The sequence below is a fragment of the Pezoporus occidentalis genome, unplaced genomic scaffold, assembly GCF_034315485.1.
Source record: "Pezoporus occidentalis ecotype Australia unplaced genomic scaffold, CSIRO_AGI_Poc_V1 ctg90, whole genome shotgun sequence".
NCBI lineage: Eukaryota > Metazoa > Chordata > Aves > Psittaciformes > Psittacidae > Pezoporus > Pezoporus occidentalis.
Window position 1 is genome coordinate 1696471 of NW_026916263.1, and position 144179 is coordinate 1840649.

At 41.4% G+C, this 144179-nt stretch overlaps 3 long non-coding RNA genes across 6 annotated transcripts; 2 read left to right on the top strand and 1 right to left on the bottom strand.

The window, feature by feature from the left end:
• The first annotated feature begins 13893 nt into the window (after positions 1-13893).
• Positions 13894-23391, top strand: LOC134156814 (uncharacterized). Its single transcript, XR_009962076.1, has 2 exons — positions 13894-14535; positions 23287-23391. It is a non-coding gene; the product is annotated as an uncharacterized LOC134156814 (long non-coding RNA).
• LOC134156813 (uncharacterized) lies at positions 23059-29504 on the bottom strand. 2 transcript variants are annotated; one of them, XR_009962074.1, is made up of 3 exons: positions 29023-29504; positions 26391-26708; positions 23059-23385 (listed from the first exon to the last, which is right to left on the bottom strand). It is a non-coding gene; the product is annotated as an uncharacterized LOC134156813 (long non-coding RNA). The 2 variants fall into 2 exon arrangements; XR_009962075.1 differs by lacking the exon at positions 23059-23385 and having other exon boundaries at positions 26046-26708.
• LOC134156812 (uncharacterized) lies at positions 23854-93421 on the top strand. Of its 3 annotated transcripts, none has more exons than XR_009962073.1 (5): positions 23854-24127; positions 25998-26049; positions 64799-64908; positions 65202-65310; positions 67651-69471. It is a non-coding gene; the product is annotated as an uncharacterized LOC134156812 (long non-coding RNA). The 3 variants fall into 3 exon arrangements; XR_009962072.1 differs by lacking the exon at positions 67651-69471 and adding an exon at positions 92020-93421 and having other exon boundaries at positions 23855-24127; XR_009962071.1 differs by lacking the exons at positions 23854-24127; positions 25998-26049; positions 67651-69471 and having other exon boundaries at positions 64389-64908.
• Positions 93422-144179: the final 50758 nt, after the last annotated feature.

Sequence of the window (144179 nt, forward strand, 5' to 3'; positions counted from 1 at the left end):
AGGGAGAAGCATGCCTCTTAGTGGGCTGTTTGTACACTGGAAATGCAAGAGTTTTTCTCCATGAGCATATGCATGTTTGGATTTTCCTTGCTGTGTAGAGGTTTGGCAGCTGGAATTTTTGCTTTTACAAGAATGAAACTTCACATCTTGGTTCTGCGTAAGAAAAGCTCAATTTTTTGCTGTGCTGACAGCTTTTGTGTCCTTCACCCCTTCCTGGCTCCCACTGCCAGCAACAGAATGCCACCTCTCCCTCCCAAGCAACAGAGACAGATGAAACTGAGCCTTGAAGGCTGGCTGTCTGACACTCTGGTCCCAGAAATTTATGCTGTGTAGTTGGCATCCACAGTACCAAGCATGCTGTTCATGTTGACATCTGCCACTGCTCCAGAGCACAGTTTAGCCTTTTGGTTATGCTGCTTACCTTTTGCTTTTGCACAGACATCTGAAACACCACCTGCCCCCACAACACCCACCTCTTGGAGACATTTCTGCTTCCCAGGACACTTGGGATGACATTGTTGGAGTGTCCTGTTCCCCTCCCTGCTGGGGTAAGTACTGTATCCCAGTGCCTCCTTCTGCCCAGGAGCATGAGATGGAGGGGCAATGCACACACATCAACACCGACCACCCCTGCCCTACCACTAGCATCACAAAATGGTTCTCTTCACGAACACCCCGTACAGCTATAAAAAAAGCTCCTCCTGAAACAGTCCCTAAATACTCTCACGGAGGACTCTGTCTCCCCCCAGTGACTGCTGAGTACCTACAGGGACTAACCTCCTCAATTGTTTAAAGTTAAATGGTTTAAGTGATTCCCTGAGGTTAAAAAAAAAACAGACAAACCTGAGATCACCTCAGATGAGTTCTGGTGTCTTGTGGGCTGTAGATTTTCACATGACACCCTACACTGAGCTTACGAATATGCTAAAATGTACTAATGCGTGAGTCTAGAGTTACTACTAACATGGTAAAGGTGCTGTGAGAGTCTGGAGCAGCTCTGCTCTAGAGACAGGCTGAGGGAGCTGGACTTGTTCAGCCTGGAGAAGAGAAGGCTCCTTAAGGGGAGACCTTAGAGCAGCTCCAGTGCTTAAAGGGGCTACAAGAAACCTGAAAGGGGCTTTGGACAAGGGCCTGTAGGGACAGGACAAGGGGGAATGGCTTTAACCTGACAGAGGGGAGACTGAGATGAGCTCTTAGGCAGAAGTTCTTCTCTGTGAGAGTGGTGAGGCCCTGGCACAGGTTGCCCAGAGAAGCTGTGGCTGCCCCATCCCTGGCAGTGCTCAAGCCCGGGTTGGACAGGGCTTGGAGCAACCTGGTCTAGTGGAAGGTGTCCCTGCCCGTGGCAGGGGACTGGAACTGGATGAGTTTTAAGGATCCTTCCAACACAAACCTTTCTATGGCTTTATTATTCTATAAAAAATACATTTGAGGCAGGATAGTAAGAATTAGAGAGGTCCCTTCCCTTGTACTGGTGGTATGCTCTGTACATTAATGTGTCTACTCTTGACAAATACAGCTTTTCATCTGTTTTTTTTTTTTCCCCTCCTGCAAGGAAGACCCCTCCAGTACATTTCTCCCTGTTAAACTCTTTATGTCATGTTAGCAAGACTTTACTTTTTCACTTTTTGGTAGGCAGATACATTTTTGTGCCTGACATAGCAGCCTGCTTTCGCCAGCATTCAAGTAGTTTCTAGGCATGTTTTCCAATGTTTCAAATTCCACCTCTTCAAAAGGTGGACCTGCAAATGTGTGAAATCATACAGTGTCCTGGTTGTGACACACTATTCCTGAGCGGTGCAAAAATACAAAATGATCTTTCTGTACACATTAATTCTTTACCACCATTCATGAACAGATTAGTCTTTTTTTCAGCAGTCTCAAGATAAGAACAACTGCTCAGCTGCCTGTAGATTGTGAACCTGTACAAGGTCAGGGCTTTTCAAAAGAACCACCACTCTGCAGGTGGTTGCAGTTGTCTCGTGGTGCATCACTTTACGTTTGACTTGCATGTACTAGAAAATGCGTTGGCTGCCCCAGGTTAGCTACAGACTTAAAATATGCTGTATGACTCCCCTACAACTAACATTATTTCTCTCTTGTACAAAGCTTATGTCATCTGCAAATATTGAGAGTTATTATTTCTTATTTAGCTTCAGATAGTTAATAAAATGTTGGAAAGAACAGTGTCATCAATTGATCTATGGGAATCCTGTCAGGAAGATGCTTGTTTGACACATTTCACTGACACCAGTGTTTTGAGATCTACTGGTTGACCAGTTACTATTTCATAATAACATGTTCCTTATTGATAGCCTGATAGTCCTCAGTCAGACTGTCATTCACTCTAAATCAAGCAACTGTGCAAAACTCTGCAGTGGCTCTTGTCAGCCAGCCCAGTTACCTCATAAAAACTGAAATCACATTTCTTTGATTAAAGCCATTTTCCATAAAACTGTTAATTGGCAGTAGTTACGCTGCCATCTTTCATTTTCTTCTCGATTAATCACGGAATCATAGAATCATCCATCAGCCTCTTCACTAAAGCCACCTCAGACTGATGTTATATTCATTATTTAATTTGTCCTGAGTAAAATGGCATTCTAAGAAAGAAATAAATCTGGGACTGTATGGAAAGATATGAGTGATTCGGAGCCGTTCTGTTCTGGTTTTGTACTTTGTCTAGTACAAAAAGGGTTGTTACTGGCAGCAATGTACACCTTTTGAGAAATGACAGTTAATAATCATTCACAACAACTTAAAATCTCATTGAAAAATAGTCCTGAGTAACTCCAAACACACATGATATACTTAAAAATGTATTTCAGGAAAAGTGCTGAGTTCTGAAACAGCCAGTCTTCTGCTGTTCGCAGTCAATGTATCCTTATTCTGAGGATGAAAAGACCTGAAAGTCCATGTATAAAATCAGATAGTTTTCATGGCAAAGCATCAATTTTTAGTAACAGAGAGCATGACACTGCTTAGAGAATTACTAATTTCAAAATGTATCACGAGCGAGATTTTTTGGTGTGTCTTTGTTGACAAAGTAGACAATAAATATGGTCCCAAGCAAAACTATTCAAAATTGCCTGAGTATGTTGTTCAATAACTAACTAATGAAATGTGTCAGCAGTTAAGATTTCATGCAAGGCTGGAGGACAAGCAACATACAAAGGAAAAAAAGGAACAAATCAGTCCTCTTTTTCCATAAGAGCCTTTCCACAACAGTGCCATCAGGAAGGATTGTGTTCAGTCTGCAGAAATCAGTGCTAAAACAAAGGTGAGTAATGGATGCTGCACTGGCTCAAGTATAAATCTCCACAGCTGATTTTGCCAGTCACAAAAGTTGGATTTTGAAGAAATGGTTGTGAAGAGTGAAAGCTTTTCTAAAGAAAGCTTTGAATTCATCATCCACTGCCCTTGCCTGCATTTTGACTCTCTCTTGCAAATTGTGGCCTAGATTTGTAAATTATCAAACCAACTGAGGGACTTTGTATGTATGACTATTGCAGTTCCTCAGTGATGAAACTGCAACATTCATCAATAAATCACTGAAAAGATGAAGAACTGGAACATCATCTTAGGAGAGCTGGTGGCAAGACAAGCAGATGGTTTTTTGCATTGCCTGACACTCAAAAAGTAGTAATCATGATGTTGCCTCTGTTTTCGATCAGCTTGAGGATGGATTGGAGATGCCATGCATTCCCCTCAAGCTGAACAGTGAAAAGTGCATCATCCCAGTTTGCCTTCTGCAAGCATGTTTTCCTTCAGGAAACAGTAGACTTTAAGGCACAGCAGTTAGCTGTAGTGCCTAGCAACCGTGCTGAGTTTGTCATGTCCTTCCAAAAGGCAAATCACTGCAGAGAGCCCTCAGTGCCCTTACTGGAGAATGGTAGTTCTAACATTTATGTGTGCTTCCCATTCTTCTTTTACACAAAGAAGCAAGGTTACACAAAGCGATATCCTATGAAGTGGGGTTTATCTTCTTTTCCATTTTGATCTCATGAGCAAAAGCCAGGATCTTATTATTCATCTTCATTTCATACAGTGAACTAAACTTACTACCTAAATATGAAAGATGGAGAGAAAAAAAGTCTGGCTCAGTGCTGTTTCTATTACTCTAATCCATATAATTTAGAGAGTTTTATCCCATTATTGACATATGACTGAAGAAAATTGCTTTTTTTTTTTTTTTATGTGCAACTAATATAGGGAGCATAATCCATTTAATTTGCTGGTAAAAAAAAAAAAATACTGGTAGTGTGAAATAAGGCTATTATGCTATTTATGCTGCTAAAGATGGTCTTAGCAGTAAGAACTTATCAGGGTAGAAAGAAACACTAAATAAAGCCCCCCTGTGAGGCAGAAGCCAGAAGATGTACCCACCTGAGAGATGGGTTTTAGAGAGAAGGCAGGATGTAGTATTTAAGGCAGAGGCAGATCCAGCTGTAATAGAGGTCATGGAATTCCTAAGGAGAAACTTGTCATAGGTTCAGCAGAGTGGACAAGAAGAATGTAGACTTGATTAGTTGGGATGGGTGAAGGTGAGGAGGGAGGCTATCAGCCTTCTGCTGTAGAAATGTAATATTTCTTCATGCAAGAGGGCAGAAGGGTAATCAAAGGATGGATACTTGTGATTTATCTGGGTACTTGTGATTTATTACAAAGCCTGCACCACCTCTACCTTCCAGAAGATCTGTGTGCCACAGGAAAGAAATCCCATGCTGAATGCTAAACGGACGTGTTATAATAACCTAGCAGCAGCAAACGTGAGAGTCAATGTTTGGACAATTCAGCTGGGGGGTGGGGAAGCTGTTGCTGCTGTTGAATGGTGACAATATGGTGGGAAGTTGTGAGAAGCTGCCTTTGCCACAAGTGCAATATACTGAGACAAGGAAGGTTTTATAGGAGAATGTCAACAGTTAGTCTGAATCTGAAAACCCAGCCATCAACACCATCTGACAAAAATGGAAAATGTAAAAGGACATCAGGAGGAAACAAGGGCCAGTACACACCACATCCCTTTTTTTGGCAACATGGTGCAGAGGGTTTGCAAACAAACCAAGATCTCACGTTGCTTGTCACGAACTGGTTGGTAATCGTTATATATTAGGGAAAAGTGTGTGGTATGTATGCAGTTGGATCATTTAAGTTTGTGCTGGAGGGAATCAACATTCACAACTCACCCCATCTGCTTCTCCAGCAGACCTCCTTATATTTGTCTTCACTGCTGGAAACCCTCGTAAATGCTGAGGGCAGACTGGGTCTGGTGATCAGACCCTGACATGCAGCCCCTCGAAATCACACATGGCTCTATGGTGTAACCATACCAATTCTTCACCAACTGGTGAAGGAAGACAGCTGCTCCACTTCCAAGAACAGAACCATTCAAAGCAGAAATTCAGGATACTGGGTTGCTGGAGTGGGTCCAGAGAAGGGCAATGGAGATGGTGAAGGGCCTGGAGCACAAGTGCGATGAGGAACAGCTGAGGGACCTGGGGGATTTAGTCTGGATAAGAAAAGGCTTGGGGGGACCTTATCACTCTCTACAACTGCCTGAAAGGAGGATAGAGCCAGGAGACCACTGGTCTCTGCTCCCAGGGAACAAGGAATGGGACAAGAAGAAATGGCCTCAAGCTGTGGCAGGGGAGGTTTAGATAATTATTAGGAAGAACTTCAATAAAGGGCCATTCAGGCATTGGAACAGGCTGCTCAGAGCAGTGGTGGAGTCACTGTCCCTGGAAGTGTTCACAAACTGTATAGCATTCAGTGACATGGTTTAGAGGTAGACTTGGCAGTGCTGGAGCAACTGTTAGACTCAATAATCTTAAAGGTCTTTTCCAAACTGGTTGATTCTATGATTCTTTATTACAGGATTCTACAATTCTGTGCCCATTCTTCATGCTAAACTAATTTTAAAATAAGATGTCATCCTATCAGGACAGTGTGTGCAGCAGGAGATGTCTATGCTTGTGAAAACAAAACCCAAAAAAAATAACCAGTTTATCTGTACATAGGCAGGTGGTATTTTTTCATTTTTACTTTTACTAAGAGTAACAAACCAACCTGTTTAACTCAGCATTCTCTTGAAGTAGTGCTGCCTTTTACCTTGGTGTATTAAACTCTCCTTAGGAAAAAAACGCTGGTAATAGCATAGTTCTTTGACTGCCTAGCTTCTTCCCATTTGTAAGCAAAAACTGCAAGTAGAGTCTTATGTTTTAATTGCTGGGGTTTTTTACTTAATTGTATTCTTTCCCTCCAGTTTTAAAGGCTGAGTTCTTTTTAGGGGTAGTGAGGGAGGCAAATGGTCCCTTTTAAGAAACTGGGAAGATTATCAGTTTGTTGTTAAAAAGGTTTTTTGACAGAAGGAGGCTGTATTTTCTAACGGTAGGTGCTTGGTTCAGTTAATCCCTTCTGGAAATCCGAGATATTGTTTTTCCTGATGTAGCCAAGAAACATATTTTACTCAGGTTTAAATTTACAGGAATACTCATCTGATACTCCAGCGAGTGGCTAATTGCTGGTCTCTGGCCTACTAAATATTTGTAACTCTGAACTGTGTCAAATATCAGGGAGTAGAAAGAGCAATGTAATCATAATTTTGTTTAAAATACTTCTTTCTTCCACCATCAAGTGTCTCTCTGCTTTCATCCACAAAAATACATGACCTGAATTTTGAAAAGTGTGCTTCATGAATTTTTTAATCCCCTAAATTTTGCAAAGTGCCTGTGTTAACTTTAAAATCATTACAGTTTTGGTCTGGTCTGTACTCCTCATCTTTACCAAGTGTTGTGGAATGTAGTTCAAGGGCAGAAAATCCTCTCTTGCTTTTGGGAAATTTAGTGGAAATCTTGTAATAGCTTATGCCTCAAGTCAAGAGGCCTTAAGGTGTTAAGAGATCACAAGATCACAAGATCAGCTCTATATCAGAAAGTGAAGCTCTCAAGATGCCAATATGACATAAGAAAGAGTTGTAGCATTGTATCTGTATGGGACAACAAAGCTGAATACAGTTTGGGTCTACATTTTAATCCTAAAATAAATATAAAATATCAGCATTGCCCAATATTTCTAGAAGATTAATGGTCTAAAACATTTATAATTAAATTAATTGATTGAAAAGGAAACACAAATCTGATATTTCACTTTGTACCACTGTAACATATTCCTTTATTTGATTATGTTGTGTTGTGGCTGAACCCAGGGCAGATTAGTAATTAAATACACAACAAAAACAACATTAATGGTGGTATTATATGTTACAGTGACTCAGGCTGAGAAAGTGAATATCTATATTGTAGCCTGCAGCATGCTATATAAGGCAATTATAAATATATGGAAAACCTGGAATGGGGGGGGGGGTAGCTTCAAGCCTTAATAAAGCCTTTTGGCTTTATTAATCATAGAATCATGGAATCCCAGATGGGTTTGGGTTGGAAGGTACCCCAAAGCTCATCCAGTTCCAACCCCCTGCCACGGCAGTAACACCTTCCACTAGACCAGGTTACTCCAAGCCCCATCCAACCTGGCCTTGAGCACTGCCAGAGATGGGGCAGCCACAGCTTCTCTGGGCAACCTGTGCCAGGGCCTCACCACCCTCACAGGGAAGAACTTCTGCCTAAGAGCTCATCTCAATCTCTCCTCTGTCAGGTTAAAGCCATTGCCCCTTGTCCTGTCCCTATTTGCTCTTATAAAAGGTTTTATAAAACTTTATATATAAAAACAAAAAGTTTATATTATAGACATCTACCTCAGCTTCTTTGGACACATGTTATTTCTATCCTTTTTGATCTTACTCTTTCATAAGTGTCTTACAAAGAACAGACTTTGAATTCTGTTTTACCGATTGTCTGGGGTTTATTTGTCAAAATTATATACGGGCACTTAGTGATAGTTTGTGAGAAGTATCTGAGCTTTTAGCCATTGTATTTAACAAATGTGGTACATCAACTCACAAAGGAAGACTATTGTACCCATATCCATGGACAAGAAAAACTTTAGGACAGAAAATAATCTTGATTACAACAATCCTTAGGAAATGAAAGGTGATTTGGTGTTCAAGTATTTAGGGTTTTATTTTCATTGCACTTGACTTTTGAATGCCTGCTGCCAAATACCAGATACAAAGTTTTTCATGTCTATAAGTTTGTCTGAAAATTCAGGCAAAATAGGAAAAAAAACAGTGTTTTGGGATGAGTAATCAGAGGCAAAGCAGGAGAAGGGCTGTGTGGGAAGCAAGGCCAGGCAGAAGAAACAAGACTCACATTCTTCACCACAGTCACAACAGCTTTGAAAGGGTTGACTGGCATTGAAATAGCTGTTTTTTGCTAAAGTATATCCCAGACTTGGTGTTTTACTCTCAGTAGCAGCACGGCTCTGTCACTGAGAGGGGCCTGTAATGCTCAGTAGAGCTGATATCTCTTAATATAAGTAAAGGTTTCCCTTCATGGATTGCTGTTCCTTTTCTGGTGAAAGCAGGAGTAGGTGGAAGGAAGGGAGGACTGGGGGGTGCAGATTTACTCCGCACGTTGTGTTCCATGAAGTAATCTCATGCCCACCAAGACCTGACTCCACAGACTCATCCCTTTCTGGAGAAGGATTGGGCCGGGGAGGCATTGTAAAGTAGCAGTTTTTCATTGTGAGCCACCCCTGACACTGCTTTCCCAAATCTAGTTGCGCAGCAATGGGAAAAGAATTTGGGGTGGTGTGAGCTTATAAATTATGGCTACAATAAAACCTGGCTTCAGTTAGCCTTCTGGGGTTTTATTACTCAGCTTCCCCCCAGGTCCCACTGGTTTTCACATGTCACCGCAGGGTGTTGGGAGCTCCACTTTTCCTCAAATCCACCTTTATTTTCCTCATTTCCAGGAAAGTTTTTAAGTTTCAACAGACTGAGCGTTGCTGCTGCATACCCAAGGCAGGCATCCTGACAGAGAGCAGTGGGGAGCCATGGGGGAGAACTGGAGAGCACCTACCCCAACTGATGGAACTATAGCTTGTGCCTGGCAAAGGGAAAATTCCAAGAAAAAGGGGGAAAAAAAGTAAAAAAAAAAAAGAAAAAAGGTAGGGGGAAAGGGAAAAGAGTAAAAATGTAAAGAATTAGAAAATGAAGTCACATATCTGCTTTTTCCCTTCTGCAGGTAATATTTCACACCTGCCCCTGCCTCTGCACTCGCACTTGGTGCAGCTCCACTCCTCTGCCTCATTCCACCATGTTCCCCAAAAATTTCTGCACGGTTCCTTACGTTTCACACACCCCTCATCACCATTTCCAAATTTCCACTTTTTTGCCCTATTTTTTGCTTTGACTCCAGGCTGTTCCAGCCAGACCCACCACAGCCTGCACCCACAGGAAGGTGCACGCCTCCTGACCACATTCCCTGGTGGTTTTCCAAAGTTTAGGGCAACTTTTGAAAAGCAGAAAATTTCTTTTATTTTCAGGCCTGTTCTGATTCTTCCCATCCCTTCCCTTCTCTTCTATTCTCTCTTCTCTCATCTCCTCTCCTCCCCTCCTGCCTTCCCTCCCTCTCCCTATTCCTGTTTATTTTATTTATTTTTTTTATTTTTTTTTATTTTTTTTAATTTTATTTATGTTATTTCCCCGGGGATATCAGCGATGGCGAGGGCGCGTTTGTTCTCTCAGGCCTGCCTCGCTGGTCCTTTCTATTACTGTTATTATTCATTTTCCTCTGCTTTTTCTACTCTTTCCGCCCTCCTCCGGCGCCGCTGGTGCCCAGCGGGAGTAGCGCCATGCTGCGCCGCCAGGGGGCAGCAACGCCCCGCTCTCCGCTGCTCCCTCCCAACAGCATCCCTCGCTCGCCCTTCTGTGCGGGGCAGAGGGGACCTCTCCGGTCAGCAGGTTGGTCTCTTTGTGCTTTCTTTTAATAATAACGGTGATTATCAATCATAATATGCAATAGGCACCATGTTATGCACTGTTACGACGTGCGCCCTCCAGAGGGTGCGGGGGTCGGGAGCAAACACTGATGTCGGGATGGAAAACTGGTGTTAACCGCGCGGCCGGACACACATACACAAAGTGCGGGGTTTTCACACACACAGTATGCTAGAGATTGGAAGGGACCTCAAAAGATCATCTAGTCCAATCCCCCTGCCGGAGCAGGGTGCTGCTTTCCCGGTTTAACACCGATGAATTTCGATAGCAGGGTGAGAAGGTGGAAGATAGGAGGCGGGGGGGGATGCCTTCCCCCCTGAGCAGGCACAAGGTGTCTGCTTCGGATGGCGCTGCCTCCTGCCAAATCAAAGCGAGAAGGGTTTTCTCCGGCGCTAGAAGGAGTGTCCTGCCCTCCTTCCCATCCCAGTTTTAGGGAACACGCGTAGGAGGAGAAGGGGGGTTGTTTGGGGGTTGTCTTGTGGGAGGAAGAGGAGGGAAGAAGCAGCGTGCTGGAGAGGTGTCCGTGTGGGACCAGGAGTGGCTTCCTCAGCGCAGCTTTGCGTTCTGCAACCCGAAAGTCCCGTTCTCAATGGTAGCTACAACCGCGGAGCTGCGCTGGGAGGGGGGTCACGGTGCGGAAGGGGGCTACAGGGCCTTGGGGCATGAAACCCCCGCGGAGGGGTCTAGCACCGGTTTGGGACTGCAAGCTGGGTTCTATGCGCTGCCGATTCCCACCTCCCAGTTGATCCTCATCAATACCCTGTGGTAGTTTAACAACTCCTTGAAGTGATTCTTTCCCCCCCACCCCGCCGGTGATAAGGAAGTCTTAGTTGTTTATGGGGGGGGGGGGGGGGGTATACAAAAGAAAAGTAAAAAATAAAAATAAAGAGAAAGAAAAAGGAAAAACAGACAAAAAGAAAAGAAAGAAACATAAGAGAGAATTAAAAAAAAAAGAAAAAAGAAAAAAGAAAAGAAAAGGACAAGAAAGAGAAGAAAAGAGAAGAAAAGAGAAGAAAAGAGAAAAAGAAAAGAAAAGGAAAGAAAAGAAAAGAAAAGGAAAGGAAAGGAAAGGAAAGGAAAGGAAAGGAAAGGAAAGGAAAGGAAAGGAAAGGAAAGGAAAGAAAAGAAAAGAAAAGAAAAGAAAAGAAAAGAAAAGAAAAGAAAAGAAAAGAAAAGAAAAGAAAAGAAAAGAAAAGAAAAGAAAAGAAAAGAAAAGAAAAGAAAAGAAAAGAAAAGAAAAGAAAAGAAAAGAAAAGAAAAGAAAAGGAAAAGAAAAGAAAAGAAAAGAAAAGAAAACAAAAGAAAACAAAAGAAAAGAAAAGAAAAGAAAAGAAAAGACAAAGAAAAAAATAAGAAAAATTAAGAAATAAAAAGAAGGAAAAAGAAAATTTAAAACCAAACAAACAGAAAATAATACAAAAATAAATATTAAAAAATATCACCAAGCAGGAAAATAGCGAGCTCTTTTGAAAATGTCTGCTGTGGTTTCTGCGCCGTTTGAGGAAAATTATCCCGTTTAAGTGTACCTCGAAAGGATACCCATACCCTAAAAAAAAAAAAAACAAAAAAAAACACAAAGTAACTGAAGTAATTCACGTTAACTTCTCTTTTTCAGCGATCTCTGCTGACACGGGACAGTTTTCCTCTGAAGGAAGCGCTTGATGCGCCTCGGGATGAGCTGGTTAGCACCTTCTCAGGAGGGTCCCGCCCGGCGCGGCTCGCTGCCCCCTCTCTCCTTCATCACAGGTCTCTTCATTAAAGAAGCACATTTTATTTTATAATAGCTCTCCACTCTGGCTTCAAAACAAACCAGCTTCCTAAGAATACAGCAAACTTTATATCCTTGTTCGTTTCTCCCTCGAGGAGAGCATCCCCTCGCCTAATGCAGGTGTTGAGTCCATCCTGCTTGGTACATCATCCTGGTACTGCAGGATGCTTGACTCCATCCCTGAAGTACTAGCTGTAGAGATGGAGTCAAGCTGTTCACATAACCGAGAAACAATAACACATTTTGTACTCATGAGGTACTTGAAGTGACTTCGTCTAGTGAAGGGGAGGACGAAACGCGTCCTGTTTTAAACCGAATTTTCCCCAGGGGGTGCCACGGACCGACCAACGACCCCGTTTCCGGCTCCCACCACCAATTAGGCGGGTTTTGGGTGGCCTTCATTTTGGGGTATACTATTTACAAGAGCAGTTTTGGGGAGGAAAAAAAAAAAAATCTTTAGAGGAAAGATGGAAATAGAACTACAGTGGTTTACATCACCAGAATAATTATTACATAGGGTTTAAAATGTTTTGTCTCCATTTGAACGGCATCAGCTTCTTGTGGAGAGTTTTGCTTCTGATAATTATGTGACCTTACAACTGCGGTACCAGAATCATCTAATAAATCCTTGAATAAACAATTTTAACTTCAGTAAATCCTCCAGACCCCTTTAAATTCATTTGAAAAACTGAATACCTTGCCTTTACCTGCTATATATATATAGATATATGCATACATAAACTATAGGTACCTAGATAAACTAGATATAGATATGTACATATAGGTATACAAGACTCATCTCCTGTTAAATATGGGTACTTAGTTATTGAGATATTGAGATACATAGAGGTAGATGTAGAGATATCAAAATACATATGTATCGAGCAAAATTGGTATATATTTATATCGAGAAAGATAGTTTGGGTATATATATGGCCTGTGTGAGAGAGATTAAATGAGTTTGAGTTACAAGTTGAAACAGCCACACACCTTTGTAACTTAAATAACTGGTCCTTACTATTCTGCACCTTTAAAACCATTTGCACAGATTTAAATGGGTTGACAACCAATCTGATGATGAGTCCATGCTTAATAATCCATTTTCCCCTCACTCTCCCGCTTGAGATCTTAGAGCTCTACAGCAACTGATAGCTAACACCACTGGAGCTGACATGCCCCAAAAGAAGTTAGCTGATTTTTGAAGTCGAAAACGATTTTCATGTATCACTACTTAAAAATAAATAAATAAATTAAATACAATTTTAAAAATAAAACAAAAAAAAAGGGGGATGAAAAGAGGGGAAAAAAAAAAAACACAAGAAAAAGCATCCCGGTATTATTGATGTATTTATAAACTACCCTGAAGAATAAATTTGAATGTGTATTCAGGAGGATGCAGACACCAGAGAACCAGAGAAAGTGACTGTATCTAACCAATAGCAGCGCTTATAGACAGGGTAAGGGGGGGGGGGGGGGGAGAAATCACAAATTCAGAAGGTTGGTTGTTCTTTTTGACCTGCTTCAGGTAGGCATGCTACAGCAAGAACGTGCAGGCAGTTGTTCTGACGCCAACGCTTCTGGTTTGGTAGGAAGTCAGTTCCAATATGGATTAGTTTCTGTTTGAAAGTAAGTGAGTTACAAGGAAAACGTTTCCATGCTCCTTGGAATGAACAACATTGTTTGATGGGTTTTATTTTGGTAATTTAAATAACAGTAATTCTTAATTTAGTCTGACAGCCGTTTGTGTTTATTGTATGAGTCGTTTTGTATAATACCAAAATCCAAGAGAAAGACTTTACTTCTGAAGATAGTATAGGATGATATAGAATGCTTACAATACTTCCTTTTTTATTTTTTTAATGCACTCTCTTTTTTAAATATAATACAATTCTTACTGATGAATTTTATTTCGATATCATTAGTTGAACCGCTTGCTACACTATTTGCTTATTGGGATAGATGATGTATTAACACCCTGAAACGCGCTGGCAAATACTCCTCTCTGTTACAGACACGAATCTCATACCACCGCACCGAAACCACAGCCGATGCGCTGTCCTCTGCCCCAATTAGCTAGATGGCAAATTATGTTTTGCCGTCATTCGCACTGCAGAGGCTGTGAATGATGCAATCTGTCTTGCAAACCGTGGCGGAGAGGGGGTGGGAAGGTGTCCCTGTGGGAGCAGGTTTTCCATGAGCCCTTCGGAGAAAATCACAGAAGAAACCCTCAGACAAGAAACCTGGAGGAGGGAATCGCTGTGTCTGCAGCAATGAAAGTTTCCAGGGGTCCAAGGAGAGCTCCTCCCTCGATGATGCTCAGCCAGGTTCTCCCAACCAGGGGCAGACCCCCTTACCCCTTTCCCAGTCCCCCTTCCCCGGCTGCCGGCCTCCGTTTGCAGCGGCCTTTCATTAACAGCGCCGGTAGGAACACCACCATTCCCAAAAAGAAAGAGGGGAAGCGATGTTACAGACTTTACTCCCCACCCCCCACAGCCCACCTGAGCCCCGGCGGCAGCCCCTTTGGCGGCGTGGGGTAGCCACCTAGCCCCTCCTTTTGGCCTCAAATCCGAGACTTTCCTGGCTGAGCCCTGACTTCTGGGTGAAGGTCCCGAAGGAAGGGACACCCCGAAAAAAGTGACACACCCCCCCCCCCCCAGCCGCCCCCATCGGGTGATATGGGGACAGGGGCGGTGTGTTTGCGAATGGGTGGGAAATGCCGGGGCCAAGGGGAGGAGGGAGACACGTCGCAGTCCAGAGTGGGGCATAACCGTGGCCACCCCCCTTCCTCCACCCCTCCTTCCTCCGCTTTACCTCTCCTGGGTGAGCAGGGCTGCTCTGGAGAAGCTTAACCCTGGACCCCTGCGGATGGACCGCGGTGAGTAGCGGGGCTGGGGGGTCAATACTCGGATTGCCGGGGAGGGGGGGTGGTAAATCGCAGCTGCGCCGTCTTACCACGAAGCGTGTCCTAGGCTGGGGGCGAGGTGGGAAATCTCCCTGGCGCCCCGGGAGGGAATCTCCCTGGCGTCCGGGCCGAGAGCGGATGGGGCGGGGGGGGGGGGGGGGGGGGGGGGGGGGGCTGTTAGTCGCAGACGGCGACAGGGCGACCTGGGGAGGATTCCACCGAGTCCCCCTTTTCTCCGTAACAACCCCTTAATTTCTTAGTGACAAATGTTATTCACACGGGTAGAAGCTATTGGGTTGTGAGGAGGATCAGCTGACGAGATCTCATCTACGGGCTCTTTAAATTCACACGCACACTGAAGGGGTCTGTGCGGTGCTCTCACAGAGCATCGCATCTCACCGGAGGGAAGGGGGAAAGGGAGCAGAGGGAGAGGGGACAGGGCTGCTGAGGGAAGAGGGTAGGGAGTGGTGGGACTGGCCTGGGGAGTGCCGCCTTCCCCGCAAGGGGAGATACCCTGACCGATTGAGAGGGAGCGAGCTTCAAGGGGCGCGTTGCGGTGGGAGCCTCGTATCCCCGGTGGGCGCCTGCGGGCTGGCAGCTCCTGGCTCGCTCGTAGCTCCGTGTCTTGATTCCTTCATTGGAAGGCTGGGGAGGGAAACCGGGGCGGAACGTGGCTCACAGGTTGAGGGGCCCTACCCTGTCAGCTGCCCTCTCGGGGGATAGAGGTGGTGCCCGACAAGCGCTGACCCTGGTGTCCGGTATCACTTGTTGTGCTCCTGGATGGAAACCAGCCATGGGATTAAGCTGGTGGAGTGCTGGAAGTGTTTGTTGTCTGATGTATGCGCCTCACACAGACAGGGTTTGGACGGGGGTGCTTTGGCAACGTGGGAACCGGCGGCAGCAGCGCCGTCCGTCTATCTGTCCGTCCGCTCTCACAGTGGGGAGGTTTGGGGGAAGGGGTGGGGGGGGAGAGTTTCTTGCCCAGGGCAAAATGAGTGAGATCCGTGGCTAAAGTGACATTTCAGTACCAAAATCGTCAGTCCTCCTCGGCCGTTCCGGGAGTCAGGACAAAAGGGCAAAGTCTTCCCCAGAACGACAGACGGACGGGCCTCGTCCCCGGCGCTGGGCTGGGTACGGGAACCCAGCACCGAGGGATCTCCGCAGACCCTCGGCGTTTTGCTGTTGCTTTTAACCGTGTTTATCCACCTCCCCAGCTCCCAGAGAATGCCCCAGGTCAGTTGAGAGGGTCACCTTTGCCAGGGGTTATCACGCTTGCTTTTGAAACCTCATATACTGGCCACGCTGCTCCTTAATTTAAGTATATTTAATACAAATCTATTTAATATACATACCTGATGCTAGTGCTCCCACAGGCTTTCTTCGCTGTGAAACGCCGATGAGTTTTTTTTATTTATATTTATTCGAAGAAGCAGAAATAAACTCCTGCAGGACCAGAAGAAACATGCTCCGAAAGAGCCAGGTCATTCTTTCCGCAGCCTGCAGAGATACGAAAAAAAACTAAATTCCTGGAACGAGATTTGGGAAATCAGTGCTGAAAGCACACCGACTTGGCGGAAGTTCAGTTAATGAAATTCCAGAAGAACAACAACAAAAAGAAGTGGCAGTTAATCCAATCAAACATAACGTTTAACTTCTCGTGAGTTAAACATCTTTTCCCCCTGAGAGCCTACCCCGGTCAGAGCTTCTCTTTGCCTCTCCTAAGTTTAAAATCTGCCTATATTCAACACCAAACCTTTCCTTTTATTATTCTTAGCATCATCTTTATTTTTATTATTAAAAAGAGAAAGGTAGAATCGGGGAAAGGCAATGCCTCCTAGGCTCAGCTAGCAAGTGCTTCCGAGAAAACAGGTCTTTCCAAGCAGTATCAGTACAAATTAAGTAAAGAACGAGGTGAATATTGAAGTAGCCGTTCCTGGGATATCCGCCCTCCCCACATTCTTAGGCCCGGATTTTCTTAGAACAGGCACCCGCGCAGTGAGACCCTGTTTTGACCCAGGCCATTAACATGGGGGTGAAAATTTTACCCTCTCTCCGTGTGTGGAAGGTGCTTTGCCTTGGGGGGACAGGGGTACTGCCCATCACCCGGGGATGCTCTGCCACAGGCAAATTCCCGCCAGGAACTGGTCATGATTCCCGCCATGCTCTATAATTCTGTTGGTTTTATTTATTATTATTATTATTCTTTGGTGGAGCGGGACTCAGGAGCGGAGGTGAGGGGCGGTATTTGCGAACAGTGAAACCACCTACCCGTTGGGGGAGGCCGTGCCACGGAGGGCGCAGCGCTCGTCGAAGGGTCTTGCTCTCTAGCTCTGCCCGCTCCTGCCTGTTCCTACCCACCCCTACTGCCTCCTGCCCGCTTCTGCCTGCTTTAACTTCTCCTGCCTGTTCCTACCCTCTCCTGCTTTCCCTGCCGTCCCCTGCCCACTCTTACCCGCTCCTGTCGGCTCTATCCTCTGTACCAGCTCCTGCCTTCTTCCGCCCGCCCCTACAGCTCCTGCTCTCTCTTGCTCCCCCTATCGTCTCCTGCCCTCCTCTACTCTCATCTGTCCTCTCCTGCCTTTCCTTGCCCTCCCTTGACCGTTTCTGCCCTCTCCTGCCCTCTCCTGTCCCCTCTTGCCAGGTCCTGACCCCCCATCCTGTCCTCTCTCCTGCCTGCTCCTGACTGCCTCTGTCTTCTTTACCTGCTCCTGCCTATTCCTATCCTCTCCTGCTCTCCTTTTCCCTCCCCTGCTATCCTCTGCCCGTTTCTGCCCTCTCCTGCCCGTTCTCCCTGCTGTGCCAGCTTCTGCCCTATTCTACCGTCTCTGCTTATTCTGCCAGCTCCTGTCGTCCTGTCTGCTCGCTCCTCCTCCCTTCTATGAGCTGTATCCTCTCGTGCCCTCCGCTGCTCTCTCCTGCCCGCTTCTGCCCTCTCCTGCCCTCTTCTGCTTTCTCCTGCCCACCCTTGAAGGTACCTCTACCCTCCCCTGCCTGCTCCTTCCGGTACCTCTGTCTCACGGTACCGGCCCTGGCCGCGGGTCCCGACAGGCGTCGCTGTTCTGCCGCCGGGAAGCCGGAGCCCGATCTGTCCGGAGCATCCTGTGAAAGCGGGTAACAGGGTGCTGGAGCGGGGTGTCCTGTCCCATGTTCCCCCTGCTCGCGAATGGGTCCGGCCTGCCGCAGGGATGCAAAAAGTGTGCGGAGAGAAACCCTCCAGACCGAAATTGCAGTAAAAATCAGGTTTACTCCTCCCCTTGAGGCCGTAATCACCGAAACCAGAGAAATAACCGCGCATTTCAAACCTCGCCTGCATTGGTGGGCTCTTTCCCGCCTCTGTGTAAACAGACGGCGGAAATAAAAGAGCAGAAAATGGGGCTCGTCGCTCTTCTGCCGGTTCAGGCAGCCAAAACCCTCCTCCGGGCTGGTGCTGGGGCTGGCGTTCTGCCTGCTAAAACAACTAAAACGCCGCCGGGAAAGAGTTTGCTGCACATCACTGCCCGGAAACCGCGTCACTGAGCGAGCATTTTGAAGCCTGGGTGGAAGTATTGCAGTTCTCCCCGCCACCTACCCTGCCATTTCCTACCTCTGATCAGGGGAGATGCGCTTACCCAGAGAGGAGGGGTACGGCTTCGGGGTCTGCTTTATTAAGTCCAAAGAAGGGGTACCCTGAGCACGGGAAGCTCTAGTGCAAGGAATTAAAATTACGATTTAATATTTGTGTGTGTGTAGGCATAAAGCTCTAAAATCATCATTTTCCTTACTTAAAAAAAAAAACAAAACAAAACAAAAAACCACAACCACTTCTTTTTCTCATGTCATGTTTTAGTTACGTCACCCAATATTATGTGTTTGCCATTTACATTTTTTCCATTTCAGTTTCTATATCTTGCCAGAGGAGATAAAAGGAAAGAAAAAAAAAATAAAAAACACCTCTCACCACTTTCCTGTATACCTGCATCTTCACTCTTCTGAACGTGTTCCAAATAATGTAATGCAAATAATGCCAAAACAAGTATGTCAGTGTGCAGAGGATGTGCCAAAATAGTTGTCCTCCTTCGTTCCGGGAGTCACGATTATTTATACTTTTTGGTAAGAAGACCGAGAGGGCTGAAGAGACGAGGGAGAAAATCTAAGTGCAAAATGCTGAGTACTAATTTTAGAGGAATCGGGGTATTAAAAGCATGGAGGACAAAATAAATAAATACATAAAGAGATAAATAAATAAATAGATAAATACATAAATAAGGCGAGGAAGTGAAACTATTTCATGCATTATTATTGTCAGCCCCAGCATCTCGTCTCATTTCCGTGGCTCTGCAGCGGCCACCCCAAAACTGTGCATTATTTAGTGCTTTTATGTATTAATTTCTTTATTTACCTGTCCCTGGTAGAAATCCGCGCAACCTCCAACTTCTGTGGCACTCGCGCGGCTGACCGCAGAACACACACGCTCCCTTCTTTTTAGCTGTGAAAAGGCTGATACTCAGTAACGAGTGTGCTGCGGGGTGTATTTATTGTTCCTATTCCAAGAGTCCAAGTAGTAAGTGTCGGGGGAGTGCGGGGAGAGGCAGAGACAGGGTGAGGAAGGGGCGCTCTCCCCCCCACCTTACTCCCACCCTTACCTCCCCAGTGCACGGGGCGCATTCAAACGACGGCGCCGCTATTCGCGGGGCCGCTGTTCGCTAATGCGGGGAGGGGTGAAAGGGAGGAGGAAGAGGAGAAGGGGGGTGGGGAATGATGTTGAGACGCGGAGCCCCAGCAAACCCATCCCAGGAGGGTGGTCCTTGGGGGGGGGGGGGAATTTTAGTCCCGTCGGGGCCGCGGGGAGGCGTGGGGTGAGTGAGCGCAGAGACGGCAGTCGGAGCGGAGGAAGCGGGAGGAGGAGAATGAGGATGCAGGATGCACGACGGGATCACGGAGGAGTACACCCCTGCGCTCCCCTCTCCCCTGTATATGCTAAAGGGGGGAGGGAGGGACTGACATTTGAGAGCTACACATGAGCTAATTAACAGCGCAGGAGGGGAGGATGATGATCGGTTGGGATGGCGGGAGTCCCCGGCATCCGCTAATTGGGGGAGGGGGGGGAGGGGGAAACAACAAACAAAACAACAACGACAAAAAATCCAAAATAAAACAACAACAAAAAAAATGTAAAAAAGGTACTTTCTTAATGAGCGTTAGGAGGTAGGGTAAGAGTAAATCAGACGGGTGGTGGTGTTAGCTTCCTTCCTTCCTTGGGTGCTGGGTTTGTGTCTGGTTTATGTTTGTTTGGTTATTTATTTAACGTTTTATGTATAGCTGTCTGACCACTTCTGATTGGGTGACTTATCACTGCGGAGCTTGTTAAAACTAGGGCGAGAAGTACCGCTGGAAATACTGTACTAATCACTAGCTGGTTTGGGTTGAAAGGACCTTAAAGCTCACTCAGTTCCAACCCCCGGCCATGATCAGGGACAACTTCCACTAGACTAGGTTGCTCCAAGCCTCGTCCAGCCTGGCCTTGAGCATTGCCAGGAATGGGGCAGCCACGCCAAAGAATTCAAAGTGTATACATGTGGTGAAATAGGCACGGAGTAACACAGATGGAGCATGCTCTTTATTTAAAAATAAATATATAAAAATATTTATATAAAATATTAAGAATCTATAAATAAATAGAAACATGCATGACAGTCTTTGGGGGGGGGGGGGGGGTAACTTGCCCTGTACATTCATGGAGGTAAGTAATTCCTAATGAAAATAATTATCTGTGTATGCACTTTGACCTTTATGTATATATATACTATATATGTAATATATAACAGGTATAATTTATCATTTATAGTATATAATATATAGCATATAGTAATATAATGTTTTATGTATAATACATATAAAACATTTATTTTCGTGGAATAACGTTGCTGGCTTAAAAATATAACGCCCCTGTACAACATAAGAAAGGGATTTAAACCACTCTTCTTCCTCATAAGAATTTCGCTATTAATGCAAACTGAGACGTGCTATCTGTATTTGTAATGTAATTCAACGCCTGTGGATATTTTCGGATGAAGCAAAAGTAATGCTATAGGCAGTATTTTTAAACGACCTGTAAAAATGCCTTTCTTCCTTGTAAAGAATCAGGCGGTGCGTTTAAAGCTGCACCTGCTAGAATGGAAGGCAACAAGTTTAATAACGCGGTATTTAAGGCAGAATGTTCCAATTGTGCTCCTGGGAGACAGCTCTCCCAGCCTGGAGGTACACGTTTTATGAGAAGATTTTGAAATAAAATGTCCCTGAAATCAAGAGTGATATAAATGTGCTCGCAGGCCGTAATACAGGGTGAGGTATTATGAATCCTGTGACACAGCCCCCATTGCACGCATTATCTATCTATGCATGTCTGTATCGCCTTTATACCTTAAAACGGTGGTGGCTGGATTTTCTTTTGCCTAATTGCCCCTTTCGGGGGTATTTGTGTAGATGATGATGTGGGGGGGGGGGGCGGCTCGAGTACTTGTTCCGTTAATTAGGATCTTCTAGGGGAGGTAGCTCCGGGGGTCCGCGGTCTCTTCTCCGAGCGGCGGGATTTACATGTTCCGTGTTCTTTTTATTGTGTTAATGCTCTGATTCCCTCTATGTATATGAATGTATCCGGACGCACAGCGATGCCTCGAGATGACGTCAATGGACGTGATCTCGCTGCTAAACCTTGAACGTGAAGCAGGGATGGGAGGGGGAGGGTAAGGGGGGGCTGTTCCTCTCTGCCCCGCGCTGTGCCCGCTCTGCTCCGCTACCCTCGCCTGGTGGAATGAACACTGACACAGGCAGCTGCAGCCAGCCCATCCCCGTCTCGTGTGTCGCCCCCTCCCCGAGGCGCCAAAACAAAGTCCCCCTCCCCACAGCACCTCCGACCTCGTCCTGCCTCCTCCTTCTTCTTTTTTTTAAGTGTATTTATTTATTTGTTTATTTGTAATGATACGTTATTTGCGGCTTCTAGTCAACAGGACGCAAGCGGAAAGGGAAAACTATGATCATTAAAAAAAAAAAAAGAAAAAGAAAAAAGCACAAACAATAAAAAAAAAATAAATAAACTAAACTTAAATAAAGTAAAATAAAATAAATAATATAAAGCAAACACCAAAAATAACCCCAAGAAACAAGCAAGCCAAAACAAAAAAAAAAACAACCCCAGCCGAAAACCTTCTTACCTCCCCAAAGTGCTGCACGGCACAGGCGTGTTGAGCCACTTGAATCGAAGCATCTCCCCGGAGGGCACCGGTGCTCAGCCGGGTATCGGGGCTCGGTGCTCTGCCGGGCTGAGGGATGGGAGGCGGGAAGAGGGGGTCTCACCAGCGAGTCACAGAGGCAGTGCAGTGACCAGCTCAATGGAGAGCAGCAGTGGTATGAGCTGGGACCGGGTGTCCGGCGGAGGCAGAAGCTGTGGGAGGGCGATTCCTGCTACTCTTCCTCTCTTCCCATTTCTCCCTGCGGCGGCGTGCCACGGGTGCTGGGAGAACTTTTAGCGGCAGGGGGAAGAACTTCAACCCGCCTTTCCCCATTAGCCTCTCTCCTTTCCTCCTGGCGTTATTTTACATATTTCTTAGCCTGCCGTGAGATATTCCAGAGCATCCCTCTGGATCTGGGCACAAACCAGCTGCCAGCGAGCGGCTGCACACTCCTCCACGTAGGCATCTCATCCCACCCTAAATAGCCAACTAGTGAAACGCGGCTGGACTTCTGGCAGCGGGAGGGGTGTAGGCTTCCATAAATCCCCTCTGCATCCTTTTTTTTATTATTATTTATTTCTAGTGCATCCGAGCGCTCTTCCTGAATTGCCTGCATTCACCCCGGGCTTGCGTCCTGCTCCTGGCAGAGCTTCTGTTTGTCCGCGGAGTTCCGCGGGCTGATGCCCGGGGGATGCGGGGAAGGATGTGGGGAATGCGGCGGGATGTCTGCGCTGTCCCCGCGGAAATCCGCGCCCGCTGCCTGCAGCCGCGCTGCGGGAGGGACACACAGCTGCCGACACATACAGACATATATACAGATATGTACATATACACACATACACATCTATACATAGATATTTACATGGATATATGACCCAGTGTAGCATGTGTGTATGTGTGTATATATTTATATATATATAATGGTCGACCATCCCTCCGCCCGACCCTCCCCTCAGCCCTTCCATCTCCCTTGTCACCTGCCCATGCGGGGACGGGGCGCCGTATTAAAGCCACGCCAGATTTGGGGGGACAGACGGGGGAACAGCACGGCACCCCCTCGACGTGCACAACCTCCCTCTAACCCTCCTCCTTTTCTCCACCTCTTCATCTCTCCCTTCCTCCATCTTTCCTCCACCTGTCCATCTCTTCCCCCCTCCATCCCTTCTCTAACTCCCCGTTCCCCCATCCCTCCCTCTCCGCACAACTCCCGCTCCCTCTCACACTCAGACTCTCCCAGCACCCCCTTACCTTGTTCCCTTCAGCCTCCCACACACACACATTCCCTCCCGCGTGCTCTAAAATCCACAGGGGCTTTGAGGGGCGTTTTCACGCTGTTTCCAAACCCGGAACGCCGGACGGCAGGAACTGGTACCCTCCTTCCAGCGACGAGAGGTCACGCTTCAAGTTTGCATGACGGCAGGGATGGGAAAAGAATCCTTTTTGTCAGCACCATCATTTTTTTCTATTTTTTTGTTTTTCTTTCTATTTTTTTCCCCTGCTGTTGGCCGGACAAAAGTTGCACAAGATGGTAGTGCCTCTTCAAAACAAGACCCGGAAGAAACTGTACTTCAGAAGTCAGCTGGAGGAAAAACAACTTCTAAATTTCGACCTTTTGCTGAAATATATATATATATATATATGTTTCCAAAGAAATGCGTGATTTCCTTCTTCTCTCTAGGCAAAGGTAGTCATTGCTCTTCTTTAGCCTAGCCATTTCTAATTTGTTCCGTCTGTCAAAATGGGACTATGAGAGGTTTTGGCGCAAATTCATAATCTCTGGCAACGCACAACGTATAGTAGGAGCTGAAAAAGACCGTGGCAATGGATGAACAATAGGGCTTCAGTCCACCAGCAACAAAAGCGTTGGGGAAATTGGTTGAATTTCAGAGCACGTCCTCCTCAGTAGAGAGGGCTGGACTAGACCTTGGCCAAACCCCCCAAAAAACTTGCAGAGCCTAGCATACAACACTCCACTTTCTACTCCAGGGCGCAGGAAGCCATATGGAAAAAAAAAAAAAGAGGGTGGAAAAAGGGGTAAAATTAAAGGAAAAAAATATAAAAATAAAAAGAGAGCCAAACCGAAGCCAACTTCTGCGTTTCTCTCTGTTCGGTTTGGTTTGTTTTTTTCTGGATGGAAGATTTCCAACTCTCCCGCGCAAGAATGACACCGTGGAGCTAAGCAGCACTTTTAAATAAGGATGTCAAAGGGAAAGACGTGAATTTCTGGAGATGTGGAAAAGCTTTCTCTATTCCGAGGGTCCTTGGCCTTGAGGATCTTTCTTTGCCACCGGAGGCTTAGCTCACCCTGAGCTCGGTTGATCTGGGGTCAAGTTTTCCTCTGATAAAGACGGATAAATGTAAGTACCGTGATGTTTGTGTGTGGGGTGTGGAAATTCCCTGAAATAACTAGGGATGCTGAGCATGGGCAGGCAGGGGTTTCCTGAGTCGCCCCGACCACTTCCACTGTCCACCGGCGAGGGGAATCTGATTTGTTAAATCAGGGTTTAGGACCTGACACTTTTGTGCCCCTGATGCTAAACCTGTTGGTCGTGTGGGGTGTAGCTAGTATGCAAAAGCCGTTATAATTGCCCGGCGAAAGGAGAGATGTGGCTTTTCAGGGAGCCCTTATATTTTAGAAGTGGCTGGGTGCACTCAGAAAGGTGTTGCAGGCAGAGGGGCAATCACTCGCAGGGCTGGAGTGTGGGAACTAAGTCCTGCGGCCTCCATATTACAGCTTAAAAACAAAAGGGGGGAAATAAAAAGCAAAAAGGAAAAAAATAAAAAAAATAAAGGAAAAGAGGAAAAATAGGAAGAAAAGAAAGAAAAAAGAGAAAGAAGATGAAGCGATGTCTTGCAGCGGGCAGGGATGCAGATTGCTCGCTGCAGCCTGTCCATCCTCTGCCTCCCGCGTAGGGGGTCAATTGGAGCGAGCAGCCATCACTTCCCGGGTTATCCAAAGTCCAGCACGGCTCCCGACCCCGGCCCCAGGTATCGCTGGAGCGGTGGACACCTCCAGGGGTTCCGTTGCATCTTTCCCTCCACCCCTCCCTCCCTCCATCCTTCCCTCCCACCCAAAAAAAGTAGCCACCTTCTGCAACTCCGGTCCACCCCGGAGCGGAGGTGGGGAACGGGTGAAACCTCCTCGCTGTAACACAGCTTCCCGACAACAGTAATAGTATGAGTTTTTAAAGATGTGCCTGGTGTAATCAATATGATGCAATAAAAGCGATTACCTTACGCTGTGTGCATTTACCCTCTCAGCTCTCTGCAAGCTGACAGGGCTGTGAATAGAGAGGATGGCTTCCCGGTGATCCAGGTCTGGAAAAGGCTAGGAAATCCAGCGAGAAAGCGCTGGCTTAATGTGGTTTGCATGTTTTGAACTGAAGGCTAGGTGGAGCCTCCATCCTTTATTAAGTAGCTGGCATCTTATAGTATTCAAATCCTGCATCTGCCTCCCTAGCTTTCGTCACTTCTGCTCAGCAACCCCAAACAATAATAATATTCTTAGCCTTTTTTTATAAGTCTGGTTCTCCGGAAATAATAATTTATTTTTTTTAAATGATATTATTCACATTATTTCCTGTAAATATCGATTTAACCCTGCAGATACCGGAGTACGTTACTCATATCTGGTTTGTGTTGCGTTAAATCATCTGCAGGAAATGTAGCTAGTTATATTCAAATTGAATCTAGAGCCAAGTGCTGTAGTGATGCATTTAATAACCTCAACATTTAATATACTTGGCACCTTCTGAACACATATAGGTTTACCTGCTCACATATATTTTTATTAACAAACACACTGAGAGTGTCTAAATTACGATTCATTCCTTCCTTCCTTCCTTCCTTCCTTCCTTCCTTCCTTCCTTCCTTCCTTCCTTCCTTCCTTCCTTCCTTCCTTCCTTCCTTCCTTCCTTCCTTCCTTCCTTCCTTCCTTCCTTCCTTCCTTCCTTCCTTCCTTCCTTCCTCTTTCTTTCTTCCTTTCCTTTCCTTTCCTTTCCTTTCCTTTCCTTTCCTTTCCTTTCCTTTCCTTTCCTTTCCTTTCCTTTCCTTTCCTTTCCTTTCCTTTCCTTTCCTTTCCTTTCCTTTCCTTTCCTTTCCTTTCCTTTCCTTTCCTTTCCTTTCCTTTCCTTTCCTTTCCTTTCCTTTCCTTCCCTTTCCCTTTCCCTTTCCCTTTCCCTTTCCCTTTCCCTTTCCTTTCCTTTTTTTCTTTTTCTCTATTTTCAGGTTTAGACAACGCAGACAGAACTACAGGGAGTGACAACCACGACAACAAACGGTAACTTCTTTTTGTTGTTTAATAGAAGTCTGACACTACTATGTGCATTACCTACAGGTAATCTTCTTTGGCAGCATGCAGTGTTTCCATGTGTATTTACTGACAGTTGGTGGTTTTAATACTTCCCTCTCCTCTCCATCTCTTCCCCTTCCCCCCGCCGCCAACTTTGAATTCTCATCAGTCTGTCTTCTCATGTAATAGTTTGGATTTGTAGTAGATATCTCTTTGCATACCATAAGTTCAACATAACAGGAGCATCATCTGCAGTGAAATGAAACTGTGGTGAGAAAAGAAGCTGCAAGGCACCCTTATTAGAAGGCAAGCCAGGCCAGTGATTTAACCTGGCTGGGAGAAGGAAAGGGATGCTCTGCAGAGAAAGCTGGCCTGGGCTGTATTGGCGTGCTGTGGTTTGCATCGGCATGAATTCTGCCATAAATTGGTGCAAAAAGGGAGTTTATGTAATGCTATGCCCTTCCTATGTACCTCACAGCAGCCGAAGGGCGACTGTGTCTTCCCCATGGAAGGTGATGATGCTGGCATTAGGAGGGGGCAATAATCTGAGAACCATAAGCATTCATCTTTGAAGTCAATAGGGACTGTTTATTCCTAAGAAATCCACACAGGATGTGTTTTTCTGTATGTCACAGCCACCTGGAGATCTATAAAAAGATTAGAAAACAAGCATGGCAATCACATGCTAATCTACAGGCCATTAGCGGAAATCTATTAGATAGGTAGGGGGAAACGTCTGTGTTTGGATTGTGCATCTTGAGTATGCAGATCACTTCTACGTGAAGTATTTGGAATGAATAAGTTGTATATGTTTATGTAAACTGGGAGAAAAACAGGCAGTGTAAATGGCCACTTTTGACAAATCAGGTGATATTTTTTGGCAGTAATTTCAGAACTGCAGATTGCTCAAACTTCCTAAATGCTAGACAACACTGCAACCTTGGAAACACATTTTGCAACTGTTGTGTGCATTTCTGTGATGTTCAGAATAAGGAAACACTTTTGAGTGAGTCTTACTGGGCCCCCGTTGGTTTTGAGGCCTTGCTGTGTGCCTGAGAGTTAGAAAATGTAACTGGTAATATGGCTAATAAACGCCCAGGTCATGATCATCATGTTGGCCCTTTACTGAGGCTCCAGTGATTAATCTATAAAAGCTGTGTGGCAGCTCCTTCCCAAGTCAGTGTTTCAGTGAGGTGGTCATGAGAAAAGGACTTGGTGTTCTAAGGATATGTATCTTGATCTATTGAAACATACCAATTTGCAATACTAGGCCTTGTATTTAACTGTAAGTCTGGTGACTTGGTTTATGTGCTTGCATTAACATGTACGTTCGCGTCTGTGTTAATATGTATTATGTACACACAGAGCTATATAAGCATGGGCGTATGCAGACATATACATGAGAAGCACCTGAATTTTCATGCCTCTGACTAAGAATTTAATGCATAAGCCCAAAAGCCTATCATACGTAACACATGCATGATCACCAACACTGCCGCCCCCAGCTATTGCCAGGAAAAAAAAACATCTTTCTGCCTATCTGCCAATTCAGAGAACCTCATAGAATTTTACATAATATCAAACTGATCATGTGTGTGCCTCTGGATGTATCAGATGCCTGATTTGTTTGTCCCTGTTGTGCCTGAGCAGCCTGAGAGGTTCAGTAGCTACTAATGAATCATTACATGAATTCTAACAATTTTGTTCCAGTCTCTGTATTTTCCACAAAGAATATGGGCACAGTTAGCTCTTACACATCTCTCAGGTATAAAGCACTGGTGGTAAACTGCAGTGTTACCCTGCATTCCAAGAAGAAAAGCTCAGTTTCAAAGGATTAAGGGTCTGAAAGCATAAATAAGTGGCCTTGCTCATAATATTGCTGCTGAGGTTTGGCAGATTGGCAATGTCTATGTGTTACTTCTCGGTGGCAGTATTAATTTGGGGCCATGTCTGACAAATGAGATTGCTTACCCATTTTCAGGCTTTGTGATAGATAAAAATGGACTGGTGGATAGAGTTGCCATTTTACAGTGTAACCACATACACACCTACATATATATTTCAACACCAACACACATACAGACATGTACTCAGACTGACACATGTACATATGGCTCCCCTGTGTACACACAAGCACACATATGCTTTATCATGCAGGCAGGCTACACAGACCAACAACAACTTCAGTTCAACTCCATGCGTTTAAAAATCTTCCCCCTGCACACCCAGCAACCTATAGAAGCACATGTTAATTTACAGAAAATGTATTGAAATGGCATGTTGTGGTTTATTTTGCATCTCAAAAGAGTGGGTAGGACCGTGGATTTTAAGTCGTCATTGCCTTTAGGAGTGCAGAGCAGCTCATGTTCTGTGCGTGCTGGATTTTCTCAGTGTGTTCCCTGCACTGCCTGCAGCCCGGTTGAGCTGTGGAAGTGTATTAATTTCATTAGTAAATATGGTAGGTCTCAGTAAGCAGATTCATTGTACCGCGTGTACTCGGGAGACTAATGTTTGGCACTTCAGAGTTAGAAAATTTCTAGGCAGATTTTACTGCTAAATCATACAAAGCATAATGTTCTTTTTGGGGGGAGTGGGGGAGGGGGAGCTGAGAGGCTCACATCCTAAAACTGTTCATAAGGCGTGATAACAGTTTGGAAAGACTTGCCTCCGTCGGTTCCTTGTGCAACCCCAGCATGCATTTCCCTGCTCTCAGCACGAGGTTAATCAAAAATAAATCAGCGTTTTTCATTAAGGCATTTCGTCAGATGATGCATAGCCTTAGATAAATATTGCTGCAACGTTCACCTGTGTTGCATTCTAACACAGACACACACACACAGAGTGGCTGGGAGGGATGGAGGGAGGGAGGGATTGAGAGAAGGAAGGAAGAGTATGGATGCTGTGGGAGAGATTGCTGCTAGCAGCTCCCCCAGCAGAGAGGGTCCGTCCCGCTGTAAATACCTGCGGATGCATCCCTGTAGGAGCGAAACACGGCGGGGGTGCGGGGCTATGACCCCCCCCCCTCCGCCCCCCACCGCACACAGCAACGGCGAGAGGGAACCGGCAGCGTAGCGCAGTGCTGCTCCCGGCCTTGCCGGCGGCCGCAGCTCCCCTCTGCGGCTGGCGGGGAGACGGGCTGCAGCGGAGGGACGCTTCCCCCTGGCTCGGTGAAAAGGGCTTTTATCACGCAGTAGCGAGGATGGGTGTGTTGTTTCCTTCCCGTCCCCGCGGAGGTCAGAGCGGTCTGCGCTGGCGAGGAGGGAGGTAAAAGCCGGGAGCTGCGTATGATCGGAGGCGAGATGGGGCTCGTGCGCATCAATTAAGCCGCGTGCACTTGAGATTTCTCATGACATCATCATTACCTCGGTCTCCTGCGGTCCGGGACCTCTGACCTAGCCGGGCTGGTCCACATTTTGGCGGTGACAAGCACACACCACCCCCACTCCTCCCCCTCCCCCCCCCCCCCCCCCCCCATGATGGCCTTTTTCTCCTTTTTTTCAGGCCGGGGGCAGCAGCAGGCCAGCGGGACCGCGTCTCCTGCCCCCCCCCCCCCCCCCCCCCCCCCCCCCCCCCCCCATCGCGATAGGAAACCCGGGAAAGCGAGGAACTTCCCCCAAAACACGCACGTAAGCGAGGCACTGGCAATCAAGCCGCCACCATTTGCTAAAAAGCTCCATGCCGTTCATAACCTGAAGGGATAGGAGTCGCATCCTCGAATCATCTTGTAACGTCCTAGTGAAATGGGATTTTATTTTCCTTCTTTTTTCCTCTTTTTTCCTTTTTCTTCTTCTTCTTCCTCCTTAAGCTGCGCTGGGAATTGCCGCTGGCTTTACATCTTCACAGAGCCTAAAGAATTTTTTTGTGCGACCACAGCGATTTACAATGCAAATCGAGGCCTGCGAAGGAATGGATGCTTCTTCTTACTCTTTAAACGCCGTTCGACGCACCTTAATATCTAGGGTTTATTTTCTACCATTAAGTACGGACTGTTGGGTACTGCTGCCGGAGGCTGAAAAGAAAACATAATAAAGAAAAGTTCGGAATAAACTTTGAAGGCAACGGATCTCTTTTGAATGTTATTAGCTGCACGTATACAGCGGCACATGAACCAGGTCACGACTGCATGCAAGGATGAATGTAATAAAGCAGCACTGGTGCTCTTGGAGGACAGAGCACGCCTGTTTGTCAAAGAATCCGGATTCTATCAAGGAAAACTATAATAAGAGAAAATTATATATATATCTATATATATACACTTAAAAAAGCTTTAAGGGAAGCGAGTTGTTATCTTTGGTTATCTAGCTGTATGAGTGTTTTGGTCTTCATAAAGCTAGATAACCGAAAGTAAAAACTCCTTCAAGATCATCGTACAGCCTGTGGAAAGGAAAGATTACTGCGAGAGACAGTAAAAAAAAAACCAAGAAAGGTCAGGAACGCTGATTGAATCTAACGTTTTTACAGCTGAAGGTGGGAGTGGAGGAAATTAAATGGCACACTTATTCCGAAATTTGAAGTTGTCAGATGGCAATGCCAGCAGAACGACAGCTACACAGAGGGAATGGTGCTGGTGGTAAACAACGCATGTGCAACTCTTCCTGTTGAATAAACGCTAAATGAGAAACCATGAGCACTTAACTTTGAGCTAAGAGGACATATTTTTATGTATATACATATTCACTCTCAGACAGCTATGTGGAGAAGCTGACCTTCATTTTGCAAAGTGCTTTATTGTAATGAAACGGCCTTAAAGGTGGTAGCTGGTGGTGATGATGATGGTGGTGACGATACAGCGTTGACTGAACTGAGAAAAACAAAACAAAAACAACCCCCAAAACACGAGCAACAACAACAAAACGCAGCCCTCCCTCCCCCCCCCAAAAAAAAACAAAAGCAAAAAAAACCCTAAACAAACCAACAGACCCAAACCCACAAAATTGAACCCAACCCCAAACCCTCCTGTGTGCATCTGAGACAAAGCACCAGGGCTCATATGAAAGCAAGCTTTCAGAAAAAGTTTACACTGAAGTGTAGACAAGCTTAATAATTTATATCTACTGGGAACTCGGCGGAGCTGCACAAAGACTAGAAAAAGTGACGGCCGGTTTTTATTCTCGTATTCAAAAAGCGAGCACAGATGCTTCTCTGCTCCGAGAGGGTTTCCTTGAGGAAGCTGCTGAAGCAGAAAGACATGATGGGGAAGAGATCGCCTCCCCACTTGTCAAAGTGTTAAAAAATGTTCCGAGTCCCAGTCCGCGCCTAGCATTGGAAATGAAAGTGACATTTACTCCAAAACCCACGCGTGCGCCTCCTCTCTTTTTGTTAAAGGATGATCAGGTCTATCCAGGAAACAGCTCTGGCATCCCAAACTGAAATAATTAGGACGTATATAGACCTGACAAAAACACGGGTTTGGGGCTGGGGCGGTGGGGGAGGGAGGGTGGTGGCTGTGCGGGGAAGCAGGGTCTGTCTTTGCCTAATTGATTCCGTTAAACGCCGCGCAGTAGATGTGAAAGGCTGAGCGCTCCCGTTCCCACGCTAGGGGCGAGGGGCAGCGCAGTGCCTCTGCGGGCCGTGACCGACAAGCCCCTGCGGGGGACCGGGTCCGGGACCGGAACCAGGACCGGGACCCGCCGCCCCGGCTGTGGGATGAACACCGGTCCGGGTGATGTCCGTCTCAGTTTAGGTGCCTCTCACAGAGCATTCGAAGAGGGTTTGTTAGTTAATTAATTAATTAATTGTGCAAGGCAAGGTTTTTCCTCTGGACTGAACCTCACTGCCGGGCGGGAAACCGCTCGTTTGTGGGGCGGGTTAAAAATGAGATGAGGGATGAAGGAGTGGGACTCAGCGGTCCCCATAGAACAAGGGCTCGTTACCCGCAGCATCTTGGTTTTAATTTTTACTTATTTATTTTCACCTTGCTTACATAAACCCCCTCGTTTTGGGGCTCGCGGCGGGAATACTCGCCTTCACGCCACAAGCTGAGGAAGGAAGGCAGCGGGGTCTTGGCGGCAGTAGGGGCGTTGTCTGTTTAAGACAAAGAATTTGACCTCAAAAGTTTCCCCGTCCCCGTAGCTGCATCCCCGCACCGCAGTGCAAATACTCGCTTCACTCCCCCCTCTTTTTGGTTACACGTGCCAAAGTTTTACTGCCTTGTTTATTTACACGGAGAGCGTGTTTGTGGGGCCGCAGAGTGCCCCCACGTTCCCCATTGATTGCCAGTCCAGGGGTGCTATTTACCTAGAGCCACTGCTTGCCACAATTAGCATTTGCATGACAAAGTGCATAGTTTTCTTCCTCAAAGAGCTTCAGTTAAAGGCAATAAGCTGTTTTCTGCGGAAACCCATTATTTACTTAAGCATTCAATGGGGTCTATTCACTTCAGCTGTTGCTAGCGTCTTGCTCTTTGATGTAAATCTGTGAAGGAAAACAACCGAAAAAAACACCAGCGTTATACTGTCCTATTGTTTCGTACATTATTTAATGTTATGCGACTATCAATCAATAAAACACGTTTGGCTATTATTACTATTGTTACTCCTTCACTGCTGTAGGAGCAAAGCGCCCCATTTCTCCCCCCCACCCACACTTTTGTCCTGTACATTTAACTTCCGACTTGGGAAAAGGGAGCATGTAGCAGCGCGCTCTCGGAGTTTATGTTTTCAGAGGCTCCCACCGTAAGTAAAATTTCCTAAATTTTATCTGTGAGGAGCTCTTTCCTTAAATCAGTGTGTGTGTGGAAATCAAGCCATATACAACTTTATATAACAGGGTGGGGAAGAAGTAAATATCAGTGGAGCAGCTCTTTGGAGGTGAGTTTCAGCAGCGGGACAGAGCAGACCGAGTTTATTTAGCATACTAGTGCATTGTAAAACAGTTGAAGTTGCCGGTTGCGTGAGTGCGCATGTTAACTAGCAGGGACCCTGGCTTATTCTTTGTGAGAAGGGAGCAGCAGATTGCTGTGCAAGGCCAATGTTAAAAAGGCAGCTGAATTTAACACCATCTGGAAGAAAAGATCCCTTCACGACTTTCTCACACCGTCAGACAAAACTAGTGTCCCTTGTTCTGAGCTCTTGTCTATGCAACCATACAATACTGAGTCATTATACTTTTGCTGCGAGAAAATTTGAGAACACAATATGGGTAACCAGTGAATGACCAAGTTTCATTGTGCCCGCTTAAGTCGATTGAAATCTACGTCTAGAGCCATGAATGGCAGCATTGTTTTCCTGACTGGGGCCGTACTAAATGTCAGCACAGTGTAAAGAAAAACTTGAAGTCTGCAAATAACTTACCAGATCTCAATTATAATATTTTCCCACACTAGAACTAATATCATTGCTAAGGCCTAGAATACACAAAATAAAATAAAATTTAAAAAAAAGGGGGGGGGGGGGAGAGAAGAAATTGAGGAAAGAAAATGAGTTCATTTATGAGTTATTTCATCCAGACAAATGTTAATTTTCTTATGGAAACTGGGGTTCAGAGCATAAAGCTGGCTAATTGCTTCCTGGCAAGTTCAAGTTACCAAACTGCTCTTTCACGTAATAACGAATATAAACTGCGTGAACAAGCTTGTATTCAGCAACTGTTGCTACACTCCAGCTTGGGACTAGTAAAATGTTAGTAAGTGCACTCAAACCTACTTGGATTGCTGCTTCTGAGTATAGGGGAAGAGTTCTTGAATGTTTGGCAGAAAAAAGGCTGAAACTGACAGCAAAGCAGTGGGAAATGTATTTCCAATGTGCTGGAGGAACTCCAGCAAGGCATCTTGGTGTATAGTCCAGTACCAGGAGGCATGCTTTCAGTTCTTTCAGTTTTCACAATTTTCCCATTCCCCCCCCCCCCCCTTGATAATGGTTTTCTGTTATGAATGCTATTCAGTTTAGTCTAGTCCTGTGTTTAGCATCCACATGCACTGCAGACTAATACATGGTTCAGAGACACCACAAGTTGTGATTCATCAGAATATCTGTGTTTTAAACCTAAGTGGCTGCAGTTACCCCCTGTGTTTTGTAAGGTGCTGTACAGTTCCTGGCAGAAAACCTCAAAACAGTGAGTAACTACCTTAGCGCTGAGTAACACATCCCTTCCACTGGCTTTCTCAGCCGGGCCATCACCTGAAGCACTGGATGTTGGGAATGCTGGTGCATGGTGCAGGCAGAGAGTTGGCGTGGTAGCCAGGCAGGTTCTAATGGTGGAGGAATTGTCTTTTCTGACTTTCTCATGCAACCACTTCTGGGAGAGTGCCAGTTGAGCTCTTCAGGCTTGGGGAAGAGGTAGGGTAGCACAGGTGCTTAAACATTGCCCATGGAGGTAGAAAGAGAAGCCAGGCCTTTGCCAGTCCCTTGCCCATTGTACAAAACCTGGCAGCTGGGGCAGAAAATGCCTTCACCCCTCCAGAAAGGGCTACTTGTATGAATGGGCATATTCATGAGCACATCTCCCCCCTTCCCTGAAGTTGCCATTAATCTGCATTATTTCTATTTCAATTAAAACATGAAATGTTTCATTTCTGTGGGGAAGCCAAGGGTAGACTATCTGTAAGAGCAGATCCCATGCTTCCCTCATGAATTGAAAGGTGCTTTCTGATTTGTGTCAGCTACCTCCAGAAAGGTAGTAAGAGTGGTGTAAAGACATCCTGCAGAGACATGGTGAAAATAAGTCCATTTAGATTTTTAAAATGCACACCACTTCCATAGACTGCTCACCCTGGGGTGAGCACATTAATTACCCCTCACCTCCTCCACTATTTTAATTTAGAAGAAAGAAAACATCAGACTTTGACAATTCAATTTCCTAACTAAATGGCAAATGCATGAGGTAAAAATAAGGGCATTTTTTATGGTCCTTTCTGGAAGGGAGGGGGAAAGGAAGAGAAAGAAGCCCTTTGGCTTTGCCATTGTCCATCAACAGTAACCTGTTTTGTTCTTCCTGAAGCTTTTTCTTGTGTATAACTATAAATATACATGTGTGTTTATACATTCATAGCGTGTAGTGTGAGATGATTATCTGCCAGGGTCAGAGTCTAACGTGGATGAACTCATGCCATTGGCTTTACAGGGGGCAGGACTGAGTCTCATGCCAGGCTATTGAACTGTACATTTGAGATATAGGTATGTAACAAACAGGAAAGGAACAGGGTGTTCAGTCTGTCTTTAAACCTCATGCTAAAAAAGCTGTTTTCTTCCAAATTCTACACAATTAATGCTAAGCTATGAGTGAGCCAAACCTCACAGGGCTTGTCTCCTCAAGAGACAGGGCTCATGGCTGCTCTCTTCTGCTTCAGTGCTATTTGGACATAAAGTAGAACAGGTCATTAGGTCTCATGGATTCATAGATCCGGTCCCTTATCCAACAGCAAGAATAACAGAATCCCAGACTGGTTTGGGTTGGAAAGGGGCTTAAAGCTCACCCAAGTCCAACCCCCTGCCATGGACAAGCACACCTTCTACTAGACCAGGTTGCTCTAAGCTCTGTCCAATTCTGCCTTGCAAATAATGGTAAAAGTTAACTATTGGGCCTGATTTGCCAGGGAAGCGTGAGGGCACTCACAGCACATGAACACGGCAGGCAAGGGCAGGCCTCCATCTTGACCTGCCAAGGATGGAGTAAACAGCCCTTCAACATCCAGGTGTGGGGCGTCGAAAGGAGGAGGCCACGCTGGGTCTGAGGGAGCTGCTGACCGCCCCTTCACTGCTCCCACATCCGAATACCAGGCTCAGCGCTGCAAATGGCAGCGACCATCGAAGCCTGAGGCCTGAACCCACTGCTCCCGCCACCGCAATCGGCCACCTCGCCGAGATGGCGGCAGGGAGACAAGCATTGGGCCGCTGCCAGCCTAGTCTCCCGCCCCCTCGTAGAGGCCGCGGCGCTGAGTGGTGTTTCTCGGGAGACCGGCGGCGCGCTCGAGATGTGCCAGGGCTGCGCGATCCTTCCTCCATGACCCTCCGCGCGGACACCCAGTCTGTGCAGACCCCTCCTCCCCGCCGGCCAGGTCATCGCCCGTCCCCTCCGGCCGCCGCTGTTAGCCGTTATCGTTAATTAGGGCTGCCAGCCGAACGGGGAGCCGCCTCCCGCACCATCCAGACCCCTCCCCGGTACCCCGTTGCGAGTAATTGAGTTATTATCAGTACGGATCCGCCCTCTGCACCAGTGTGTGTGTGCTTGGGGGAGGCTCCCAAAAAAGACCACCCCCTCCAAAAAAAAAAACAAAACAAAACACAACCAAACACAAAAAAAAAAAACAAAAACAACCCCAGAACACACCCAAAATCCGGGTTTTAAAATGATTACTAAATGACATCATGCATGGACGTTTAAACTTGTAAGGTGCAGGACAGATTAGGGAGACATCATGCTGGGCGGGGCTAAGGATGCCAGATTGGCTCTGGAGGCAAGGTGGAGCTTTACCTGCCTGTGATGGTGACTGTGCATCACCGTGCCATTACTATGCCTGGCACGGCAAAAAGCACTTTGGAGTATACAGGGCTTATTTTTGCCCCTTAAAAAAAATAAGTCAAATATTCAAAAAATTCCTCCTCCCTTCCCTCCCCATGCTGGGCTGTGTTTGTGTAATCTGAATTCTCTGGTAAGACAGCTCAGAACCCTATCAGAAGTGGTCATCTCCATGTTGTTGCTCTAAGGAAAGACCCATTTTTGGACACTGTAAGGAGTTTGAGTGCTTTGATTAAAAGTGTATATCCTTCCAGTACTTGTATCCAAAGGAGTAACATTTTACAAAGGAATCTTTGGTACTCAGCCGTTTGGGATGCTGTTCATTTCTGTATCTGTAGCAGCTTGCCTTTGAAATTTCTGTGCCCATGCTACACCATACAGACATTTCTTCAGTTGTTTAGACTACACTAGTAAGTACATACATATTTAAAATAGGAAGAATCATGGGGTTTTAAGGACAAAACTGACCTTGCTCCTCCAGGTGTAGATGCTTTGCCTTCCAATACCCAAAAAGGGCTGGCAAGAAACCTGGAGAAGGACTTTGGACAAGGGCCTGTAGGGACAGGACAAGGGGAATGGCTTTAACCTGACAGAGGGGAGATTGAGATGAGCTCTTAGGCAGAAGTTCATCCCTGTGAGAGTGGCAAGGCCCTCGCACAGGTTGCCCAGAGAAGCTGTGGCTGCCCCAGCCCTGGCAGTGCTCAAGGCCGGGTTGGAGGGGGCTTGGAGCAACCTGGTCTAGTGGAAGGTGTCCCTGCCCATGGCAGGGGGTTGTAACTGGATGAGCTTTAAGGTCCCTTCCAACCCAAACCAGTCTCTGATTCTATGATCTTTGTCAGTTCTTTCACCTCTTACTATAACCTGAGGTATGTAACAGTGAATGAGCATTCACTCCTCCTAGGCACAGATGATTTAAATATCTATACTGAAGCACTGTGTGTGATAAGAACAGAGATCTTTATTTGCTTAATGATTTGCAGAATATCATGGCTTCAGCAGTGCTGAAGGCCATGTGGCATGTAAGGTTGCAGCAGTGAGCAGGATGGGGAGACCTATGTGATAAAGTTGGGAAACTGCCAATGCATAAGAAGGTGTGATAAGGAACCCCTTCTGCTGAGCCTTTTGACCTCCAGTTTGTGCATCAGCATGGTGGAAGAAGCTATGTCGAAATGAACTTAATAAATAAATGTCTATGGGAAACCATCAGTAATTTGTCTTCTTCAGCACCTAAGAAGAGTTTGTTGGGAAAAAAAATTATGTCCTGTGCTTTGGGTCAAACCTTGGCTGAGTCTATCATTGCACTTCAACATGATCAGCATTTTGCACTTTGTAAAAGGACCATTTTGGCCTGAGTGAGATAATTTTAATTCCAGAATAAACTCTGTGCCAGTGAAAGGGGGAGTATAATTGTTTTTTAAAATATTTTTTTTTTTTTAAATTATGTTTTTTTTTCACGTAATTTACATTTATTATGTTAATAATGTCAGTTCTTTGAAAGGGACATTAACATGAAAAATATTCCACTCTCATTGTCATGTAGAATATTATTGTTAGGAAACTAAAGTTTGGAGTGTTATAAAATATCATTGTTATCATGAGAATAATAGTCATAGTTTAATGTAACTGGACTCTAACACACAATAACCTTGTATGAGAAACCTGGAGTCAGTGACAGAAAACCTGCCCAGCGAGGATGGGATCACACATGTGTGATTTCTTCTCACCTGTCTAACTCAGCAGCAGTTGTGGTACATCAGAAAATGTAAAATTAGCACTCCTTTGTATAGAGTATGAAACACTGTCTTCAGCTGTCCTCTGTCACAGAAAACTCTTGCTGTTGTAGCATCTCAGAATTCACTGTACGTCCATGTGAAAGTATAACCTGGTGCTGGTACAGCCTGAAACAGAGCCAGGGCTAATTCTTTGCCTGTTTTTCTATGTTAAAAAATTGTTACAAACCAGCTAATTAAAACCTCCTTCTCTATGGTTGTAGTTGGTGTAAGCATACATTATATAAGCTGCTGTTCATCTGAGTAATGAGAATTTTATGAGGTACCAATATTTTACCAGTAGGCGCAAATATATTGTTGGGAAATATATGAATATTTATTTATGTCTTCCTTTATATTCCTGTAATTCTCCAATGGCATAAATTGGGTTTGTATGACAGCTAAGTAGACCTTCCTTTTATTTTAGAAGCATATACATGGACCAATTGGCATACACAAACTTGGTGTGCATATGTCTGTAACTTTGAATTTGGAAAACCTACAATCTGTATCTGCATGTGCATCATCATGAAGTGGGCTCACTATACTCCATGGTATCCATAAAGCTCTACTTCATTTGCCTCAAAAAGACTTTGTGGGCTGAGGGAAGATGCGTAGCACAACACAGTTACTGTGAGGTAGTTACCTTTGTCACCAGGCTGTCTCACCAAGACAGAAAACTTCCATTTCTTCCCTGCATTGTCCTTCACCCCAGACAACCAATGCGATAGCCTAAAATAACTACACAAAATCAAGTAACCATTTAGTGACACTGTAGTAAACCAACATTTCCTTTGATTGTTGAAAAAGGCTACAGGATTTTATTGTATATATTTTACTGATATTTTTCTTCCATTCTAGTACAAGCTATACTTTATTTCCTATAGAATAGTCTAATTCTTATTCTGTGTGTAAGATCTTTTTCTTAAAGCTGAAAAGTGAAAACAATATTTAGCTTTCATCATTTAAAAATGATTTATCAAATATAGCTATGTTAGGTATTACAACATCTTGCGCATCACTACATTATTAAGTTAATCTAATGCCCAGAGTGATTATGCACATTCCTGGGTGTCCTTCTGATATTTCTCCAGTCTGCTGGATTTTGAAGTGTGATTATGTAAATTTTTTCACTGATAAATAAATTACTATAATTGTAGTTGAAATACCACTCAAATTCTGAAGACCATCACATCTATATAATATATTATGCATTACTTAATTATTTATCAAGACTAATTCAAAATAACTGTAGGACAAAACATACATTTATTTTTAAATACCACTTTTTTATTTTTGCACCAGGTACAAAAATATACTTCCACATGTCAAAAAGAAAGAAGGAAGAACAAAGTTTGCATCATTAAACGTAAAGTTTTTTTGTTTGGATTAATAATGTTGCAACAGTAATGCCATTCTTACAGCTATTGAATTAAGGATACGTTGGTCAATGTTTATAATTTCGGTTAGCAGGAAGTCAAGAAAGGAACAGTTAATGTGGGTGGGAGGTGAGTGTATGTACCGATAAGAAAAGAATGACAATTTTAACTTGCATTGAGGAACAGTGAGGGGCTGGCAAGATTTTAGTGGCTACTGTTTGAGCAGGGATTGTTAGAGAAATACCAAGCAGTGCAAAATTAAAATCATGGGCTGTGTGGATTTTAAACTCAGCATTCAATGCTAAACATGGAAAGTCTCAATGAACCGCCTGGTGTTGATTTGCATCACTAGGCTGCTTTCCAGGGCACTGTTTAGCTGCACTTGCCAAGGAACTTTATTTTCAGTCTCACATAAATTCTAATTCTAGGCTGGTAGAAGTCATCATAGGCATAGTAAATTTGCAGTGTACACACAGTAGTTTTCCTTTTCCCTTTTCAGAACAGACCTTAATTTGGCTGCTAATGAAATAAGGGAGACTGATTGCAGAAAACCTGCAAGGGCATATTTACTGTACCATATACAGTAAGCCCCATTTGGTGCATTAGCATTTAGCCATTTTATGCAGATTTATTGAGAAAATGACTCATGTATATGGTTTAATATGCATCAGTGATAACTCATAACATCCTTATAAAAAGAAAGAAATTAAAAATTCATTAGAAAACTAGACTAGTGCCGCCACATGATTAAAACATTATTAAAGCACATTTCAGTGTTTTGCTTACACTAGTGTTATCATGGTGCCACCATTTCATGACAGAGAGCATAGAGGAGAAAACATTCAACTTAAAATGTCTGCTGGCACACATCGCTGGATTTGTATGTCACTAAACAATGAATGAGCATAGCCTTGAATACCAACTATTTAATTAGCACTTTTGCCAACCATGCATAGAAAATAGCTCATTTACATGCATCATGCTTAGTGATTATTCCCATAAAAAGCTACCTATTTTTTGTTTAATGTATGTAGCATTCTGGTACACCATTGCAAGAAAATCAAAACATATGTTATTATTTTAAACCCTTTGAAATTAAAAAAAAAAAAAAATTAATGGAAACATGTAAAGTCTTTGTATTTCTCTTGGAGGTATATTTGAATTATTTAATTTAACCTTAAATGTGCCATAAAAGGCTGGATACAACTAATGATTAAGAACTTCAAAGGGCAACAGAAACCCTCTAACAGTCCCCGGTTTAATTAAAGGCTATTATTACAAAACTCTTGAACATACAGTCACTTTTAATGACAAGTGGTGACTTGTAAATGCTTCATTTGAAAGATACCACTCCTGTTCTAAACACTATTGATAGATGATGCTGAAACATGCAAATTCTCCCAGTGAAATACTCTATTTTCAGCATAAATGGGATGCATTTGTGAAAATAAATATTTCTGTCACTTTGGGAGTACAGAATTTTGAGCCATTTTGCTTAGAAATATTCATTAGGGTTTTTTTTTCATGTCTCTCAACAACACCAATAGAGTATCACTGAAGGAAAAACGATATGCCAGTTAATGTAAATGAAAGTCAGCCATTTGAACACATTTTGCTCATAGCATACAATATGCTGACATGTTCCTTTGCTGTACACAGAATAAACCTAAGATACTATACTTCACAAAAATGCTTAATTTCTTAATTTAGTTTTAAATATTACTCCACCATCAAGTAAGAAAAAAATAATCTCAGTGTATTTGATAGGTGTTTTCACAAGCAGCGTATATTCAGGTATCTGTAGCAATGTAGGCCAAAATACCTGTTAAATCAAAATACATTTTTCAGACTATTAGTCATGTTTCGAGTCTGATCATGTAAAGTCCCTGTTTCTAAGGTAGTCATTACTTCCCTACAGTCTCCCTCAAACGTGGCAGCTCCTATAAGGGCTGTTGAAACAAACAGGCTTTAGGTTGGGCCTATCATAGATGAAATTAGCATTTCTCATTAACGGATACAATCTTCTGTATTTTGAGTTATAAACTGGATTTTGACCTGTTCTTTCTATGTTTTCATGCCCCTGTTTTTTCTTCCTCAGGTGAAACCTAATCCTGTGCTTAACTAGCCATCAGTTATGTAGAATGGTGAAGACAACAGGATATTTGGACTCTTGACTGTAATATGATGAATTCACCTAAAAATGAACAAATGAATATGCAATATTAATGTTATAATAATTTTTACAATGGACATTTCTTCCTCTAAAAAAAGCTTAAATAATTGCACATGCTTTAGTGATTTTAAGGAAGTGTATTATCTATTTCCATGAACAATGAATTTATAATTTGAATGCATTTACTAATAATCTGGGGAATGCAAATGAAACAAGTTACTGTTCTTGGAGATGCTATAAATACTTGTAGGAAATGTGAAAGAATAAGGCCATAAAACTGATCAAAACAGGCTGGCAATATAATCTGGAAATCAAAATTAACATGGGAAAAATAGGTAATGAATACACAGGAGAAAAATACCTGAAACACAAATAAATATTCAGTGGGAATAGATATTAAGTAATAGGAAGAGACCTTAAAGTGAAGTGGGCAACAGTTTAGTTATAAGTTTAAAATGTGATTTAAATATATAAAAAGAATTAGCAGCAATGTCTTTTATGCTTTATATTTAAAAGCATCATTTTGGGAGCCTAAAAATTCCACATGGCTGGATTAGACTCCCTCGAATGTAGCATACATTTAAAAAAAAAAGAAAAAAGAAAAAAAAATGAGTCAAAATGATGAGATTCAGAGAAAAAAGGGGAAAACTGTTAAAGTAACAAAATGGAGGGATTGGTGCAGGAAGAAAAGTGACTGAGCTAACTGATAATCAAAAGAAAATGCACATGGGTGCTTGGATAAGGAGTAATCCCAGCTACTGAAAACTTGCATGTTGTCAACCAGTCATTCCTTGTTTGCATTCAGAGTTCTTCCTAGCATTGAACAAAACCTGGCTGGTATAAGCCAAATCAAAATGCAATATTAGGGCAGTGCTGACATGATGGACTGTGTGCTCAAGAAAGGTAAATGAGAAGGAAACAAACACAGGTGCTAATGATCTGAATATCTGGACTAATTCCTTGTAAGGCAGTGGATGGTGGTATAGATCAGAGAAAATAATGGTGACTCTGCTGCCTAAGCCATTTAAAGCCAGAGTGAAGAATACTCCAGAGAACTCATTGCAGGTTACAATCCTGTGCACTTAAGAGGATTGGCTAGATCAGCTCTTAGATCTTTTTTCATCTCTAAATTTTTATTATTATGTAGTTATTTGATTCCAGCTGTTTTTTTGTCCAGAGTTAAATCTTCAAATAAAATGTTTTCTAAAGATAAAACTGGGTAGTTCATTTGCACTTATTGAGAAGCATGTGTGATAGAGACCTATTGTGATAGTGTTTGCCGCCCAGCTACCATCCTGAGGATAATAGGAATACAAATGTTGGCCTGAAATATACATTTAAAAGTCAGAAATTAAAATAGTTGGTTTAAGAGATCGTTGGAGATCTCAAAAGTATAATTACATTAGATATAGGCACATTCCTCCCATTTATTTGACATAGACAGATAGGTACTGCCTTTGTCTTTTTCACCATTTCTTGTAAGACAGTATCTGAATTATTCCTTTTTGTGAAATACAAATATATCACATTACATATAATTATATTAGGTTCTATAGCAACATATCACATTTTTATAGCTATGATGGTTAAAACCATGTATTTTTTAATATCTGTGTCCTGGAGAATTTGCATTGTCCTTTAAAGACCCCAGAATCTTACCATTGAAGTCAAGGAGTGATGTTCATACTCATGCAAGATCAAGATCTCTTTAAGTCTGTAGGAAGTAAAAAAGATTGAGTCTTAAATAATTTATAAATTGTTGTCTCTGAACAGGCACTGTCAGAGTTCCAGGCCAAGTTAATTGGAAAGACATCTGTCCTGATTTCATTCTGAAGTTTTGGTTTGAACATGGTGTGAGCATTCAACCACCTTGCTCAAGAAGAATGTAGTCCAGCTGGCCAAATTCAAGCACTTTTACAGTATGACCTGAGAGCTGCTTGATATTGTTCTGGATGCCTTACTGGCATGCATCTCTGCTGTGCACAGTTTATAGTTACACACATTTATATATATAGAAATATGTATATAAATATATATACATATAAATGATACATATTATATACTACATAGGTAAACTACATAGAGTTTGCCTTAGTGTAGAATTTCTTGGTGTCATTGTATGCTAAATCAAAAAGACAGGAAAAACAAAACATTAAAAAATATTGAAAATAATAAAAATTTAAAACAAAGTAAAAAAACCCAGAACTGTCAAAACTAAATCAATTTTAACTTTTTTTTCCTGATAATTTCCAATAATGACTAGGCATGACAAAGTCAGAGGACCAACATTCAATAACATACATTAGTCTTAAAACCACATTGAAAGTAAATATATAGAAGAAATAGTATGGTGCATTTTATATTATTATTTTACTAGCGTTCTACATTTTCAGTTTGTAAAATGAGGACAATTAGACCGAAGGATGGAAAAACAAGATGTGGGACAACAAAGCCATGACAAACTTTTGGAGAACCTTTGGAAAAAATTTTTGTCTCGTCAAAAGCTGTTGAGGGAAGATTGTTTACATTTAAAAGCTCAATTGTTTAGCTGTTGTAAAGTAGTGTTGAAGAATGTGTCAGGGGCACCAGTCATGAGCTAGGTGAAGCTGTGCCACTACCTGGGGAAACAACTAAAGTCTCATGAGGACAGAAGAGGGAGGATGGAGGAGTGTGGCTGTTTGGTTTAAGGGTCTGGGTATGCACCAGGGAGACCCAAGTTTAATCCTGGATCTGGACACTGTGTTTGTGTTTTCTCATACAGTCTTCTATGCTGCAATACTGCCATGCTTAGTTTCATCGCACCAGCTGGATGTTAGAATCATAGAATAGAATCATAGAATAGTTAGGGTTGGAAAGGACCTTAAGATCATCTAGTTCCAACTGCCCTGCCATGAACAGGGACACCTCACACTAAACCATGCCACCCAAGGCTCTGTCCAACCTCGCCTTGAACACCGCCAGGGATGGAGCATTCACAACCTCCCTGGGCAGCCCATTCCAGTGCCTCACCACCCTAACAGGAAAGAATTTCTTCATTAAATCCAATCTAAATTTCCCCTGTTTAAGTTTCAACCCATTAACCCTTGTCTTGTCACTACAGTCCCTAATGAAGAGTCCCTCCCAGCATCCCTATAGGCCGCCTTCAGATACTGGAAGGCTGCTATGAGGTCTCCATGCAGCCTTCTTGTCTCCAGGCTGAACAGCCCCAACTTTCTCAGCCTGTCTTCATACGGGAGGTGCTCCAGTCCCCAGATCATCCTTGTGGCCCTCCTCTGGACTTGTTCCAACAGTTCCATGTCCTTCTTATGTTGAGGACACCAGAACTGCACACAATACTCCAGGTGAGGTCTCCTGAGAGCAGAGTAGAGGGGCAGGATCACCTCCTTCGACCTGCTGGTCACGCTCCTTTTGATGCAGCTCAGGATACGGTTGGCTTTCTGGGCTGCAAGCACACACTGAAGTCGGCTCACGTTCATTTTCTCTGCCAGCACCCCCAAGTTCTTCTCTGCAGGGCTGCTCTGAATCTCTTCTGTGCCCAACCTGCAGCTGTGCCTGGGATTGCTCTGACCCAGGTGTAGGACCTTGCACTTGGCATGGTTAAACTTCATAAGGCTGGCATCAGCCCACCTTAGAAGCGTGTCAAGGTCCTTCTGGATGGCATTCCTTCCCTCCAGCCTATCAACCAAACTACACAGCTTGGTATCATCAGCAAACTCGCTGAGGGCGCACTCAATCCCACTGTTCATGTCACCGACAAAAATGTTGAACAAGGCTGGTCCCAACACTGATCTCTGAGGGACACCACTCACTCCTGGTCTCCAGCTGGACACTGAGCCATTGACCACAACTCTTTGTGTGCAGCCATCCAGCCAGTTCTTTATCAACCAAGTGGTCCACCTGTCAAATTGATGTCTCTCCAAACACAGCAAATTTGCAAAAAGCAAATCTGATTTGCTTTTTGCAAATATTATTTGTTGGTAGCTTGATAGTGAGCTGTGAAGTGGCTTTTCTTTCTCTTAAGACTGAAATGTGCTGCGTGAATATCTGCACTCTTGCAACATCGGTGATAAAACAGCCAAGCACAGCATCTAAATTTTGAGCTGCAGGGTATCAGTACAGATATACTGGATATTTGCTATGTGGTGTTCTAACCTGCCTATTACTGAGGGATTTTTGCTTTCACTTGAGGGCATGTACTGCGTCTTTGTTGAATCAGGCCAAAAAAGAGCATAGGAATGGAAGTGTTTGAGAACAAAGTTGATGGGGAAAAAAATTATTATTGAATAGTTTCATGTTTGCTGAAATGTTTCAATTTTCTGCTGGCAACAAAACCAAATAAAATGGTTGGGTTTATTGTTATTGAGTTATGTCTGTCTGCATTCTAATATTGTTTCATGGGTGTTGAAGAGAAGATTCCTTTTCTCCTATATAAATAGAGCAATATCATCTCCTGTCTAACCAAGTTCTAGACTCATTGTCGTGGTTTAAACCCAGTCAGGTAACTTGGAGTTTTGTAGCTGTAAGTGCCTGCACACTGAAAAACTAACTTGGTGTGTAGAGGAAAAAAAAAACAAACAACAGAATTACAAGACTTTTAAAGAAAAATGTTACAAGATTTACCTATGGGAAAACCTGATGTTTCAATTAGATTTTAAATTGCCAAAATAAAAATGATGGGAAACTGACTTTTTTGCACTAAATTTTTGAACTTACTTAGATTATTTTACAGTTGCATTTATGTTCAGAAGAAGAGAAGCTACTCTTATTTCTCACACAGAAAAGAATCAGGAATGGATTTGAACGGAAAAAAAGAGTTCAACAGGAGTTGAAATATAAATTTAAATGATAATCGAGCATGCTTGCTAGTATGACTAGCATAACCAAAGTTATAATATCATAACCACTTAAACCCAAGAAAACACTATATTCATCTAGACATTATTTATGAAATGCAACTTCAGTTTTAATTTCTTTGTGCAAATATATTCTTGCCTAGGTTAAATAAAAAGCTGTTTCTCATTTCTCCAACTTATGTATCCACTTCAAACACCACTTTTGTCAGCTTGGACAGTAGAAATAAAATCAAGATCAGTGACCAGAGTAGATAAAATGTGGCTAAGTAATGAAGAACAAGATTTTTTCTACTGCAACAATGAGTAAACAGTCCTATTGATTTCCCTGCTCAGAAAGCTGGCAGATTCTCAGCCTATACAAATGAACAGCCAAGATCATGTCTCTGTTTATTTTAAAAGGTTATTTTAGTCTCAATAATGACAATTAATTTTAGCAATGGTTTCTGGTAATCTATATGAACAAAAATTGAACTTGAGGTCACAATTCTAACCCCCCATGCATTATTCTGTATAGATAGTGTTGCAGACCCTAATTTCTACATTAGTTTTTAAAATTGCATCTGTCCATTGGGAACATTTGTTTTTTCCCACACTGGTTTTTGGCACAAGGAACAGAGTGCCTAGATTTTTTGATGGCAAGTCTGAAATTGCTGTGGCCATTAAAAGTAGCTGTTTTTGCCCATTAGGAAACTTCTTCTGAACCTAAATGACAAAACAAAACAAAACAAAACACCAAAACACAAACAAACAAAAAATCCCACATTCCCCTGAATCAAAACAAAAAGGCAAATCCTGATTTTTCTTTTTTTATTAATTAAATGAAAAATACTGTCAGAAACATCTTCACCTTGCCTAAACTAAGGATTGGAATTACTTTTCCAGTTGGATCAGAAGATTTTGTGAAGTTTTTTTAAATGAAAATATATAGGCAATTTAAAAGTATAGATGCTCCAGTTTAAAAGTTAAACATACATTAAAAAAATATATTGCTTCTGGATATATTTTATATCAAAGCTGAATTTTCAAATTAATCTTTTAAAGCAGTAGTTTAGGTATTCTGATGGTACCCTCATTTTATTTAATGTAATAATGTGGAAAATAAAAAGAACACATTTACATTATTGTACTTATTATGCAAGTATTAACAGTTGTTACAATTTAAAAAGTAATCTCAAAAGTGAAGCCGCAATATACAGAGTACTTCAAACAGTAAATACTTTTGTGGCTGTTAATAGAAAGATGCTGGAACGTACAATAGGTATATGCATGTCAGTAAATGTGATGTTGTCAGTGTGCCAGTGGTGTAAGAGTTGTTTGAAATGAGAAGTTTGCTTTATGAACATTTAGAAATGTAATTTATACTCAAAGTAATAAGACAGGAATATTTCCTTTTTTCTAAGCAATAAATTTATGAAGAGGAATGTGGCAAAAATCTCATAATGGATAACTGACATAAGTTTGTTTTTTTCTCTCTGTTTCTCATCTACTTAAAATCTTCTGATTCTTCTTCCCTATGCAACTGGAAAGTAGCCAAAAATTGAAGACAATGCATATGTGTTAGTGTTCCACTTTTAGGGGCTCACAAAAAAGGTTTAGTTTTGCATTAAGGTGTCATTAATTTCTTGCTTTTCTCAGAGATTTATTCACTTAGTTTGGGTCAGATTGTTCTATTGATTTTTAATTAGAATTCCCCCCCTGACTCTAACAGGAGGTTCTGCTAAAATATCAATAGCCTGGTCAGGTTCACCGTGAGACACCTCTGACAGAAAGAACCTGACACCTCATAAAAATAGGATAAATAGAAGTACTGGTAGTGCTGCAGTGATATGAAAGCTGGAAAATGAAAGAAGACTTGATATCAAATGATATGCAAAAATAGAAGCAGAGTTAAAGCTGATGTTTTGGCTGTTGGATCTTCTTCAGACCATAACCTGAAAAGTAATTTCACTATTTCTTCTTCAGCCTGAGGAAGAGCATTGACTTTAACCTTGGTCTGTATTTCAACATGTTGCTGGGGAAAAAGTGATATGATAGATCAGAAGAAACCTGCTATTATTTTTCTTAACTAAACAGACTCTGAGAAATATACCCCCAGAGTTACTTTAAATTCAGTATTCTGTCCAGGGACACCGCTGGTAAATAATTAAGACTGCTACTGACTTAACTAAGCTCAGTTATAAATCTAAACATTCCTCTGAAAATCACTGTCTAAACATTTCCCTAGTGATGGTGTTTTATGTGAAGGACCTGATTCAGCCATTCTGACTTCCACGGTATGATATTACTTGTGCATGGAGTTTAATTGAGGTTAAAAAGCCAAATTCTGACCTCATCTGTACAAGGGGTACATCTTGAGTAAAGCTATTAAGGTCAGGGGAGTTACTTTAGATTTACAGCAGCATAAGTAAAAGCTTATAGGGTATATTCACATAAGATTTATTTATGCTTGTAAAGGTTACATGCCTGGCCATCTAGGTTTTCTCTTAAATATACAAATTTCAACATTCATGTAATGTTTTGTATGCCTACCTAATTTACATATTTCCTATAAGTTATTGGTTTATAATTCATATGCAAATGTAAACTCTAAAATAATCTGCCCTTTAATTTGAGGAGGTACTGTGGGGGAAATAAGAATATTAGCACTTTTTTTCAGTTAATTTCTTCTCACAGATGTCTCATATACATTCATTCCTGTAGTATATATGCTAGCATGCTTTGCTAAAAATGGGTCTGTCTTTGACAGATGTGGCCTTAGGCATGCAGAGGCTGTGACATTCATGGGCATAATGTGTGAAAGCCTAAAACAAAAAGGATGCATCTTTCTGATTTTCTCAAAATAAAGTGATGCAATCACACAAACTTTGTAGGAGTAGATGCAACCTCCACAAACATAAAAACCAACCAAACAAAAAAAAACAACCTAAAATATTACCGTTTAGAGTTACAAGAATGGACAAAAAAAAAAAAAAATACTTGGCACGTTTGCAGTATGGTCTATTCATGCCATTGCACAAGCCTTAACTAATTCATCAATAAGATAGGTGATTTGACATGATGTCTTTTCTGCTTAGTATAGTCCTAGTTTTGGGTAAAAAAAAAATATATGAATAGTATATACCAGTGAACAAAATAGTGTCAGAGAACAAAACACAGCAAAGTCTACACAGCTATGTGTGTTTCCATAAAGAAAATAAGTAGAGTAAAATACAGAAGTCAAGATATGGTCACAATGGCATATGCAAGCTCTGCTCCCTCCTGAGCCTAATTTGTTTCAGTTAGGTCAAGTGAATCTTTTTTTTTTTTTTGTTTATATTTTCCATCTACTGATGGAATAATGGATCACCTCTTTAACACTGTGATTATTGTAGTCCTGTTGTACTTTTGAAATGGCAGCTTTGAAGAGTATTCACTAGCCCCACTTCAGTTCTTCCTACCTACCATCAGTCTCTGCTGGGCTCCCAAAGTGCTAAGTTTCATCATATGGAGCTTCTCAGCACAGGCAAATTCAGTTAGGCAACTGTCTGTATCTGACACTTTTCCTGGATGGAAAAATGCTTGTAATTTTTATTATAGTGCTAAGTGATTTTTTTTCCTTGGCATTGATACATACTGATGAAGATAATAAATATTCAGATGCCCATGGCTGGCTGAAATAGACTTCTCAGCACGTAAGACAACATGGAGTAGTGATTGAACTATGAGAAGAGCCTGAAAGATATTTCAAAGATATAATAGATGTCGATGAAAGGCTTATGCCAGAAGATGTAAATGGTAGTTCTGTCTTTGCTTTAGTAAGGTAAACACAAGTCCTCAATGTGTGGAAAGGAGATGAATTTTTTAACTGAGCAAAATCTTTTACAGAAATAGAACAAAACAAGAACCCCTTACCAACTCTCTTGATGGTATGGAAGCAACCATTTTGAAAACAGGAGGAAAAATATTTTGACAGATATAGCAGTCCAGATTAAAAATAGAAATGAGATTTAAAATCCTGAGTAGAATTGTACTATAGATTTTGAGATACCAAAAATCCCCCATAGAGGAGAATGTCACTGCTATGGTCTTTAGGCTTACAATGTGTTTGCATTGCAAACATAAGGGGATTGGCCAGAAAATGCTGTGGTAAATAAAAATAGACATTAACTGGGATTATAGAATGATAATGTAAATGTGGCTGAGATTTGGAGATGTTTTTTAAGCACTCTTTTTAGGATTCCATATTTTGGAGTGAATGATTTTGAGCAAAGAAACTGAGGAATACAATATATTTATTGAAAATGGGTCTGCTGGCGACTAAAATTAGTGGTGCTTACTGAAATTCATAAAGCAAGTTTAGCACATTTCTGAAATGAGCACCCAAGTCTTTCTCTATAAGCTATGGAAATATGTTTTATATATTTTGCATTGATTTTGTATTATTTACATAATGATGGTAGAAATTAATTTTTCATATAATCACTTTCAGTTACAGTTTGAAATGCTTTTGCTTATTTCTGATATACAAATTTTAGCTATAGATACAACTTAACTGTTTTAGACTGAATTGTAATTTGTACTCCCTGTAACTCAGTTTTTCACAGTTACCTTTCTGGCTTCATAACTATGTTCCTTAATTTACATGTAAAAAATGTCAATTCTGCCTTTCCATAAAAACAACCTACTGACATGCAAACTCCAGTGCATTGTTGATATGTTCCATTTCTCTGCTATTGGGGTTTTAACTGCTACTTTCAAGTAACTTGTTCAAAATACCTGTGTATGGTTGCAAGAGTGAAATAATACGTCCCATGAAGTTTCAAACAGGACATTTCAGGAAAAGATTTCATCTTCTATTTAAATTATAGGATGCATTCAGTAACAACTGGCATTTTTTCAAAGTGTGTGTCATATTTACAGTCTAAACAAAACAACACACTAAGCCACAGGTGTTATTTACAAAATCCCACCATAGAAAGTAAGGCAATCTACATTTAATGAATGAAATCATGGCCAAAAGTGAAAGGAATGCTTTAAACCAGAGGTAATGAAACGGTATTACTTAAATTAAGCTACATTATTGATGTGTGAAACTCACTTTCATAAACAATAACGAGCGTAATACTCCACCAAAGTATTAGGTATGCTATGGACTACTTGAGTAGCCAGAGTTATGCTATATGAGATATGTAAATATCTGTATATGGACAGATAACTAATGAACAAGTAAAAGAAAAAAAACTTTTCCTTTCTATTGGTAACTTCACCATGGGCTGTTCTGTAAAGTCTCATGTAAGCTGTGCATCTATAGTCCTGTGAAATTTAATCCGCTCTTTGGTGTTTCTTTTTATTTTGAGAGAGCAAGACTACTGCAAGCCTTTTGCATGTATCTTCTTTTACATTTTTTCCTGATTTTCACATAGCTGTTATGTTTATGTCTTCTAGTATTGTCTCTTGCCAAGTCTCAGTGAAGCTCTTCTGCCTCTTTCTTCCACACCCTTTTTGGCTTTCCCGCTCTTCTCAAACACGTACTGGTGGATGATGTTTCTCTTAAGTTTGTGAAGTATCTCCAAGTCTAGATTGCTCATGCCATGTGATTATATGGTTGTCTGTCACACCAGCCAACAGTCCCAAATTGGTTTAGTACCTTTTAATAAACAGCCTGGCATAAATATATGGAAACCATGCCCTTCTTTATGTGAACAGGAAAACCTGTATATTGCTGGAACCATTATTTAGAGACTTTTCCAATTGTGACAGGAATCACAAGACTAAAATTACAGTGTATTTTATGTATGCTTAACCATCATAGAAGCAGTAAAAGGTGAGACAAATTTACAATCCTGCATAGTATAAAACATCTCAAGATTGCCTGAACATACTCATATGCACTCTGAAACTACAGAATACAGAAACTTAAAGGTGGGATAAATCATTTCAGCTCTTTTATTATCAAAATAATGTAATGAATCAGTAGCAGGGTCACAGAAGGATTTTCTTAACATTCTGCTACATCTCCCCAGGATCTTTAAATATTCAGCTCCAATAAAAATATATATAAACATGAGCTTTATTAATCATGTCCCCCTATGCACAAATACGCACACTAATACTGCAATATTGCCATCTCATACCTAGTTTTAGGGTGTAATTTCTTTTTTTTTTTTAATGAGACTTAAGTTCTAAAACCGTGTCTCAGAATAAACTGGGTTCATTTCAAGACCCAAGAAATGTTATTTCTGTTACAATATGTTTCCCATTCACTAAGAAGCAAACACCTCCTCCTCTCCGCCACATCTGGATTATCTGCATTATCCACTAATAAAAAAAGAGGAATGAAGAGCTGGAAGTTTTCCATGAAAACACAGGGACTGCCTCTCTCTTAAAGTGCCTCCTGAGGATCTCAGACCTCTGACCCAGTGGGCAGTCAAATACCTACAGCACGCACACACCAGAAATCAAAACCATTATTTGAACCAAGTCCTTTCTTAAGCACCCCTAAGTTCTGCTTAGGCTTGGTATTACACCAATGTTTGTTTGTTTTTTTTTTATTTTTTTCCTCATTGTGTAATTAAAAAAAAAGATAAGTAAAATATCTTAACATAAAAAAAATATATTTGTTAGCCCTGTATACCCTACATTCACTGTCCTTTCTTGACCTTGGTTTTCAAATAAAAATTTCATTTTTATTTAAATGTTGAGAAGCAGTGTTTACTCAGTGTCAAAAGGGTGGACAAGAGTTTCAGAAACACTTTTTGCCACAGAGGCCAAGTCAGCCTCAGTATAAGCCAAAGACTTTTGCTATATAAGTTTTCTCAAATACAAGATGTTCTTCTGAAACATTATCACTTCTATGGTTAGAGATGGAAGGAGACAATAACAGGTTGTATTAGAATATGCCATTTACCTTTTTTCAACTGCTCTGGCTCAGTTTCAGGCCTTTAGTTTTAGTACATGCACAGGGTTTAGACATTTTGTTCTTAAAAACAAAAATACATTTTAAAAGCATAGCTATGTATTTTGAAATAAAACCATAAGATTCCAATAATAAAAGAATTCAGAAACTAAAATTGACAGCATGTTTCAGTAATAATTTTGCCCTGCAGAGGCCATTATTATAGGACTGTACTATGATCAGGAGCAATACCTTCACTGAAGGTAAGAGCAGTAAGAAAATCAGTATGTTAAAAACATTTTGCCTGGGCCTCTGTTTTAAGTGATTTTTGATAGTGGTTCCTATGCCACTATGCAGAATATAAATGTAACACCAGTGGGAGTTAAAAATAATGCTTGCCAAACTGAATAAAGCAGATCAGGAGGGCACCACAGTGCTATCTGCAAACTTCTAATTAAAAGAAGGTATTGAAAGTGGAATTCAGTGGCTAAGGAAGAGAACTGCACTTGTCCTGTTAAACACAGATTGTCAGCTACAGTTTTCAGATACACTATGCAGAGTAGTACCACATGGCGGCGGCAGCTGCACCCCCTTACAGTGAAGATCCTCAGTATTTTCTTTGTGGTACTTTTGGGATTACACATTGTCGTGGTTTAAAACCAGTCAGGCAGCTCGTTCACTCACTCCCACCCCTTCTTTCCTTCCACCCCCCACCTCTTCCCTGCTCCCAGAGGGATGGGGAAGAGAATCGAAAGAATGTAACTCCCATGAGCTGAAATAAGCACAGTCCAGTAACTAAGCTATAACACAAACCACTACTGCTGCCACCAATGACAATAATGATAAGAGAAAATAACAAGGGAAGAGAACACAATACCACCCACCGAAAACGAGTCTGACCCAGAAGACCCTGTGTCCTGCTGGGTAACTCCCAGTTACCTCCCCGGGCATGACGTGCTGTGGTATGGAATACCTCTTTGGCTAGCTTGGGTCAGGTGTCCTGTCTCTGTTTCCTCCTGGCTTCCCCTCCTCTACGGACTCACAGAGTCCTTGGTCAGAGTAAACATTACTTAGCAACAACTGAAAACATCGGTGTTACTAACACTGTTCCCAGGCTGAAAGTTCAAAACACAATGCTGCACCAGTTACCAAGAAGGAAAAAAACTGACTGCTACTGCTGAACCCAGGACACACATGTAAACATTATTAGAGAAGGCCAGCGTGGTATGAAAGGCACATACAGTGCCACTGCGAAGGTTTCCAACTGTAACAGCAATCAGGCCCTTGCACTGTTGGCGTGATATTTTTGGTCCTGACCATTGATCATAACCCTTTCCTGCTCATACCACTTTGAGAGCAGGCATAGGACAAAATGAGTTTTACTTTACTTTTTATTAAAATAAAAACTTGGAACTGAATGGTGTGATAGTAGGTCTGTGTAACCATTTCTGTGCTCTCTACCATACTGTAAGGAGGCTGGAATACGATATTGAAGAGGATGGAAGGCAGAATACAACTATCCTTTCACAGATCAGGACAGCGACAGTGGTGAAATGCTGTGCAGCAGTACTGAGTTTTACACTTTTTACTCTTCTATTTGAGGTTTTTGTTTGCGAACATGTAAATCCAGGAAAAACGTTATTCTGGTTCCTGAGCTTTGCACCAAGACTTCTCTGTTTCTTCATGTTATATCACATTAATGACTATTTTGATATTAATTAGCACAGAAATATCCTTAAAATATTTTCTATAGTATTTTGTGACAAAGTTTTCAAAATTACCCAGAAAGTACTCAATACAAAAAGGTGTAATAATGGTCATGTAAGGTTTTTGTAGTAAGGTTTTTGTAAGGGCTTTTCCTTCAGGGTCACTGTCAATGTAAACCAATAATTTTGTACAGAGAAAGTTAACCAAGTGGAATATTCTCAGACATTTGATTGTACTTTCATGCAAATGCCTTGTATTCTGATTTGATGCTTGTGTTGCACAGTGTTACCTTGCTATCTTGCCATGTACCTATAGTATTACCCATGGTTCCTTATTTCACAAGGCTAGGAGTTTTCAAAACAGATGTGCAGTATGCTCTGCACTAGGATTTCTGCATGAATATATATTTGCAAAAGTACCAGTGTTAGCATTTATGGTATTTCCAAGCTAACAAAGACTTACCTACCTACATTTTCACAGGTCACATTAATATTAATGGAGTAAGTTTTTATATAAAATAATGTTTGTGGTTTCTTACTGTTGCACTATTCTTCTGGCTTTATTCACAAAAATCGAAGAGTAAAGACCTAATCCGTTATCTAATACTTCTCTACGTTACTGTAGAATTGTTCCTTAAAGTATATTCTTCAGTGTTTTGTCTTATAAATAACAGGAGTCCACTTTTCCCCTGGAAAAAATAATAGAATTCACCACTAGGAACATTTTCCTTTTGTTCATCTTATATGTCCTTTTCTTCATTGCATTCATATACTTCTATTTAATGATTATAGCCTGACAATCATACTGGATCTTATTTCCAGATACATTCCCAAACATTTGGAACCTAATTCCGCAGTCATTACTAATTACTCATAGGTCATTAGTAATACACAGTGGTGAAAATTTAGTCTTCAAATACAGTTCTGCAACATGCTGGCATGTCCTGCAAGGTGTTGCACACCTTTCAAAGTCAGCACCTCCCCATTAAATTCAAGACTCTTGCCTTTGGATTCAAATCTCTCCCTAACATTGTCCTGTCTTCTTTGACCTAGACATTTGAGCTGCCTCTGCCCTCCCTTTTCTGCTAATGATGTTACCCTTGGTGCTCTGGCTGTTTGGTCCCCTCCTCATCTGTGTTGTCCTGCCTCCTCCTTTCCACTCACATAGAGCATCCTCAGTGAACTGAGTTATGAAACACCCACCATCTCCTTAGTAGGGGCTCTGGCTGAACTTTAGCATTAAAATTAAAGCAACATGTGTGATCTTTCAGGATGTTTGTACATCTTTCAGGATGTACATTTATTTTGCAAGTTGTAAATCAATAGAATAAAAATAAATAAATAAATAGAATAAATAAAAAAACAGAAATAATCACCCCTAAGGTTAACTTCTTTCACAAAATATTTTTTGCCATGAGGCTTGCATCTCTCCTCTCTTTTGATCCTGTTCTCTAACTTGTGTGGGGATTGTAGTAAAAGTAAACTTCCCTGAGAAAAGAAAATGTTTGCTTTGTAAGTACAGTGCCTAACTTAAAAAAAAGGAAATTATGCATTCCTAGTAGAAAATCAGTAATAGCAGTAGTAATATCTTGATATTCCAACAGGGCAAAATTCTGAAAATTTTCAATAGGCTTTGTACTTCAAAATCAAATGCCAGTTGGGCTTCAAGTAAATAAAAAAATGAAAACTAATTAGAGGGAAACTACATTTCTGAATGGAGCTCAAATTTTATCATGTATGGAGGAAACAGCAGGAATTCTCCTGTATCTGCAAATACCACTCAGCAGAAAAAATAGGTGCAAAGAATGATTTAAAAGCCTAGTGATGACTAACTTGTTTGACACGAACTACAGAGGTATTTGCAATCAGTCTGAGCTAGGTTTTGAACAGTATCTGCAAATTAACAGTTATTTGCTCAAGTGTTATGGATGCCTTTTTATAAGCTCTGTCAAAGCAGTTTGCTAGATAAGTATATATCTATTGCTCTCTGTTGAAAGTGTCCTCAGGGTTTTCAGGTTGATGTGCATGTTGAATCTAAATATGAGTGTGCTTTGCTGTGAAAGGTTATTTGAGGAAAGTTAGACAGAAGTATTGGTGGGACATCCAGTGATCCTGGGTTCAATGAATTACACGAGGGGAAGTTCAGTCAAGAGCCCTTTTAATCTGGTTTATCAAAAAGAAAAAACCCTCCACCTATTTTCCATGTTCTGTCTGATCTTGTACAGAAACAAATAGGGGAAGAATATCTCCTGGTTTTAGCCCTAGTTCTGTTGCTATCTTTTATTACCTTCTGCAATTCCTTTGGGAACTGTCTTGGGTTTTAGTTTTTTTTTTGACCTGACATAAGTATCTCTCAATTTTGCAAGACATTTATTTGTGTCATTGATATCTAAATTTTCTTCTGTTGTTTGCCTCAGGTTTGTGTTGCATTATCTCTGGACAGAGGACTATACACTCCTACGGCTCTCCAAGCCTGTAAGCAACACCTTTAAATTATCACCACTTAACAGTCTGGCAGAGGTCTCTGTTATTAGAAGAGAAACCAGTTCGGTTTACAGTTATTTGTATAACAGAATCCTCCTGTGTCCTTAGACTATGAAATAACTGTTAACAAAACATAATATTTTGTAATTTATTTGGCTAAAGCAAAAATAAAAGAAAGCCTTTTTTTGCTTTAATATTTAATTATTTTTAAGATCTCATACTTTGACACTTTTGCCAAATCCACCCGCTCATAAATCAGCCTCCAACAAATTCATACAGTTTTTTACTATAACTGATTAAACATTGATTGTTCTTTACCGTCCCCAAAGATGTTTGGGTCTAGTAAGCAAATCAGAATAGGACTGATCTGTGGGATCCTGCGGGAAATTGCAAAATCCAAGTCAATATTTACAATGGACTCTGTGATGGGAAAATTTGTATGACTTAAAACATATTCTTATGAAATCAACATATGAATGTTAAGCTTGTAATTCATGTAAGTACTAGATGAGTAGGAAGAATTCAGAGTACTATGTATATTCATATGAGTGGTGACTTCCATAGAATTCATAATTACAGGGGTTTTTAGCCAACAGAGTGATAGGACCTGGATTTTTTTCTCAGCAAAGACATATTTCTGACAAAGTAGTGCAACTGACTGCTCACTTTAATGTTTAGTTTAGTGCTCACTTATGCAGAAACATGCAGCTGCTGATGCGTAAAAGCAACCTCTGGTATCACCTATCTCATAGCTCAGTCACAGACACGGCCCAGCATTAGTTAGTTTATGAAATATGAGCCCTCTGTTTGACAACAAATAAGTACACATCCTTGTACCTTGTATTACCAGACAGCACTTTTTCTAGTGTAGTGGTTACTACTTTTAAAATTTTATCCTGGTTTTCCTTGGTACAATCTGTGCCTTTACAAGAGCTACCTAGTATACTATAAACTTTAGCAGTGCAGTCCTTTATTTTAATGTTATTTGCAACTTGGCAATATTTTGCTACTGAAATTTTGTGGCAGAGAACACACAACTGATGAGATTTTTTGTATCTTCCATCCTACACAGAAAACATATAGTACTTCTCGAGCTTGTGATTTGATTACATTCTGTGGGAAGCCAAAGATAGCACAGCAATTTTTTTGTCTTTTTTTTTTTCCTCCTGCCAAATTGCATTGAAAAATCTTACTTCAAACTTCTTGTCTAGTCATCCATATTTTCAGACATGATAAACAGTCATTCTTGCTGCTGAAATAAGTGTAAGCAGAGAGAACTTCTAGAAACCAGATTTTCAAGAATTAATAAGCTAATGTTTGTTTTTTTCCTTATAGTGATTACCTGTGCTTTATATTATTTTGCTGTTAATATCGCTATAGAAATGATAGTAAAAAAGTAAGACCAATTATATTACAAGGAGTTGAGACTTGATTCAAGGGTTTTAGGATCATTTTTCTTGCATTTTCAGATTAAACAGATGCACAAAGTTACAGAAAGTGGCATGGGTGCTGGAAGGGATTACTGGCATGAGTATTTCCAGAACCATGTTTGAAAGCTGGAATGAAAAGGAGGGATGTTTTGACATAGCATCTGGAAGGAAGAAAAAGAAAAATATTTAAAATGAGAGTGTTGGTAACTCAATGTGATCGCTGGAAGGGGTTGTGCTGCTAATAAAAGCGGTGCTCATGTGTCACTTCTGGGCCAGGAAGGCATCTAATCACACAGCCATTGCCCACAGCACAGTGTGGTAGTAGCAGTGAAATAATTGTCACATCACTAACACCCGCAAGCATCACCTGGCAAAGGTGCTCTCAGAAGTGTGCCTTGCATGATGTCCTGGGGCCATTATGAGTGTCTACAATGTCCTGGGGGGTCCACGATCTGGAGAAGGCTCTTTTACAAAGGCATGTAGGGGCAGGACAAGGGGGAATGGCTCTCGATTGACAGAGGGGAGACTGAGATGAGCTCTTAGGCAGAAGCTCTTCCCTGTGAGGGTGGTGAGGCCCTGGCACAGGTTGCCCAGAGAAGCTGTGGCTGCCCCATCCCTGGCAGTGCTCAAGGCCAGGTTGGATGGGGCTTGGAGCAACCTGGTCTAGTAGAAGGTGTCCCTGCTTGTGGCAGGGGGTTGGAACTGCATGAGCTTTATGGTCCCTTCCAACCCAAACCAGCCTGTGATTCTGTGATGATTCTATGATTAATTGGCTAATGGTGTGGGGCTGGTAATGACTACAGACAGAGCAGCTGTACAGAGGGATGGTAAATCAAGGATGCACCAAGCCAGAGAATTTGAAAGGGGGCCGTTTTGAGCCAGCATGGTAGAAGATGATGTTAACAAACTGAACTCCTGGGTAACGGGGCTCACCAGTATCCCTGCTGCTGCAAGGTGGTGGAAACGTGCACGAAAGCTGGGGAGCTCAGCAAGGGCCTGAGGCTGTTGTCAGAGCAAGAATGAGCTCCAAAGGAGGCTCAGTGTATGCAGCACAGCAGCAGCAGGGTGTTGCCATACAGGAGGATGCTGAAAGGGCCTTTGCCCTGGGGATGGAGAGATGAGTCATGTAACTCTCTCCTGACCCTGCTGGTATTGGAAGGCCGCTTGCTAAGCAGCCTGGACAGGGCTGTTTTAATGTTTGCATTGAAATGGAGAAGTTGTTTCCTTTAGTATGGAAAATACAGTTTTTTTGGTCTTAAAAATTCCAAGCTTGCATTCATAATAGTTTCAGTTCCAGCTTATTTATCGCTTCTGTCTTGCTAGGATCTGTTACATGGCACTTCCAGACAAAATTGTTAATAAAAGACAGTGTTTTCAGGTAACCTTAATAAAATTTTGAAAGTTGTTTTCATATTTATTTAAAAAAACCCTGACAATCTGTGGGAAAATATTGATTTTTGACTGCACTGTTTTTTCAGAAGTTTAAAGTTGTAATAAGAATTTATCTTTTTAAGAAAGTTATTTTTTCATACTCTAAAGAAAAATTCTGAGAAACTTGATTTTCTTCTGTCAGTACATGGCAGGAGAATCACATATGCATTCCATAAAAATGCTTAAATGCTGCCAGTAAACGGAATAAGACTTTTTGTCTCCCTTACATGAGAGAGAAATTCTAGTACTTTGGAACTTAGCATATACTCAGCTAATGTTGTATGTATATGAATATATACATACATGAACATGAATACATATACACATTACACTTTTTTTTATATATATGTATATGTATATATATGTATTTAAAACATATAAAAGGTCAGCTTTGAAATTCTGTAACCATGTTTGTCTGCTGGTCTACTGAATGGTCCCAGTATCTCTCTCTCCCTTTTTTTACTTTTAGTAGAGAGGATGTACCCAAATCAGCCGTATTGACTTGGTCAATATAGTTTAAGTCATTAGACTGAAAACTAGGAATAACATCATGTGAATCAGGTCCTCACTCGTGTTGAACAGGCCTTTAACTTTCAATATAAAGTATAGCTGGCTTTTTCCCATTTTGAGTGACAGATGATAAAGAAAGCAACCATTATTTTGTTATTATTTGCTACGACAGTACTGGAAAACCATGTATAATGGAGAAAACAGCTTTTTTTTTTTTTTCTTTAATGGGTTGTTACACAAGCAGAGGTAAAATGTTTTATATTTTAATTGCTTTCAAAGGTCCCTGTCCTGTAACTACTTTCTCCAACACCGGCATGTTTCTGCGTTCCTGCAGTGAATCTAAAGGGGCTCTGCATGGATTCACTTCCCTGCCCCTGTGCTAGTATTTGCTGGCTCAGGGCCGAATGTCCATGCTTAACTTCATGTACATAAGTCATCCCATTGAACTCAAATGGGGGAGGTGACCTTATTAAGTAGCTACATCAGGAATGTACAATATGTTATTCTTATGGCAGCTCAGCAAACACAGGCAACAAACACCTCTTGCACCACAGCCTTACGCAACCTGAAAGACAGAGCCAACGGCTAAAAAGCTTTAATCTAATATAGAGGCAAATTAGTATGGTGAAGGATTAGCAGCTTCTACATGTGCAATGCAGTTTTTGGATGTGACTTATTTTTTAAGTGAAAAAAAAAAAAACCAAGCAAAAACCAGCAAGTGGTATGCTTTAAAAATGTTTAGCAAAGCACTGCTGAGAAATGTTTTTTACACAAATGTGCTTTTGTACTTTATATACCTACATACTCTTAAAATGTAAAACAAATTTACTTAACTTCAGGGAATGATGATACCTGGAGGATATAGATAGTGGATGTCTTTTCTCACACTACACTTACATATCTTTGAAATTTGAAAGATGTTTTACCTAGCTTCATTGAATGTCTGGAGCTTATGAATGGTACAGTCTTGAAGTTATAAATGATAAATGCCTTTCCGTCTCTCTTTTCTTTAGACAATCTTAACCTCTTTACAAGTTCAGAATAGCAACTTTTGCTAACCACAGTCATAGAATCATAGAACCATAAAATAGTTAGGGTTGGAAAGGACCTTAAGATCATCTAGTTCCAACTCCCCTGCCATGGGCATAAAATAGTTCATAAGCGTAAATAGTTCATAAATAGTTATAAAGTAGTTCAGCACTGCTTGTATCACAAGTGTATTTTTTATCCAGTCATGGAAACTATACAATTATTATGTTAAGGCAATATTCACATGTAATGATACATGTCCTAGTAATTTTGTGTAATGAATGTTGGAAAGGTTGTACTCACATCACTTAGACTAATCCAGATGCTAACCAGACTATTTCTGAAGCCTAAATTTTCCTGTGTATTTACACCTCTGTAGTATGTCTTTCTAATGCTCAACACTGGGCCACCATTAACAGTAATATTTTTGATTCTGCATGTATATGTCATTATATATGTCATGTATATATTCAGTATATGTCGTTGGAGCTATTCGGACTAACTGGAGCAGTTATGGAAATGACCTAAGAAACTGGAAAATTAAAAATACATCAGGAAAAAGGACGCTATTGGATATACAAAGCAGGGAAAAACAATCTATACCACATAAATATGTGATTCTGTGCTTTCCTGTGTTAAAAATGCTGCAATGGACATCAAGTGCTTTCCTATATAAAATTGCTACTCACGCACAAATTGTACTCAGTACACTAGAAGTATAGATATTAATCATTCTTAGCTCTCCTGTGTCAGCTTTCCAGTTTAATTCTAAAATCTTTTTTCCAGAGGAAGATATTATTTTTGCTTTCCAGAAGATGAGGAAATTGAAGTATGTGATTTTTCTAAACCACAAAGAAACCAAAACTTTGTCTACCAAACCTCATGGCTCCTGTAAAAGGCCTGCATCATACCCTGGTAGAACAAAGGGGAATGGGTTCAAGCTTAAACAGGGGAGATTGAGATGAGCTCTTAGGCAGAAGTTCTTCCCTGTGCGGGTGCTGAGGCCCTGGCACAGGTTGCCCAGAGAAGCTGTGGCTGCCCCATCCCTGGCAGTGCTCAAGGCCAGGTTGGATGGGGCTTGGATCAACCTGGTCTAGTAGAAGATGTCCCTGCTTGTGGCAGGTGGTTGGAACTGGTTGAGCTTTAAAATACTTTCCAACCCAAACAAGTCTGGAATTGTATGATTCTATACCTGCGTATTTTTCATTGAAACACCAAAGCTTGTTTGCAGGTGCATTTCAGCAGCCTTCTTCCTTCTATTATTTACTTGTATGTTATTTTTATGTCTTGATGCAATTCTGCTTTACATGCATGGAATGGGCACAGTCAGATTTGAAAAGGAGTTTTGGTGCCATCATATGGATGTGCTTCTGGAAGCTGAGTGCCCACATGTCTGAACCAGTCTCCATTCCTTTTTCCCAGTTCTGCGTGGGCTGCCTGCAAGACAACAGAATTTTGAGGTTTAGTGCAACAGGCAGATAAGACTTGTGTGGGTCTTTGGATGCTTATCCTAGTGAAAGGGGAGCTAAATATTGTGCCAGTGGCTAGATCTGCCCTGCCCTGGCTGCCCAAAAGCGTGAGTCAACCACCATCGCATGTGTGATGCTCTCTGGTGATGGAGCAGTGAGACTGTTTCAGACAAAAATCAGGCTGCAAATCATGACCTGGGCCATTGTCGTGGTTTAAGCGCAGCTGGTAACTCAGAACCATGCAGCTGCTCACTCACTCCCCCACTTCCTCCCCCCGCTCCCAGAGGAACTTATCTCAACTTGTACGGGTTGAGATAAGAACAGTCCAGTAACTAAGGTATAACACAAATCACTACTGCTACCACCAATAATAATGATAAGGGAAATAACAAGGGAAGAGAATACAACTGCTCACCACCTGTCAACTGATACCCAGCCTGACCTGAGCAGTGATCTAGCCCTTCTGGGTAACTACCCCCAGTTTAAATACTGGGCATGATGTGCTGTGGTATGGAATACATCTTTGGCAAGTCTGGGTCAGGTTTCCTTTCTCTGCTTCCTCCCGGCTTCCCTTACTCCCTGGCAGAGCATGAGACTCAGAAAGTCCTTGGTCAGAGCAAACATTACTTAGCAACAGCTAAAAACATCGGTGTTATCAGCGTTGTTCCCAGGGTGAAAGTCAATAACACAGCACTGCACCAGCTACTAAGAAGGAGAAAAATGACTGCTACTGCTAAACCCAAGACAGCCATGGAAACAATCATGAAAGTCCAAGCTTAAATATGAACTCAAAACACAATGGGACAGTTTCAGTGTAACACAGAATATTGACGTTGCACTGTCCATGCACTCAAAGAAGAGTTTACTCTGGTCTCTTTAGTTAGATACAGGTAGTCTGGAGCTTCAGCTGGTAAAACTGTACCAAGCCCTGTCCAGAAAATATCTGAGCTAAACAGATGCTGCTTTTTCCTGCAAAATTATCGTACAAATGGCTTGTGCTCTAAGCTGATTTTATGCATAGCAAATACATTACTAAATAAGATTTCCTCCATGAACCTCCACTAATAGCAATAACTATTACGTAATGCCTTAAAATGGTATACCTGCTTGGAGGTAATAAGCCTCACAATCAGTCACTATGGCAAAGAGTAAATTGTCTTTTATTCCATTTCCAGAGGCATAGAGGAATACACAGAAGAAAAGAGTTTACTTGAGTTCAAGTGCAAGATATTATCTTGTACTGGGGCTAAAAATAGAGATTTTTCCAGTGTTGATCTTGTTTACAGTGCTTCATAGTGCTACTTCACTTGTCTTTTTAGTAATATATTTGAATTTGTTAGGAGAAGAATGTTAATCAGCAAAATATCCAAAACATTATTGCATAATTATTTCTGTGTCATGCTACCTGTAAATAAATTATCCATTTTCTCTTGAGAGATGAGTTCCCATCTGCATGAGTGTATGGCACATGGAAATGAAGAGAGGAGGTGTCATTTCAAGTTGTACTTAAAGTAGAAAAATGAACATGCTTTACAGCAAATGTCTTTTTCTAAAGCACTTAATAATTCTGTGTTTCAGAGCAGCACATATGGTTAGTGACCTGTCTTCCCAAGGAGAATGACTGAGATGTCTGTTTGGAATTATTCCTGGAATTGGACCAGCATGAGGTCTCCTTTACCAATCTGAGGTAATACTGCTAAAAAGCAAGAAATCCAAAGTGATATATGTCCAGCTGACTGTGCACTGACAATGTCAACTGTGGCAAAAGTTTCACATGCCTGGAGCCAAAGGAAAAAAAAGCCATGAGAATGGGTAAACCTGGGGACAACATCACTCTATGAGGCATAGTAAACATAAAGTCCTTCCCAAGGGATATTTAGTCAGTAGAGCCAAAATCTGTTCTAGGTGGTTTAATTAGCAGTTTTTACTAACAGTGGTAGCCCAGACTTCTGCCACAATGAAGCACCTTCTTGAAGATTAACTAACAAGTTATTTACTTAACAACAAACACAAGAGTGTTGTCAATTTTGGTTAATTTATAGAGCCTTTACAACCTCAGAGACTCCACTAGAGGAAAATCATAGAATCATGGAATGGTTAGGCAATTTAAAATGAGAATATGGATAGTTAACTTCATATGGTTTAATACTGCTTAGGCCTAAGCCTCCTGCTGGCAAAACCACTCCAATTCTGCTTAACTTTAACATGGCGTACACCAGAAGAGGTTTCAGTTGCAACCATTTTCTATAAGGGTAAGCCTGAATCATCCCTGCTGTGAAGTTCATGAGTACATAGGTAAAGCAAATATGGTTTGCCAAGCGGTATGCATGAAAATGAATTTTCTTATTGTTGAATGATCCTTTGAAAAGTTTTCTTTAAATGGTTTTAGCTAAGAAGCTACAGAAATTGTGCCCAGATCTGGAGTGCATCTGTCTCATTCTGCTTCATTGAGGTTATATAAATTATGTATGCCCCCTTCACTTTGGATAACAGTCCGGTCTCGGAAGGATATTAATTATTATGTAGTATCATTCACTAATTGTTTCTACCTTTAGAGTATTTAAAAAGTTGTCTATGTTGACAATAGTAAAAGGTAATGAATGGTTGTTAAGATGTCTGTAGTACAAAGTAAAATACTCATGGCTTCTGCTAATAATATCAGCAAAAGTCAGTATGATTTTAATGATATTATAGGTATATTATGCTTTTGTTGCCTTTTCTTGAGAGGAGGAATAACCTTCCAATGTTTCTGCCATTTATGCAACCTAGAAAACCCGTATCAGGGCACTCAAATTACTGTTAAATAACACACTAAAATATCCCTAAACACATTGCAAACAACAAACAAATCCTTCATGTTCAAAATTTCCATTTACTTCAAAGGTTTGACCTGATTTCAGCAACAGTTCTGTAAACAGGGGGTTGAAAATTGAGGTTTTAATAACAAAGAAATCCTGACTCCAAAAATAGAGATGACAAAAATCAAACACATTTTAAGAAAAACCTTGAACAAAGATATTTTTTGCAAGTTTGTCTGTTGTTTCTTTCAGTTGTCAAAACTCATGTACATACAAGTTAATATAAAGTTAATAAATGCCTTATGTACTAGAACACGCTTGGGATATTTATAGGTGTCTTAACATCTTTTAAAAACAAATGCTACCTCATTTCTGAATAACTCTCCCAACTGCATACTTGATGCCAAGCCAAAATATGTATAAAATATGTATAAAATACATATACAGTTTTCATTAAAAGGAATTATGCACATAGTTATGTATGTATTTATATTCATATATACGTGCACATCTTCCTCTAATTTCTGGTAGTCTGGTGGTAATTCTAGGAATAAATGAAAGGCTTGTTTTTTGAGGTGCTTTCTTGAAGTGTACATTTTACTGTAACACAAATGCCCTGTCAATGCCTCACTTAATTTAGACAATATTTTATTAATTTAAAGTGCAACAAAATGCTTAATCTCCTCAGCATTTTCAATTGTAGCACTACTCTATGAAAACACTAAAGAGACCTCAGACTAATTTTGATGTTGTTACTCACCTTCATCTTTTCCTAGAGATAGGTAACTCAGGTGTTTGTCTTTTCTGGGACAACATAAAGCAATGGAAAAGGTAGCTTATCTAGAACAAGGGAAAAAATAGTCTCCTATAAAAAATTAGCCTCTTGGAAAGTAGTAAACACCTTAATTTAAGAACAGGTTACACACAGAAGTGTAAACTCCCTTGCAGTACTGTGCAACTGTTCATCAGGAAGGCTTTGATGAAGTTTCATCTAAAGGCTTATGTGGCCCCATCTTAACTTCTGAGGATACAGCAAGAATCACAAAGCTAACCAACAGCACTGAGGTTACTTTACTCCTGCAAAAGAGTTTGGATAGAACAAATTTTGTGTTCAGCTGGGCTGACTTGAATCAGTAAGGTGGCTGGAATTAAAGTGGTATCTGTTCATCTTACCAAGAATAGAGGTTTTTTTATATAAAATCAACAAGTATTCTTTTACTTCGTTAAAGTGATGTAAAATACCTACAGGAGCAGCTGCTTCTAATTTTTTTTTTCCTCTCTGGCCTAATGAATCTTGAATATTTCTTTGCAAGTTGAGCAGGAGCGAGGACTGAGTGTCCTTATTCAGGAGCTGCCCATTCTTGGTGATGAGGGCTAGTTCTGGCTTTATCTGCAGAGAAAAGACTTAAAGGCAGCCAATAATAACAGGCAGAAGGATTTAGGTGGAATTTAGGCAGAATCCAGGCCAGCCTGATCTGTGCAATTTATTTGTTCTGACATCAATCCTGGCTCTGCCAAATAGGTCAGGGTCTGTTGGTGAGGTTGCAATAGGCACATGTATGGAGGGATGAATGTGTCCCAGATAAGACTACTTCTTTTGAAAAGTAAGGGTCTTGAGCAAAGCTCTGTCAACAGCATCTTCCATTCTCCTGACACCACCACCACTACAATCTACTGCTTTTGCGCTTCTTTAAAAACAACATGGCCCTGTGATGAAATGGGTTCTTCTGTGGTGAAAGGAGTAGATTTTAGCAACCAGGATGAAAGCAAACAGTAAAATTCTTATCAGCAGCAACCCCAAACCACTTGTCTAACTACTCTTTCACATTATAAACACTGCTCAGCTGTATTTAACTGATCAGTATAACCGGAGGTAAATGATGTTACAGTTCTTCCAGGGTCTACCATGTTCCTTGAACAGGCAGTGTTTTTGTCATCGTTTTACACAAAAAAAACCACATGAATTGGATTATATATGGTAAAGATAAAAAGGCAAGCCCTTCTCCTTGCCAGAAAACCTTAGAAAGCTGTAAATTTGGGTGTTCTGTTGAAAGTCAATATAGCAAAACTTTCACTGGAAGAAAATTGTACAGTTGAGCTTTTGAAAGTTTGGAAGCCATTCTGATGCTGTCACATACTGTTTGTTTTTCTCACTTATTCAATCAGCAGAGTTTGAAGTTAAGATTTTCAAAGCCGTAGCATAGATTTCTTTCATTTGAGCCAATAAAGTAACCAATAATTGAGGTCAGGCACTTCCCTGTACATGGGCAGCTCTTGGAGGGAGAGATGACGCTGTCAAGTTATATGGTAGAGACATCAGTGAAATACAGGGTAGGGGGGCGCTGCTGGGCTCTATTTCTGGAGCTGGGGTGGGCTTTGTAGCCCTGGAGCCCTACAAGAGTTGTAAGTCTATGGGAATGTTATTTGCAAAGTGGGTATTTGTTGGTTAGTTGTGAAGGGAGTATCATATTGAGAAAAAAGGGCTATAAACAGAGCATAATTGTCCTGAGAACAGGGGGAAAGAAATGAGAACAAACCTTTTGTTTCCCGAATCACACCTATGTGTTCTTTCCTTTCCTTAATCAACTTTTTAAAGTTTGTGTTATTTTGGTTTTGGGTTTGGATTTTTTTTCCCCCTTAGATGCTATGTATAGCTCTCTTTGCCACAGTGGGAGTGTTATAAATGTATATATGTATGTATGGAAATAAAATTAGGAGACAACAGAATATGGTGCATTTTAAAGCATGCAACAGCAAGAATAAAACCCTTGAAGAGCTTTGTCTGAAGACTGCAAGACTGGTTCTTATTTGCAGAGATGTTGGTTTCAGTATGAGCTCAATCTCTGTACTAAAATCTTTTTATCAAATACTGGTTTGTGTGTGTGTGTGCGTTGCTTATATAAGCTTTTCAAGATACGGTGTAAAGCTAAAGCAGTAAGAAAGTCATTGATGGATGTTTACTAATTCCAGATCCATTTACTGTTCCGAATATTGTGGCACCATGTTTTTTGTTACTATCTCAGCCACCATAAATTTGAACTTCTGAAAAATGAAAGAAACACAGTTTGACTCTCGCCTAATACCAGGCTAATACTTGTGCACTGCTATGAAAAAAGAGCAGCATTTTTTAAATAAAAATACCTACTTCTGCCTTTAGAAAAACGTTAGCATCTACTTGTATGAAAATGATATAATTTTTTTTTATGATGCTTTTTCATGATGCTTTTTCTAATACACTGTGCAGTGCAAATTTATTTGTGAATTTCAGAAATTGAGAAAAATGTGTTTATTGGTTATAACAGTATATGAAAATGTATGCATGATAAGCATGGATAAGCATTTGTGTGCATATAAACAAAGATCAGACTGACAGCTAAACTAAAACACTGTTTCCACCCACTATCACCAACAACATAAATTAGGATGAAAGTGGCTGCAAGGCTGAGCCTCCCAAAACTAACAGAAACAATCCCAGAGCAGGTCAGTATGTCTAAGTATAGAATTTACCTGATGAATAAACCAAAACCAATGCAAAGAGGCTTACGTCCCTCTTCGCAAGCTGCTGAAAAGCTTCAGAGATGACTTCCAGTGCCTACAGCTGCTGCCTCCCTTCTGCATTAGAAGCTGGTGAATACTCCACATCATTGTCAAAAAATGTTCATATTTTTTGACTGATTCAGTGGATTTTGCTCCACTCTTCAGTGTATGAATAGTATAAGAAAGTTTACTGGAGGAAAGAGTCACTGTACCAAAAAATTTGAAACAAATATTACCTAACACTTAAGAGAGATAGATACAAAACTTTTCCTTCATAGTCATCAGCATTAAAAGCCTCATTCCAAAAATAACATTAGCCCAATCAGAGACAAGAAACATAGCCAAATAAGGCTATTGATTTAGAAATAATCATTGCAGTTATTTGCCCAGTAGCTAAATAAGTGATATATCAATGAAAAGATATTTACATTAGAGAGATAAATATCTAATATAAAAATAATATATGTATTTACATTGTATGTATAAATTTACTATCTTTTGTTTAAACTCTGCTCTAGTCTACACCCTTGTGCTCTGGGGTGTACAAACTCTATTAACCTCCCTAGTCCCCTTCAAATCCTGCAAGGAAAGATGACACCACCTCAGGCACAAGCCTTTGTCTACTATCTCTGTAACTCTCTGCTTGCCCTGTAATAACATTACCCAGTTTGTTAAGTATTGTACACATGTAATATTTCCCAAACAGGTGAAGCCCCAAGCAGGTGTATCACTACAGATTATGTATTTTCCTCTGTTTCTATGTTCCCACACCTGACTGTGGAGAGAGTTCTAGGAAACTTCATATTTGCATGGAAGATGCAGTTGGTTTTGGTGTCTCGTAAATTTGTGGTGGGGATGGGTATGGGAAGGCAAAGTATATGACTGGGTTAATTTTAGGATTGTTTTCCTCATCCCTGGTTTATATTCAAAACCGTCAGCCTGGAGAACTGTGATAACCTGTAGCCATGTTTTCTTGAAAAATCTCCATCAGCTGACTGATTTCTGTCAGCTTCATAAATGTCTATGGAGAGCAAGCACCTTGTTGATGTTCTTCTCAGGAGCTCGGTCCTCCTGAACTTGTAGATGTGCCATCCTGGACAGTTCATTTTGTGTTTCACTGCTGTGAAGGCTGCATTAGTTAAACATTTCACTATGGAGTATGGGTTGACCTTTGAAATCCTGGGCACAACTCTTTCAGTGTCTAGGAGCAGGATTTTCACTGGTGGAAAGCTCATGTGATGGTCTGGGACCTCAGTCCCTGAGATCAATGCCAAGGTACCTCATGTCTTTACCATGTTTTGTTTTGTGGTTTTTGGGTTTTTTTTTTTGTTTTTGGTTTTTGGTTTTTATTTGTTTTTAGCAAAGGCTTTCCATAGGAAGTCAGTTGGGATTAAGGTTCATGTATCCCTTACTGGATGAAGATGAGAAGTAACACAATATTTAAATTATCGTAGGCTGGGTTCTTATTGAATCATAGAATCCCAGACTTTTTTGGGTTGAAAGGACCTTAAAGCTGAACCAGTTGCAACCCCCTGCCATGGCCAGGGACACCTTCCACTAGAGCAGGTTGCTCCAAGCCCCATCCAACCTGGCCTTGAGCACTGCCAGGGATGGGGCAGCCACAGCTTCTCTGGGCAACCTGTGCCAGGGCATCAGCACCCTCACAGGGAAAAACTTCTGCCTAAGAGCTCATCCCAATCTCCCCTCTGTCAGGTTAAAGCCATTCTTCCATGTCCTGTCCCTACAGGCCCTTGTCCAAAGCCCCTTTCCAGGTTTCTTTTCAGCCCCTTCAGGCACTGACAGCTGCTCTAAGGTCTCCCTGGAGCAAAGATATGAGCGCATGCTACAGGTCATGTGGAGCTTCTTGTCAAACAACACCCTTTTTTGCTCATTATTCATTCATTTGGAAGCCGAATCCTGCAAGCTCTACCCATAATACTTGAGTTAGGCCTTAGTTCTTCTACATAGGAAAAGCATCTAGGGTGAGGTCTATAAGGGATTCTTAGGCACCTCAGAGTAAAACACTGTAAAAACATCATTTTATGGTAGGATGACATCCCTAGACTTCCCAAGGAGACACTAGAACAAAGAACGCCATGCTGAGGGTTACCTCTTGGTTCTTGGAGAGGGCTCACATCAGGGAGTTAACAGAAAGGAGCTCGTCTTCTGCACAGGCGGCTGGGCTGCTGGCTGCCTGTTCAGTGTTGTGTTTTCTGTGTACAGCTGCTCTGCCAACTGTGTACAGTGAGGCAGAATGGTAGAAAAATAACATGCACACCAGCACAAAGCCTTTAGGCTTAGATTTTTTAAAATGTTATTTGTAATCTCTTCAAAACTACTACATGGAGAGCAAGGTTTTAGCTTGGGAGAGATAGCACATAGGGCACTGGTAAAGGCGTGTGTGCAGAGCTCACTGAGGATTTGGTAGTTGATGTGGTGCTTTGACAGCTCTGAGCCCCCATGTGCACATCGCTATATTGCATCTCCCAGTTTTTATAGACTATGTCCCATTAAAAATAAATGCTGTGAGAATGGAAACAAGTGCTGCTTTCCATGTATGAAAGATGACCTGATTAATCAGCACAAGGAATACTTGGAACAAAGCGAGAGTAACAATTAAAATAGCACCACACAGCTCATTATTATATTTAAAAACATATGCTGGATACAGCTGTCTGAATCAAGTAATTTTGACAGCTCCCAAGAAGGCGCAGACAAATTCTTACAGGTAATGCTAAGAATGTTTCGTCCCTTGAGCTATGGAGCTATTTTATTTATGTTATGTTGTATTGATGTGGTGTAATCAATCCTTCTTCTGGGAGATGCTCTGAAATAAGGTGATGTGGTCATCATTGTGTTCTGTAAGACTAGCATGAGAACACTCTCTTTTGAGAGAGGAGATACTTTTTTGTCTTCTGGTTTCTGGCAGGGAGGTAATGTTGTAAAAATTTAGTACTAGTAAAATCATTCTTGGTTAGAAAAAAGTTTAATGATCACAGAATCACAGAATCCCAAGGGTTGGAAGGGACCTCAAAAGATCATCTAGTCCAACCCCTCTGCAAGAGCAGGGTAACCTAGAGTACATCACACAGTCCAGGCGGGCCTTGAATATCTCCAGTGTAGGAGACTCCACAACCCCCCTGGGCAACCCATGCCAGTGCTCTGTCACTCTCACAGTAAAGAAATTTTTCCTGATGTTCACATGGAACCTCCTATGCTCCAGTTTACACCCATTGCCCCTTGTCCTACCACTGGACACCACTGAAAAGAACCTGGCTCCATCATCCTGACACTCACCCTTTACATATTTGTAAATACTGATGAGGTCACCCCTCAGTCTCCTCTTCTCCAAGCTAGAGACCCAGCTCCCTCAGCCTCTCCTCATAAGGGAGATGTTCCACTCCCTTAATCATCTTTGTGGCTCTGCGCTGGACTCTTTCAAGCAATTCCCTGTCCTTCTTGAACTGTGGGGCCCAGAACTGGACACAATATTCCAGATGTGGCCTCACCAAGGCAGAGTAGAGGGGGAGGAGAACCTCTCTTGACCTACTAACCACACCCTTTCTAATGCACCTTAGGATGCCATTGGCCTTCTTGGCCACAAGGGCACATTGCTGGCTTATGGTCATCCTCCTATCCACCAGGACCCCCAGGTCCCATTCCCCTTCACTACTGTCCAGCAGGTCAACCCCCAATCTGTACTGGTACATGGGGTTGCTCTTTCCCAGATGCAAGACTCTACACTTGCCCTTGTTGAATTTCAACAAGTTTCTTTCTGCCCAACTCTCCAGCCTCTCCAGGTCTCGCTGAACGGCAACAGAGCCCTCTGGTGTGTCAGCCACTCCTCCCAGCTTAGTATCATCAGCAAACTTGCTGTGGGTACACTCAGTTCCCTCATCCAGGTCGTTGATGAAAATATTAAACAGCACTGGTCCCAGCACCGACCCCTGAGGGACTCCACTAGTCACAGACCTCCAGCTAGATTCTGCCCCATTAACCGCAACTCTCTGCCTTCTTCCTTTCAACCAGTTCTTGAGCCACCTCACTACCTGATCATCAAGCCCACACTTCCTCAGTTTATCCGTGAGGATGCTGTGGGACACAGTATCAAATGCCTTACTGAAATCAAGAAAAAACATATCTACTGCTCTACCATCATCCATCCACCTAGTTACTTGCTCATAGAAGGCTATAAGTTGGTCAAACATGACTTCCCCTTGGTAAAACCATGTTGGCTGCTCTTAATGACCCCCTCATCCTTGATATGTCTAGAGATGGTGTCAAGAATAAGTTGTTCTATCACCTTTCCAGGGATGGAGGCAAGTCTGACCGGTCTATAATTACCTGGGTCCTCCTTCTTTCCCTTCTTATAGACCGGCGTGACATTTGCCATCCTCCAGTCCTCAGGCACCTCACCTGTTTCCCACGACTTACCAAAGATGATGGAGAGTGGCTCAGCAATGACCTCCGCCAGCTCCCTCAGCACCAGCAGGTGTATTCCGTCCGGACCCATCGATTTATAGATGTCCAGATTACTTAATTGATCCCTAACCCAATCCTCATCTACCAAAGCAAACTCCTCCTTTATCCTGACTCCTTCCGGGGCTATAGGAATCTGGGTCCCCCAGGGAGAGTCTGTAGGAGTAAAGACAGAGGCAAAGAAGGCATTCAGCACCTCTGCCTTCTTTATATCCTCTGTCTCCAGGCACCCACCTCATTCAGCAGTGGGCCTATATTGCCTCTTGTGTTAGTTTTATCTGCTATGTATTTGAAGAAGTCCTTTCTATTGTCCTTAACCCGACTTGCAAGATTAACTTCCAAGGAGGCTTTAGCTGTCCTAATTGCCTCCCTACATCTTCTAACAGCTGTCCTATATTCCTTCCAAGTGGCCAGCTCCTCCTTCCATAATCCATAGATTCTCTTTTTCTGCATGAGTTTGCCCAGCAGTTCCTTATTTAACCATGCTGGTCTCCTGGCTCCCCTACTTGACTTCCTACCCATTGGGATACTCTAATACTGAGCTTGGACGAAGTGGTCCTTGAATGTTGACCAACTATCTTGAGCCCCTTTACCACCTAGTACCCTTTCCCATGAGACTTCCCTTAGCAACTGATTGTTGTATTTGATTAATTCCATCATTTCCACAGGTTCCTAGAAATTAAGGACGTGGTTGAACTCCCATGTAGGAGTCTCACAGGAAGGGAAGGTACCTGATATCATGCAAGATAAAGCTCAAGCAGTCATATTATTCCTTATTACTTGCTTTTACATGCTAAAATTCCACTTACGGCAGAGAAAAGCAAAGATTCCTTTTTGAATTCATTCTTCTCTGAAGATGGCCAGTTGTGTTCCTGTCACAGGAAACCAGCAGGAGTTTACCTTTCCCTTTCAAGGGGACAACATTAAACCTTCTGCCACCTACTTCTGGATTGAAACCAAGAAATTGATTCTGAAACTTTCCCTCTGGTTGGCAGATCCATTGAAATCAGTGGATAAAGCTGGATGAATCACTGTTAAACTTCCATAATATCAAAATACACTTGGTAGAGTATAAGAATATCCAGAAAGTAATAACACACTTACTGGATCCAGCCTCTTGGTTTCAAGATGCAAAGGCAAGCAGCAACCCTTGGAATTGAAGGCTGTCTGCCCATGTTGAGCCTGATCTATCAAATTCAGTATTTTATAATATCACCTCATAAAGATCCGTACATACTCAGACACATAGCAGATATCTCACTTGTCATAAATAAACAGGTACTTCTTAATTGTTACCTACCACTAGTGTGTTTGCTTAAACTGTTATCAAAAGAAAACCTGGATGTATTATTAAAGGAAAAATTTTTGCAGGCAGTTTAGATATTGACTATTCATTTTCTTAAACAGTAGATCTGCTGGTATTTTATAAGTGAGAACATGCATCTGATTTAATGTTGAATTATACTGATAAATCAAAGCTGATATGGGATGGCTGGACCAATTTTAAAGAGAAAAGATTATCTCTCTGTGCAGATTTTGCTTTGTCACTGTGCTGCACTCTATAGGAGAAGAACAAAGGCTATATGTATAAGGCCATGCAAATGAGGTGAAATCAGCAAAAGTATGGTGGGGGAGGAGAAGATGTAAAATATGGCCATCAGTATAATGACCAAGGAGTAGAGAATTTAAATGTTTAATGCTTGCACATTCCAGTTCATTTTTCTGTCATCTCTCTGAATGTATAGACTGAGGCTCTTGAAAGACCACAATGAAAAGACCTCTGTTTTGGACCAAAAGGATTAGTAATGTTAATTAACAGACTCTCCAGTTACACCTTTGTGGGCTACAGCTATTTGCTTTCATGTTTAAAAATAGAAGCAGCATGATAATAACCATCAGGGATAATGGTGGGGAGCAAGAAACCCCACTCTGTGTTTTCAGTGAGGGTTTTTTTTCCTTGCCTGATGCACTGTCTGGATGCCAGCTCCTCATCTAAGCCATGATGGAAGCTCACAGTACAATAGGAGCACAGCAACAATATGAATTACAAATACATGCATATCTCACTGCACGCCCTGTCCTTCTGCCTCCTTTAAATGAATGTAGTCTAAAAATATCCTCCACTCTAAATTGCTTTACTACTGAGACGATGTCTTGCAAAAACACTGCAGTTTACAGAAGAAAACAAAACCTCAAACCCCAGACAGAATAATGTTAGTGTGAATTGTTTTGCATCTGACTGCAAATTAACTACCTTTTTTTAAAGATATTATTCTTATTTAATAATGGGAATGCCCACATTAAGAGCCATAGTATTTTACTTCAGGTGAATTTATGAGGAATACCTTGTTCCTTCAAATAAAAAAGGGGAAAAAATGTAGATGCTACACATGATAAGTACATACTATGCTATTTTTATTGTGGTAGCCTGGTAAAAATAATTTGTATCAGCTTTTGGAAAAGTGCCAATTGTCAAGTGTTTGTTCAGAAGTGAATCCCAAAGAAAAGAAAGAATGGGAAAAAACACAGCAAAATATTAAGTAGAACTCATATTTAAATTATTTTTAAAATTTAGAGCCTGAGTCTTACTTACAAGACTCTTTACTTACAAGAAACTACTTGTATGGGTAATCCATTGATATTAAGAGATTTACTCACATAAGTGTAGTTACTCGTGCAAGAACTTGCAGAATCAAACCTTTGTCTGTAAATACGCAGAAAAGAAATCACTGGTAAAATGCACTACACCCTTCTGTTTACACAATGGAAATGTCCATTTGGCAACTGTAATATGTGTTAATGAAAGTATTCTTAAAGAAGTGAAAATTAGCTAAGTATAAGTGACTTTCTTTGAACTAGTTAAATCCTTTCTACTTGCTATCAAAAGAAAAACTAAAACGAATAACTCTAGCATTTTAAGTCTTCTGTGAAAAATCTTAATGGTATTAGTGTCAGAATGTGGGGCTTAATCAACACAACTGACAACAATTTACAAACTTTTTCATGAGAAAGGCATTTACATATACACAAGCATATATGTTTACATAATTTTGTTTTATTGCAGCCATTTTACACAAACAGAACCTTAAGTAATTAAAGTACTAAAAAAAACAATCAAAGAACTGTTCATATATCTGTAAGTCCATAAAACTCTAAAAATTGTCTCTTTAAAAAACACCCAAACAGCGAAATTATAGAAGTGCAGACTGTATCACAGAATATTTGCCAGTTATATCTCGATTATTATTTGAAATTCCCACAAGAATGCCAGTGATATAAGGCATAGTAACAGGAAAAAAAATAAATTAGAACACAGGGACTTGTGAATAAATCCATGGATATCAAGGAGCAGGGATGCTAATATTAGGCATTTTACCAGTACATGCCTTTGCTTGTAAACCATAAGGCCAGACATTTGTGAGATGCAGTATTGCCAGCTCTGCAGAGGGGGGAGCGTGTGTGTTTGTATGTATATATGTACATATGTGTGTGTGTGAGAGGCAGGAGAGAGGGAGGAAGGAGAGAGAGATAGGGAGGAGAGGAGGGAAGGTGGGGACAGGCAGACACAATAAAGCATAATAACATTCCTGCGTGTCTAATGTCTTAAATAGGCTCAGTCTCTCTGTATCTTATTGCTATGGATATTGCAAGCAGAGTCAGAGAAGCAGTTAATATTCATTCCATCAATAGTTCATCTTTGATTCAAGAACTTTTTGACAGAAAAAAATAAAGAAGCAAGAAAAAGAGGAAAAAAGATTTGTTTCTTCAAGTACAGGGAAAAAGAAAATGTTTACTTACGATATTTTCAAGATACAGCAGCATTTGCATGCCTCATATGTTTAACAGGCTGCTTGCCAATCATAAAATAGTAGCATTAAATTATTTATATCTCACTTATGTAGCACACCTTATTAGTAGCAAATTAATATTAATAGTTCCAATTTATCATTTAAGAACAACATATTTTCAAAAACTACAGTTTTAGGGCCATAAGATGAAGCCAAGCCAGTAGCTAGTGATACACTTCCTTGACATTATTATATGCGTGGTGGTGGTTTCTGTGGAAGTATAGAGTTTTTTTTTGTTGATTTGATGGATGCTGTGGCTTTAACAAAGAGTGATGGAGTTGTCTTTTTAAAGACAAGGAAGACTGAGTGTGTTGCTGGAGAATAACCACCTTCCAGATCTCTTGAACCCATGCTATATGTACTGGGGGTCCTGAGTGGCTTTTGTTTTCAATGTCTTTTGAAGGCTTTTAGAATCCCCCCCCCCCCCCCCCCGCACACTTTTTTTTCTTTCCCTCCTCTGCATCAAATGTCAAGTTAATTTACAGGGTGCTATTACTGATATGTTTCCTTGGTCTGTGGTTTTCTATGAAAGGCAGGCAGCTGAGACCAAGTCTTGGGGTGAGGGGGAGGTGCAGGAGAGCCCACAACACATACAGTGTGTGCCCGCGCCTGTAAATTGGCTACCCATATGACAGGATGGGTGGAACCTCTTGTCCTCATTTGCATCCTGAAGAATATCCACGGTTAAACCCGACTCATTTCCATGAGGGATTTAGACCTGATATTTATTATTTGATTCACAGGCCTCTTGAAGGAAAGTTTGTTTTCTACTCATAGGTAGAGGGAAAAGAAATATCTCCCAACATAAATAAAGGCTGGCTTAGCTGCAGCTGTAAATAATATCTTCCCTGTATTTTTTATGAATTTATTTTATGTGATTATCAGATAGACGCTTGCCACCAAATTACTATATTTTGCTCCTTAGCAATTGAAAAAAAATATCTACTCCATCCACCATGCGATGTTTGGAAAATGAGTCCTTTTAAGTTCAGAAGTCTACTTCCCATAAATAAAATTATAGATTGCGGTTCTAAAGGCAAATTAAAACAATCCTTGAAAAGTTTTGTAAGGAAGATTTTTACACTTTTCTGCCTTCATGTAGGGAGATGCAATTTTCTGCCTACTGTATGCATCAATTAGCGTTTTTAAAGCAGTATGAAAAATGCAAACCACAGTTACATGTGAGCATGTATGTAATGAATTTATAACATAGCCCATTTTTGTCACCTAATGGCTTCATAAAACATTTTGGTGATGCTTGGCACTCCAGTCTTAATAGCTGGCAGTGATAAAAACCCATAACCCAATATTCTAATAAATTTTTTAATAAACCAGGCCTTCACTTTTAATGAGAGCTCATACAATGCCTTGACTTGTCAACAATTGAAAGGAACACATTGCAGTTTTCTCAAGGTACTGTTCTCCAGGCACCTCCCCCAGCAACTCTGACACAGGATGTAGGCGTCTTCTGTGAGGTACTTAGCGGCTTTCAGGATCAGGGCCTTAGCAGTCACTAAAACTTAAACATGGCTCCCAAATCTCTTGTCTTCACTGAAACTTAACTTGCTCTGAATAGTGAAAAGAGAAGACAACTGCAAGCTCATTCACAAGGCTTATCCTGCAACAGTGAACGTATGCTAACATTAAAAATACGCTCTGAGAGCATATAGGGATGCAGCATTAGTATTTTCCTGTTACATTTTATTTGGTGAACTTGGGATGATTTAGGTTAACCAAAAGCCATTGTAATGTTTATTTTGTCCCCATGTCCCTAAGGCACTGAGCACCTTTGAGGGAACATCTCTCTGATTTTGTGGAAGTCTCACATAGGACCCTATGTGAACACAGGGCAGGTGGGGTAAACCTTGGTCACTCCTATGGCTGACAAATGCAAAGTATGGACTCAAAGCAGAGAATATGACTTTACATACACAAATAAATGTAAAATGTCAGATTCAGCACTCCTACATTATGAAAAACAAAGGCTTCCCACATTATTTCATTACTGTCTCACTAATTTTTCCAATTAAATTTCAGGTTTCACACAATAACGAAAGACAAGGCTTTCAGTGAGCTCCTCTTCCACTACACTGTTACACATGGAGGCCAGGATTGAGCTTATGTCCATTAAAAATACCACATTAAGTAGCTGAAAAAAGATGATGAATAAACCAAGAACCTCATCCATTTTCTTAAATTCAAATGCAGTGGTGTATTTCTGTATTTAAAAGAAATAGCAGAATGCATTTTTAATTTCTATGAAAAGTAAGTTCTGCTAAGAATATAGACAATTAAAAAAATAACACTGTGTTTTTTCTTTAATGTAGCCTGCAACATTTTTTTTCTGTTTAGGTCTATATAACCACAGAGTAATTTCTGTTAGGACTGAGAATTCCTACAGTAATCGTTCTGCATGTTTTGATTTATGAGTATTTTGAGACATGTGGCAGTGTAAATAATATAATTTTTTTTTTTCTAAATCGGTTAACTCCATATCAATATCAAGTAATACTGTAATTTGCAGTGTAGCAGGCAATTTTACTATTTTTTTCATAAAAAGCTAGACTTCTCAATCTTACTGCTGAATACTGATGCGTGGTGAATGCTCACTGATATTCTGAGGTCTCTTAGTCCCTTACACCTTCATCTAATAATTTCAGTGATCTTAAATCAAATCATGTCATGAATCTGAAGGACTAACTAATGTGCTGGCCACTCAAAATATCAGGAACAAAAATGTTCAGAGTTAGTAATCATTGCAAAGAGTACGTTATTAGACTAGACTCCAATTAATTTCTCTAACAGCCAGCGTATCTAAACCTCTAGGAGGTAAAACATCTAGAACACAACCGCAGTTCACTACAGTTAAGAGCAAATCATTTAATGCCATTGTTTTAAAGGGCTGTGCTTGAAATAAAAATGAGAAGAAAAGCTTACTAAATTAGTCTATTGGGTGGGTAATCAGATTATTGGAGTAATTAGACAGAGCAAAGTCATTTTCAGAAAGCAGCCCAATACATGAGACATTTTACTCTCCAGTGTTATCTGTAGGTAATGGAATAATAACATATAAAATATCTACAGAAAGACTTTTGTTCATTTCATGTAAATAATTAACATTGAGGCAACACAGTCTTGCATGCATCCACACATATCACACACACATTGAAAAGATGAAGTTTTAAAAAATAGTATGCTAATAAAGCATTTGTTTTTTTAAATATTTTGTGCAAATTTGTACTAGTTCACATTGCTCCCAGGAGAGACCAAGGAAATATTAAAAATACTATAGAAATAAAAGGACATTTGTCACTCTCATTTAAATTGATGCATGCTACTGTCCTATAAAAGTCACATCAGATAACCCATAAAAATTACCATGAATCTCCATAATTATGCATATTCCTGATGGTGTTTTGCATAGCACTAGCAGCAGGCTGCATGAGCAAGCTACAAAGGGAGATCGGTGAGGAAAGGCTGAATTGCTTGACAGACTAAAATTATTACCATCAGCCTAGAAATAGACTCAGCAAAGGTTCCATTTTGCTTGGTCTACAAAACCAAAACAAAGTCCTTTGCACCGCTTTGGTGATGGTTACAGTTTGCTAGCAGTTTTATGCACTTAGAGAGGAGGGTAAATTGGGGAGAGATGCCTGTGCTAATTAGAAGGGTCTTCTTTTGTTACTGACAGCTGTACAGAAAGACAGGAATGAGAAATTGGATGGGCGCTTTTTTTAAATCACCTTTTTGGGGGGGGGGGTGCTGCAGAGGGGAAAGAAGGGCTGGATTTCCATCACTGTTCCTCATCTGGCCTGTGAAGATTCAAGTGCATCCTCACTTCTGCACCCAGCATGCAGCCCAGGCAATATTCAAGCAAACTGCTGGAAGACTAGGAGAGAAAGAAAGGTTGTTCTGCCCCTGGCTCAAGAGCTCTTATGCTGAAAATAGAAAGCAGAGTTAATCAGAGGCTCTAGAAGTAATTATCTACAGGGTTCTGTCAGCGCAGATGCTTGAGTAAACAGTGATTGTTCGTTCCACCAGATCCCGAACAGAAACAATGCTGGCATTGTCATTCACTTCTCATTAAGGGGCTGTGGGGAGGCGGCTGCGTGCAGGGAAGGGGGTGGGAAACTGACAGTCAGGCAGTGCTCCAGAGGAGCCTCTCCTGAACCCACTGCAGCAGGCTCCGGCTTTTGGCACCGGCGGTGCCAGCTGCACGGGGAGAAGCCAAGCCTGTCATACCATCTTCTCATCAAACCTTCAGTGCAGGGGGCAAAAGCATGGTGAGAGCCTAATGAAGAAACAAACACAAAAGGGAAGATTAGGCCTTGTTAAACACTTGCATTCGTTTGCCCCCAGCGAGATCCCACTGCTGAGGGACCACTGCATAGGGCTTTGTGATTGTTTCGTTTTAAGAGAGATGGGGGCAAGGTGGTGTTTTCTGTGGTGCTTTTAAGACATCTTGCTGTTTAGTGGTGGACTTGGCAGTTTTGGGGTGGCGGTTGGACTTGCTGATCTTAAATGTCTTTTCCAACCTACTTGATTGTATGACCATATAGACATAATCTGCACATTGTGATTGCCAAAAGTTGCATTTGCAACAGCTCTGCCAATGGCTGTTGTCAAAGCCCAGACATAGACCCTGAAAACATTAGTTTTCATAGCCTCATAGGGCTATGAGCTCTCTCCTTGCATGATACTCTCATGAGCAGCTCTACTGATTTCAGCAGTGCTTCTTGCAGGGCCAAAGCTGCTCACTGTGAGCACAGGGCACAGGACTCACGAGCTGGTTGTCCAGTCCTGCTTCATCCTTCCACATTCAGAGCAAAGTGACAATAATCAGGGTCCCAACCCCAAACCTTTTGCATATCCCATTTCTGGTGGAGCCAATGGTAATTTTTTATTCACAATTTGAAGAATTAAGCTTCCAGTCTGCAAGCTGTAAACTACACTGTCTATAGGGGAAGGTTAGCGTTAAACAATGTAAATGTCTGAAAATTAGCTTGTGGAATTACATCCTCAGCACAGACTCAGGTTTTGGCCTTGCACTAGGTGTGCTTCAATATGAAGATACACTTAAAACCGTGTGAGCATGTGTGCTTGGATGTATATCACAATGAATTTGGAGGAAACACACATAAACTTCTTTGTTAAATTCATATTGATAGATTATTTGGCGAATGAAGGTTTTTTAAATGTTTACACTTGTAAGGTATGTGCTTACCCATATGAAGATAAACATATGTGTATATAAAAATATTTCTACTTCACTGCCACTGATTTTATGTTTCCACAGCTAAGTATACGCAAAAATATGTTGAAACCTGGAAATAACTCTCAAGGGCTTCTTGCACAGATACATGTATATATGTACCTGGAAGTGGCCAGAAAGTTTGACAGGAGGCATGATGTTACAGCTATTTTTGTTGTTGTAAGTGATCAGTCATCTGCATAAGGGTGTTCTCTGCATATACACAATATGAAGCTCCTTCTTATTTATATGGCATTTAACTATCTGTCAACCATAGGATACTGGTAGAGTATATTTTAAGTGTTAATGTTGTACAGAAAACAAGAGAACCTTAATTGAATGATCTGTTTGCCAAGCTGCAAGGCTTGTGTAGAACCTGCACAAGAAAGACCCGTAATAAGTCCCTGTCTTTAAACCTCAGGTGTATGTCTGGGGAAGGTAGCTTATTGACAGTGGTGCAGAAAGCTGTAGACAGTATTTTGTATAGAAAAGTATCTGAATTTTAAACAGGAATTTTGCAAAAAAGCCAACACATAGTTTTAGGAATGCAATGTAACACTGAGTTCCTAACAAGCTAAAATACTGTTTCTGTGTTACATTTACCAAAACTTTGATTTCCATACATTTATTTCCATACATTTTCTCACTCCTAAGTGGAAAGAAGAAGAAAAGGTGCTTATGATGCATTTGAATTGCAAAACCAGCACATATTTCACAAGGACTCCACCCCTGGGATCTCAGTATATATATCTGTTATTTCATGTCCCAATTTTTAGTATCATTATCACACATAATTATTTTTATTTCATTTCACAAAAATTAAAAGGTACCTTCCTATTATGAGGACTAGCGCTACCTTTTCAACACATAATGGCCGTTTTGCAGGTTTTTATGATTTAAAAACTGTCAGAATGATATGTTTTTATTTGAGAAATGCTTCTGCAGATTTCGAGAGACTAGAGCAACCCCCCTACTTTTAGCAATAATCCTTACGGTATTACTTGGTACTTTGTTTACTAGTCAGAAGCCCACAGCTCTGATTTTGTGAAGTTGCACATTCAGTACCAAAAATATGTTATTTTCTTCTTGTTGTTAAACTAAAGAGCAGACTTTTAGTTATATTCAAGGAAGGGCAAAAGAGTTAAACATTGTTGCTAAAAGCCAGTACTGCTCTACAATAGCAAAAGGCAAATATTAGTGCAGTTTGCAACTATAAGATTTTTCTTCACATGAATAAGTGAGTATTGTAATAACAGAACCTACATTTGTTATTAACTACAGAACAAGTAAATATGTTGTTAAAACTATAGCTAGTGCAATCATCTGAGAACTGTAAGAAGTAGAGCTGCACTATTTTATAAGTGGTTCTTTGTCCCTTGAAGAGTTTCTGCTTATATATATATAAAACTATTAGAGCAATAAAACCAGCACCTGATAGCACTGTTTAGCAGATGGTAACCATTACAGGTGTTTCATGGGGTCATAATGTATACCAGTACCATATAGAAATTAAATATCTGTGTGGTGCCTGTATGTAGTACTATCATCCATGTAGTTCATGTGTTTGGCCATGTGATTGTTGGTGCCACATCCATGGAGAGAATATTAAGATAAACACTTGCTCAAAACCCTCTTGCTAGCCAGTCATCAGTACTGCAGCCTTCAAATTCCAGGGAGAATTAGCCTGTATTATTGTGTATCTTCTGCTTTAAGTAGCTTTTGAGAAAAATTAGATTGCATATGCAAAGTCCTTTGAGGACATTATTTATTATTTAATTTTCAAAATAAATATTGAGATAATGTCTTCTTTCTAGCACTATTTTGTTTGAAGGTAAAAAGATCTGTCTCAAAGTGCTTAAAAAATCAAAATTACCTTTTTTAAAAGAGAAAGCACATATATATACAAACACATATATGCATATATATACATACACATATTTATTATACTAGCCATGTATGTGTATATATGCAGTATGCAAGTACATATATAAATGTACACACACATATAAATACATATATAAACATGCATATAAATACATATAGTATCCTAAAATATTTTGTATCTATAAGTAACATTTTATGGTTTTCTCATGTATTACTACACTATTATAAAAAATGAATAATATACAGGAAAACATCAAGCAGAATATAAAACAACAGTCCCATTCTTACTAAGCTTAAGCAAAACAACCCCCAGCAAGAATTTGTAAAGTTTCATTTCTCCTTCTTTATTAGGAAAGATAACAAGTAAAGCAGAATAAAAAGTCATCAAGAAAAAATATTACTGTGTAGTTATAATGAATCATTTAATAAGGTTCTGAATATGACATTTTTTACTTACTTCTGTAGTACTCCTGTGAATAGTGCTCACCAGCATTACTTCTTTAGCCAATGACACGTAAGGTGAGTGGAAATTGAAGAATTAGATTCAGAAAAGAACATTAAAAATCCTAACAAAATCACTGGAGCAATCCTGCAAGATACTGAGTACTTTGCAGTAATTTGACATGAATTTATGAGCAGCATAAACTTAAAGTGTGCTCTCAAAGATAAAGATGCGCACAGGTTTAAGTGCTTTGCTGAATGGGAGATAAAATGGACAGAACTTTCTTGCCCTGTTTTGTGGTGAGGTTTTGAGCGATATTATTCTGTAAGTATAGAGGACAGGTTTTCTGAAATTTGAAATGCTTATTTTAACAAATTATTTTCTCCCAGGTACATACCATGTAGTTTCCCCTCATCCCCCCTTAGAATAAGGAAACTAATTCAACAACAGTATAGGATCTGGGGATTTTTTTTCAGCATGCCAGACACTCCTCTATGGAGAAGGTCTGACTTATGAGGCCAAATTCAATCTCATTAATCAGATTCATCTCCACTGAAATAAATGTAATTAGAAACATTTATTGCCTTGCAAGACTGTCTTAGAATCATAGAATCATAGAATCACAGGGTGGGCTGGAAGAGATGTTAAGGCTCAACCAGTTCCAACCCCCTGCCACGGGCAGGGACACCTTCCACTAGACCAGGATGCTCCAAGCCCCATCCAACCTGGCCTTGAGCACTGCCAGGGATGGGGCAGCCACAGCTTCTCTGGGCGACCTGTGCCAGGGCCTCACCACCCTCACAGGGAAGAACTTCTGCCTAAGAGCTCATCTCAATCTCCCCTCCGTCAGGCTAAAGCCATTCCCCCTTGTCCTGTCCGTACGGGCCCTTGTAAATAAATAACATTTGTACATTATATTAAAGATCTTCATGTAAGTAAGAATTAAGATGCAGGGCTGTGCTGTAAGGTGGGGTGGGATAACAATACATGTGGACATGTATTTCCTGAGCAGGAAGATACAGATATTATCCAGAGGAGGCCTGTTCACCGGTGCAATTTACTGCGGAGGGTGAGGAAAACATGAGGCGGAGGAGGGGGAACAGGCACTGGGCAAGTTTGACTTTTGTCTACCCACATCTGATGAGTTCTGCTCAGACCAAGGCAAAGCAGGACAAGGTGGCAAACTCCAGAAGCACCAGCTATGCATTTTATGCAGCAAAGATTATATTAATGTTTGTCCAAAGTAGAGAGGCTTTGCAGTCCCTTGAAAAATTTAGTGTTTCTGCCTGTGGGGGATATTTTGGAAATATCTGCTTTTTAGTGTATTCCTCAGGCAAAACAATCATTTTTCAACAGCTAAGAATAAAAGTCAACCCTGTCAGGGTTGGTTTAGAAATTTATAGAGAGGAACATAAAATATCGAAGGCCACAATATTCTTTCTTCTGCTCCCGTTCAAATCTGGCACAGATACAGAAATTTAAATATCAACGCAGTCTGTCTCTAGACCTTCTGTTTTCCAACAGTGACTTCAATTTTGTTGTTCAGCTTTCTTACAAATCGATTAGTGCTAAACACCGAGCCCTGCCACCGACGCATCCAGCCCCACAGCTTCATGTGTATCATTCAGTTTTCTATTAAGTTCTATTCAGTTTCTGTTGATTTTCACAGATGTAAAGTTTTATTTCCCGTTACTTTGTTTTTTTTCCTCGTGATCTCCATTGCTGTTTTTTTTTTTTTTTTTTTTTTTTTTGTCAGTGTTGTGGTTTAAACCCAGTCAAGCAACTGGTTCACTCACTCCCCCCATCTTCTATCCCTGTCCCTACTCCCAGAGGGACGGGGAGGAGAATCAAAAGAATGCAACTCCCACGGGTTGAGATAAGAACAGTTTAGTAACTAAGGTATAACACAAATCACTACTGCTACCACCAGTAATAATAATGATAAAGGAAATAACAAGGGAAGAGAATACAACACCTCACCACCAGCCAGCCGATAACTAACCCCCCCCAGGCCCGACCAAGCACCGACCCATACCTCCTCCAACCCTCCAGTCCTAGCCCTTCCGGGTAACTTTAAGTTACCTCCTGGGCATGACGTGCTGTGGTATGGAATACCTCTTTGGTCAGTGTCCTGGGTTCAGCAGTAGCAGTCATTTTTTCTCCTTCTTGGTAGCTGGTGTAGTGCAGTGTTTTGACTTTCAGCTCGGGAACAGAGCTGATAACAAGGATGTTTTGGTTTGGCCAAGGACTTTGTGAGCCTCATGCTCTGCCAGGGAGGAGGGGAAGCCAGGAGGAAGCAGAGACAGGACACCTGACCCAAACTGACCAAAGAGGTATTCCATACCACAGCACGTCATGCCCAGGATGTAACGGGGAGTTAGCCGGAAGGGCTGGGAGACTGCAGGGTTGGAGGAGGTATGGGTCGGAGCTTGGTCGGGCTGGGGGGGGGCGAGTTATCGGTCGGCTGGTGCTGAGGTGCTGTATTCTCTTCCCTTGTTATTTCCTTTATCATTATTATCATTGGTGGTAGCAGTAGTGATTTGTGTTATACCTTAGTTACTAAACTGTTCTTATCTCAACCCATGGGAGTTGCATTCTTTTCGATTCTCCTCTCCGTCCCTCCGAGAGCAGGGGGAGGGCAAGAAAGGGGGGGAAGTGAGCGAACAAATTACCTGACTGGGTTTAAACCACGACAGTCAGTTTGGGTCAGTAAAATTATTGCCCATATGCTTGTTTTGAAACTTAACTAAAATACTTATTGCAGATATAATTTCACATGTGTTGTTTAGTATTTTGAGCAGTGTATGTACTGTAACAGTATTTTTTCCTGCTTTCAACTCTTCAGCCTCTGTTATTTCAATGCTTGTGATTCATAAAAATATAGTTGTGCAATGACTCTCTGTTAGAAGTATGACATGGCCGAAATACTGTTCTGACCTGCTCCACACGCAGTTATTAACCCAGTAAGTCACATGAAAGTCCTCTGCGAGGATCCCTGACTGTATAGAAAACTGCCTGCCCTCTTGAGTGCACAAACCAGCAATGAAACACAGGCTGCTGCACATCCCAGATGCTGGGTTGTGTTCTTTACAGTGTGTTTCCCATAAAAACACAGAGCAATGAGAATTAGCTGACAGAGATTGTGTTCCTGTTGGTATGGATGTGGTGGCCAGAAGGCCTCAATTGTGGAGTGAGCCCAGGCAGTTGCTCCTAGCCTAAAGCTGTTGGTGCAAATCTTATTTACCCTGCATGTAGGGAGGGATGAGCCCCATTCTCAGCTGCTTGTGCACAGCCACCTACTTCTCTCTACTAAGTGCTCTTAACCTAAGTGAAATATTTTGCAGCCTTATAAGGTTTCTCTAAGTAACCTGCCATACTGGTACATGAAAAATGCTTCTTTACTATTTTATGAAGGCTGGTGTATTTTCAGACATGACTGCATGCATTTGTGTTAAATCAAATCTGCTGAGTGTTTCTGTATGTGGGCTAACAAAAATGAATCCTCCAGCTGGAGGCATTGCAGTGACCTATTAGCCTGAATTTCATTCCTCAATCTTCCTGTATTTAAAATTCAATTTAGCTGCCTGCATGCTCTGCCAATTAGTTGTTATATTATTTATCTCTTTATTTCTTCAAGTGTCATTGTAATGAAAGATTAAATGAAGGAGTTTATTCTTAGTTTTAAGTGTCATGTAAACATCCCTTAAGTGGAAATTATTACTCAGAAAGCTCTTTTCTGTAAGGAATGTGCCCATACATGCAAGTTCTGGCAAGGATGGGCCCTCAGACTGCCGTGAGAACTCTTCCATAGATAAAGTTAGTGACATAAGTAATTGTTTGCAGGACTAAGCCCACATACAATAAAAGTGAAAGTGAGAGGAACAGAAGTTTGCAGAGGTGTTAGTCCATGATGTATGATGGTGTATTTGGAAGAGGTAATTTATTCTCTGGCATTCATAAAATTTATACTGTAACTGTATATGGCAAGTGTCAATATAAATACAAAAAAAGAAAGTTCAGAAAATATATTCCTAGAATGAACGTAATTCACCTAAATCTCAATGATTCAAAATAAAAAGAGATAACACAAGCACCCAGAATTGCAACAGTGAAGTGCACAAAGCTTTGTTGACTTCTGTGGCACTACTTATATGATGAAAGTTACCTATAGTCCTAAGTGTTCTCATTATTATGTTCTATTAACATCATCTCTCTTCTATGAAAAGTATTAGTGCCCTTTAAAAAGAAAGGCGATCCTGCTAAGGATCTAATGAAAAGCCACTGACTAGCTCACTGAGTTACGCATTTTGTAAGGGAACACATGTGCATTTCTGTTAATGGAATCCTTTTAGGGCTTGACTGCTTGCACAGCCATCTCTAAGCAGCGAGTAGTGCACACTGATTCACATCAAAAAAACCTTTAGGAAGCCCCTTTTTTTTGTACTTTTCTCACCTCTTGCTCCAGAGAATGTTAATCTGCAGGTGACCTATTCCACTAGTAAATTATCCCGCACTGTCTGCATCCCTGTGCCTGCTGAAGAGCTCAGGGTCTCTGTCGATCCAGTGCCCTTATCTCATGCTGTACCTGCTAAAGAGATGCAAGATGATTGAATGTGGGAATTGAGAACTACTCTTACTCCCATGCAGTAAGGCACAGCCCACCTTTATTATTATTTTCCAGTCTTTCTGTTAGCAGATAAAACCAACTGGAATGTTTTTTTTTCTCATAAGATGATAAAGCAATTTGCAGATTTTGTTTTACTCACTCCACTTTTGTGCCTACACTGCACATGAAATTATTATTGGTAAAAGTATAAAACTATAGGATTTTATTTATAAAGAAATTTACTTAAGAAAAGGGAAAACATTGGGAAGGAGGTAAGGTTCTGCATTTTCCTCTCCTGGTGTCATGATGAAGAGCAAGAGTGTTTTCCATGCTTTGGAAAGCAGCATGGAAGATGAAGGTGAAAGCTAATACCGGCCATTTCCTGCAGAATTCTCTGGACAGCCTCAAGGACAGTGTTCTGTGGTGGCTTGTGTCATTTCCCAGCTCAAGCCTTCCTTGTTTCTCATGCTGCTCATGCACCTTTTAGAGGAGTTCTTCTGGTTGTGTTTGCTGCCATCCCCCATTTTGGTGTTTATGTAAGGGGGGAAAGCACCAGACTGACTTATTACTTGACCCACTTAGAAAGGCAATGGCTCATTATGCTTTGACTTCATTATGACTAAATGCATGTCCTGATTGAAACAGGAAGTTTTTGTATGATTTGCTTATTCTGCAATATTTATGAATCCTTTTCTTCAAAGTATAGACTCCGATTGATCTGTTCACAGCAGCCCTGTTTAATAAATTATCTTTTTTACAACAGTTATGATAATTGTAGACTTAGCAGTGAAACAACACAAATTCTCCCATTAGTTCCTACTTTGTGGAAGACTAGCCAGAAATTGCTCATGACCTGTGAACCATTTCAATTTGTCTTCATTTATACCATCTCTCCAAAAACTACCCTCTGCTGCTGTCCACCACATGTAAAGGATAAGATCAAAATGAGACAGTATTGCACTGGTAAGCCAAAATCAGACTTGGGTTTCAATTAATCTTAAGGATAAGCTTACAGACATATGGTGTGACTGCTCAGTGGGCTTGAAATGCTGGGGCACATGCTGAATATAGGAGGAATGTCTTCCTGATACCAATTTATTGGTAAACTAATATCCATGCAAACAGAAGAGCTCTGCTGTTTGTGTATTATCCCCTCCCACCCTAAAAAGTATTTTGGCTTGTCAGTGTAAATACGTGGATGGGAATGGGAAGGAGTGGTCAAAGCATACTCTTCATAGAGGATGCCAATTTGCTTACCTATAGCAAACAGATGTCCTTGCTGATCTATACTGATCTGCTTTTCCAGACAGAGACTTACAGGTCTCTGCTGTATTCTGTGCATGTCTTAATAGCAGCTTACTATTAATGTGTAATCCCCAAGGCTGATTTTTAGGAAAATTCTGTTGTTGTCCACCAGAAAATACTGCATGCCAGATGCTAAATGTTCCTTCCTGGCAGTGTTTTAACCAGTCATGTGCAGTTTACATCAATAAAGCAAGTGGTCTCCAAAACACAGCTCTCAAATCAAAAATTAAAACCCTTGCTTTGCAGCAGAGCATCTTGTGCCTCCTTCAGCCACGAATGCGGATGGATGCATTTGATAAGCAGCAACTGGCTTTGGGTTTACATCCTGTTTTCTGTTCTGCAAATGCCAAGCGAAGGCCTGATTAGGATGCTGAACATGTCGTTAGCAAAATCACTTATAAAGTGAACACTTCCCCATGCTTATTAAGCAGTGTCTCGCTGCATGGTGAAATTGTCATTACAATACAGAGCACTGGAGCAGGGGAAGTGACAGGCAATGCTGAAGGTCCATCTGCCTGTCCAGTGCATGTCTATGCTTCAGCTGGAGTCACCAGGAAGGTGGGACTTGTTGAGGTTCTAGGTTCCTGTTGACATTCAGCTGTCATGGCTTCGTTGCCTGCATGCCTTACCTCCACTGACACATTCAAGGGTACTTTAAGGCTGCCACAAAGAGCCAGTCAACTGATACCACTGCACTCCCCCTGGTGCTTGCTTGGGACTGTTGATACAGTCTCACATTTATTCATTAGCTGAGTCACTGAAATCGTGGCTTGCCCAATGCCAACACAGCTCGTAACAATGCTGGCTTAGTTGCTTAAGCCAAAAATTTAGCTACTTCTTTTTAAAGTTCTGCATGTTCTCTAATGAAAGTAGTTTTATCTGCATCTTAATGGCAGGCCATTTGTGCCCAATGAAAGATTACCTGAAGAACCCTGACATTTAACACACCGGTTTAAATACAGGCTGCTGCAAAGAAAAAGTATACAGAAAACACGTAAGCAAGGGAGAAAATGTGGGTATTTATTTGTTCTGAAATGCAATTGCTCAGAAATAGTCTGAGCAAATGGCAAAAAAGGGGAAATCCTAACCTTGGGTCAGGGGAGAGACAGTGTTAAGAGCTCTTTGAGCTTTGCTGGTCCTATAGAAAAAAACACTAATGAACCTATTGAAGTTTACCAAACTTTGGATGACAACTTAAGTAGTGGTGCTTTTCTGAGAGGTGATGGAAAAGTATGGTGAGACAGAAAGCAGAAAATGTGCATCTTTATTAACTGCTTTCCTGCACTATGCCTACAAAAACTGTTGACAATTGTTTAGTCAAAAAATGTGCTTTAACTGTAAGCACAGTTCTTTAATCAAAAAGTTTGATTTTGGGAAATGAATTCACATAGAAGAAAATATAAAACAAGGAAAGCCTGTCTGCTCTGTACTAGGAGAAACTGCTGCTTTTACAATGAGGCTGGGGGAAAGTTTGTTTTCTTTGAATATCTTTTGGAGACACTTATTTTGGTGTTTGTCTTGATGCTTGCTCAAGGACTTGGACAACCAGATCTCACCACCACAGTAAACTTCACCATTGCATCGACTGTATATCAAAACCTGTTGGTTGCTAAATGGTGTATGCAAAAATACAGGTTTTGCTGTACCAGGCTATTGCCTCACATGTTTTTTTTCCTGTCTCCTTTCCCGTGTACTGCTGGAGTTCCTTTGTCTCAGAGCTGGTGCAGCAGAAACTGCAGCAGAGCAAACTTACCACCAGCGTGCCCCAAAAGATGGGGAGGGAGGAACCACCTGGACAAGCTGTAAGCTGGTGAGACAGTCGACGGGGGTGCCAATTAGTGTCAATTGTTGCCATCATTCTCTGATATGGACACCTGTCCATTGGGAACCAGCCTCCAACTGCCAAACTAATTTAGTAGAAAGCAATGAATAAGCACCAGCTAAAAAAGTCTCCAGTTGCACAGCAGCTGTCTGAACTAGCCTGAAAAAGGCCTAAAAAGGCTGTGCATGGAGAAGGTAATGTGCTGTTGGCAATGGTGAAGTATTGTACTCAATTTATGAAAAAGTGTATTGTCACATATCATCATCATGAGGATGATCTAAAGGCTGGAGCAGCTCTGCTCTGGTGACAGGCTGAGAGAGCTGGCCTGATTCAGCCTGGAGAAGAGAAGGCCCCAGGGAGACCTTAGAGCAGCTCTAGTGCCTGAAGGGGTTGGCAAGAAACCTGGAGAGGGGCTTTGGACAAGGGCCTGTAGGGACAAGACAAGGGGCAATGGCTTTACCCTGACAGAGGAGAGACTGAGATGAGCTCTTAGGCAGAAGTTCTTCTCTGTGAGAGTGGCGAGGCCCTGGCACAGGTTGCCCAGAGAAGCTGTGGCTGCCCCATCCCTGGCAGTGTTCAAGGCCAGGTTGGATGGGGCTTGGAGCAACCTGGTCTAGTGGAAGGTGTCCCTGCCCGTGGCAGGGGACTGGAACTGGATGAGCTTTAAGGTTCCTTCCAATCCAAATCATTCTATGGTTCCATGATTCTATGTAGGTGACAATTGATGTTCGGGTGTTGATGCTAAGAGGCATTGGAGAACAACAGTTGTCTCCAGGTCAGGAACCGCTATCTACCCTCCTCTGAGAGTGCCACCTACCTCCAGTTAGCCTTACTGTTTACCACTCAGGACTTTATAATTTAATTTGGATCTCCAGTGGAAAGCTGCAATCACAACATTCCCATCACCACTGCATGAGTTAGCAGGTTTTAAATTCACCAGACCTGATAACCTGCCTTAGTAGCTGGTCAGGACTTTTTTAACGGGTGGCCAGAAAGATCTGCCTTGTGGCTTTTTGCCTCCTTCACAGCTATTGCAGGACAGACTTGGTAGCTGAAGGCCTAACTCCTTTAAGTCTTATGGCTCAGACAGAGATCCATATTTAATTTGTCAAAAAACAGTACAGTTGAAAGCTAAAAGAGCTGTTACTTAGAGTATCTGGTGGTAGATAGTTCCTTTGCTGTATTTATAAACAAAATTAAAGCTATTTAATGCCACTTAGTCTGTGTGTTCCTTCCTCCTACATCCAAGGAAAGAATAGCTCCTGTATTCAGTCATGATCATGCATCCAAAGGCTCCCAAGTTCATTACCATGCGCTTACAAGTGCATAAGCCTTGACTTCATGTCACACTACACCATTGCAACTGAGAAGGTTTAAGTAGGCCTTCTCTCCACTTCTTCCAGTTTTCTTTAAACCAATGCATAGATGAAGCCAGGGATGTCCTGTAGCTTTCAATAAAGCCATTGTCTGAAATTAGGCACTGACTGAATTCCCATTGCTCCAGAATAAATTAGTCAATTTCTTTAATTTAGCCTTGCCAAACATTTGGGTTTAACCTGAACAATGTGTGATTCTTGGTAGTTTCCAGCTTGGGTTACATGAATCCTTAGAAGTCTAGGTATAAATAAGTGTATTCTTGTGAGGATACTAACACATTGCCAAAGCGGTATTTCATCCACCCACAAACCCCCTCTGAAACAGGTAACAGAAAAATATTCTATTGCATTACAAAGAACACCACTCTGAGCCCCACGGGGATGGAAACACCACTATGTCGTGCATCTGGCTTTGCTTGCCGGAGGCAAGTTAGGCAGCGCTGTGACTCTACAGAGAGCAATGGTCATGGCCCAGATAAATCTGCTCTGACTACGCTTTGTGCTATGTTTGCTGGGAAAATTAAGAAAAAAGAAAGAGGTGCTAAATTACTGGGAAATAATAGAACAATAACTAGAACAGCAAAGATCTTCAGGGTGACACAGTGACTTTATTTGCTTAGAAGATTTTCCACCACTTTGTATGCATGTATGTCCAAACACAAATACACTGTCAGCATCACAGTATTCTTAACCAATATATCTGTGGGTGTTTTTCTACCATCTGCACCTGTATTTCTGAATGAATTACAAGGCCATGCTAGTGAAAAACAAAAGCCTAAAAGTAGGTTTCTGAATTGATTATGCCTGTTTTGGATGTGCTGTAAACCTAGCAGTTCCTATGCCATCAACAGAAATTGCAATGACTGATTTTTTTGTCAAATCAGGTTACTTAGAAGTAAAATTTTCTAAAATACCTGAACAGATTTATAGGAGAAATAAAATCTTTTGTTAACCCAACTGGCACATGGATAAAAAAGGGAACCTTTCAGATATGTGTTCACTTCCTAACATCCCAGTCACAGATACTAATTCTTCTTGTAAACTTTGCCTTCTGCACTGAGGCCACCATGACCACAACATAATTATTGGAAAATTGACTTTTTATATTTATGGGCCTATAATTAAGCTCCATTTTATGACTGGCATGACTATTTACATTCTTGCTTAGGACATTCCTAATTTATAGTGACTGTGTGTCCTGGGTTCAGCAGTAGCAGTCATGTTTTTCCTTTGTGTTAGCTGGTGCAGTGCTGTGTTTTGACTTCCAGTTTGAGAACAGTGTTGGTGAAGCCGATGTTTTCGGTTGTTGCTAAGTGATGTTTACCCTGACCAAGGACTCTGTGAGGCTCATGCTCTGCCAGGGAGGAGGGGAAGCTGTGAGGAAGCAGAGACAGGGCGCCTGACCCGGGCTAGCCGGGGAGGTATTCCATACCACAGCACGTCATGCCCGGGGTGAGGGGTAACTGGGAGTTACCCGGAAGGACATGGGCTTCCGGGTGGAACTCGCCTTCTTGGCCGGTGGTATCGTATTCTCTTTCCTTGTTATTTTCCCTTATCATTGTTTTAGCTGATAGTAGCGGTGGTGATTTGTTGCTGGACTGTTCTTGTCTCAACCCGTAGGAGTTGCACTCTCTCGATCCTCCTCCCCGTTCCTCCGGGAGTGGGGAAGGGGAGAACCCCGGTGGGGGGGGGTGGGGACACGGACCTCGATTGTTGTCAGCTCGGCACCACTCACTGGGAGTGAGTGAACAAGTTACCTGACTGGGTTTAAACCACGACAGTTCTTTTTGGCGCCCAACGTGGGGCACGAGGGGTTGAGATAAGAACAGATCTGACTGGATTGATAGTCACTCGTCACAATGCTGATTTATTGGCTCTCAAGGTTGTTCCTCTTGATCTCACAGTTTCAGTATATAGTCTCTTTCGTCCATCTGGTATTTGCTGTATTAGTGTTTTTCAAGTGTGGGGCTTGGGCTAAGGTTTTTGTCCCATTGTACTTTATGGTAATGACTTGTAATACAATAGAATCATTGATCATGAAACTGATCTGGCTTATGTTCCCAGTGTGGTCACCACCTTTATACTTTGGGAGGTATATGATGGAGGTGCTTAGCAATTACACATCTTTTTTCTCCTTCTCAGGTGCTCAACCTGTGAAGGAGACATCCTTTTACCCTCCCAGTCATCCCCCCAGACCATTTACATTTGAGAGTTTTGAATTTTTTGAATGGCATTTTAATGCTGTTGAGACTTGTTTGCTGATGGTGATGGGAATCACCATGCTAACACGCATACAGAGTGTGTTTTGCCCACTATTGATTTCAAGAGTTAAGCAGAGTCAGGTTTGGGTCTTGTCTGGGGTCAAACGACGATGTAGGAGGACCGAGAGATTTTCCCTGAGGCTGGACAGCCATGAGTGGCAGGGTGTGTGGGACAGTATGGGCAAGTATCTAGGTCAGTGGGCCCCTCCAGTACTTTGGAATTTCACTACCGAACAACTACAAAATCCAGAAGAATTAGTAAAACTCTTAAATAAGGTGTGTGGTCATTCTGGCCATACCAGAGATGGACAAATCACGGCAACGTGCTGGGGCTTGGCCTATGCTTACAGGGCCTTGTTCAACACTATCCAGAACCTTCAAAAGGAAAAGAATGTCGGCGGATCTGAGGGCAAAGCAACAATCGCTGCTCAAACTTTGGCTGCAATGAACTGCGCAGCTACCCCAGCGGCAAGTACAGCAGCTGCTCAAACTTCAACTGCAACAGACAGCGCGGTTACCCCAGCTCCAAGCACAGCAGCTACACCACCCCCAGCAACAAGTACAGTCGCTACTCAAACTTTGGCCTCAATGAACAGAGCAGCTACCCCAGTGGCAAGTACAGCAGCTGCTCAAACTTCAACTGCAACAGACAACGTGGTTACCCCAGCTCCAAGCACAGCAGCTGCACCACCCCCAGTGATAATCACTGCAGCCAAACCAGAGGACCACTTTGTACCAATATTGGTTGCCCCTGTACGCAAGAGAACAAGTAAAAAGGAGGCAAAAAGGGTGAAGCGAGATGAAGAACCAATGAATTCACCACCCGGTCCAGAATCTGATCAGGAGTCATCATCACATGCCGAAGAAGAAGAAGAAGAGGTAACTTCTCGACCTCAGACCTCAACCGAGCTGCGGAATATGCGAAAAGATTTTACCCGTCAACCAGGGGAGGACATCATCACCTGGTTGCTCCGATGCTGGGACAATGGGACCGATGGTCACGAACTAGAAGGTACAGAAGCCAAGCAGCTGGGATCACTTGCTAGAGAAGGGGGAATTGACAAAGCAATTGCAAGAGAGAAAAAGTCCCTCAGCCTTTGGAGGCGGCTCTTGGCAGCTGTGAAAGAAAGGTTTCCGTACAAGGACGATGTTACGAGTCGTTCGGCCAAGTGGACTACTATAGACAAAGGCATCCAGTCTCTGAGGGAATCGGCCATCGTAGAGATGATCTATCACATCAAGCCGAATAACGGGGATACACCTATAGATCCAGATGAAGTTGAATATACATGACCCATGTGGCGAAAACTTACACGGAATGCACCGTCATCATATGCCCATTCATTGGCAACAGTAACCTGGAATGACATAGTACCACTAACAGTGGATGAAATGGTTCATAAACTCCGAGAGTTCGAAGACAACCTTATCCCTTCCATCTTCTCAGCTGTGAAAAAACTGTCCCAGGACCTCAAACGATTGAGGGACAATCCATCTGATATATCCAGCTCCTCACGTGTACCAACACACGTCTCAGCTATTAACAAAAGCCGTCCTATTGTTCAAGAGAGGAGATACAGGAGGTATATGCCACGGGGTACCCTATGGTTTTACCTGCTGGATCACGGAGAAGACATGACAAAGTGGGATGGAAAACCTACTTCAGCTTTGGAGGAACGGGTGAGTGAACTGAAGAGGGGAGCAAGGGCCAAGACTGATCGTCCCATGAGAGCTACGGCTTCAGTCTCTGGTGAGCAGTTTCCCAGATGGAATGGAAGAGCTGATTTTACTCTAGCTCCTGTGATAACGAAGAATAATCCCTTTCACCACGACTTAAGTGTCCAAAGCTGTGACGACCATTAGAGGGGCCCTGCCTCCAGCCAGGTGGAGGTAGGGGACAATCGGATTTACTGGACTGTGTGGATCAGATGGCCTGGCACATCAGTCCCACAGAAATATAAGGCTCTAGTAGATACCGGTGCACAGTGTACCCTGATGCCATCAAGCTGTCAAGGGGTGGAACCCATCTATATTTCTGGAGTAACAGGAGGATCCCAAGAGTTGACTGTGCTGGAGGCTGAAATCAGTCTGACTGGGAGGGAATGGCAAAAGCACCCTATTGTGACTGGTCCAGAGGCTCCATGCATCCTCGGCATAGACTACCTCAAGAGAGGGTACTTCAAAGACCCAAAAGGGTACCGGTGGGCTTTTGGTATTGCTGCTTTGGAGACTGAGGAAGTTGAGCAGCTGTCCACCTTGCCTGGTCTCTCAGAAGATCCCTCTGCTGTGGGGTTGCTGAAAGTCGAAGAACAACAAGTGCCAATTGCGACCACAACAGTGCACCGGCGGCAATATCGCACCAACCGAGACTCCCTGATTCCCATCCATCAGCTGATCCGTAGACTGGAGAGTCAGGGGGTGATCAGCAGGACCCGCTCACCCTTCAATAGCCCCATATGGCCAGTGCGAAAGTCTAATGGAGAATGGAGACTAACAGTAGACTATCGTGGCCTGAATGAAGTCACACCACCATTGAGTGCTGCCGTACCAGACATGCTAGAACTTCAGTATGAACTAGAGTCAAAGGCAGCCAAGTGGTATGCCACGATTGATATTGCCAATGCATTTTTCTCAATTCCTTTGACAGCAGAGTGCAGGCCACAGTTTGCTTTTACTTGGAGGGGTGTCCAGTTCACTTGGAACCGACTGCCCCAGGGGTGGAAACACAGCCCTACCATTTGCCACGGACTGATCCAGACTGCACTGGAACAGGGGCAAGCTCCAGAACACCTGCAATACATTGATGACATTATTGTGTGGGGCGATACAGCGGAAGAAGTCTTTGAGAAAGGGAGGAAAATAATCCAAATCCTGCTGAAAGCCGGTTTTGCCATAAAACGGAGTAAGGTCAAGGGACCTGCACAGGAGATTCAATTTTTGGGAATAAAATGGCAAGATGGACGTAGACAGATCCCCACAGATGTGATCAACAAGATAACAGCAATGTCTTCACCAACTAATAAGAAAGAAACGCAAGCTTTTTTGGGTGCAGTGGGGTTCTGGAGAATGCACATCCCGAATTACAGTTCGATTGTAAGCCCTCTCTATCATGTGACCCGGAAGAAGAATGATTTTAAATGGGGCCCTGAGCAGCAACAAGCCTTTGAGCAAATTAAATGTGAGATAGTTCATGCAGTAGCCCTTGGACCAGTCCGGACCGGACCAGATGTAAAAAATGTGCTGTACACTGCAGCTGGGGAGATCGGTCCTACCTGGAGCCTCTGGCAGAAAGCTCCAGGGGAGACTCGAGGTCGACCCCTCAGCTTTTGGAGTCGGGGATATAAAGGATCTGAGGCCAGCTATACCCCAACTGAGAAAGAGATACTGGCAGCCTATGAAGGGGTTCGAGCTGCTTCGGAAGTGATTGACACTGAAACACAGCTCCTCCTGGCACCCCGGCTGCCCGTGCTGGGCTGGATGTTCAAAGGCAGGGTCTCCTCTACACATCATGCAACTGATGCTACATGGAGTAAATGGGCTGCACTAATTACACAACAAACTCGAATAGGAAATCCCAGTCGTCCAGGCATTCTAGAAGTCATCATGGACTGGCCAGAGGGCAAAGATTTTGGAATGTCACCAAAGGAGGAGGTGGTGCGCGCTGAAGAGGCCCCACCATATAATAAACTGTCAGAAAGTGAAAAGCAGTATGCCTTGTTTACTGATGGCTCTTGTCATATTGTGGGAAAGCATCGGAGATGGAAGGCAGCTGTATGGAGTCCTGGACGACAAGTTGCAGAAACTGCTGACGGAGAGGGTGAATCGAGTCAGTTTGCCGAGGTGAAAGCCATCCAGCTGGCCCTGGACATTGCTGAACGAGAAAAGTGGCCAGTACTTTATCTCTATACTGACTCATGGATGGTGGCAAATGCCCTGTGGGGGTGGTTGAAGCAATGGAAGCAGAGCAACTGGCAACGCAGAGGTAAACCCATCTGGGCTGCTGCACTGTGGAAAGATATTGCTGCCAGGGTGCAGAACCTGGTGGTGAAGGTACGTCATGTAGATGCCCATGTACCCAAGAGTCGGGCCACTGAGGAACACCAGAACAACCAACAAGTGGATAAAGCGGCTAAGATTGAAGTGGCTCAGATGGACTTAGATTGGCAACATAAAAGTGAATTATTTTTGGCCCGGTGGGCCCATGACACTTCAGGCCATCAGGGCAGAGATGCAACATATAGATGGGCCCGTGACCGAGGGGTGGACTTAACAATGGACACTATTGCCCAGGTTATTCATGAGTGTGAAACATGTGCTGCAATTAAACAAGCCAAGCGGTTAAAGCCTCTTTGGTATGGAGGATGATGGTTGAAGTATAAATATGGGGAGGCCTGGCAGATTGACTATATCACACTGCCACCAACCCGCCAAGGCAAGCGCCATGTGCTTACCATGGTGGAAGCAACCACCGGGTGGCTGGAGACATATGCCGTGCCCCATGCCACTGCCCGGAACACTATCCTGGGCCTTGAGAAACAGATTTTGTGGCGACACGGCACCCCAGAGAGAATTGAGTCAGACAATGGGACTCATTTCCGGAATAACCTTATAGATATTTGGGCCAAAGAGCATGGCATTGAGTGGGTATATCACATCCCCTACCATGCACCAGCCTCTGGGAAAATCGAACGGTACAATGGGCTGTTAAAAACTACACTGAGAGCAATGGGTGGGGGAACTTCCAAGCATTGGGATACACACTTACCAAAGGCCACCTGGTTGGTCAACACCAGAGGATCTGCCAACAGGGCCGGCCCAGCCCAGTCAGAACTTTTACATATTGTAGAGGGGGACAAAGTTCCCGTGGTGCATATGAAGAATTTGCTGGGGAAGACAGTCTGGGTTACTCCTGCTTCAGGTAAAGGCAAACCCACTCATGGGATTGCTTTTGCTCAGGGACCTGGATATACTTGGTGGGTAATGCGGGAAGATGGGGAAGTCCGATGTATACCTCAAGGGGATTTGATTTTAGGGGAAAACAGCCAGTGAACTCAATTGTATGCTGTTGCCTGCTGTGTAATGCTTTTATAGCCCATCAACTAGATGTCTCCAGGTCACCAGCGACTGGCCCTGACTTCCCTCCAGCCATCATCCCAACAGAGAATGAGCTTTGAACATCATGGACCGAATGGACTCGGCAGCATTATAGGGATTGGTCCATGCATTAAGAAAATGATTTTTTCCTCTTGGTCTGTATGTATATGGATGTATGTATGTGGGAGAGCGATGGTGTATTGAAAATGTGGGATCTGAGCACGACGTGAATGGTATGGAATAAGGGGTGGATAATGTCCTGGGTTCAGCAGTAGCAGTCATGTTTTTCCTTTGTGTTAGCTGGTGCAGTGCTGTGTTTTGACTTCCAGTTTGAGAACAGTGTTGGTGAAGCCTATGTTTTCGGTTGTTGCTAAGTGATGTTTACCCTGACCAAGGACTCTGTGAGGCTCATGCTCTGCCAGGGAGGAGGGGAAGCTGTGAGGAAGCAGAGACAGGGCGCCTGACCCGGGCTAGCCGGGGAGGTATTCCATACCACAGCACGTCATGCCCGGGGTGAGGGGTAACTGGGAGTTACCCGGAAGGACACGGGCTTCCGGGTGGAACTCGCCTTCTTGGCCGGTGGTATCGTATTCTCTTCCCTTGTTATTTTCCCTTATCATTGTTGTAGCTGATAGTAGCGGTGGTGATTTGTTGCTGGACTGTTCTTGTCTCAACCCGTAGGAGTTGCACTCTCTCGATCCTCCTCCCCGTTCCTCCGGGAGTGGGGAAGGGGAGAACCCCGGTGGGGGGGGGGGGTGGGGACACGGACCTCGATTGTTGTCAGCTCGGCACCACTCACTGGGAGTGAGTGAACAAGTTACCTGACTGGGTTTAAACCACGACACTGTGTATTGGGATTAAGCTGGTTTCAAGCTGTGTTGCTCTTTTGGTTCTTCCTATTTTGTTTTCTTTCTGTATTCCATTTTGTCCTAAAAAAAACCTTGTATTTCAATAGCTTTTTTCCATTTTGTAGGCCTAAATCTGTTATTGACAAAATTGATGAGACCTACCTCACTGATGTCTGAAGAAGCCATATTGTTGGGATAAAATATATCAAACAAATGTTCTTCTTGTGATTTTAAAGGCTGGTTCATGGATAATTTTCTTTTATAGTTTAAGTTGCCTCCTCGTGGACATAACTCATTTGCACTCTTCTACATCTCAAATAAGGAGTAAATAGTATGATGTATCACACAAACGTCACATCAGGCCATTCATTAATAAAGGAAGTGTGTAGCTGCATCAATATTGCAAAAATAATATTTGGGCTTTTCTGAATAAACAAATGATACAGAAAATGTCTGTATTTAAGAGCCAAGAAAGTCTTCGGTGGTCTGACACACTAGTGTAAATTATGTCAGGAGCTAAGCAATCTGATTCCTTCTCCCTTTTTTGACCAAGACATCTACATCTGGTCTTACTGTAGTAATAGTTATTTTATTTTTGCTACATCCTGCTAATTACACCAAACCAGACTCATATACTGTTAGAGCAAAATTAACTAAGAGTAGTAAAAATCAGTCTTCTGAAACTCAAACTGCTATTAGACCAGATTGTGACATTTTTGCAGTTGTAATAGATGCATTTTTTGTTGTGCAAAACTAGACATTTTAATTATGTTATCTAGCTCTTTAGATAAACAAATAATTTTTAAGGCATAAAAGACTTGCTGTATAATTTCCTTTTATATTTCAACAGCACAGAGGCAAACCACACAGTTTACAAAGAAGAAATTTAGATAATATTTTGCTCTTGCAGGTTAAAAAAATAAAAGGAGGAGGGTGGAATAGAGGGTGAAGAGGAAAAGGGGTGGTAGTAGCTTACTACTGAAATAGTGCAATTTTCCATAGTAGGATTGCTGAAATGCTCTATGAGCTATTTTTTAATCTTGAATGAGAATTATTTGATGGGTCTACCCAGTAATTAGCAAAATAAATAATCAAGACAACTGATTCTTTTCTACTGGGTACTCTAAGAAACCCAGCACATCTGTTAACGGCACAGAGTTAAGTGGTGTGCAGCTGACTTGCTGTGTCATAGCAATGCTCATAGTGTCTGTTAGGTAGAAAAAAAAAGCCATCAGTGTGTTAATAGCTAAGTACATGTAAAAATAAATTAATATTTATCCAGTAGGAGTAGTAATGGAGTTTTGCTACTGAATTCAGTGGCCTGTGATGTCATTGGCAATGAACACAACGACATGCTGATCTCTGCCTGGCATAGAGAAACAGCTTATGGTGCCTTAACACAGTCTCAAATGAGCTTATTTTTAATAATCGCATAATTTGCCATCTGTAAATGATTTTTAGGTCTTTTCAGTATTCTTGCAGCTGAAAACCATGTTCACATCTCAAATGTTTTGGGGTTGTTTATTGTTTGGCTTGCTGCTGATGGTTACCAGAAGAGACACTTTCAGGTTCTGTTTGAGGAACCTCAGGGCTCTCTTTTAGGCAGTTCAGCCAGCGGAATTAAGCCTGACATGTTTCAACTCTATTTCTTTATAAAATAAACATAAGACAATGGTTTAGATTTCTAATAAAACTCCTGAACTATGTGAGACTCAAACTTTCCCTGTTCCTTTACACATCTGTAAATAAAGACCATAAAAGCAGAGTACAACACAATAAATCAACACAAATTTGAAATCCACTGCAGCATATTAAACGGCGCGAGCTCACTGAAAGGAAGGGCAACCCTGCGGCTTCTTGCGGTTTGAAGCTAATTGTTTTCGTCAGGATGGGAACGTCTGGAAGTCCACTGTAGTGTCCCACCAGCAAGGATTCAGTAACTGAGCCGGCTTACGGAGAATGAGCCCACTTTGTAGCAACACAGAAGGCTCAGACACCACCTATTCTGCTCTCCAAACTGTCATGCATAACAACTTCATTGTGCTAAATTGAACTTGAAAGCAGCCAAAGGCTATGAGAAGGAGAGGCTAGGAGAAAAGCATGCTGTCAGCACTGGCAGAGGCTGACCTGGAAAGTAGGCTCAGAGACAGGAGAATAAAAGACCAGGGCCCAAGAACATAGCATATTGTTTCATTTTAAAGTATGATTCCCACACCAGAGAAAGTAGCAAATGTGATGTAAATTTATTTAAATAGATTCTGCTGCTTAAAAGTTTGCCAGCCGCTCTTATCCAACTTTCCCAGCTCTTTGATTCGTTACTTACAGTGGGAATATAATGACATATAGTCATCATTGTAACAGCTTCTTTGCAGAGGCACAATGATGATTAGTAGCTAGTAGCAAATTTTCACATGGGCTCTGAAGCACTATAGCGTTAAGCAGCCAAACACTCCCAAATCCCCCTTTTCTGTTCCACTGAAAAGTCCTCTCCTTGTACCTTGCAGATATGAACAAAGCTAATCTTAATTCCAATCAGCTTTTCTCCACGCAAAGAAACTTTTTCATAATTGATTCACGTGAATTTTTTTTTCAGTCTTTTGCTGAGCCTGAGAGGTTTTCTTTGTGCTAGGGGAGGGAGGAAATAATTTCAGAAATAACTTGTTTTGCTTTGTTTTTCCTCCAAAATATATTTCAAGGCATTTCTCAGTTGAATTAATGCACATTAAAAAGAAACACAAAACTGAAATGGAATACTTAACTTTCACTTCATTAGAAGGTTATTAACCACAGCACTGTGGGATGAGCTCAGAGAAACAGGCCTAGTAATGTGAGTCAAAGACAGGAGAAAACCAACAATAAGCTGCTTCTATTTATTGTATCAACTCCTATTCCCAAGAGAAAGTTACAGCTGAAACTAGAATAGATTTATTTTCCTGTGTGGAATTATTTTTAAGTTAAACTTGAATAGAATTATTTTAGCAGAAATATTTAGAAATACTTTTTCATTTTAATATTTGTCTAATGATGTTAATTTATTCTTTTTCCACAAATGTCCTTTCCACATTGATAGAGAAATTATACTTTTAGGGATATTTCAGTCCTCATTTATCACTTTCAGTGTGCTACAACTACACTTTGAGGGAATTGCACCTGATTTACACCAGGATGAACATAGAACAGATTAGCAGGATACAGTCTGGGTTGTTTATATGGGAAAACACTTTTAAAGAGAAAGAAAAATTTCAAAGTGCTATTAGAAAGCTAAAATTTACAAAGAATGCCAGTTTTCCTCCCCCTGTGGAAGAAATCAATTACAATTCCACAGCTCCACATGTGTATCACATACAGTGTTAAATGGTAGACTTTACACATTGCTGGTGTTCCAGTCATAGAATCACAGAATCATAGAATAGTTAGGGTTGGAAAGGACCTTAAGAACATCCAGTTCCAACTGCTCTGCCATAGGCAGGGACACCTCACGCTAAACCATATCACCCAAGGCTTTGTTCAACTTGGATTTGAGTACCACCAGGGATGGAGCATTCACAACCTCCCTGAACAAGCCATTCCAGTGCCTCACCACCCTAACAGGAAAGAATTTCTTCCTCATATCCAATCCCCATTTAAGTTTTAATCCATTACCCCTTCTCCCATCATTACAGTCCCTAATGAATAGTCCCTTCCCAGCATCCTTATAAGCCCCCTTCAGATACTGGAAGGCTGCTATGAGGTCTCCACACAGCCTTCTCTTCTCCAGGCTGAACAACCCCAAGTTTCTCAGCCTATCTTCATATGGGAGGTGCTCCAGTCCCCTGATCATCCTCATGGCCCTCCTCTGGATTTGTTCCAACAGTTCATGAAGTGCTATGCATCAGATTTGATTTGTCCAATCCAGGAAAGTATTTCCTTTTCATTTGCATATTAGGTATAACATAGATAAGAGTGGATTTTGGAAGGAACATCATACTTAGGAATGAATAGTGTTTGTTGAAATCACTTTATACAGTAGATGAGGAATTAAATACATTCAACATCAATCTTCTTTTTCATGCAGTTTAAAAGAACACTTTGGGCAAGTTGCCCATAAGCTAGGGAAGTTTATCTTCTACAAGTTAAAATTTTCATCTTAATTTTGCCCCCAACATATTCTTTTGAAAGAATACAAAATATTTGTGAACATTTTTAATTATTTTTCATTTGTGGAAAATTTTCATTCTGTTTGTTTCTGGGTTAAAAGCTTCTAGTGAGGCAGTATGGCAGAATGGGTTTATGATTTTTATCAAGAATTTCTCAAGATTATTTAGTAAATAGCATTACATATCAAAATCTCTCAAGACGTCTAATTTTTACTAAATTTCTTTCTGTTGCAGCACTTCTGTTGTAGCACATAAAAAAAACCTTCTCTTTTATGTTTCAGAGATTTTTTTTACACTGGTTTTACTTAGCAGAATATCATGAGATTTAATAAACATGACTTAAGGCTTGATTCAGGCTCATAGGATTTTTGTCAAGTTTTATTAATGTTGAATGAAATAAAGGTTGTATTACAAAGTTCAGGTTCTTTTGCTCTATCAGTGTGTAAGATTCCTTCATCTTAACTGAAAAATATTCTACACTACAGAATAACTTGCATTGTTTTCTGCAAGTAGTTTCATTATTTACATTTAATTGAAATTTTTTGGTATTCAATTGAGTTAAAAATAATGAAAATTCTAATAGATATTGATGGCTTGTATTAAATAAAGCTTGCATTGCAGTTATTCAAGGGGGACTATCATTGAAAATACTCCTGGAGAAGTGGAAACCTAAACCTGCATATGGATGAGGGTGATCCATTAATTGGCTTATGGACCAGTTTATGGTTCTTTAGTGGAGTTACAAATCCACAGATCTACCCAGTGCCTCTGTGAGTGGTGTTTTTTATTTGGAACTCTGACTTTGCTGCAGAATATGTAAAATCTTGGGTAGTCAGCAAACTGTCCCATGACTATGCATCTGAAAAGCCTTATGCACATTGTTTATTTCAGCAACTATGCAGAATATATCCACACTCCCAATAGCATTACAGAGTGGTATGCAGATAATTGGTATGAGGGGTTAAAAGCTCAGACAACATACCCTTTTCAGGATGTGTCAAAACAAGCACATTCAACATATCAGCATGTCCGTGCATCGTAATGTACCTTTCCGGAGGGAGGGCGGCAGAATCGCAGCACAGCTAGGGTTTTACAGCTGAAAGTTATCACTTTTCAGTGTTATCTATGCACTGTTTTCACAAACCCAGTTTATGTAGCTGCAGTGATAGATGGGAAAACTTGTTCCTTTTACCAGCAGTCTCTAGTGATTTGTGGAGATAGGTCATCCTACATAGTTTGTTGAAAATATTTGGCAGATGAGATCCAAGGGCATGGCCAGATATTCTTGGTTCCTGCAGGAATCTCAGGCTCATATCTCCAGCATACCTTACCATCTTCTGCTATACTGTAAGTTTTTAAGCCACAGGCTTCAGCTGTCTTCCCTCACACTGAAGAATGTTCGTTCTCCTTCCACCACCTTCTCAGACCTGATGTGCCTACTAAAGTTGTATAATTTTCCTGTAAAGCTCACATTTATAAGGAAGAAGAGTGTCTGTATAAATCTCAGCTCTGCCTATCTAAAATTAAATTTTATTATTCCAGATCTACACAGTTGCACATTTCCGAGTTATTCTGTTTTCCTATCCAGTTCCAGATCATTACCTGTTTCCTCTGTGGGCTGTCAACCTTGTGATCCACCTAGATTGAATATCTGAATTAAAATTCTGCTAAAGCTGATGAACAAATGCATTTAATTGTCTTGGAAAACAGCACTGTGAATGTACTGGCCTTACATTTTGTGCTTAGTTTCAGCTGCAATAGCCTCTTGAACAAAGAATCAAAAGAGCTATGAAGAAAACCTGTTTCAGTTCAAAGTCTTCCCAAGTATCCAGAAAACAGCATTTTACTTCTAAATCTCAGCTCTGAAAGTCATGAAAGATAAAAAAAGTCTTACAAAAGGTTACCTAGAAGAAGCCTTCATCTGCCATTTTCTGATTTTTATTTTTGCCCTTGTTTCTGCATATTCCTCAGGCCATCAGTAAAAACAATAAATCATAGGTATTGGTAAGATCATAGGCACAGATATCTTGTGACATCATGTTTCTTGAATTACTCTTCTGGTCCCTTGCTGACAATTTCTCTTCATTGCTCTGAAGGCAGACATTGCTTTCTGTCCTGAATTTGACTATTCCTGTTTTGTCCCACTCTTACCTTTTACTTTCTGACTCTCATGGATCACCAGCCTTTGTATTCAATAAAGGACTTACTCAGAAAAGAGTCTCTTCCCAAGCATGGTACATCTTTTTCCTCCAAACTTTTTAAAGCAAACAGTCCTCTGGAAAGAAAAGAAGCACTTGGCATTCTTTAGGAAATAAGACAATGTGTCATCAATTATCAACAGAATCAGCACATGTTGCCTTTTGCCTGAACATGATGCAAAAAAAAAGCTCAGTAGAAGATGATGGAAGACAATGTGAGTAAACACTGACAGAAACTATTTTGGGAGGAAACCTGCATGTATTGTTATGGTGGAGAATAAAATACTCAGAAAGGACATGGAGAAGCTATGGATTATCACAGTTGATGATGGGAAGGAAGTAAAGCTGGAGATGACTGCTGGAGATATCAAAAAAGGATCAGTAGAATTAACATATAAAGGTGTCCTTCCTTCATCAGCTGACAGGAGATAACCTGTTCACGTTTTCCCATTGTGAAAGGATTTAAAAAGGCTTCGAGAAAGGCACTAGAAAATTGGAGTGGGACCAATTTGAGATCAACAGAGTGATCAGAGTTCTGGGGAACTTGGCATATGGGAGAAAGGTTGAAAGAATTTGTTTCATCTGGCCTGGGGACAATAAGGCTCACGGGATCAAAGTAATCTCATATTTAAAAGGCTGTTACAGAGTAGAAGCTGTCCTTCCCTCTCGACAAACCATGGTGACAGCACAAAGGGCAAGGGACACAAGGTGCTTCAGGGGAAATGATGCCTAGATATAATAAAACTTCACTAAAGAGCACTCTTAAACATCAGACCAGTTTGCCCAGGGAAGCAGTGGAGTCTACCTTGCTGGAAATATTAATGACTTGGTTTCACAAGGCCATTGATAACCTAACCCAAAGCCCAGGAAGTTAAACCAGATGATCTATATAAGTCCATTCCAACCCATACTTCTCTATGATTCTGTGACTCACAACTAAGGCCAACTTTAGTATAGGGTTAAAATCCTAGAAGTAGGTTAATTTCAAAGGCCATCTTAAAAATTACCATACAATTAAAATATCAAAATAAACCCACATATTTTTAAATTATGTTCATTTAACAAGGGTAAGCTCTTTGACAGTTCTAAAAGATAGATAGGTTCCAGGATAATGTACTTAGTTCTTCAGCCAGCCATTTTCCATTCTCACCCCAAATCTCTGCCTTCCAGGTAGCTCTGTAAACCTGTCTCAGCTGTCTATCTGTCAAGCAAGAATAAGACACTGTTAGCTTCAGTTAATGTAAATAACTGATTTTGATAAAAATGTTTATTTGAAAAGCAATCAGACAATATGATCTTGTAAAAACTGAATTTTAATTGCTTTGATTGTATTTCACTGTGACTGGTGTCACTACATATCTTTTATTGTATCTCCTCTTTGATTTCAACTGCTCACATCCCCTTTATTCGTATTTCAAGTCCCACAGTCTCTCCTATGTTAGTTTTAATCATCAAATCAGGTAGCAATTCCATTTTGCTGCTTCTCATTTCCTATTCCTTATCATTTGTCCTAGAGCAGTTCATAGTTTCTCACATCTTATTGCAGTGATGTGCTTTCAACCTGAGCTCTACTTGGAACTGATCTTCCTTTATGCTCTTTCATACCAAATCCCTTTCTCTGTTAACCTTTACCCCTAGCTACCTTTCCAAGACTTAGAAGTTGGCAGTGTCTTTCATTTCTGCAGTACATTCCGCTCTTTACTTCTGACAGTGCTACTTCTACTGGGATTACTGTCTGCAGTTTTTCATTTTTTTTAATAATGTAAACTCTTCTTTCTTTTCACTATTAGTATTTGGCTCCTGTATTGACCGCAAACACTGTTTTATCTTCCATTTCTGAAGCCTCATGTTCTTATGATCTTTTACTATAAGAAGGTCAAGTACCAATTGTTTCCCCTATTTTGCATATGTTTTCAAATGTTATATTTGTAAAATAACTGTGTTTCTGTTCCCTATTCAAGTGCTTTTTATAGAGTCTTTCTCGCCTTTTCTGCAGCTTCACATCTCTCTGTTCTTAACTCCACTGAAGGACTCATCGAGTCATTCTCTCCCATTCCTTTTCGATGATACCCAGTCATGTTCTTCCCTATTTCTATGTTTGTATCTCCTTTCCTAACACCTTTGCAATATTAAAACCTGATGGCTTCAGGCACTATTAAAACCTAAAATCTTCAGGCACATGATGTGCTCTCAGTGGAGAAGAGGTTGGGCAGCAGTTGCTGGAGAAGATGAACAGTGCTTCAGAAGGACTGTCCAAGCAGTTGGTGGCAACTTCTCAGGCTCCTCTCCTGGACAGGATTCTCACTTTAGTAAGAGCACTTCAACATGTGATCACCTTGACTCTCTCTGGGATGAACTCCTCTGTCAGGCTGTCTGATTACTCAAGCAAAAGTGAAGATGAAAACAAGAAATAATTAAAGGACACCAAATTTCTAATGGTCTGTCTTTATCTCTCTGGAGCAGGCTTTATGTTGGGAGATGATACAAAAATGGAGAATCACTACCAAGCTTTCAAAAAGAAGTAAAACTCTTAATATGTAGGTAATAATCCTACCAACTACGAAGGTGCTAAAGTACATCATGGCCAAGACAATATGTTATGAATCAAATATTTTTTCTGAACAAAGAATCTTTGAAAAGACAACCTTTAGTCAGAAGTCTTAGTAAACTTGTAACAATGAACTAAATAAAACTGGATCTGATGCTACCCTTAAATCTCATAAAATTGCCCACATTTTGACATTTCCTGTATTGGTTCATGTTTCCCCATGGAAATATACCAAAGCAAAAAACAGAAAAATCTTGAAATCTTTTTCGTGTTTTTGATAAGATACTTTCTTCAAATATTGTTGAACTTGCAATAACTCTTCAAGTCATGTAGAACAGAGTACTTTTAACTTTTTTTCCTCCATCCTCCAAGCAGTTGTTAAAATAAAAAGAAAGCAATTGGGGTATCACCTACATGGTAGATAACTCAATTTTCTGTTTTGCTGCAAGGTAATCTACACATGCTAGGGAATACAGTGAGGTTTCCGTACCTCTTTGTCTGGTTCAGCAGTAGCAGTCATGTTTCTCCTTCTTGGTAGCTGGTGCGGTGCAGTGTTTTGACTTTCGGCGCAGGAACAGAGCTGATAACAAGGATATTTTGGTTTGGCCAAGGACTTTGTAAGGCTCATGCTCTGCCAGGGAGGAGGGGAAGCCGGGAGGAAGCAGAGACAGGACACCTGACCCAAACTGACCAAAGAGGTATTCCATACCACAGCACGTCATGCCCAGGATGTAACTGGGAGTTAGCCGGAAGGGCTAGGACTGGAGGGTTGGAGGAGGTATGGGTCAGAGCTTGGTCGGGCTGGGGGGGGGGGGGGGGGGGGGGGGGGGGGGGGGGGGCGAGTTATCGGTCGGCTGGTGGTGAGATGTCGTATTCTCTTCCCTTGTTATTTCCTTTATCATTATTATTACTGGTGGTAGCAGTAGTGATTTGTGTTATACCTTAGTTACTAAACTGTTCTTATCTCAACCCATGGGAGTTGCATTCTTTTTGATTCTCCTCTCCATCCCTCCAGGAGTAGGGGGAGGGAAAGAAGGGGGGGAGTGAGTGAACAGTTCTTTTTGGTGCCCAAAGTGGGGCACAAAGGGTTGAGATAACAACAGATCTGACCGGATTAACAGTCACTCATCACAATGCTGATTTATTGGCTCTCAAAGTTGTTCCTCTTGATCTCACACCTTCAGAATGCAGTACATTACTTACAGCCGGTATTTGCTGTGTTAGTGTTTATCAAGTGTGGGGCTTGGGCTAAGGTTCTTGTCTCACTGTACTTTATGGCAATGACTTGTAACACGGGCGGGCTCCAGCAGCAGGGCGGGACGGACGTGGCCGTGGACTTGTACCTGGCCGTCCGGCTGCTCTTCACCGTCCTGGCCCTCACCCTACTCTCCATCTTCGTGAGGCTGCGGGGAGCCGAGGGGGCGCGGCCCCGGGAGCCGGCGGCTGCTGAAGCGGCCCGGGAGAGCGGCCCCGGGGACCAAGCGGCGGCGGGAGCGGGGCCGGAGGCTGCGAGGGGACGGCTGCCGGTGGAGGAGGTCGGGGCGGTCGAGGAGAGGAAGGAAGCGGCTGTCGAGCAGCGGGAGAAGCCGGCGGGGGAGCCGAGCCCCGCGGCCGAGCCGAGCCCCGCGACGGCCGAGAGCATTCCCCGGAAGCCGCCTGCCGAGCCCCAGGAGGATGCAGGAGACCACGCAGCATTTCCCAGCAAGGCAGAGGAGGAAGAGCTGGACTCAGGAAAAGAGAAGCTGGCGGTGGGAGAGCCGGCAAGCACAGCAGCTACACCAGCCCCGGTGACAAGTACAGCAGCATCAACTGAGAGTTCTGAAGGTTTTGAATGGGCTTTGGGTATCCTTGGGACCTGCCTGCTGATTGTGATGGGGATCAGCATGTTGGCACACACACAGGCTGTGTTCTACCCACAACCATTTTGTCTGATCTCAAAAGTTAAGCCGAGTCGGGTTTGGGTCTTGTCTGGGGTTGGACAACGATATAGGGGGACCAAGAGGTTTTCTCCAAGGCTGGACAGTCATGAGTAGCAGGGTGTGTGGGACAGTATGGGCAAGTATCTAGTCCACTGGGCCCCTCCAGTGCTTTGGAAGCATCGGAGATGGAAGGCAGCTGTATGGAGTCCCCAGCAGCAAGCTGCAGAAACTGCTGAAGGGGACAGTGAATTATTTTGAGCCTGGTGGGCCCATGGCACTTCAGGCCATCAGAGCAGAGATGCAACACAGAGATGGACTCATGATCAAGGAGTGGACTTAGCAATGGACACTATAGCCCAGGTTATTCACAAGTGTGAACACTGCCCACAGTCTCCCCTCCTCTGGAAGACTGTTACAAGAGATGGAGTCTGATATCATGGACCAGATGGACGCAGCAGCTTTATAGCTACTGGTCCATGCACTAAGATAAGAGTGATGGTATATTGAAAATGTGGGATCTGAGCATGACGTGAATGGTATGGAATAAGGGGTGGATAATGTCCTGGGTTGAGCAGTAGCAGTCATGTTTCTCCTTCTTGGTAGCTGGTGCAGTGCAGTGTTTTGACTTTCCGCTCGGGAACAGAGCTGGTAACAAGGATGTTTTGGTTTGGCCAAGGACTTTGTGAGCCTCACGCTCTGCCAGGGAGGAGGGGAAGCCGGGAGGAAGCAGAGACAGGACACCTGACCCAAACTGACCAAAGAGGTATTCCATACCACAGCACGTCATGCCCAGGATGTAACTAGGAGTTAGCCGGAAGGGGTGGGGGACTGCAGGGTTGGAGGAGGTATGGGTCAGAGCTTGGTCAGGCTTAGGGGGCGAGTTATTGGTCGACTGGTGGTGAGATGATGTATTCTCTTCCCTTGTTATTTCCTTTATCATTATTATTATTGGTGGTAGCAGTAGTGATTTGTGTTATACCTTAGTTACTAAACTGTTCTTATCTCAACCCGTGGGAGTTGCACTCTTTTCGATTCTCCTCTCTGTCCCTCCTGGAGTAGGGACAGGGAAAGAAGGGGGGGGAGTGAGTGAACGAGTTACCTGACTGGGTTTAAACCACAACACTCTTATAACAGAATTGCTTCAAATTGAAGTTTTTAGTCACAAATTTTAAAGTTTCATTTCCTTTCTGACAGAATATTAAGTTTCAAAAATAAAGTTAACTGTTAATTTGATATGAATTGCCGCTTTTGTTTCTTGCTATAATAGCTGTTCTTTATTATGTAAAATACACAGGAACTACAATTTCCCTTTCTGTTCAAAACAGCTTTCCATTTAAGTTCATATGAATAGGCTAATCTTAGCAATTCTTAAAATCTTATAATTTTTTTTTCCCACTTGACACATTTCATATGGATTGAAAATGTATTTAGGTTAAAGGTGCTGTGCATGACCATGCACATTACAAAGTAACTTATTTTCTGATCTTCTTGGTCAGATAGCATTTTCAGATGATTGAGATTGAGTCCAGTTCTCTGTTGAACTGAAAAAGAATTGGTATTCTGTCACATATAAAAGTGGTATTTAACAGAGGAAAGATTTATCTTTAGCTTGTTAAAAATCTGTCAGGTGGAAACCTTTATCAATTATATGCAACGTATTTCTATTTGGTTTTGCTTCCTCTCCTTCTCCTCAGTTTGTCTGCTGTTGGTTACTTTTCCAAATGTTTACTGTTATTTAGATTTTTATAAAAGGAAGGGGGGAAGGTGATTAGGCCATGTCTGTGTTGAGAACTAGGTTCAATGCTCTTTATTGTTAAGAGTGTAACCAGATGCTTGACTAAAATATTTGATCCTCTGGGCTTCAGTGAAAAGCTCCTTTTTAAATCATAGTTAAAGCAAGGTCAGAGGAAAGTCATTCCTTTGCTTTATGAACTGAGGAAGTAATCTGGGTGTGTGTTTCGGAGATATTTATCTCCCCGCACAAGAAAAAAGCTAAACCTGGAGCTAGTATCAGGTTTAATATCTTCCGCTGAAAGCTGGACCTTCTGAAACCCAATGCAAAGCAAAACTCACAAATGGGGATTTTGTTTTGTTAAACATTCATTATTAGTTCTCCTCACTTGCAGCACTGTCAGCCTCCTGCAAGCCTGTGGTCTGGCTATCCCACCAAACAAGGAAGTCCTGTGAGACTTCATGTTTAATTCTTAAGAAAAAGTCACTACCATCCTGTCTCTGAAGGCTGTAAAGGTATCTTCTGCTGGTTTGTCCATAACCTTGTGTGTATGAAAGTGCTTTAAACCAAGTAAATTTAGTTTGAAATGTTGTTTACCCACTTCCTTTGTACTTAGCCATATCTTTGAGGGGTTCCTGGAAGAATCATGGTGAGCGTTTCTGACTGGTAGTTTTGGTTGGGTCCTTTTGGTTTAGGATTTTTTGTGTGTTTTGTTTGCTTGCATGTTTTTCTTTTGTGTCTTGTTTTGGTTTGTACCTTAAGGTGGGAGGTTCCTCAAACAAAGACACACTTTTAGAATCGGATCATCTTTCCCTTCAAAGTGATCAAGTTTTTCCTGAAAATCTATAATAGAATCTGAAAATCCTTCTGTAGTTGCTGGGAAACTGGGAAGAGGAGAAAATACATCAAAATGCTAGTGGATACCTTAAAAAGCAGGAATCAACTCCCTCTGAATCTCCAGAGATAAGATCTTTTTTAGAGATTATTTTAGAGCTAAAAAAAAAGGTAATTTCATTTGTTTTCTGTCTAAATTTCAAGTCATTAGATTGTATCCCGGTTACATAATTCAGCTTTTTCCTACAGCCATAAAAACAGAAAATCAACAGATTTTTTAAGATAAAACTAGAGATGTTTTTTGTGGTTGTTTGCAAATTATTTAATTATTTTTATTTAATCACTTGATTTCCAGGAATGTACTTCTCCCAATAGTTCCCAAAATATTGTTCAACCCAAAATATTGTTCAACTCCAGCCTAATCATGGTTATTAGACACATCACAAACTAAGCTCTTAGTAAAAATCTATGAAGATATGATTAATATGGATGGATTACACATTGTAGCTTTTGGCTAAACCACAGATCAAGTGCTGCATAGCGATCACCTTGTGTTCCCTGGCCGCATACAGACCAGGGGATAACTCCTACTTCCATGGGATAATTGAGTTTACAGTAGTGTCAGGTTAAAGGAGGTTTTTGTTATCACTGGCCACAGTGGAGAAAACAATAAGGCACATTTAGCTCCAGATGCAGTCCAGAAGTTCCGGGGAATGCATGTTATGCCACCCTGCGCACACCTGCATCTCTCCTCTCACTTCAGGAAGCAGCTTTTCCATTCCCATTGAACTCACACAGCAAAAGGATATCACTACACAGGGAAGGAAAGAAATCTCCAAAATACAGTCTGGTAAACTGAGGGGTATTTTGAACACAGAACAGGGAGAAAAGTGAAGTATTAAACAGAGCAAATTCAAAATAATTATGGATTTTACTGGAAGGAAATAATTATCTCTTTTGCCCAACATATATATAAAATATAGTTTTAATTCTTCTGCCTGATGCCACCTAACAGTACTTGCACATCACCACAAAATGCAAGGGATATTTTTCTGGAAAAACACATTTTTTTAAGGGACAGGCCATTTGTTAGGCTTCTGATGATGAGATACACAAAATAGCAAAGACTGCAAGAAAATTTGCTGTCATAATTTGATGTCATACATACGCAACCTGCATAATGAAAGGAGTTCAAAGGCAAATAAAATTTAATCGCACACCAGATCTGACCCATGCCTGTATGATACAGGCATATCACCATAGTAGACTCAGCAGCTCTCTTTCAGTGGTAGAAAAATCTGAGCTTTTTCAGGAGAACAAAATCTAAATTGCCTACAGCAAGCATGTACCCAAGTTTTAAAAGCTTCTGCTAGCACAAGGCAAAATACACTTGGTTTTTCTAGACAATTCCTTCTGTCAGTTAATCATGACTATCGGACAGTAAGCAGCAGAACTGAGATTTCCACTGAAAAGGAAGATTCCATTTTGGAAGGACTTTTTAAAGAAACGTGCAATTTTATAAATGCACAAAGAACTGAAATTATACAGTTTTCTGCCAACACTTTAAACCCTGAAGAAATAAGACTGAAAATATAGACACACTCTCTTTGAAATCTCTTAATTCCATTTTTTGCTTTTTGTTGGTCCTTTTTGTTTGTTTCTCCTGACTCCTTTATCATGGCAGTGGGTAATATAAAGGGTGAAAGAGCTGGGAGGCTTCTTTTCATTTTTTTCGCCTATGCGTTTGATGTGATTTTCTTGCACTGTAGGTGATAATTTTCCTTTCTCAGCGACTGAAAACTAGACAGTGGAAGCAAGACATGCCACTTGTTGTTGCTGGAAAGCATCTTCTCTGTCTACATTTCTGGTCACTCCACAGTCCCTGCACATTTTTGTCCCAGATCCAGAACTGTTACATTATATGTTATTATATGTCATTATATGGGAACTAAGAAACGCAATTAAATGTAAATAAGAAAAGATTTTTTTTTAATCCAGAATTTACAACTGAGTTGTATATTCTGTAATGAGAAAAGCATAGACACTCTACATACCGGAAAAATAAGAGCAGATCAAGACAAATACAGTGAAATTACATTACTTTCCTTCTTTCCTTCTTTCTCTTTTCTCTTTAGCACTCACAGTGTCTGGAAACCATTTGTGTCAGAAAATTACAGATAGATAAACCATGATCTCCACTTCATAAATATTTCAATACTGAGAGATACAGACACACTCAGAGATTACATGATGCTAATGATTCTTCAACATGTTTTTTTTTTGCAGCCTGTTAAATATTGGCTTTTCTAGTAAGCATCCAGCATTTCTGCCAGTAGAGACCAAATGAAGCCCTGTAGGATGCTCTAGCTTTGATTAGGCTAGATTTAAACCACCTTCCTGCACCCCAGTGTCTAACTTGGACAATTGGGCTCATAAAGGTTTAGTTTACACTGCAGTTTTCTGAAGACTCCATATGCAAGCAATAGAAAAAGAGATGCGTATTTTAATGGGTTAATATATAGGGTATACTAACCAGTGTATAATCCATCTTTCTGTCTTCCATTGCCACCCATGAACAAGAACAGATAAACGGATAGACATTATTTATTAAATAGAAATAATGAAGTTCAGGTATTACTAGAATTCAGGAAATACCACAAGCTTAAGCTCCAGCAAGAAGACTTGGGGGGGTGGGGAAATCCTTACAGTTACTTTTTACAATGTAAAATCGTAGAATCATAGAATCATAGAATAGATAGGGTTGGAAAGGACCTTAAGATCATCTAGTTCCAACCCTCCTGCCATGGGCAGGGACATGACATGCTGATGTTATGTTGAATTTATTTTCTATGCCAAAATTGTCACACCACCACAATAAAAGGAATGAGGTTCTACAATAACTTTAATGGAATGCTGACTTTGTTGCTTAATTATGGCCATTTTCATGTCGGCAGTATTAATTACGCATTGCAGTTTCTGTCTGCTTCCTCCCAGATGAGATCCACAGCTGCATGACATTTCAGTTGAGAATATCATTGTTTTGGGCTGAAGGGAGAGTTACTTAATGATGTGACAGCATGGATGTGTTGCCAAAAGCTTTTCGTACTATAAATAACAAGTATCAAGACATCCTGTGCAAAAATGTTATCTGTATTGAGTAAATACATATATACAAGGACTTTCCTGAGGAATGACCTGGGAGATACATGACATGTTCCATTTATTTGAGAATGAACTCTTAGGACACATGGGTACCCCAATGCCAGCTAAGCAAAAGAAGAGAAACTTGGAAATCATCAAGGAGGAAGCTATTTTTCTTTTGGAGAAAAAACAATCAACCTCATGGAAACACAGTAAAGCACTTTATAAGAGTAATCTGAGAACTAAATCAAGCAGACTCAAAAATATAATACTATTTCGTCTATAATAAGAAAAAAAAAAGGCAACTTTCCCATGTGAATATGCTACATACACGTTTTTATTAGCTCATCTCCAACAACATGACCCTAATAATTGCTTAAAAGGCAATCTATCACTATTGATAGATTTGCACAAGTGCAAAAGAAAATGAAGCTCTTGTTATTTTGCTGTGCTGCTCTCTTCTTCCAGGTCGTGTCAGGTCTGTAAATGAATTCTGAGTCCTACCAAATGGCTCTCTGGGAGTCAACATCATGGTCAGCTATGGCAGTTGCATGCCACAAGCCTTTCCACTGGAGCCAAGTTTCAGAAGACTGCAGAGTCAAAAACCATTGTGGGCTGTGATTGATAGGGACATGGGATCAGTCTCAAATTGGCCTGAATTGTTGTGGCGAGCTAGATCATAGAATCATAGAATGAGATCTACTTCTTCATATATAACTCATGGAGTTGATCATAGACTGGTTAGGGTTGGAAGGGACCTTAAAGCTCATACAATTCCAATCCCTTTCAGTGGGTAGGGACACCTTCTAAGAGACCAGGTTGCTCCAAGCCCAGTCCAACCTGGCCTTGATCTAACCCTTAGGGTCTAGGGTCATGCTCTTGACACCAGTTGAGGTCTGTATCCCAGGCAGGTACCATGTGTCCTGGGTACCATGCTCATCTTAAAGCAGATAGCACAGGAATACTTTGGTTGCTCCTGCAGGTTGTTTCAATGCTCAGACAAGCAAACAGTCAACAACCTCAGTCCCCCAACACTATAATGGCAGCTGTGGATTTAACATTACTTAAAAAAAAAAAAAAAAAAGAAAGGAATGACCATAACTTTTTGTTCTGTTTTCTGAGCCCCGAAGATTGAACCCAATTAGAATATTCTGAGTAGATCAAATTTTTTGTTGTTTGCTGGAGCATGAGGAATTCCTTCTTCCACTAATCTCCCAGGGACTACAATTACAGTAAAATCAGGAGCTGATGATAACAACTGAGTCACATGTACTCGAACCAAGCAGCACACAAAATAATAAGATTCTAAGAGGAATCCAGATATTATCAGGAAAAAAAAATAAAATTAAAAAAGACAAAGTTTGGGGGGTAGATTGTTAGTCGATGCTGCAGTAAAGGTTGCATAGGGAATTAGGTTCAGATGTGAATGAATATATCTACCACCACAGTATCTTGGCTCTCTAGTCAATGGAAAGAGTTAAATGACATTGGGTTGATTTAAAAGATCTAAATTAATTGCCTAAAGTCAAACTGTGTGAATACTCCTGAGAAGAAATGTAGTCAAGTGACTTAAGATTGTTTATACTTTCACTAGGAGGCACTGAGCTACTCATTTTGCCAGTAATTTATAAACATTATGTGGGTGATTTTATGTGCTGCAAGAGAAATACTGACAAGGAGAGTTCAGGAAAGAAAAAGGAGCAATAGGAGCAATATTAGGAGTCTAGAATCATTAGTCTGGCCCTTTCATATTTGACCTTCATAAATACAGTACAGTTTGGTTTGGTTTTGTTTTTAATTTGAAAGAATGACAAAGAGATTACAAAATCAAAGGCATATACAAGTAATCTAGGAGGGTTTAGCTATTATTCAGGTAGCATCTTTAGATGCTACAGGGCAGTGGGGGAGATGGCAACAGTTGTCACATTTCAAGGAGAATAATTTCTCCTGAGGAGACGTGGAGGTTCAGCATTTCTCATTTTCCACTTTAACATCCTGTCTTTCATTTCTTCTGCCACACATGGCTATGTCTCAAGTCAACTGAAAACTTGCTTTTTTCATAAGGTGTTTGAGATATAAAGCCTGTATGCAGCTGAGTGAGTCTCTAAGCTCATCAGCACCTGTGTCTGTCTTTCTTGTCTTTGTCCTTTTTCACTTTTTGCAGTGAGTGGGAACACTTACCTCCAAGGTAAGTTTCTCAATTAACACCCAGAAATCTGCTCTTTTTTGAAGCAAGAAGAAGAAAAGCCTGGTGGCTGGAGCCCATTAATAGTCTCTCAGTACACTTTGCTCTCAACTTATTTGCTTTTAATTGAGCCCTTGCTTATAATGAAACCATTGTTACCGAGGACAGAGTATTGTTACATTAACATGGATCAGTTTGCCTGGTTTTCATATATATTACTAAATTATGGAAGATCAAATATCTCACAGAGCTGACAATTGTCAAATTGATCCTGAAACAATCTCATATTCAGTGTTTCAGGTTAAAGATAGCACATTAAACCATTGTTTTTTGGAGGCAATCCCAAATGCAAACAAAAATGGTGCTTGAATAAAGTGATAAACAAGATTGGAGATAGAGGTTAACTACTGTATTTGCAAATAAAGTGCAAAGTCAGGAGTCTGACTTGCAGATTTGCAGATGAGGTGCCAGTTGGATGAAGTGGGAATTTGAAAGCCCAGCACTGAAAGCTCAGAACTCTGGACAGGGTGCAATTTTATTTAAATGTACACTTTTATTTAAATGTTACATTGATTGTGAAATTACAAGTGGGGGGGGGGGGGGGGAAAAAGAAAAAAAAAGAGAGTTTATTAATTCCATCCTACATAATTTACTGGAAAAACGAATTTATAGCATTCCATGGTGTTACACAACAGCTATTAGAAGTTTTAAACTAAAATTTAATGCTTTTAAAAATAATTCTTTGCATGTTCTACTTTATTTGTTATCTAAGTTATCTAGTTGTTATCTAAGAATTAGAGCTGATTCTTGACAGGTTCCAGAAAATAAGTATTACCCATGGCATTGCTATCACTAGCTACTGCTTTTAATGTAAGCATTCCTGTCAATGCTTAATTCTTTATAAAATCAGAAGTTTTGTCAACAGTTTAGAAATTTACTGATAACTGGACTTGTTAAAGTGAAAAACAGGAAAAAAAGACTGTAAGAAATATGTAGGTGCCTTACAACTTTCTGTAAGCCATGCAAAGTAGATTCTTCAGCAGTGTATTGACAGTTCTGCTAAAAATTAGTGATGATCATTCCTTGTCTCCAAAGGCAGAACATCTAATAATATATATTCCTCCTTTAGATCTCAGTTTGATGGACAGAAGAAAGATTTAATCATAGCAAGTTGGTTGCTGTCCAAGAATCAGTGATTTTGACTTGATTGCATTCAGTGTGCAAGAACGCAAGAAAAGGAAAGGTTTAAGTAGTAAAATGGCATAGTTTTCAAATCGGAAGCCTCGTGGGCAGAGAAAAGGTAAGGATATGTTGGAAAGGAATGTTTAGAATTAAAAGTGTGAATGAAAATGAAGAAAATGAAGACAGCCAAAAATCATGATTACACAAGAAAAACAGGCAACACAATTTTTTGGCTGCCAAGTAGAGCAGTGTTCCAGCAGGGATGCAAAAACCACAGAACTTCCTCCAGCATTCTTAGAACTAATGCATTATCCTGTTCCTTGTTCATTTTAGAGCAACTTAGTTGCATATTATCCTGATTGTTCTGTAACTGTTCTAAAAATAGTAACTGATTTCACATAGCTGTAACATACAGCTGTAGATTTTGGCATTTCCAAATGCATATCTTAGTACTTTTATCTGCTATTCTTAAAGGACTGATCAGCTCTTAAAATGCACATTTATTTGGCTTTGCAAGCATCAGGTTTTTTTGACTGACGCCTGGAAGAAGGTGTCTTATTAAAAAATATGCATACTTTTTCTTCTCATAGTTCAGATAGAACTTGTCATGGTTAGTGTAAATTTCATTATTTTAATCATTTCTTTTGAGTGCTGTACTTGAGGAAAAAGCCCTTGACTGTTCTGCGTTCTAGGTATTTTCTTTTTTCGGTGGTGCAATATATGTATTGAATAGTCACATTTTGTTCTTTTTTTTTTAACGTGTTTTTGTGTTTTTTCCCCTCACCGTAATTACAAAAGCAGCTACAGAAAAAAAAAGAAATTGTGAAAATTTTTATGAGAGCAAACTAGGTAAAAATATGGTGAAAACTGGTTTTCATCAGCCTTCAATGTATTAGGGCTTTGATTCTTGCTCTCGTACTAGTCTTGAGAGGTTGGCAATGTCATTATTCCCAGAATCAGTTGCTGATGGTTCACCCCAATAGGATTACTTGCATACTTAAAGTCAAGCAAATGCAAAAATGTTTGCAGAACCGTGCTCTTTAATAAGCAGCTATACACTTGCCTGCAAGTGCAAGGGATGAATAATGAGCTATCAGCCCTCCAAGGGCAGCACAAATCAACTCAATGGCCATTACATGGTCATAGACCTAAGCTGCAAATGTCCTCTTCCTCTTATTTTCCCCACTTCATTCTCTCAGAAAACGCGGGGCCCTGACATTGTGACATTTATTTTCTGCTCTGACCGTGGTTGTTTCAGACACCTGTAGAAATTCTCAGAGGAGATTATGGAGTAATTTGTTTTTCAGTTTGATATAGGCACAATTGCTTTGTAAAAGGAAGTCACAAGAAAAAATTCTTCTAGGCAACACCTGGAGGACATCGCAACACCAGCATCACGTATAAAATCCACAGTGTGGACTCACGGAGCAGGAAAGCAAACTAAGAATCTGCAGCTCTGGAGAGCTGAATGTGCGTGTTGGTGCATCTCTCCAGAAGCACACATTTTATAGTCAAGGATGCTAAATGGGCACTGATGTTTTCTGAGGCTGATGCTCACATTGTTATGAAGTGGAAGAGCAGTGTCTCACATGATAGAGGGTCATCAAAGGCTTGCATCCCCATTTCTCTTCCAACTTTTGCCATTTTCAGAACAATGGATTTAATGCTTTTGCTTGAAGTATGACAAACAACATCCCTCTTCAAATACCACACCAACTAATTCCTTCCCTAACCTCTAACTTCCACCATGAAATAACAGATTCCCAAGATCCCTGCAAACTTAATCAAGCACATTTAAAATAAGAAAGCTTATGCATTTTATAAATCAAACTTCACTGGCCTACCCCCCCCCACTAAACAGTTGCTTGTTTTCATTTGTTGTGTATTGGTAGAATTTCACATTGTTTTGTAATTATAGAATTATAGAATATGGAATTGGGTTAGAAGGGTCCATAAAGCTCATCCAGTTCCAACCCCCTGCCACAGGCAGGGACACCTCCCAGTAGACCAGGTTGCTCCAAGCCCCATCCAACCTGGCCTTGAACACTGCCAGGGATGGGGCAGCTACAGCTTCTCTGGGCAACCTGTGCCAGGGCATCAGCATCCTCACAGGGAAGAACTTCTGCCTAAGAGTTCATCTCAGTCTCCCCTCTGTCAGGTTAAAACCATTCCCCTTGTCCTGTCCCTACAGGCCCTTGTCCAAAGCCCGTTTCCAGGTTTCTTGCAGCCCCTTCAGGCAGTGGCAGCTGCTCTAAGGTCTCTCTGGGGCCTTTTCTTCTCCAGGCTGAACCAGCCCAGCTCTCTCAGCCTGTCACCAGAGCAGACCTGCTCCAGCCCTCAGAGCATCACCATGACCTCCTCTCCAGCAGCTCCATGTCCCTCTTGTGTTGTTGCCCCAGCACTGGATGCAGGACCTCAGGGGGTGTCTGGGAAATTATCAAATGTAGAATTACTCTTCTGGTTAAATATACATCATAAATATACAGCACAATCTGTTACAGATGAGCTGATGCCACACAGGGGGTCTTACTTTCACACTGCCTAATCTTTTATTGTTATATCTGCAGGGACCTGATGTTGCATGCATTTTGATGGCACTGATGTTTTACCTTCTACATCCACAGAGCCAAGTAAACCTGAAATGTACAAATCACAGGTATGGCATTTATCTATAGATGACCTTGCTTGCATCCCTGGGCTGTGGCAGGGCGTAGTGGACTTCAGTGGGGTGGCACAGATATCTGCCAGTGGCTAATTAATTTAGCAGTGTATTTTGTACTCATGGATTTAACTCTGAATTTCTTTACAATTATGGATTAACTATGGAGCAAAGTAATTACATAAACATGTTTTCGTGTCTGAATCGAGGACACAGCTATAATCCTTGACTATGTTACATAAACCCACACATTTTCAATCAGTAGAAATTCAAACCCATTTTCATGGTTTTTTAAAAACTCTTTGCTTAAAAGGCAACTTCATTTTATCTGTGTCAAATACCTATTCCATATTTATAAAATATGGGCTCTGAAAAAAGTTCTACCTTACATCAGGTACAAAATATAAATTATTCTTAACTCATATTTTGTTGAGGCTTTGAATAAATGTTGACCTTGCAACAGAACAAAAAGTTGTTGGGAGAAAAAGATGTTGGCTGATATTTTCTTCTGCTCCTGCTTTATGCTATATTTAGAGAATCCTCTGCCAGTAGCATTTCTAAGTACTGGATTTTGGGCATGCATACTATGGCATATTTTCCTAACATGTAAAAGGAATTACCTCAGTTTTCAAATTCCACCTACTGTAAGCTTTAAAAAATTATGCTTGTTCCGTAGGGGAGAACAATGTCTGTGCCCATTGCAAAACTTTCATTGCCAGTGAAAACTGCAAAAACTAAGTTCACATCATCAAAGTACAAAGCAAATCAAGGAAATGAAAATATTTGCACCAACTCTGGCTATATCACCTAAATATTTTTTAAGTATTCTAAGAAAGGAAAACAGGCAAACTCACCATGAATAGAAAGAATAACAGCCAGTAGGATGTGTTGCATGTTATTTGAATGGAAAGTAATTTATCATGACTGAAATAGAAGCTTTTTTCCCTTGTGTTTCACTGTCTGTAACAATCCTTACAATTTATCTGTGGAAAAGTGAGAAACTGTACCACCATTAGCATATGAATACTTGACATATCGAATAGGTTGTACAATAACAGAAGGACATTTACTATTGGTGTATGCACACAGACAAAGCAGCCATTGGGGGGGGGGGGGGGGGGCAGAGTTAAAAAATAATGAAATGGTGTGGGTGCTTAGCCAGTTGTCTGTCTCTCTGGTTTCATACAGCAGCTTTGATGGGGGCAGCCCAGCAGAGTGGTGTGAAATTCCTAAAAAAACAAAACAAGAGAGTGCAGGTTAAGTGCTGGAACAAAGATCATATGTGTTAAATATGTATTCAGACAGTAGCGGATCAGACAATACAAGAAATGCAAGAAACCGGTCCTGAATAAGTGATTTAGGTTGTTTTTCACATGTGCAGCCAGTGTGAAGGGAGTACAGAATTGTGGAGGTTGTGCAGAAATGAACCATTGCCTACATACAGTTTCATTTCATGGCAGCAGCATCATGGGCCTTGGGTCAGATGTGTGAAACTATTTCTCAAAGAAGCTGCATACATAATTGAGGCCCTGTGAAGGGTTCTCAGTTGAAGTTGCCAGGCTACATTTGTTTCAAAAGCAGAGCCATTTGTTATCAAATTTAAATTAGCTCTCTTGGCACTGGATGCGTAGCTTAAAGGGTGGCTTTGCAGACCATACTTGCTGCCTGAGGAAGGAGACACAGTGCCTGCTCACCAGCAGAAGTGTTATTTCACAAAGGTTGGAAATCTTACCCATATTTAGGCCTTGAAAGTGGTACTCTAAAAAGAAGTTTAATTTCTGAGGGATATCTTTATTCTTTCTTCTCTCTTAGAAGGCACAACAGTATCTTTTCTCCCATTCTTTTGTTTAAATAAAAAATCAAAAAATATTCAGTTTGGGGACCAAATTAATAAATCTATATTTGCTGCTGTTTTCTGCAAGTACACTATGTCTGCCTTCACTATTATTTTTCTTTTTTTTTAATTTTTTTTTTAAATGGGGCTTCAAGTGTTTAAACATACAGATTAACAACTCATGATATTTCTGTGCTTCAGCCCTACATGACCTACAATTGATGGGTGTGACTCCATAGCCTTTACTTACACCAGTAATTGTTACAGGTGTAAGTGCAATGTGACTCCTGTCACATTCAAAATTTACTTGAGAGAAAAGATTGCACTAATTATTATAATTTATGATATATTTCCTTGAACTGATAATTTATTATATATTTCCAGTGTGCTGTGTGCCATCTAAGCAGAGAGATGCTCTTGCTCTAAGAAGCTCACATGGCTTCAAGCAATGAATGATGTAATCTCTTTACCCATAAACCAAACTCCCATAATCACAAACATCCATTCACCACATTAATCGTGTCATCCCTGTTACCACTTTTAGTTAATATTGTAAGAGCTGAATGTCAATGGCAAAATATTTGTGGAAAGCAAATTTCATATCCTGAAAAGAAGTCCATTTGCTAGAAACTCTTGATGCCCTTTCCTGATGGAGATGTTGGATACTCCTGAGCTCAGCAGGAACATTTGGTGCTTTGGCACAGATCCTTGAGGGTCATTCCCTAACCTTAATGAGATTGACCATCTTTGAAGGTGGATTCTTTGTTGACCAGAGGCCAATGATCACTAAAACACTTACAGCCTTAGCTCCAAAAATAAAATAACGACTACAGCAGTTTATGACTTCTTCAGTCAAGGCAACTCATGAGTTCAACAAAGGTTTAGAGTATTGGAAATGAAGTTATAGAGCAGGAAAAAAAAAACAAACCCAAACCTATGTTGCAGTCTGCTCACAGACATTGCAAGACATGAAAAAAAGACTAAATTTATAAAAAGAAAGATTAATAATAAATTATTTACTCTGCCTAGACTTAAATTAGGTTTACGTAGGTTAATTAACAAAGAGATATGCCAGCAACTGAACCCATAGAATCATAGAATAGTTAGGGTTAGAAAGGACCTTAAGATCATCTAGTTCCAGCCCCCCTGCCATGAGCAGGGACACCACCCACTAAACCATATCACCCAAGGCCTCGTGCAACCTAGTCTTGAACACCGCCAGGGATCGAGCATTCACAACCTCCCTGGGCAACCCATTCCAGTGCCTCACCACCCTAACAGGAAAGAATTTCCTCCTTATATCCAATCTAAACTTCCCCTGTTTAAGATTTAACCCATTACCCCTTGTCCTACGACTACATCCCTAATGAAGAGTCCCTCCTCAGCATCCCTATAGCCCCCCTTTAGATGAGGTCTCCATGCAGCCTTCTCTTCTCCAGGCTGAACAGACCCTACTTTCTCAGCCTGTCTTCATATGGGAGGTGCTCCAGTCCCCTGATCATCCTTGTGGCCCTCCTCTGGACTTGTTCCAGCAGTTCCATGTACTTCTTATGTTGAGGACACCAGATCTGTACACAATACTCCAAGTGAGGTCTCACAAGAGCAGAGTAGAGGGGCAGGATCACCTCCTTCGACCTGCTGGTCACGCTCCTTTTGATGCAGCCCAGGATACGGTTGGCTTTCTGGGCTGCAGGCGCACACTGCTGGCTCATGTTGATTTTCTCATCAAACAACACCCCCAAGTCCTTCTCTGCAGGGCTGCTCTGAATCTCTTCTTTGTGCAGCCTATAGCTGTGCCTGGGATTGCTCCGACCCAGGTATAAGACCTTGCACTTGGCATGGTTAAACTTCATAAGGTTGGAATCAGCCCACCTCACAAGTGTGTCAAGGTCCCCCTGGATGGCATTCCTTCCCTCCAGTGTATCAACCAAACCACACAGCTTGGTGTCATTGGCAAACTTGCTGAGGGCACACTCAATCCCACTGTCCATGTCAGCGACGAAGATGTTGAACAAGACCAGTCCCAACACCAGTCCCTGAGGGACACCACTCATTACTTTTTTCCAACTGGACATTGAGCCATTGACCACAACTCTTTGTGTGCAGCCATCCAGCCAGTTCTTTATCCACTGAGTGGTCCATCCATCAAATTGATGTCGCTCCAATTTAGAGACAAGGATGTCTTGTGGGACAGTATCAAACACTTTGCAGAAGTCCAGGTAGATGACTCTAGCTGCTCCACCCCTGTCCATCAGTTCTGTAACCCCATCATAGAAGGCCACCAAATTGGTCAGGCAGGATTTCCCCTTACTGAAGCCATGCTGGCTGTCACCAAGCACCTTGTTGATTTTCATGTGCCTTAGCATGCCTTCCAGGAGAATCTGCTCCAAGATTTTGGCAGGCACAGAGCTGAGACTGACTGGTCTGTAATTCCCTGGGTCATCCATTTTCCCCTTCTTGAAAATGGGGGTTATATTTCCCTTTTTCAGTTGTCGGGAACTTCACCTGACTGCCATGATTTCTCAAATATGATGGCCAATGGTGGCTTAGCAATTTCATTCGCCATCTCCTTCAGGACCCGCAGACGGATTTTGTCAGGACCCATGGACTTGTGCACGTTCAGGTTCTTAAGATGGTCTTGAACCAGATCCTCTCCTACAGTGGGCCCAAGGTCTTCATTCTCACAGTCCCTGCATCTGCCTACCAAGACTTGGGTGGTTTGGTCAGAGCCTTTGCCAGAGAAGTCCGATGCAAAGAAGTCATTCAGAACCTCAGCCTTCTCCAAATCCTGTGTAACTAGTTCTCCCAAGAGCTTCCTGAGGGGGCCTACGTTCTCTCTAGTCTGTTTTTTACTTGCTATGTACCTGTAGAATCCCTTCTTGTTATCCTTAATATCCCTAGCCAAGTTTAATCCTAACTAGGTGTCGTGGTTTAAACCCAGTCAGGTAACTTGTTCACCCACTTCCCCTCCTTCTTGCCCTCCCCCTGCTCCTGGAGGGATGGAGAGGAGAATCGAAAAGAATGCAACTCCCATGGGTTGAGATAAGAACAGTTTAGTAACTAAGGTATAACACAAATCACTACTGCCACCACCAATAATAATAATGATAAAGGAAATAACAAGGGAAGAGAATACATCACCTCAGCACCAGCCAACTGATAACTCGCTCCCCCCAAGCCCGACCAAGCACCGACCCATACCTCCTCCAACCCTGCAGTCTCCCAGCCCTTCCGGCTAACTCCCCGTTACATCCTGGGCATGACGTGCTGTGGTATGGAATACCTCTTTGGTCAGTTTGGGTCAGGTGTCCTGTCTCTGCTTCCTCCTGGCTTCCCCTCCTCCCTGGCAGAGCATGAGCCTCACAAAGTCCTTGGCCAAACCAAAACATCCTTGTTATCAGCTCTGTTCCTGCGCCGAAAGTCAAAACACTGCACCGCACCAGCTACCAAGAAGGAGAAACATGACTGCTCCTGCTGAACCCAGACACTGGGCCTTAGCTTTCCTAACCTGGTCCCTAGCTTCCCAGACAACATCCCTGTACTCTTCCCATGACACCTGTCCTTGCTTCCACTTATTATAAGCCTCTTTTTTCATTTGAATTTTCCTCAGCAGCTCCTTATCCATCCAAGGAGGTCTCCTGGCCCTCCTGCTGCTCTTCCTTCTGGTTAGGATGCAACACTCCTGAGCTTGTAGCAGGTGATCCTTGAACATCAATGAAGAGTCTTTGGCCCCCCTGCCCTCTAGGGCTGTATCCCATGGAACCTTACTAAGCAGGCTCCTGAAGAGGCCAAAGTCTGCTCTCTTGAAGTCCAGGGCAGTGAGCTTGCTGCACGCTCTTCTCACTGTCCTGAGGATCTCAAATTCGAGCATCTCGTGATCGCTGCATCCAAGGCTGCTCTGGAGAGTCACATTTCCAACGAGCCCTTCCCTTTTGGTGAGCATGAGGTCAAGCATGGCACCTCTCCTTGTCAGGTCCTCTATTACTTGCAGGGGGAATTTGTCTTCTACACAATCGAGGAACCTCCTCAATTGCTTGTGCCAGGCCATACCGTCCCTCCAACAGGTATCAGGGTGGTTGAAGTCACCCATGAGAACAAGGGCCTGTGAGCGTGAGGCTTTTCCTACGTCTATGGAGTGCTTCATCCCCAGAGTCCTCTTGATCAGGAAGTCTGTAACAGATCCCCACAATAATGTCTCCCATAGCTGTATTCCCTTTAACCCTGACCCACAAACTCTCTGTGGACTGCTCACCTGTCCCCAGACAGAGTTCCATACTCTCCAGCCTATCCCTAACATAAAGGGCAACTCCCCCTCTCTGCCTGCCGGGCCTGTCTTTTCTAAAGAGCCTGTAACCTTCCATTCCAGCACTCCAGTCATAGGAGCCATCCCACCATGTTTCTGCGATGCCTATTATATCATACCCCCGTAGACGTGCACACATCTGTAATTCCTCTTGTTTGTTCCCCATGCTATGGGCATTTGTATAGAGGCATCTGAGCCGAGCTCCAGCTGAAGCCGGCTCATTGGCTGGAGTGGCTGGAATGTATCGACATTTCTCCGAGCATTTATTATAGGTTCTGGCAACTGACTGGGTGTGTTGGGATGGAATAATGCCCCACTCCCCCAACACATCTAATTTAAAGCCTCCTTAACCAGTCTGGCAAGCCTCCTACCAAAACTGCTCTTTCCATTCTTTATCAGACCAGCTCCACCAGCCCCCACTAGACCTGGCCTACAAACTTGAGTCCCGTGTTCAAGACACCCAAACCCCTGACTATGACACCACCCTTTTAACCAGTTATTAACCTGGCTGATCATCCTAGCTTTTTTTAGGTCCTCCCCTGCATCCTGGAGAGCTGACGAAAAGACAATCTGAGCTCCAGAGCCCCTAACTGCCTCCCCCAGGGCTCTGTAGTCCTTCTTTATGTTCCCCAGGGTACTACTATCTATATCACTAGCACCCACATGTACCAGAACCCATCAGAACATCCGAGTCATACACATAACATGTTTCCTTGAACGTGTCACCATACACTGCTGGCATTTTGAGCAAGAAAAGAAACGTATATCTACGTTTACAGACTTCATATTAAGGTATGATTTTTCAGTAAATTCTCTTTTAAAGTATTAAAGGTTTGTGATTTTAGAGTTTATTAGCCTCAATTTTTAACCCAATTCATTTTGACATTTTTTGTTTCTTAATTTGGAGTCCCTACCTAGATTTTTACTATTGTGAAGCTTAATTTACTATGCTAAATAAGCATTCTTAACTATAGGTGCTTTTTCTTCTTGAAACACAAGCTTAGGGCACTTAATCTACATTCCTTTGTCAACATAAGATGCTGATTTGTTAGAATCAATTCAAGCCTGTTGTGGTTGTTGACATGTTAAGGCTGTAAGGCTGAATTTCATCTTTGTAGTCTCTGGGTTAAGAGAGGACCATGTTTTAGTAAAGATGATGAGCATACCACTGAACACTGCGCTGCCACACTGAAATGACTTTTCCCTGTAAAAATGGACAAATGTAACTCATTTGTTTAAGTGGTTAGTAGGTGACTACCCCATGCTGCTTGCCACATTAGAGAGCTATCCCTCATGTAATCTATAAACGTCTCTGAAAAACAAGAGGCAAAGATAAACTGAATTAAAAACCAAGGTGAGTAGAGTTACACAGCATAATATTTACCCTTTGATTTTTCTAAAGGAAGATATATCACGTATGTGTGCCCCCACACAGCCCTAGATATTATTCTAGAATACTACAAACCACTTGCTTATTTAAAGCTCTCTGCAGCTAACAGCTCTGCAGAGCTAGTAAATCCTGCCGAGCACTCTTGGAGATTCTTGTTTATTTACTGGTGGAAGTGATGGACCATGTTCGTGTATCCATGACAACACTGAAACATGCAGGAGCAAGACTGGGTCTTTTCTTGCTCCTGCAATATGAGATTAAAAATAAGAGGCTAAATCTTATTAAATAGCAGAAGCTTTTCAATAGGTAAAACATAAAGTTTATGGGAGCATATGATAGTTGTTCACAGTTATATATTTATGCTATTTCAATGCTTTCATTAGATTCCTCCTCAGATTGTAAATAGTACTGAATGGTAAACACACCAGGGAAGATAAAACTTTCCAGCTCATCCTGGAGTTCATAATACAGGAAAGTGATTCAACAGCATGAAGCCTGAATTGTTAAGAATATCCATTTTAAAGGGTATTAAATTGGATCATGCTATAATTTTTATCTGTTCTTGAAAGGTGTTACAGGTTCTGTACTATTTTTGTTCTCATGCCAAATGCTTGATTAAGAATGTTATATGATCCAGTGAATTAGTAACATAATTGGCTATTTATATTTATAAATCCATACATTCTCTCAGTTCATTTGTGCTTGCTGTGCCATTGAGATATTACACTAATATGACTGAGGTGAAAATTATGTGTATGTGGTGAAATTTAGACTAAAAAGAAAATTTAATTTTCCTTAAGCCACTGTTTTTCTTCTTGTTACTTTTGATTATGTTACCATTGCCTTGAGAAAGTTTGTGAACTTTTAAGGTTTAGAAAAACACCTTGAAAAGTTAAATTAATTCTGTGCAAGTAAATCGATGCAATAAGGAAGAGTTTCATAGTCAGTAGTAGGCTCCAGACTAAAATTTGTCTTTCATTAACATCTTCATAAATAACACAGTAGACTAAATTCTAGCATAGGTTTGTCAGCATTCACAGATTTAAATTACAAAAGATTTTGTTTTAATGCATCAGATGACCTCTACATATATTGTGTATTCCAGGCATATCAGTGTTTAGGCTAATGTCTAAGGACAAGTCTAATGTTACCTGTCTTCTATCACAGGCTAAAGAAAGCTCACTGTTTTAAGTGGCTTGAATCTGTCAGTCAATTCACTAAAGTCAGAGATGAAGTCCCACAACAATCACAAGCCTTGGCTAAGACCAGTCCATCACTGTACATTAGAAAATGAGGACCATGGTGTGGCACCTCTGGATATTATACAGAAAACACCCCTTGAATTGCATGGAGTAACTTCTTAATGGTTTTCAAAATAACATCAAACTGAAATAAAATTGTAAGAAAAAAAAGAGGATAAGAATAAAAAATATGTTATCTCTACGGGGCTGTTCTTTTTCTCATTTTCTATCCCATTCTTAACACACTAACAGAACAACAGTTCTTATTCTTCTGCACAAGCAGAACAGCAGTTGCTTATTAATCAGCTGCTTCTGAAGGTACCTGCTTCTCAGCTGAAGATAACAGGAGTCTTGGTCTCCCATTAACTGATTTTGATCATCATATAGATGGTGAGATGGGATTGCTTACACACCTGTTTTTCAGGTGTGTGTTTATGTACAGACATAAATGAAGATGTGAATTTGGCAGGAGGTATATAACTGTTCTTGTTGCTGTCTGGCTTAGCATTTCCTTAGCCTGTGAATTCAGAAGTGGTAATGGCATCCATCTGAGTGACAATAATTTTCATTTCCAGCAGAGAAAGGAGTGGAAAATGAGTCTCCCACAGAAGGGATAAATGCTGTTCTCAGGCCAGGTTAACTCTGTGGCCTCTTTGGTGTTAGAAAAATAACATTTTTCAAGATTCCAGATTTGATATTGGTGCCAAATTTCCATTCAAACAATGGTGATGAAACTGCTGTTTGCAACATCTTTTTTCAGGTTAGGTGACTTGCTGTGAGAGCAACCTGGTAATATTGTTGAGATATTTCCCTGCTTTATGCTGATTGACCAAAATTTAGCCAGATGTAAGGGGCTTTAAGTGACTCAATTTTTACACATAGAGAAGAATGTGTCTTTTTGGAGGACTGCAGGGAAGAACACTATATCTGTTGCCACTTAGAAGCAGGTAAAGAATATAAGCACCTGTGACTGATCTAACTAGAGACAATAATAACTTGTCTTACCTGGCACTTCAGGAAGGTCCCTTAGTGGAGTTTGTTAAGACTGCATAAAATACAGATTAATCCTCTGAATACAAGTGTTTTGGATTTCTTGGCTCTGTGTAGAGATCATTTTAGGTATTCAGAATTGGCCAGAAGTAGGCTAGCCAGAGTGACCACCAACTCTAGGAGGATTTTCTTCCAGGTATTTTTTCATCTAATTTGCAAAAATGTGTCTTTTGGCTGCAGTGAGTGTGTGATTCTGGTTAAACAAGAGTTTACAGATCTTGTCCTTCTAAGGTTACTGTCAGGTTGGAAAGAAGACAGCTAAATGAGACAGAGGGTGTTAACAAAACTGCATCAGCTTTCCACCATGTGGTTAAGATGATATCTGCTTTCCTAGTGTTTTTTTCACTTTAACAGGCACGTATAGCTTTTTGTTATTTGGTACAGAGTGTGCAGTTCCAATGCATTAGCATTTTTGAGAATTGTTTATTTCTTATAGCTGAGCAGGAATATAGAATCATAGAATCACAGAATGGTTTGTGATTTGGAAGGGACCTTAAAGCTCATACAGTTCCAACCCTTACATTATACCGGGTTGCTCCAAGCCCTCTCCCCTCCAATCCAAACTATTCTATGATTCTATCATTCTGTGCTAACCTCAACCTTATTTTTCACATGTCTTTGAGTCACTAGTTATTCTAAGTCTGCAGCATCATGCTGTCCTCTTCAGCGCCCAAGGAAGATATGTGCTCAGCATGGCTGTGGGTACACTTCACTTGAGCTGGACAACTTTGCATTTTGGGGAGCTACAACACTCCAGTAGTGCAGAGGCACTAGCTTCAAAGCATTTTTCAGGATCTGCATCCCAACAGCCATTCTATTGCAAATAAATTTTTTATCATCCAAAAAAAAAAAAACGGAACCAACAAACAACTTAATTGAAATAATGTATTGAGATTACATTCAAAAGTCAACTAAATACCTTAAAGAATAAGTAAAATGACACACTCATTTGAAAAGCATTTCCACATATGGACAAACCTGAGTATGGAGCAGCTTCAGGGATTATAATCCTAATGCAGGAAAATTCAGCTGTTCTGTACATGGAATATCGTGAATCTTCACTGTATCATCTAAAAGTGAGGTAGAGCAGTGGTGAGGACAAAGATAAATAAGTGGGTGATAAACCATCATTTTTGATTAGTGATGTGAACAGAATTCAGCAAATAATAACTGTAGAAAGAACGTACATGGCCTACAGTTCTCCCCTCATTAAAATACTTTTACTGTTTGTTTCCTCAGGATGACAATTATCAGGGTGGCTGGGCAATAATACTTTGTAATTAGTAGAATTTCTCACTCTTATAAACTATGTTTTGCTCAAATACATCCTACTGATAAGGTTCAGTGTTTTTGTTATACATTGCAAAATACAGTTAATAAAAGTAAGATAGATTGTGCATATTATTTTGTTTGATAACATCCCATTACATAAATTCTTTTAAAAGACCTCTAGCTGATATTATGTATTCAAAAAGCAAGAGAAAAAACCCAAATTTATTTACCAGAGTACAGATGTTAATTTAACTATTGTTTGTATGCACAGCTGTAACATTTACATGTCAAGAAGACATCAAACAACTTTAAAACTTGGCTTATTAGTTTCAATTATGCAGTTGCGGATCCAGAATAAGTATTAAATCTCATATTAACAAGGAAGTATGTAAACAAGTGATTTTTCAGCTTACATTTCATTTGTGGGATGATGTTATCAAATCTGCTGCACAGACTCAGTGATCTCTTTTCAAAACTGCAAGCAGTCTAAAGAGGATTCTGTTGAACATGCTCCTGCTGTTGACATCACTGACTAGAAACGTAAGTCAGAAGACAGCACCACAAATTGAGTTGCCATTGTTAGCTCTAGGGAAAAACTAGACACTAGCAATAGATACATTGTAGAAAGATTTCTAAATGGTTGCAGTCAAAGAGTTGTGGTGAATGGCTCGATGTCCAAGTGGAGATTAGTGATGTGTGGTGTTCTCAGGGGTTGGTGTTGGGACCAATCCTGTTCAACATCTTTGCTGGACACATGGACAGTGGGATTAGTGCATGCTTAGGAATTTTGCTGATGACACCAAGCTGTGGGGTGCTGATGACACTCTGAAGGGAACGGATGCGATTCAGAAGGAGAGCACCTGGACAGCCTGGAGAGGTGGGACCGTGCAAACCTCATGAATTTCAACAGGGCCAAGGGCAAAGCCCTGCACCTGGGTCAGGGCAATCCCCAGCACAAACACAGGCTGGGGGAGACTGGATGAAGCAGCACTGAGGAGCAGGACTTGGGGGTGTTAGGTGATGAGAAGCTCCCCATGACCTGGCTTCACTGGGTTCTTGAGACCAGAAAGCCCCCGTGATCTACATCCGCAGAGCATGAGCAACATGCCAAGGCAGGGGATTCTACCCCTCTGCTGTGCTTCGGGGAGACCCCACCTGCAGTTCTCCATCCAGCTCTGAGGCAACAACACAGGAGGGACATGGAGCTGTTGCAGCGAGTTCAGAGGAGGCCATGGAGATGCTGTGAGGGCTGGAGCAGCTCTGCTCTGGAGGCAGGCTGAGAGAGCTGGGCTGCTTCAGCCTGGAGAAGAGAAGGCTCCTTAAGGGGAGACCTTAGAGCAGCTTCCAGAGCCTGAAGGGGCTACAAGAAACCTGGAGAAGGGCCTTGGAAAAGGGCCTGAAGGGATAGAACAAAGGGGAATGGCTTTAACCTGACAGAGGGGAGATTGAGATGAGCTCTTAGGCAGAAGTTCTACACTGTGAGGTTGGTGAGGCCCTGGCACAGGTTGCCCAGAGAAGCTGTGGCTACCCCATCCCTGACAGTGTTCAAGGCCAGGTTGGATGGGGCTTGGAGCAACCTGGTCTAGTGGAAGGTGTCTTTGCCTGTGGCAGGGGGTTGGAGCTTTAAGGTCTCTTCCAACCCAAACCATTCTATGGTTCTATGATTCAATGATTTTTTTTGATCCAGATAAGCAACCAAAAACTTTTAGGGTGGATATTGGGATGGACCCTTGAAAAGGCCAGTGCATTTCAACTGATGTGCCAGGGCTAGACTTTGGACTTGAAGAGGTTGAAAGAACTTTCCAAGGTGTCTATAAACAACCAAAGGTTGACTGAAGCAGTTGTCACTATTAAAGGTTTCAATGTGCTTGGCCAAAGTATATCCTAGACAAATAATGCAGTGTCATTGCATGCATTTTGCACCATGCTAATCTGATAGCTATGTTGTTGAATATTGCAATGATGATCATAGGCAAACCCAGAAAACAATGAACTGGGGTTGTCCCAATTGACTAAAATATGTCTTAGAAAAGAAGGAGCTAATCACAAAGGTAAACAGTGTTATTCAAAACAGATCAGGGCAGGATATCTGATTCAGAAATATGCTAGGTTGTTCCATGATTTTCTCTTTTCCAATTGCAGAAAAGACACTGCAAATCCTTTATTACCTTTAAAGTTCATACCGTGTGAAGTCTTATGTTCTTTCATCTGGTGACATTATAGCTCTAACATTCTGCCAAATTCTCCCTGTATTTATGTAAGAGTTGAAGGTTTTTGTTTAGATGTCAGTACTTGCTGGAGGCACATTTTAAATATCTTGTAATGATCTTGGCAAACCCAACTCAGTTTCACTGTGTAATGCAAATAACACCCTACAAAATTTGATAAAACAAGATACTCAAGTAGCTTTCACATTAAAAAAATAAAACAAAACCAAACCAACAGTTAAATAAAAGCCAGTTTTCAGTCTTTCAAGAAGTTTCATCAGAAGTCAGTATATCTCTGTTTAAATTCAGATCTCTACTGGTAAATGTCTGTTTTTCCTTTTTCAAATGCGTAAATGCAAGCTATGTGGAATTTTAACTTTCAATGAAAGTTTTTCTTCTTACATTTCTTTCCAAAATTTATTCTGTGTTCATGTTCTCCTTTTGATCATCAAATACACAGAATTTCAGTAAGAAAAACAATTTTAAACTTCATAGGTGTTTTTTTTTCCTTTTTTCAACAGAGTTTTATTATACTAAAGCTGAATTTTGTGGGGACAGTTACGGGAAGAATTTCTAGGTGCTTTGTTATATTTTTAATTTGGTTGTTGGCCCTTACAGAAGAATTCATTATGAAAGAATGCAGATGTGAGTAATTCAATCAGGATACAGGAAATTCTAGTGAATTTACATGTATTGACTGTATTACGTAAAAGTGATAGGACAAAGTGTTTGAATTTAGTTGCCCAAACTTAGGCAGCTAAAACCATCTCAGATAATAAATCAGTCAGATTTTAAAATAAGCAAATTCATCTCATTCCCACTGGATTTATAGAACATATTGATCAGTTAGCATTGATGTTGTGTAACTGTATGACCTATTTTCTGTACCCTCATAAGAAAAATTTAATCCTGACCTTACACTCATAAGACTGCATGCGTTTAATTAGCAGGGACACTGTCACCAACAAGCTAAAGTTGTTTTATCTATATATATATAGAATCATAGAATAGTTAGGGTTGGAAAGGACCTTATGATCATCTAGTTCCAACCGCCTGCCATGGGCAGGGACACCTCACACTAAACCATGTCACCCAAGGCTCTGTCCAACCTGGTCTTGAACACCGCCAGGAATGGAGCATTCACAACTTCCTTGGGGAACCCATTCCAGTGCCTCACCACCCTTACAGTAAAGAACTTCCTCCTTATATCCAATCTAAACTTCCCCTATTTAAGATTTAACCCATTACCCCTTGTCCTACGACTACAGTCCCTAATGAAGAGTCCCTTCTCAGCACCCCTATAGCCCCCCTTCAGATACTGGAAGGCTGCTATGTGGTCTCCACGCAGCCTTCTCTTCTCCAGGTTGAACAGCCCCAAGTTTCTCAACCTGTCTTCATACGGGAGGTGCTCCAGTCCCCTGATCATCCTCATGACCCTCCTCTGGACTTGTTCCAGCAGATATATTATCATTTATAATTGTTTTATCTTCATGTTTTCGGAATGTGTTCTGAATGCTATCCCTAGCTATAGTATTTTACAATAGTAGTTCTGAAATACAGTGAATTATAATGCTTGCAGAATATATTCACTTCACTGATTAACTTCTGAAGAGTCAATTCATCACCTGGGGACTGCAAGACTCAACATCGCCCCTAGAAGAAGCTCAGTGAAGTAATTAATGATGTTAGTATATGCAGCACACTCCTGTTCTCACAGCTGTTACTTGGTCTAAGTTTAGAGGAGCTTTTCTTGATTTACCTCCCTCTTATATCAGAGTGAGGTAATATCAGCCTTATATCAGGCTTTGTAGCTATGTGACATAAAGGTGCTATTTCCGTCAGTCTGACACTGGGCTAAGCAAATGTACAAAAATGTGTGTCTCAGACTCACTGCAGGGCGCTGAGCAACCTGGGCTGCCTTCACATCCCATCCTGGGCATGTCTTCTGCAGCACCAGACACAAAACACTCCACTGCAAGACACTGCATTGGTCAGTAACCTGCACATTCTCTGGCTGCTTTTGCAGGCTGTTATGTATACATGGTCTATTCAAGCTCACATGATATGTCTATTTAATACTATTGTTTTGCTCTATACCTGCTCATAGAAGTAAATTACAGCTACTTTTTTCTCTGTTTTTGTTTTGTTTTTCTATACAATGCTTTTAAATATTATTATGTCTCTTTACTTTTTTATAGTGGAAATGGAGGTTAGAACTGACTCTCGACACTTGATGCACAATTTGGCAAGAGGCCAACACAAATCAGAATAAACATCCAGAAGAAAATGCCATATACAAGAAAATAACAGCAGCTTAATATGATATAATACCAATAGGTGGTTAAGGTTAGTGGAAATAATCCTTGATCTTTTCTTCTTCTAATAAATAAAAAATGATTTTATAATACATTATAGCTGATGTAGCTCCTTCCAACTATGTCTATCAATCACAACCTGGATGGAATTACTGCTTTTTCTCTGTATCATGGCACAAACTGTAGAGGAAGGCTCAGAGGTAATGAAGATCTACATGCTCTGTTCAAAAGCCTGTTCCTGCTGTTTTTCATAATTTCCTTTGTGTTCTTTTATTGAAGCAACAGGTACCAGCACTTACTCTAACAATCACTGTGATGCAGCCATACTATCTGTCCACACCTCCAAAGTGGTTTTGGGTCCCAGCATGCAGAGCTTGACCTTCAGCAGTGTCTAGCAGCAATGGAGGTGCTGAGCAATGTAAATTGTCTTCCTACACCAAGTATGGGGAGAACCTGGGGTACCTGCCTCTTCCTTTCTCTCATCTCATCACATCTGGGTGTTTCATATCAAGGAGTCACAGTAGCTAAGATCTGATCTCACATCATTGCCTGAGCCTTTCCCTTTTATTTGCTGCCCGACCCATAATTACTCCCTTCCCAGCCCAGCAGATCTCAACTAGATGCTGTGGACTGAGGATGTCTACTACCATGAGGCATTGGGTGGTTATGCCACATCCTGAGAGTCTGCAGGAAGAGATATAGCTCAGTGTGGTGAAGATGTGATGTAAGCGTGTGTTTCCTATACTCCCATTGACTTACCAAAGAAAACATAGCAAAGAACAGGTAGGAAGTACCTCTGACTCCACCACTGTTTCTTGTCATGTCCAGCCCAGCAGATGTTTACTTGAAGATCTCGCGAGACAGGCAAAGGTAAGAAAGCCCAAGAGGCTGCATGTTGTGGAATGGTTTGGGTTGGAAGGGAGCTTAAAGCTCATCCAGCTCCAACCGCCTGCCATGGGTAGGGACACCTTCCACTAGACCAAGTTGCTCCAGGCCCCGTCCAACCTGGCCTTGAACACTGCCAGGGATGGGGCAGCCACAGCTTCTCTGAGCAACCTGTGCCAGGGCCTCACCACCCTCATAATAAAAAACAATCCTTCCTTATGTTTACTTGTATCTACCTTCTTTTAGTTTAAAAACATTGTTCCGTGTCCTATCACTGCATGCCCTACTAAAAAGCCTGGCTGCATCTTTCTCTTAAGCCTCCTTTGAGTATAAAAAGATAAGAAGATTCTTGGCTGTGCAACAGTGGTCTCTGATGACAACAGGCATGGTAAGTTCGTACCATGATTTTGATGAGAGGTACCAAATTTTAAACTGCTCTCCTGCTTATGCATTTTACTTAATGTGTTTCTTAATTACTTGCTTCTGAAGTAATGACATCAGTGCTGCTATAATATCAACACTGTGAAGAACATTAAAATATAATTTACTCTATCTTCAACCAGAGAATTAAATTTAAGGACCTATTTATATTGAATTAACAAAGCTACCCCCAAAAGATACTTAAGCTTCCATTTAGCCCATCTGATGTTTAAAATAATGTGGCAGGCATTCATTTTCACACATAGAATCATAGAATAGTTAAGGTTGGAAAGGACCTTAAGGTCATCTAGTTCCAACCTCCCTGCCGTGGGCAGGGACACCTCACACTAAACCATGTCATCCAAGGCCTCGTCCAACCTGGCCTTGAACACTGCCAGGGATGGAGCATTCACAACCTCCCTGGGCAACCCATTCCAGTGCCTCACCACCCTAACAGAAAAGAATTTCCTCCTTATATCCAATCTAAACTTCCCCTGTTTAAGTTTGAACCCTTTACCCCTTGTCCTATCACTACAGTCCCTAATGAAGAGTCCCTCTCCAGCATCCCTATAGGCCTCAGCATCCCTATAGGCCCATCTGCTGCTTGATTTTATCACCATCACCATCATCATCATCATCATCATTGTCTTACATGAATATAATTACTCTATGTAATGTATAATTTTAAAAATAGTCTGTAATGCCATTTGAACAACTGCTGGAAAATAAATGCTTGCTTTCCACAGCCTCGTTTAAACGATGTTAGCAAGTATGTATACACTGTGTAAAGATGGGAGCTGTTATTTTACAGGAGTCAAGTGTTAGAAAGTGAAAAAAAACAGAGAAAATTGTCATGCTGCCATAGAATTAAACTCAAAACCAATGAGGCCTTAGCTGGGTTTATGTTCTGCAATGAGCAAAACGGTTAGGCTAGACACGATGACATTTGCAGACACCCAACTTCATTGATGTCTTTTTTTTTAATTAAAATTACAAAAAGCTTGTGACTCTGGGCAGCAAAAGTTGTCTCAATTCTGTTTTCCAGCTTTTTCACTGAAAGTGTGAAAATTTAGAAATCATAGTGTGTCAGAAACTTAAATAAATCAAGACCAGTTATGCATTCCTTCTGAAAATCAAGTCTGCTGCAGATGGGACTGATGAGTATCTGGAGCAATGCTGTGTATCAAATAAGAGCAGCATTTCAGATGGAGCTTCCACAGGCACATCTTTGCAGTCACAGCTTAGTAAATAAAAGATTGGTCTCTGTAACATGTTTAACTATGACTTCCCATTATTCATAGTAAGCACCACAATGTTTAAAACTTTCTGAAAAAGCACTATAATGCATAAAACAAAGGTGTTACTTGTAGATTGCGGGCACCTCACACCATATGTAGCAGTGCTGCCTTTCCATACTCCTACAAAGAACCAGGGACATGTTTTGCAGTGGCACAGTCCGTAAAGAAAAAATGCATACTGCCATGGGACAGAGACAAACTGGCTGACACCAAGACAAATTCTGCACCATCTACCTGTTGCCTACTCTGGAGTTGT